General features: G+C 48.4%; 4 protein-coding genes, 5 long non-coding RNA genes and 3 other non-coding genes across 12 annotated transcripts; 5 read left to right on the top strand and 7 right to left on the bottom strand.

Moving 5' to 3' along the window:
• The first annotated feature begins 29797 nt into the window (after positions 1-29797).
• LOC135804883 (dual oxidase maturation factor 1-like) lies at positions 29798-40292 on the top strand. Its single transcript, XM_065318851.1, has 6 exons — positions 29798-30138; positions 35855-35912; positions 36358-36492; positions 37139-37246; positions 38546-38699; positions 39084-40292. Exons 1-6 carry the CDS (start codon positions 29968-29970, stop codon positions 39901-39903), a joined length of 1446 nt encoding a protein of 481 aa, XP_065174923.1. The 5' UTR covers positions 29798-29967; the 3' UTR covers positions 39904-40292.
• A 369-nt stretch (positions 40293-40661) lies between these two features.
• On the bottom strand, positions 40662-77652 carry LOC135804882 (actin-related protein 5-like). The gene is made up of 21 exons (XM_065318850.1): positions 77222-77652; positions 71395-71483; positions 68418-68525; positions 66873-66984; positions 66012-66107; positions 64388-64481; positions 63601-63700; positions 63127-63243; positions 61719-61829; positions 60547-60624; positions 60190-60225; positions 55325-55396; positions 54487-54573; positions 53511-53582; positions 52441-52555; positions 51232-51311; positions 50776-50873; positions 47875-47955; positions 46453-46570; positions 45402-45513; positions 40662-42272 (listed from the first exon to the last, which is right to left on the bottom strand). Exons 1-21 carry the CDS (start codon positions 77337-77339, stop codon positions 42118-42120), a joined length of 2049 nt encoding a protein of 682 aa, XP_065174922.1. The 5' UTR covers positions 77340-77652; the 3' UTR covers positions 40662-42117.
• Positions 46581-47826, bottom strand: LOC135806748 (mucin-1-like; the record flags this gene model as incomplete). The annotated part of the gene is made up of 1 exon (XM_065320972.1): positions 46581-47826. A coding segment is annotated over one exon (888 nt), but the record flags the coding sequence as incomplete, so codon positions are not given.
• On the bottom strand, positions 55528-55600 carry Trnat-agu (transfer RNA threonine (anticodon AGU)). The gene has a single exon. It is a non-coding gene; the product is annotated as a tRNA-Thr (tRNA).
• On the bottom strand, positions 57353-57425 carry Trnat-agu (transfer RNA threonine (anticodon AGU)). The gene has a single exon. It is a non-coding gene; the product is annotated as a tRNA-Thr (tRNA).
• On the bottom strand, positions 58320-58392 carry Trnat-agu (transfer RNA threonine (anticodon AGU)). The gene has a single exon. It is a non-coding gene; the product is annotated as a tRNA-Thr (tRNA).
• Positions 77653-78794: 1142 nt separating the features above from the next.
• Positions 78795-82889, top strand: LOC135804881 (uncharacterized). The gene is made up of 2 exons (XR_010551093.1): positions 78795-80079; positions 80832-82889. It is a non-coding gene; the product is annotated as an uncharacterized LOC135804881 (long non-coding RNA).
• Positions 82890-86197: 3308 nt separating this feature from the next.
• Positions 86198-107844, top strand: LOC135804880 (uncharacterized). Its single transcript, XR_010551092.1, has 3 exons — positions 86198-86411; positions 106052-106142; positions 107593-107844. It is a non-coding gene; the product is annotated as an uncharacterized LOC135804880 (long non-coding RNA).
• A 1769-nt stretch (positions 107845-109613) lies between these two features.
• On the bottom strand, positions 109614-111691 carry LOC135804876 (uncharacterized). Its single transcript, XR_010551090.1, has 2 exons — positions 111345-111691; positions 109614-110396 (listed from the first exon to the last, which is right to left on the bottom strand). It is a non-coding gene; the product is annotated as an uncharacterized LOC135804876 (long non-coding RNA).
• Positions 111692-111693: 2 nt separating this feature from the next.
• LOC135804877 (uncharacterized) lies at positions 111694-113217 on the top strand. The gene is made up of 2 exons (XR_010551091.1): positions 111694-111916; positions 112600-113217. It is a non-coding gene; the product is annotated as an uncharacterized LOC135804877 (long non-coding RNA).
• Positions 113218-120179: 6962 nt separating this feature from the next.
• Positions 120180-121900, bottom strand: LOC135807066 (uncharacterized). Its single transcript, XR_010551433.1, has 2 exons — positions 121564-121900; positions 120180-120567 (listed from the first exon to the last, which is right to left on the bottom strand). It is a non-coding gene; the product is annotated as an uncharacterized LOC135807066 (long non-coding RNA).
• A 417-nt stretch (positions 121901-122317) lies between these two features.
• LOC135804878 (uncharacterized) lies at positions 122318-132532 on the top strand. The gene is made up of 4 exons (XM_065318849.1): positions 122318-124334; positions 125898-126326; positions 127102-127175; positions 132031-132532. The coding sequence occupies exons 1-4, from the start codon at positions 123047-123049 to the stop codon at positions 132163-132165; spliced, it is 1926 nt and encodes a 641-aa protein (XP_065174921.1). The 5' UTR covers positions 122318-123046; the 3' UTR covers positions 132166-132532.
• Positions 132533-144179: the final 11647 nt, after the last annotated feature.

The raw sequence follows: 144179 nt of genomic DNA, 5'->3' as shown, positions 1-144179 counted from the left end.
TTGATGAACTGTAAAATACAATCATGTACCTAGGCTAAAGAATACTAGCACCACACCATACCCTCCAGACCATACCCTCCAGACCATACCCTCCACACCATACCCTCCACACCATACCCTCCAGACCATACCCTCCACACCATACCCTCCACACCATACCCTCCACACCATACCCTCCACACCATACCCTCCACACCATACCCTCCACACCATACCCTCCACACCATACCCTCCACACCATACCCTCCACACCATACCCTCCACACCATACCCTCCACACCATACCCTCCACACCATACCCTCCACACCATACCCTCCACACCATACCCTCCAGACCATACCCTCCAGACCATACCCTCCACACCATACCCTCCACACCATACCCTCCACACCATACCCTCCACACCATACCCTCCACACCATACCCTCCACACCATACCCTCCACACCATACCCTCCACACCATACCCTCCACACCATACCCTCCACACCATACCCTCCACACCATACCCTCCAGACCATACCCTCCACACCATACCCTCCACACCATACCCTCCACACCATACCCTCCACACCATACCCTCCACACCATACCCTCCACACCATACCCTCCACACCATACCCTCCACACCATACCCTCCACACCATACCCTCCACACCATACCCTCCACACCATACCCTCCACACCATACCCTCCACACCATACCCTCCACACCATACCCTCCACACCATACCCTCCACACCATACCCTCCAGACCATACCCTCCAGACCATACCCTCCACACCATACCCTCCACACCATACCCTCCAGACCATACCCTCCTGACCATACCCTCCACACCATACCCTCCACACCATACCCTCCACACCATACCCTCCACACCATACCCTCCACACCATACCCTCCACACCATACCCTCCACACCATACCCTCCACACCATACCCTCCACACCATACCCTCCACACCATACCCTCCACACCATACCCTCCACACCATACCCTCCACACCATACCCTCCACACCATACCCTCCACACCATACCCTCCACACCATACCCTCCACACCATACCCTCCACACCATACCCTCCACACCATACCCTCCACACCATACCCTCCACACCATACCCTCCACACCATACCCTCCACACCATACCCTCCACACCATACCCTCCACACCATACCCTCCACACCATACCCTCCACACCATACCCTCCACACCATACCCTCCACACCATACCCTCCACACCATACCCTCCACACCATACCCTCCACACCATACCCTCCACACCATACCCTCCACACCATACCCTCCACACCATACCCTCCACACCATACCCTCCACACCATACCCTCCACACCATACCCTCCACACCATACCCTCCACACCATACCCTCCACACCATACCCTCCACACCATACCCTCCACACCATACCCTCCACACCATACCCTCCACACCATACCCTCCACACCATACCCTCCACACCATACCCTCCACACCATACCTCCACACCATACCCTCCACACCATACCCTCCACACCATACCCTCCACACCATACCCTCCACACCATACCCTCCACACCATACCCTCCACACCATACCCTCCACACCATACCCTCCACACCATACCCTCCACACCATACCCTCCACACCATACCCTCCACACCATACCCTCCACACCATACCCTCCACACCATACCCTCCACACCATACCCTCCACACCATACCCTCCACACCATACCCTCCACACCATACCCTCCACACCATACCCTCCACACATACCCTCCACACCATACCCTCCACACCATACCCTCCAGACCATACCCTCCAGACCATACCCTCCACACCATACCCTCCACACCATACCCTCCAGACCATACCCTCCACACCATACCCTCCACACCATACCCTCCACACCATACCCTCCACACCATACCCTCCACACCATACCCTCCACACCATACCCTCCACACCATACCCTCCACACCATACCCTCCACACCATACCCTCCACACCATACCCTCCACACCATACCCTCCACACCATACCCTCCACACCATACCCTCCACACCATACCCTCCACACCATACCCTCCACACCATACCCTCCACACCATACCCTCCACACCATACCCTCCACACCATACCCTCCACACCATACCCTCCACACCATACCCTCCACACCATACCCTCCACACCATACCCTCCACACCATACCCTCCACACATACCCTCCACACCATACCCTCCACACCATACCCTCCACACCATACCCTCCACACCATACCCTCCACACCATACCCTCCACACCATACCCTCCACACCATACCCTCCACACCATACCCTCCACACCATACCCTCCACACCATACCCTCCACACCATACCCTCCACACCATACCCTCCACACCATACCCTCCACACCATACCCTCCACACCATACCCTCCACACCATACCCTCCACACCATACCCTCCACACCATACCCTCCACACCATACCCTCCACACCATACCCTCCACACCATACCCTCCAGACCATACCCTCCACACCATACCCTCCAGACCATACCCTCCACACCATACCCTCCACACCATACCCTCCACACCATACCCTCCACACCATACCCTCCACACCATACCCTCCACACCATACCCTCCACACCATACCCTCCACACCATACCCTCCACACCATACCCTCCACACCATACCCTCCACACCATACCCTCCACACCATACCCTCCACACCATACCCTCCACACCATACCCTCCACACCATACCCTCCACACCATACCCTCCACACCATACCCTCCACACCATACCCTCCACACCATACCCTCCACACCATACCCTCCACACCATACCCTCCACACCATACCCTCCACACCATACCCTCCACACCATACCCTCCACACCATACCCTCCACACCATACCCTCCACACCATACCCTCCACACCATACCCTCCACACCATACCCTCCACACCATACCCTCCACACCATACCCTCCACACCATACCCTCCACACCATACCCTCCACACCATACCCTCCACACCATACCCTCCACACCATACCCTCCACACCATACCCTCCACACCATACCCTCCACACCATACCCTCCACACCATACCCTCCACACCATACCCTCCACACCATACCCTCCACACCATACCCTCCACACCATACCCTCCACACCATACCCTCCACACCATACCCTCCACACCATACCCTCCACACCATACCCTCCACACCACACCCTCCACACCATACCCTCCACACCATACCCTCCCACACCATACCCTCCACACCATACCCTCCACACCATACCCTCCACACCATACCCTCCACACCATACCCTCCACACCATACCCTCCACACCATACCCTCCACACCATACCCTCCACACCATACCCTCCACACCATACCCTCCACACCATACCCTCCACACCATACCCTCCACACCATACCCTCCACACCATACCCTCCACACCATACCCTCCACACCATACCCTCCACACCATACCCTCCACACCATACCCTCCACACCATACCCTCCACACCATACCCTCCACACCATACCCTCCACACCATACCCTCCACACCATACCCTCCACACCATACCCTCCACACCATACCCTCCACACCATACCCTCCACACCATACCCTCCACACCATACCCTCCACACCATACCCTCCACACCATACCCTCCACACCATACCCTCCACACCATACCCTCCACACCATACCCTCCACACCATACCCTCCACACCATACCCTCCACACCATACCCTCCACACCATACCCTCCACACCATACCCTCCACACCATACCCTCCACACCATACCCTCCAGACCATACCCTCCACACCATACCCTCCAGGCCATACCCTCCACACCATACCCTCCACACCATACCCTCCAGACCATACCCTCCACACCATACCCTCCACACCATACCCTCCAGACCATTGTGGCGCGGTGGCAAGGCTCATCAGCGGAGCCACACCCATTGACTGCCACTTGTGTGACAGTGAAGGAACGCGTTTTTCGAGCTCTGTAGTTTTCTGTGGATTTTCCAGCTTCAGCGTGCCTCTCCAGCAAACCAGTTAATGCATAGTGCCACTTGTTGCCGGTGCCACGGCAACGACACCTGCGTTCGGTGTGACTGCAAGAAGGAGGGTCGCGAGTGTCGGAATTGGCTCTCTGAAAAAAAAGCAGATGCCGAAACAGCAGCAGCCCCTCGATAGCAGTGACAGAATGATACCAACTATCAACCGTCATCCTCAGCTACCCAGGCCCTGTCTGGAGATCCTATCCATGGGCATAGGCATAGGATTGGTGGTAGCCGCAGCATGCTAGCAGCAGCAGCAGCGGTAACCGTAGTAACGGTTGCCTGGACGGTAACGGCAGTCGTACAGGTACCGGTAGTACTACTTCAAGTACTGATTATGTGTCGGAGGCCCAAGCAGTTAGCATGGGACACTCTGCACCATGTACCACCGACTTGACGTCCAAACGTCCATAGGAGCACAGTCCGACTCCCCAAGCAGGGGTCATGAGGCCGAACACCTCACGCACGCGCTGCTGTCGGAGTGCCGTGCAGCTGTAGATGCCAATGCACTGGCCTGCAGCACCCAAGACTGGCACAGCTGTAGATGCCAATGCACTGGCCTGCAGCACCACAGCTGCAGATGCCAATGCACTGGCCTCAGACCTCAGACCTGCCCATCGCGGAAGCGATGATCGCGAACAGCTATGTTAGACATAGCAACTTGTGCTGGGATTACACCATTCAACAGCTTGCAAGGCTGATGAATTGACCGCCACTATTTTTAGCCTGGCATCCACCACACAGCTGATTGAAGTGACTTTTTCTGGCCAGTGAATCCCTATTTTGCCTGCAGCACCCAAGACTCACCCAAGTCCAAGAGCCAGAGTCCAGCCAAACATGCAGTGAAACCATGCGCTCTTTACTGTTTGCATTTTACAGGCTACGTTTTATTATTGTAAAGCTTTTCTTTTCATCTTGTCTCTTATTGTCATGTTGTGACCTTTCCACGATAATTATTGTGTTGCATTGTAAAAAAAAGAAAAAGAAAGTGAAACCATGCGTGAACACCTCAGTGAGCTCGACGGGCACGGCCCTGGGAATCGATGCACGTTTTCTAGCCTGCCTCACCGTGTCCCAGGACATCAATGGACCTGATCCACCGTCACACTCTGCAGTAGCCATTGGCGGACTATGCTCGGCCAATCGTCAAATTATGCTTTTGATTTATGCCACAATTATGCCAACAAATATGCTGAATTATGCTGAATTATGCTCGGTTCCACGATGTATTCACGCTGTACATAGAGGATTGAGAAACCACGCATACACACACGGCCATGCCCTAAGCATAATTTTTGTCTAAACCGAAATATTATGCCGACCTTACACGTTGGAATCCGTATAATAGAGAGGTTTCGCTTCACGTTGTTCTGCACTACACCGTGACATTTCACGTCGGTGTGGCAAATTTTGGCGTCGAAACTCCCGTACCGTTCATGACGTGAGATGAGGTCAACTCACGTTCGACGTGAACGCGAGTTTTTGCAAATTTAGCCTTGCCATCAGGTTGGGATCATTGACTCGATTTTGTCGATTTTGCCTAAACTAGCTATAAATAATATATTTGTGCGACTTTGGCCTCACCAAAAATCACTTTTTTTCACTTTTTGAAGTTTTCGCTCCCAGTTTTCGCTCCTATCGTCAGCGAAACGACGTGCTTCACCAGCAACGAAAGTTCTTTCTGAGCTCGCGTCAACGCAAAAAAATGACGTTTACGTAAGAGCACAAATCACGCGGGTCGAAACCTCTCTATTATGCCGGAGCATAATTTTTTGACGAAATCCCAAGATTATGCCAAATATTATGCCGGCATAATCCGCCAAGGGCTACTCTGCAGAGAATCATGACCTTCCAGAGTACCAAGGAGCCAGGTTACCCGCCTCGTGCAAGCCATCCACACCGCCCGGAACGCCCATAACCATGTTGGTTTAGTTTTCTTCGATCTCGCAAAGGCCTTCGACACTGTTTGGCACAGGGGTCTCTTAGCTAAGCTGCGAACAGTATATCGCATTGATGGCAAGGCTATCGGCTGGCTCTCATCGTATCTCTCTAACCGACATCAGCTTGTACGCCTCTCAACTGTGTTATCGGAGCCTTTACCCGTTACTTCCGGAGTCCCCCAGGGTTCAATCCTTGGGCCACTGCTATTTCTCCTGTATATTAATGACCTCCCCGATATTGCCCCTGGTGTCAGCCTTTTCGCTGACGACACAGCTCTGCTTTGCTCCAATGCTTGCCCTATACGACTGCACGAAGCCATGCAAGATAGCATTGGGAAAGTTATAACCTGGATGCATGATTGGAAGTTGCAGCCAAACGTTGATAAAACGGCAGCTATGTACATTTCCCCTTCTCCCCCTTCCCTACCACTTTGTTTTCCTTCTTCAAGTGTTGCCATTCGTATTGTTGAAGAGCATAAGCATCTTGGCGTTATTATTGACTCTAAATTGTCGTGGTCAGCCCATGTGCAGTATGTCTGCAAGCGCACAAGCTCCATCCTTGGGGCTCTTCAAGCCCACTGTAGACATCTTCCTCTTTCTTGCAAACGCTCGTTTTATCATTGCTATATATTGCCCTTACTTGACTACTGTGATACTGCTTGGTCTGGCATAACTACTACTGTATTGAACAAGCTAGAAACCCATAACCGCATGCTCCTTAAAATCTTATTTAGCAAAGATCGTCGCTTTCCCTCCGCTAGTCTTTACGAAATTGCCAAGATCTGTCCCCTGTCCACTCGACATAAGTACCACCTCTGTGTTCTCATACATAAAATATTACTAAATAAAATACCCTTGCATATGCAGGCTTATAATTGGTTCTCCGAAACACGGAATACCCGGAACTCACTCAGTCTCCCACGCGCTGCCTCCACCCTGGAGGCATACAACGAAGCGGTGCACTTCCGCCTGAATGCTTTTAACCCTCCTAGAGGATTAGTGGGCAAAGCATTTGTTGAGCAATTGCGACTATACCTCTCACACTATGCTGATGACACAACTTTGTACACCTCCCAGCAGACCCCAAAAGTCGCCGCGCAGTCACTGCAGGTGTCCGTTGACCGACTGCACGAGTGGGGTCGTACATGGAAAGTGATATTTGAACCGACCAAATCCCAGGCCATTTTTATTATTCTTTATTTCCACGATGGCCCATGGCCAATAAGGAAGATAATATGATTCAAATCAGTCCAGAATCATATAAAATCAGTCTAGCAAGTAAGGAAACCAACACATTGCAGGGGGATGGGGTTACGATGGGGTACAGTGTGAGCTACTACAGGAGCATATGGATGATAGAATGAGGCTAGACGCCATTGATTTAAAGTTTAAACACATGCTTGCTATTTGTTTCACGCAGGTCGGGGGGTAGTTGGTTGAAATTGTGAAGGGACAGGTTGATGGGTGAGTTGGCGTGTCGGTGTGTGTGTGATATTCTCAATGTGTATGTTCTCATGTGTCGTAGTGCATATGGCTGCTCTGTGATTGGTCGTGCAAGGTGAGGAGGCTGTTGCAGGTGAAGGGGAGCGCGGATGTACTTGATGTTGCGGGCAAGAGTAACCTGTCGTAAGAGTTGCCAGGAGACTAATGTGGGGAGTTGGAGATGATGAAGAAGTGAGCTGTGATGGACTGGTGCAAAAAGGGGGATCCGCAAGCAGATACGGGCTGCTCGTCGCTGAACGCGTTCTAATTGGTCCTTCTGCGTGCGGGTGGTGTTGGATAACACGAGACTGCCGTACTCTATAACCGGGCGAATGTCATGACAACCACCCTCAGACGCACCGGCTTAAATCCCCCCCCCCCACTCCTGTTTGGTGGCACACTGGTGCCCGAGACAACCACCATCACCCTCCTTGGTGTGAAGGTGGACGCCAAGTTGACCTTTAGCGATCACCTACGCTCCGTCGCCACCCGTGCACGCCAACGGCTTGGGATCCTAAACAGAGCCGCCCACATCCTCACCCCGCCGGCCGGACGACCGTATATAAGGCGTTCGTACGACCAGTCATGGAGTATGCGCCTCTTGCATGGATGGGAGCTGCGCAGAGTCACCTCCAGCGTCTGAACAATGTTCAGCGCCGCGCACTTCATGCTATCGGCCCTGGGGGCCTGTGGGGCACACCTACCCAGCCTGGCCATCCGCCGTACTGTTGCCTCGCTTGCCTGCCTGTACAAGCTGCACTACTTGCCTGGTCCTCCGCAGCTGCTCTCTGTGTTGCCACCGCGCCACATCACCTCTACCAAAGCTGCAACTCCCGGTGCCGAAAGGCGGGCTAACGCCCCTACATGGCTACTTCCCCTTGTCTAACCCCCAAGACGAAATGATAGTAGCCGACTGGCCGAAATTAAAAAAAAACAAAAACAAAACCGAGAACTCGCAACGAGCATGGTGCTGTCAGTGGCCATGACCACCAGCTCCAACACCAGCTGCCTGCATCTGCCCCGCTGGCACTGAAGCACTCCTTCCCACACTGCAGCATCAGCGATTGGAACTCCCTCCCTACCGCTCTCCTATCCCAGCCTCCCCACAGCAAGAGAATGCAAACGAATGTTTATCGCCATCTTCGCAGCACAAACTGGCTCTCGGCAGTCGATTCCCTATGAATAGTATGATGCTATGACAGTTTCTCCCCCACAATCGCTCGTGTTAAGCCTTGGGTTTTTGCATATTTCTTACCTGTACAGCTCTATCTTCTTCTTTTTTTTCATTGTTTTTGGTGCGTGTTTTTGGCCGTGATGCCGAGACCTCAGGTCGGCAGAGTCATCAATGCCCCACCATCACTGCTGCGTCTCGGTGCAGCGCCTGCTCATTAGTTGTCACGTTTGTCCTAGTCTCTGTACCACTGTCTTTCCTTATTCTTTTCGAGCTGGTTATGTGAACATAGTAAAAAAAATTAAAAAAACTTCGCCAACATTTGTCTCTCCTGGTCACCTTGATAATCCTAACTGGACTGTCCCCCCTATCGGCGTGGAAGTCTGCTGTTGTCGTCCCCAAAAAATGCCCTCGCACAGATCCTGCTAACTACCCCTATATTTCTCTTCTCCCAGCAATATCCAAGGTTTGCGAGCGTGTATTTTATGAATCTTTGTATGACCATGTTCCCCCTGGTTTATCTGCCGCTCAGTCTGGCTTTTGCCGAGGGGACTCTACACACCAGCAATTGGCACGACTCGTGCAAGCTATTCATACCAGCCGCGACGTGAAAGAACATGTTGGCCTGGTGTTGTTCGACTTGTCGAAAGCGTTCGACACTGTGTGGCACCGTGGTCTCCTAGCCAAGCTAGAGTCATCATTCCTTGTACGTGGTCCCGCCCTCCAGTGGTTATCATCATACCTCCCCTGTCGTCGTCAAGCTGTTCGCGTGTCTGGTACTTTGTCTGATCCATTGATTGTTCAGTCTGGTGTTCCACAAGGATCAATCCTTGGCCCGCTTCTGTTTTCAACTTACGTTAATGACCTACTCCAACAAGTGTCCGGCGTCAGTCTGTTTGCAGACGACACTGCACTTATGTGCACAGACAGCTTCCGACAGCCTTGCTATCTCGATGCAGCATGGCATTAACACCATCGTATCCCGGATGGAGACATGGCAACTAAAGCCCAACCTCGCGAAAACCGAGGCAATGTACATTTACCCTTCCCCTCCCGCTCAACCACTGCATTTTCCCGGTCATCTTACCCCCATCCTTATTGTGGACTAACACAAGCACCTTGGAGTTATCATAGACAGCCAGCTCTCCTGGAGCCAACAAGTCAGTTATGTGTGCAAGCGAGCCAGCTCTGCTGTAGCTATTCTACAGCCTCATAGTCAATATCTGCCTGATCGTTGCAGACAATTATTTTTTAAGGCCTGTATCTTACCCACATTATGTGATACTGCTTGGTGTGGCCTGTCAAAACGGCTTCTTCAAAAGCTAGAAGTACATCAGCGCTTCCTCTTAAAAATAATTTTCCGCAAAGACCCATCATTCTCATCTGAATCTCTCTAGACTCTTGCTTCTTCATCCCCCCCTCGTTGACCGGCACCAGCAACATCTTTGTAGCCTTGCCCATAGAATACGTCTCGCCGCGCAGGTTCCACGGCGTATTCGTACATATATTTTAAAACTAGTTTTCTAGCAATGGCTATACTCGTAATGCGCTAACCCTACCACGTGTCCGAACCTCCATGTACGTGCAGTGCTTAGGCCCAGACAGATCCTGCCGACAATTCTTTCGGCAAAATATCGAAGAATTGAAAGAGCGGAAATTGCCGGAAAATCGGAGCAAAACATCGAGATGTTGGGTAAAATCTAGGGCTCAAACGGTCACGGTTTTACCCCTGACGGTTAACTGCTAAGCTAACGGTCGGTTTAACGGTTATAACCGCAATCCTGCGGACTCTTTTTTAACCGTATATTTGACTATACTCATTCAAAAAGTGTACCCTATTCAGTACAACGCACACATGTACATTCTCTTGCATGCTCATTCATACATACTCTCACACACAAGAGACCAGATATGACCGAGTTGACAGCCCAAAAATTGCGTACGCGTGCAACAGCCTGCGAAAGTGCATACTGTGCAACGACCTGATACTTGAAAAATTGACTGAAAAGTTACTGCGTAATTGTTAATTCTTCGTAACCGGTCTGCACCCGGTTAATCGGACTAACCGTTTGAGCCCTAGTAAAATCGATGCCTGATACTTGATTTTCCTTGTTTCTTACCCGTTCAGCAGGATACACTGCCCCGGACGAGATCATGTCACCGAAATATCACTGGGTTCACCGTGGATCGACATGATTTTAGAAGAACTCAGAGACGCGTGGGTGGAAACCCGTGTTGAGAAACCGACCCTGCGATTTTTATGAAACGTTGTACGGAATTGTACGGGAAGTGAATAAAATACACGTTTTTCAGGAGCAAAATGGAGCAAAATATCGAGTTTCTTGTGTCAGACTCGGCAAAATATCGAAGATTTCGCAGCAACATTTCTCGGCAAAATATCGAGACGGGCGGAACAGAATCTGTCTGGGGCTAGCAGTGCATGCTGCCAACCTGCTCGGTCTGATTTGCGTACTCGGACAGCTGAATTTCCGTATTTTCCAGAGTTTTTTCCGTATACTACCAATTTTCTTTGATCCCATGATTTATAATGTATTTTTTGCAACATTTGTAGTCTAGTCGGGGTACTGGATACATGGGTGCTCAGTAAGTCGCACATGGTCTTGGTCCCAGGAAGTAATGGCACTGTAGCCTAGTGTAAGACAGCCAGTGGCAGTGTGCAACACACGTAGATCTACACATGGTACGAGTACATGTGCGAATTGAAATAAAAGAATACAACAACAACATGTAGATCAACACAGCGCTTGAAAGCTTTATCGTCACTGTCTGAGGCTCAAGGTTGCAGTCAGGAACACTGTTTTTAGCGTGATAGTAGGTCCGCAGTTTTGTGTTTTGCATGCAATTATGCACATGTACATGTAGTCATGTACATGTACCATGGCATCAAGAGTATATGGGGGTTATACTCTTGATGCCATGTAGATCTACATGTAGAAAAACTGGTTGATAGTCAGCTGATCCATACTTCCCAGTTTTCCGTGCAATTTCGGTCAATTTCGTACTGCGAACAAAGGAGTGAATTTCCGTATTTGTAAAATACGGAAGGTTGGCCGCGCACTGTACTTGAAGTCTCCTTTCTTCTCCGCATACTCCCTATGGTCTGCTCTGCCTCTAAGCCTTAGTAAATCATGCACTGATATCAAGGAATTTAAACGTGTTATCTCTGGCTAACTGCCCCTGCCTCTACTATCGTCATCTGTACTCTCCTAAGTTAACCTCGGGTTATTTTCGACTCTTGATGCCTTCATGCATTTTACTTTTTTCCTGTTTCGGATATTTGCCGTGGTTGGCTACTATGATCACCCTTCATTTCACATTCATTTGTCATTGGCAGTCGTTTGACGAGCCAGGAAATGTTGAATAAATACAAATACAACAAAGGCTGCTATGACGGCATTGCCTTGAAGGTCGCAAGTAACCGGTGTTTCAAAAAAAACCATGTAACTTGAATTCTCAGTACTCTGCCCTCCTGAAGCGACGTCTTGCGCAATGGAACAAAGGCGAAATCGACCAGTTATGCCCGGGCATGAGGGACGCACAATCCAGATCCAAATTTGTAAGTGCTCCTGAGACTACAGCCAAATGCAGAAAAAGACCGGAGATCGGGCCATGACCTTTGCTTCCCGTGTCACTGAAAGCAAGATGTTGTTGTTGTTGTTTTAGAAGTTTCTTTAACGTCGCACCACAAACAGACGATTTCGCCTCCTTTGATACATGTGGACGACAGAAGGAATGAGAGAGAGGGGGGGGGGGGGGGCAGAAGTATGGAGAGAGGAAGGGTAGAAATAAATAAGCAATCAACCTCAGGGCTACACCAAAGCAAAAACGGAATGGGAACATACTACATGTATATACAAAATAGCTTCATACATATATTGCAAAACACGTTTACTATTCTTCAGTCCGCTATACCACAGAAACACACTAGCCGAAAAGCATTTAAACGGAGCCATGATGCGCTTTTAGCAGGGCACAGAACTGAAGGTGGCTGGGCTCAGAACGGAGATCAGGCGGGAGCTGGTTCCACAGGACTGCGCCGATGAACTGCATGGTCGCTCGACCCGCAGGACCGGGCCCAAATGGTACTCGAACGAGGTGATGTGCTGCTCCCCGAGTGCGGTCACCAGTAACTCTCACGAAGAAGCTGGTGAAGAGGGAGCTAGCTCGGGAGAACAGACAACGACGGACAAAGATGAGGAGCTTAATGTTAAACATGTCCTCCAGGGTGGTGAGGCGGAGCTGTTCAAAGATCGGGCTCGTGCGCGACCACGGTGGCAGACCGAAGAAGCCGCGGATAGCGCACTTCGTTAGACATGTGAGGGGCTCCATGTTGCCAATTTGAAGTGACGGATAAAAGGCGTTGGAAGCGTACGACAACCTACCCTGGATCATCGACCTGTAAAACAGGCTCTTTGACGCCAGGGTGAGGCTTCGGCGGCTCCGCCACAGCGCACCTACTGACTTCCGCACCTGCTGGATTGTGTGATTGACGTGAGGCTCCCAGGAGAGCTGCCCATCTACCATTACGCCCAGGTACCGCGCTTGTTCCACAACTGCAAGGGCTGCATTCCCACAGCGAATTCGAATGTTATCTGTGTCAGGGGCTGGGTCTCTTGGGGTAATCAACAGAGCTTGCGTTTTCTTTTGGTTCAGCATTAGTCCGCGGTCCTCCAACCACTGCGACAGGCCAGTGATGGCTGTGCTTAGAGAAGAGCACACTTGTTCGCAACTGCCCGAGGCTTCAATTGCAATGTCGTCTGCAAATTCCTGGTTTGTGACCTGCTGGGGCAAGCAGCATCGAATCACATCCGCACTCTGTCTTCTCGACGAATCCACCTCGCGGGACTGCTAGACCTAGATGACTTGGCGGACGAGGCTACAGGCACCACTGTACGAGAGGCTCTGAAGTCAAAGCAACCGGACAGCGTCCCTCTTTGTCCGGACGCACTGATACAGGAGAACCCACCACCACCGCCACACCCCGTGATGTTTGAGGCGCTGACTCGCGAAGTCATCAGGAGGGCCGCTCTCAAGACCCACCGGGTGCCGCAGGCCCGTCTGGAGTCAACGCAAAAACGTGGAGGTGGATGTGCACCATGTTCTCAGTTGCTTCCGATGGTCTCAGTATACGATGCTCTTGCTTTATGTCCTCGACGTCTGGCCACGAAGTTTGTTGACCCACAATCCCTAAGGGATAGAGGTCAGGAGAGCATCCAGGGACCCTTGATGCTTACCTGGTTGGTTGGTTGGTTGGTTTTTATTTCACTTCGCACATTCAAACGGGATGACGACCCAATAAAATGACGGCGAAGGCTTAGCCTAGAAGTGGCTATGGAAGAACATAGTAAAAGCTATGGAAGCACATAGTAAGAGAATAGGATACTAATAACTGCGGGTAAACGGGGGGAGAGAGAGAATACGATGTATCTGTGATACTACGTGCGGGTTACTGAACTGCACGGGGAGGGAGAGCAGAGCGATCAGCAGCAACTCGAACTACTCCCTACAAGCGTATGGTACCTGACCTCTAGACTGGTTCTCCTGGATATCATCAGTACGCCCTGGACCGTGGTGTTCGCCCAATTGGCATAGGCAAAGTTCTCCACCGCATAATCGGAAAGTCCATCCTCTCCATCATTGATCGGGCGTCGATGCCTCTCCCGCAGCTCGCGCAAGATATATGTAAAGGCTATTGTCATGCCGGATATAATATATGGTGCCTGCAGCTTCTCTGCAGCCCTCCGCGTGACCCAACTTCAGCGTCTGCAAGCCATGCAAAACCGGGCGATCCGATGCATTGATGGCAGCCCGCCATGTTCCGCGATGCAGCCCCTCCTGGCTGCCAACTCGATTTACCGCGTCACTGAACTTTTTAACAAAAGCTCCTGATCTTCATCTGGCGTTGTCTAAATGACTCCACTAGCCTTGCTCTAGCCCAGCTTCTCAAACCAGCAGCATGCAGCGGCAGAAGTACGCGCCATCAGCATGCCAATGGTCTGCTCAGCCAGCCAGCTCGCAGTCGGTGTGGCCAAACGAGATTCGCCACCGCAGGAGCATTGCTGTGGAACAGTTTGCCTAGAGAGGTGCGCACCGTATCCAGATTGCAAGATTATTATTATTATTATTATTATTATTATTATTGTGTGTGGGTACAGTGAGGGTTGCGTCCCACCCGCCTGTGTGGATTCACAGGAAGTGTGAGTTACGAAGTCTGAGGAAGACGTTGAACGGTCTCAGCTTGGATGACGACTACACCATAGCTCAGTGGTTAGAGCATCGCTGGCTACAAGCGAGGGTCCCTGGTTCGAGTCCTGGTGGTGACAGTCAATTTTTTCTTCAGACTTTTCCCGTTTGTCTCTTTCCCTCAAAACCAGTTAATATTATTATTATTATTATTATTATTATTATTCTCAATTCATGGATGACATGGTGTCAACCAATATTATGAATGAGGGCTACCAGCCATGGAATAAAAGAACAAGAAGGCAAAAATGCACACGCAAAATATGGCAAGTTAAATGAAAATAAAAATGAAATAAAAGTTGTTGTTGTTGTTGTTGTTGTTGTTTATTTATTTTACATCGCAAGGCAAACGGGCAGTTCTGCCCAATATTATGGAAGCGATGACAACCAGTAAGAAGAGTCAGAAATGAAGAGAAAATAAATGAAAATAAAAATACGAAAATGGAAGTAGCAATCAGGGGAGGCAGTGTCAAGACGAGCAGAAAAAAATGGATCTCAAATTTACAAGTCGGGTCATCGTTGTAACAGTTTTCCCCTGTTCTCTATAACTTTACACTCCCTCGCACCTCATGCGTCCTACGCCTGTCTATTAGCACCTTCATTGGCGCCATTGCCACATGTATACTATCACATTTTGCATATAACTGGTCGAGGCACGCTCAACCAGGCCTCTTACTTTTCAAGTTTGATTAAACCTGTTACACTGGTAGCAGAGGATGGTTACTACTCTGCTTTTGGCAGGTGTTCTGGTCGCTCTGCTTACGCTCCTCGTACTCGTCGTTCGGCTGATAAACGATATCAAGACCGCTCAGCGCGTTAGCCAAGGAAACCGAACGATACATCCGAACTCGGAACCGTGGGAGCCAACACCCCGCCTTACGAAAGAGCCGCCTGTGTTTGGAGGAGATTCCGCTACATTCAAAGAATGGACGTTTGCAATGGACATGGCCCTACGGTCGTTGGCACTCCCAAATGCGGCACAGAGGGTCGACTACGCGGCAGGATTTTTGACTGGAAACGCTCGTCTTTGGTTGATAGCGGCATTGGAAGCTAACCAAGTGTTTTACGACTGGCCTGCTCTGAAAGCGGCACTTGGCGATGTGTACGGACCACGGCACAACGAGGAAACATCGCGTATGGGACTAATTTCCGCAGCGCAGCGCGGGTCGCTGGACGCATACATTGCTGCTTTCACTCGCCTCAGCCTGCAAGTGCCGGAAATCGACCACCACACCAGAGCGCTGCTGTTCGTCAGGGGTCTAGTGCCGCACATCCAGCGACAGGTCATGCGTGAGCATCCACGTACCCTGGAGCAAGCTGTCATGGCAGCAAACACCGTGGAGCAGTCGTCAGGGCCACCGGCGTCGGGGCCACCAGCCAGTAGAGAGTCGCGTTCCGTGCCCAGCTTCCGTGGTCAGGGCCTCCGCAAGCTGACGGACCAAGAGCGTGTCCAACTGCGAGCAATCGGACACTGCTTTGCTTGCAGGAAGCCAGGCCACCTCGCTAAAGACTGTACTGAGGGTGGACAGCGCTACCCAAACGCTGGTCGCCAGTAAGAAAGGGGGTGCGCTTACTGGCGACGACCCAAGCGCCCACGCCGGTACCAGTCGCTAACCGGTTCGGAGCTCTGGAGGTTGAAGACGTTGCTCTCCAGGAACCTACGGAGCCGGAGACACCCATAGCTGTAGGAAATTGTCCCGTTGCAGAAAGGTGTCATGTCAGCAACGTCAGCGTCGGCAATGAACCTGAACACGACCTACTGCGCATACAGGGAAGAATCGGCGGTCGCCGTGCAGTGATGCTGATAGATTCCGGTTCGACGCATGACTTCATTGCAGACAGTTTTGTTCGAAAGCATCATCTTGATACGGATTCAAGCTCAGCAGTGCTGAGCGTAACATTGGCGGACGGCTCGACCAGCGAGGTCCCGCAGATTTCCACACGCACGCTAAGGGTGACAGTCGGGGGCTTCAGTGAGGAACAGCACTTTACTGTGTATCCCCTGACTCGCTACGACGCTATTCTTGGCAAGCCGTGGCTTACAAGGAACAACCCCAGCATCAACTTCCGTACGAACGAAGTTCAGTTGGACGGTGAGCCCTTTGTTGCCAAATTGCCTTCAGCTAACCCGCCGACAGCCGACCGGCCATCTGTGGAAAGCATGTTTATCAGTGGCCGACAAGCTCGTCATGCCCTGAGGAGTGGAGCCGAGGGGTTTCTTGCATGGGTCACTGCTGCAAACGAGGAGAATCGTTCCGGGCCACAACTCCAGGAATCAGAGCAACAAGACATCCAGAACCTGCTCAAGAGGCACCAGGATTTATTTCCAGACGAGCTGCCGAATGAGCTTCCACCGAAGAGACCAGTCGACCATGAAATCCAGATAGAAGATGGAGCCAGACCACCGTCTCGACCCGCCTACCGCCTGCCGAAACCAGAGATGGACGAGCTCCAGTCACAGCTATCAGAATTACTTGAGAAGGGATTCATTGAGCCAAGTAAGTCGCCATACGGTGCACCTGTGTTTTTTGTGAAAAAGTCGGATGGTACTCTGAGAATGGTGTGCGATTGGCGAGAATTGAATAGAATTACTATCAAAAACAAAGCTTGTCTTCCTAATATTGATGACTTATTCGACACGATCCAGGGCAGTGCATATTTCTCCAAGTTGGACTTGCGGTCAGGCTACAATCAAATCAGAATTCAAGACTCGGATGTTTCTAAGACGGCCATTAATACGCCGTTCGGCCACTTCCAATTTAGAGTCATGGGATTCGGGCTGACTAATGCCCCGGCCACCTTTCAGTCACTCATGAACTCTATTCTGCAACCGCATCTCCGAAAATTCGTTGTAGTATTCTTAGATGACATTCTAGTTTTCAGCAAGACCTGGGAAGATCATCAGCATCATCTTAAAACAGTTCTAGAAACACTTAGAAATAGTGAGCTGTATTGCAAACAGTCTAAATGCGAATTCGGCGTGAGAGAAGTTCTCTTCTTGGGGCATAAAATCAACGGCACATCAATTTCCCCTGATCCCAAGAAGATAAGTGCTGTGGAAACATGGCCAACTCCGTCGTCAGTAACTGATGTGAGGAAGTTTCTTGGCTTTGCAAACTATTTCCGAAGGTTCATAGATCGACACTCGACCATCTCTCGTCCATTAGAAGAAATCACCGGAAAAAATTCACGCTTTGAATGGAGCGCTGCTAGACAGAAGGCATTCGAGTCTCTAAAATCAGCATTACTCGAGGCGCCAGTGTTGCAACTGGCCGATGTTGAGAAAAGCTTCATGGTAGAAACTGACGCAAGTGACTTTGCCGTGGCGGGTGTGCTCCTGCAGCAGGGAGAAGATATGGATTTGCATCCCGTAGCCTATTGTAGTCGGAAACTGTCAGCTGCAGAACGCAACTATACTGCGGCCGAGAGGGAAACGTTGGCTGTGGTATTTGCATTAAAGTGCTGGAGAATCTATCTATTCCGCCACTTTGACCTGATGACTGATAATATGGGTGTTGTCTATTTACGAACCAAACCGACTCTCACCAAGCGTGAGGCAAGATGGGTAGAGTTTTTAGCTGACTATGACTTTACGGTCTTTCACAAACCAGGAAAGAAAAACATTGCCGACCCGCTTTCACGCCGTCCAGATCTGTTCAGTGATTCTGAAATAGGCGGGTCATCCTATCCTCCTAACATTCAGTTGAATGCCATAGAGCATACCCTAGAGATTAATCCAGACTTAGCGCAGTTAATTGTCAGCGGTTACAAGTGCGACAAGGATCTTGCTCCCATTATCAGGAGACTGAAAAATTCAAGCCATGACAATCTGCACGACCGTTACCTTCTAAATGAAACACCCGGTTATCTTTATCTCAGATCTTCACCACAGAACAGGTTATGCATTCCAAAGAGTAGCAAACTCCGACTCGCCCTGCTTCAAGAATACCATGACTGTGTGACTGCGGGGCATCCTGGTCGAGATCGCACCTATTTCAGACTCTCTAGATATTTCTATTGGCCCAGAATGGGACTGGATGTAAAGGCGTTTGTCAAGTCATGTGACGTCTGCCAACGAGTTAAAGGCGGCCAGCTAAAAACTGGTCTCTTGCAGAATTTACCAGTGCCCAGTCAGCCGTGGGCGGATATCTCGATGGATTTTATCATGGGTTTGCCTAGGACCGATACAGGTCATGATGCTATATATGTATTTGTAGACCGCTTGACAAAGTGTGTACATTTAGCACCTACTTCCTCTACTATTGACGCTAAAGGAAGTGCTGATCTGTATATTCAACATGTATTTCGACTTCATGGTTTGAGTTCTAGTATTGTATGTGATCGTGATCCAAGATTTACGGCAGCATTTTTTCAGGAATTGTTTGATCGCTTAGGAACGAAACTAGCATTTAGTACTGCCAATCACCCTCAGACAGATGGCCTAACTGAACGAGTAAACAGAATAGTAGAGGATGTGCTGAGGGCTTTTGTAAATCATAAACAAGATAACTGGGATATGCTCCTACCTCTCTGTGAGTTTTCTATCAACAGCGCTACTCAATCATCTACAGGAAACACACCGTTCTTCTTAAATTACGGTCTAAATCCCAGAGCGCCACCCGACTTCCTCAACCCTGTTCAGGGAGGCAGAGATTCAGCTGATTGGTTGCAAGCAAGACAAGACGCGGTCAAGATCTCACAAGATGCGCTAGTGGCAGCTCAAGCTCGTCAGGCCTTCTATGCAGATCGGACAAGGGTCGAGGGAAAGCTGAAGGTGGGAGATTTGGTAATGGTCTACCGGGATTTCCTCCTGACTCCTGAAGCTCGGGACCGACCATCCCATAAATTACGCCCCAAGTGGTTTGGCCCCTTTCCTATAACCCATGTGGTCGGCCCGAATGCCTACAAGCTCAAGTTGCCTCATACCAGCCGCTGTCACCCGGTATTTAATGTGTCGGCACTCCGTGCCTACGAGAAGAACGCTATTCCTAATAGGAGACAGCCTACGCCTCCGCCTATCACGGACCTTGATGGTCATGCCCGCTATTTGGTGGAGAACATTCTCAGTCACCGCCGCCGGCAGAATCAGCTTCAGTACCTAGTCAAGTGGCAAGGCTACTCTGATGCCACTTGGGAGCCTGAACATTATTTGTTGGATGAATCTGGTAATGACATTGTTCCACTTCAGAAGTACAAAACCTTGGCTTCTGCCCGCTGAGTTTTGCAGTTGAACTTCTAGTTTCACCTTACACATTTGTTGAGCTTATTACACTTTATTTGCATGGAGTTTCAGTCGTCTTATTGTGTTACTTCAGTGCGAAGCCTTTTTTCGTCTCGCACGTGTTTGCGCTTATTGTACTCTATTCCACTTGAGCATTTGGGTTATAAGCTCCTTCCTCTGCATAGGAGGGGGATGATGTAACAGTTTTCCCCTGTTCTCTATAACTTTACACTCCCTCGCACCTCATGCGTCCTACGCCTGTCTATTAGCACCTTCATTGGCGCCATTGCCACATGTATACTATCACATTTTGCATATAACTGGTCGAGGCACGCTCAACCAGGCCTCTTACTTTTCAAGTTTGATTAAACCTGTTACAATCGTAGCATGATTCTATCGAGCCTCATCAGCAGGTTACGAAAGCCATTACAAATTTACATTTAACCGAAGTAAAATACGCGGAGCATGCATAAGTAAATCAATCCAAAACCCAAATGAATTGTACAGGTAGCATATTTTAAGCTAGCCTGCCTTCCTTATGTATGCCTGAAATAGGTTGTGTTTCGTCAGGTTTTGACATGTTCCTTTCTTCTCAGTATTCTCACTCGCATAGTACTCCACTTCTATGATAATATTGCCTATGCTGTTGCTCATTAGGATTTTGGCAAATTCTACCCTTCGCTTTCATATAACTGGGCCAGGAACCCGTTTGAACTTGCGAAGTAAAATAAAATCAATCAATCAATCAATGACAGACATTTTCAACTCCCCCGACACTGATGGTGTTCTGATGACAGATGCGGCTAACGCATTCAACAACCTGAACCGCAGCGCATACTCCCGGAACGTCCGCCATCTGTGCCCTTTGCTGGCAACAGTGGCCATCAACTTGCACCGAAGCCCGAGTCGCCTATTTGTTGGTGGTGAAAGCATTTCCACCAGCGAGGGTATGACACAAGGGAATCCACTGGCAATGCCTCTCTATGCCATCGGCATTCTCCCTCTCATCCAGGCAACCGACACAGATGGTGCCAGGCAGCTGTTGTACGCGGATGATTCCTCCGCTGATGTTTGGCTACGCTGCCTTCATACATGGTTGGATTCCCTCATGTATCGTGGCCCAGGCTTTGGGTATCACCTTAACGCGGCAAAATTCGTACTGGTCGTGAAACTGCACTGGCTGGAAGAAGCCACGAGGATCTTCGCTGATACAGGCATCCAGGTTCATCTAGCTGCTGAGGGGCATCGGGATCTCGGTGCGGCATTAGGCACTCCTGCCTTTATTCAGGATTACCTCCAGAAGACGACAGATGCATGGTGCTGCCCTCCTTTGCCCTATCTCCACCGCAAGCAGCATATGCAGCCTTCACGCGTGGCCTCGTCACAGGTGGACGTTCCTCTGCCGGGTTCAGAAGGAGGCCCCGGAAGCCATGGCACCCGTCGAGCATATCAGTTGTACCAAGCTTCTACCAAACTTGACGGGAGAGCCTATTGATACCGCTCTCGGGCATCTCTTCTCTCTCCCCTTTTATTATTATATATATTTGAGGATTTCCCAAAGACGTAGTCTAAATTGAAGGGAGTTCCATTATAATGGGAGGCTGTTGGGTTGAGATAGCAGACAGTGGAGGGCTAATGATTCGTAATGAACAGCCAAGCAAGAGAAATACAATTATGCTGAATGTTCCAGAATGGCCCTTTACTCAATAATACCTATAGCCTCAGGGTATGCCTTGAAATACGAAATATACCGAAACAGAAACACAAAAATTAATAAGAATAAGCGCAACGCTCAAAGAAGGAGGACAGAGGCATGTCAGTGAGGAGTGGCATTGTGTTTGGTGTCAGAGAAGTGCGTGCAAATGTGACCGTGAAACAGGGACTGCGAGGCTGTGGTTCTCAGGTCTGCGGGCAAGGTATTCCAAGGCGGTCTCGGTGTGCTTGACCCGACCGCACTGGGGACGCAGTATTGTTCCTCTCAAATCCGTTACCTCGTCGTTGGTTGAGAACATCGTCGCTCAGCGTTCACAGCTTGGTAATGGGCTACCCACCGTCAGCCACATGAAGACCAAGCGCCATGAGAAGAAAAAGGTTCGACACTATGGTCAACGCGTCAGGGATGTTGAGCATGCCACCTTCCTAGCATTGGTTTTCTCAGCCAGTGGTGGGATGGGGAAATCCGCCACTAGACAGTACGGTCAAGTCATGTCGTGGATCCGGTGCTGACTGTCTTTTGCCCTTCTAAGATCCAGCACTGCTTGTTTGCGGGGCGCACGGCGAATTCGTTCCCCGTCAGCCATGGACGCCTCGGTCGTGAGGGTGGTGGCTGAAGAGATTACCTTCCTAGAGATTAGTTTCCTGCGTTTGAGATTCGAACTACCACCTGAGACCTGTCCCTGAACTACCACCTGTGACCTGTCCCTGAACTATCACCTGAGAACTGTCCCTATCACCTGAGAACTGTCCCTGAACTATCACCTGAGAACTGTGCCTGAACTATCACCTGAGAACTGTGCCTGAACTATCACCTGCAGGGGCGTAGGAGGGGTTTTGGAAGTGGTACGACCGAAGGTGGGTGCGGCCGAAGGCCGTGTCGGATGGGGGTCCGGGGGACGTCCCCCGGGAAACTTTTGTATAAAAGACACAAAATCCTGCGTTCTGGGAACTTCTGGCACACTCCTGGCGCAGTGTACAGTCGAGTCGAGTACAGTAGGTCTACTCAGTATGACTGCAGATGCATGGAAGATCTACGAGTACGAGTCTAGAAAAAGGTCAAAGTCTGATGCGCATATGCATCGATGGATCCTGATTTTTTTACAACAACAACAACAACAACTTCTCTTATTGGCCACAGACCATCGTGAGAATAAAAATTTTCAAACAACAACAACAACAACAACAACAACAACAACAACAACAACAACAACAACAACAACAACAACAACAACAACAACAACAACAACAACAACAACAACAACAACAACAACAACAACAACAACAGTGAAATGTGTAACGGCATACAGTCATGTACATGTATACACATAAATGTACAAAATAATGAGAGTCCTCCGGCTCGGTAGAGTGCTCGAATAGAGCTACAGTATCTTACACACGGTACAGAGCACCACGCATCATTTGTTGTAACTAGTAGTTTCATGCCCATAGGCAATCATCAGACAACCGGATGAACAGCCAAGATCCGATTATATGCAGTAGTGTTTCAGAGGCAGCGATGTGTGTAAGCGAGCGTGAGGAATTTCATACATGGATTCAGCGGGCCTAGCAAGAGTGATTTCGGTCACACATGTGTACTTGTCAAGCAGGAACTTCGCAGCATGGCGACACTTGGACACAATCTTCCACACATACAGTATTAGTTGTCTGATGATTGCCTATGGCCCAGTATGGGTATGAAACCGTTACAACGAATGATGCATGGTGCTTTATGCCGTGTGTAAAATTTAGAAGATATGAAGAAAAGAAACTTTAATAGCAGGTAAAGTGTGCGATGTAATTAAGAAAGTTTCGAGTTATGACTAGCAGTCCACCAAGGTAACGAGATATTATACAGTCAGATAGTGCGACAACAAGGCACAAAACTGACAAGGATATTGAGACATTCAACGACCTGACACGTACAGTGTAGCTCCGACACATCTGCGAAGCCGCAAACCAACAACCTTCCAACTAACTACAACTTGGAAGGCTCAGGGGCGGAAAGTTCCAATTAAGGGAAGGGATGCGCCACGAAGATGTGCACGAGCTACGTCCCTCTGCAACAAAGAATGTCGAACGTTATAGGGTGATGATGACGAGACTAGTAAGAACATTGGACACATCGGTCTAACTACAACTCGACGACGCTAGGCAACAGGCCACCCAACTTGGGAGGCTCAAAGGTATGTAAAAAAACATAAAAAGGGGAAACCAAGCGAAGACGAACTGTCACAAACCGAAAGCCAATATCCTACTAAACTCCATGTTGATGTAACGATGATGGACGAGTTAGATACAATAACAAGTAGTTTCACACGTTGTTCTTACTACTCTCGTCATCATCATCCTGTAACGTTCGACCTTCTTTGTTGCCGAGGAACACACAGTCATGTATATGTAGCTCGTGCACATCTTCGTGGCGCATCCCTTCCACTCATTGGAACTTTCCGCCCCTGAGCCTTCCAAGTTGGAAGGTTGTTGGTGTGCGCTTCGTAGATGTGTTGCAACCACGTGTAGGTGTTAGGTCGTTGCCAATGTCTCATTATCCTTGTCAGTGTTGTGCCTTGTTGTCGCACTATCTGACTCTATAAATTACCTTGGTGGACTGTTAGTCATAACTCGTAACTTGACGTAAGTTCGTCGTAACTTACTTACTGGTTTCCTTTCTCTCTACTTTAAAGTACTACTACTATTGCCAGTATTGGCTCAACATCCCAGTTACAATGGACAACCAATGGACAACCAATGGACAACCAATGGACAACCAATGGACAACCAACATGTACAAGCAGCCAATGAGTTGTTGGCGACCCACACCCAAAACACTACAGCCTACAAAATTGAAAGGGTGAAGAGGCCTTCCCATCCAGAGCACACCAGAAGTCCATCGAGCCTTCGACTAGGGCAAACCTACAACTCCATGCTCAATGCACAGTGTTTCCGATAACAGTGTTTATAGTAGAGAGAAAGGACCAAGGAACTACAACTTTCCGTACAAGTTACACTATAATGTCCTCTATTGAGACCCCCAGTTATTAATTTTGGCAATCAGCTCATGGAATAACATTGCACAAAACTGACCGACAGTACTGACGTTCTACAACTAACTGGCTATCAGCTCTAGCACGTCTTGGGTGCGCGCTGCAACCGCCTCCCAGCTTGGAAGGTTCTAAGTTATGAAAACATAGGAGGGGAAGGTGAGCGCAACCAAGACAAGCGCAAGCTGAAAGTCAAAAAAACTGGTGGTGTTAGTGGACATTATCGTAACTTGTAGTTCCTTGATCCTTTTTCTCTACTATAAATAATTAATCATTGGCTCTCCATCCGAGTCTAGACTACATGTATAACAGTGTTCCGGGGAATTCACGCCACGTCTTTTGGCCGTACAGTTTCCATGGTTTCAGGCCCGCCGGAACCGATCCAGTTGGACAAGCCATGGGCATGGCCAGACCAAAACGTTTTGGCCACCAACATGCGTTTAGTGCTGAGGGGGTCATCATGTGTATACCCGTTTACCTCCATATCATACACAACGTAAGACTAAGGTACAGTATGGCCGGACCAATTCGTGACAATTTTGCTTCCGCCGGTCCTGGTACTACTTCTGAAGTACAAGAGACTTATTTATGGGAAGTCTGTCGCGACTTCCTGTTTCAGGCAGAGCCAAGACCATACCGGTATACCACCAGCACTCACGGGTATTGCGACAAAATTATTATCATTAATCATCAACAGTGTACCCGGGTATTACTGTTTGTAAAACAATGAACTGGCTCCAGTACAGTTTAGTCGAGTCTGCGTGTGCCATAGCAATTATTTAAAACTGCAGAAGAGGCATTAGTTCACTGACTGTAACTCGTAGTACAGTACTACATGTACATGTATTAAAGTGCTAGCCAGGTTACAATTATGTAAAATGCCACTAGTCACTTAACTGGGTGAGTGTGAGTTCCGATTGGCAGGGTTCTCTGAGGACTGTACACTAACACTCTACAATGTGAGTACACTGTACATGTATAACGCTGACAATTTCCTGGTTATGAGCTGAGTTTCGTCGTAATTCGGTGGCAAGCACCTGATGCCAAAAACAGGCAAAGAGATGCCATGAGATTGTTTGACAAACTCTCTTCGTGATGGTATGATGCCTGGGCCAAGCACCCCGATATCCGCATACACCGGATATCCACTGTGTGCGGGCGCCTGGCGTGCCTGGAACTAAGCAACCTGCTGGTGTCCATCTTGATAATAGTCATCGCCTAACAGCTTGGTGTTAAACGTGATTTCATGTTCCTCCCGGGCCGGGGTGCAATGAGAAGGGTAGTAGCTTCCTCAGGAAGAAGCAAGCCAAGCAATGCATGCCTCGTTCTGCCACTCCAACTGACTGCCTTCATTCACCTTTGCCCTTTGGCTTAGTACAACCATACTGATGTGATGATGACTCGTTGCAGGTTCCCTATCGCCAATGGACGTCAGAACTTCAAAAGTACAGCACAACATGACTGTAGCACTGTAGCACTGTAGCACTAGCAGCTGTGCATGTGTATGTGCGTGGCATTATGCATCCAGCTACTAGTATAGTAGTAGACTAGATCGACCTTTTCATTTTGGTGCTCAGGCCTACGGCATCCATGGTTTCCGGATGCAGTCGTTTATAAGATGTTTGGCTAGAACATTCAGCCGGCATGAGACATGATGCCAAGAGAACTCCCAGGGCCATGGCCCAGAACTGCAGATAAGAAGGGTTGCTTGTCAGAAAGTACTACACACGTGTAGAGATTGTAGTACAGAACGGGCGATGGTCTGCGTGATCCGACGGCGACCGTGTCCTACATCAGAACATGACTCACTGTGTTCTGTACAAGTGGCATTCAAATGTCAAGTCACAGGTATCAGCTCTGCGGTGCCGCGGCGTCCGGTCACTATCGACGATAGCAATCTACTAGTTACAAACACTCGGTCACCGAGCCAACGTCCATTTTGCTCGTTTTACCAATCAGTTGGGAAGCGACCAGTGTATTTCCCGGGGATGTTTGCCGCAGTTTCACGTATTATCTCTAGGGTGTTGCAAAACACTATCTTTGATACTCTTTGCCGAGTCTTTGGGGTCCACTTCCCAAGAACAACCTACTACATTGTAGTGAAATGTCATTGTAAGGACTATAAAATAGCGGCACGAAATCATGCCAGTGCCATGGTGAGTCTGAGTGCATTACTATTGTAGACCTACACGCACACTGTACAGTCATGTAGATCTACATGTAGCTCACAACACCTGAGCGATCATGAAAGGCTAAAGCCATAGCCATAATGATGTGTGTACATGTACTGCATTTCCTACTTGAGGAAAGTGGACCTACATGTACATAGTCATTGTACACAATTGTACCAGATTGCCCAGTCATGTAAAATTATTTTACTATGATGATGATGTACATGTACACTGTAGGTCCACCTCTAGCCTAGGCTCTAGCCTAGGCTCTAGTCTAGGCTCTAGTCTAGGCTCTAGTCTAGGCTCTAGTCTAGGCGTATATTGTACTTCGAAGTAACTAACGCGACACACCAACTGTTGGTGGTACAGTGGTAGCCAAAGCCAAAGGTGCTCGTCACCTACATCATAGTATATGTACATTGTACATTGTACCTTACTACCGTATTATCTCTAATATAAGCACGGTCCTTTATTTTTTCAATGTACCTCAGCCCCGTGCTATAATGGAGACGTTCCTTTATTGGAGACTGTTCCATTATTATTTCAACCTCATTTCAGAGGCATGTTGCCATGCCAAATTCATGTCAGACACACACATTTCAGGGTTTTTTTACTTTACAGGATAATGAATTTACACGTACAGTGTGCTTATAATGGAGACTGAGCACTATATTTTTTGAATGCCGCCCCAAGGTGTTCTATTATTGGAGACGTGCTATTATTGGAGACTGTGCTTATATTAGAGATAATACGGTAGGTAGACCTACTACTGTACATGTACCATGATGTACTAGTACTAGGTGCTATTTATTTATTTATTTATTTCACTCAACTCGTGGTTCATGACCAATTGGCACGCAAAGTGCGAGAGAGGGGTTATAGCCAACCACGGCAAGAAAAGAAAAGAAAGGAATATAGAAAAAGAGAAGAAAGACTTTCCCCATGCGCCAGTGAGTGAGAGACTGAACTCTAAAGCCCGAAGATAAGAGTGCTGCTCCTTGGACTTGGAGATTCCGTTCTAAACGTCCAACTCCAACCCTCTGAGATATAATACTGCACATCATGCACACCGTTGCCCTTGGCAGATAAGGCTGGAGAAACAAATGGCAGATTCTCGGCTCGAAAAGCAGTGAAATTGACAGAACCACACAAACCGTATGGCGGGCACCAACTTGAATTCTGCGTCATTGCTTTATCCACTTGCCAAACATGCATCATGTGAAACATACAGGAAAAAGTCACCAAATTCTGCCAATGTTTCTGCGGGCAGTATCCGCTAAGGTTTAGCATACAGGGCATGCCAATCCAGTTTGTAGCATATTTTTGGAAAGCACTCACTGCAGTTGCCTGTCGTGCCCCCCCCCCCCCCCCGCGTAGCAAAGTAGGCAGCTAATCTTGCTAAGATAATATTCGCTAATTTGTGTGTAGTAAAGATTGACCAAACAGTAAACACATGATTAGTATTGTGATGATGACATAGGACTGACACGATGTCGGTGCCTGGCACACACAGGTAAAAACGAAACCTTCCTAACAAATGGCGCAGGCACACACACACACACACACACACACACACACACACACACACACACACACACACACACACACACACACACACACACACACACACAATCATCATGATTGTCACTTGCAGGAGTGATTTTTGCCTTTACTGGAGCTAGCTGTACTGTGTGAGCAGACTGCTAGAAGCGGCAAACTCTCCAGTCATGGTGGCAATATCGGAATGTGAAAGGTGGTGGTCGTACATTGTACTGGCAGACACACTGTGTGCATGTGTGCATGCAGTGAGTGCATGTCATACAGAACACCAAGCACTTGCTATCGCCGGTGTTGTGCAATAGAACTGAAAACACTCAGCAAGTCTTGGATTCACAAATAATTCACAATCACACAGTTGAACGTAGCGCGTTGTCAGTATCATGAGGCATATACATGTACATGGAGTGGACCGGTATATACTTACCCGGCAGTAATATTGCAATCAGTGAGGTGAATACGAAGCATGCAGTGTGATGTCTCCATGCACAGCCTTGCCCTCGCCATGAATGCAGGAGTATTTAGCCACTCGAGTGCCCGCTCTTGAGCCGGTTGAGGTCCTTTTGCCCACCCATTTCCAACCACTTGCAGGCACTTCACCCATTGACAGATCAGACCTTTGTTTGACACAACTCGCTCTGCGTGAATTCATGAACTCACCGGTTCCCGGACTGCCCGGATGGCCGGGGTATGCGTGTAAGCCGTGCATGTGTAGGGGGGTCGAAATTTGCGAGTTAGTGAGAGCGTGAGGACTAAACCGAGGAGTTGACTAAACCCGTGAAAAAATCCTAGAAAAATCGCGAAGGAATGTGTCAGTGCAGCATGTTTGTGATTCATGCCGACGCTTCGCTAGCCCTGCCATGGAAGAAAACTGAAACCGATCTGTAGTGTAGGCTGTAGACGTGTACATTGTAGACTGTAGCGTAGGCATAGCATACTCGTACAGTCGACTAGTCATGTACTAGTACTACTACTAGTACTAGTAGTAGTAGCCATGGGCATAGGTCTCCGAAGGAGCAAAACTGCAGTCCGGCAGAGCTATGCAGACTGCAATCGTATGCAACACTGAGGACTGAGTCTGCATGCGTCGTGTGCAAACTGCAGCAAAGCCACTTACTTGTAGCTGAGAGTAGTAACATAACCTTCACTCAGTGCTCGGGGATCTAGTTCAGTCCGCAGCACTGGTCTCATCCTAGCTGGAAGAGAAACGTCCAGTTGGGCAAGGTGACCTTTTTTTCTGAAAAAGACATCTCCGTTGTCTTGACGTAGAGCTAGGGAGAAAGACACCTAACTACCGGCGAGATGGTGCTGTTCGACGCGTTCCGGGGTATCCCGGCACCAGCGCTCTACGATGAGATCCGCAACCCAGTCATGGGGGATGTGATCGTTGTCGGCTTGCTAGTAGCCTTCGCGATGATCATGGCGTCCTTCGTCATTGGCATCCTGCCCGGCGTGGCGGGAGGATTGATGAAGGTGAGCACACACAAACACACACACGACACTTGCCACCCTCTGCATATCCCGCCAGTTCTGGGTTTCGGCATTTCTTGAAGGCCTGCGGGTTGCTGGTTGCTGTTTTCCGCTGTTTAGACCGGATGTGCAGAGCAGTGCCGGCGCCGCATATCATTTTTGTGTTTCGCACTCGACTTAGTTGTATCTGTGACTTGGCCGGTAAAGCCGTTACCTTTTGGCAATCACCAGTCTTCGCGATGGTGGCGAAAATGCTCTGATTGTTGTGGACGTGGGAGTGAGAGAGCGGATAATTCGTGTGCTCGTTTTGTTCAGATTGTACCCGGACGTTTTAGTCACGGATTCTTAGTCGGTCAGACAGACAGTGGGTTTGGAGTTGGAGTTTACCCGGAATGCGCCCCTTTAGTCTGCGAATGAGTTTAGTACAGGCTTGAGTCGAGATGTGGCCATGCTGTGAAGATCTTGTTCGACTGCTTTGACACAGTTCTGAGGAATCCGCAGTAGGTGCTTCCACTTCCAGTCACGCGCTTGACCGTTGACGTTGTCGTTGGAGTTCATACTCACTCACAGCAAGCTAGCAAAGTCAATCATTATGATTGTGAGAAAATGAGTGCAGCTGGTCTTGAACAGTGTGCATACGTACTCCCTCACGATCACCTCAGGTTGTCCCAGAAGAAGGTTTCCGATGTCTTCCGCTCGAAAGGAAATATTTCGTGCCGTGGAGCGTGGTTGGGAGTAGAGTGCGAGGGATCGAGACTCTGATTATGACGCCCTCAACCTCGTGTACGCTAGCGCTGTCATTAGCACTAAAATAGCAACTAACTAACGTTATTTGTCATCGCAAACCAACGCTTTATTGCCAAGCTTTGGTGCATAGTGTCAAGGTTGGTTGGCGTCTGATCAGTTCCAAAATAATTGACTAACGAACAGTGTTCTTCTCCTAGCTTTGGTAGTTTGTTTTGAAGGACTCGATGGCCTCCAGCAGAGCACTAAACGAACAACATGATCATTGCACAGTATCTACATCTGCAGATGCAACTTGCTCGTGTTATGATTATTATGATTATTATTATTATGCAGAGCTTGTCAGTTTGAGCACTCTGGCAAGGTACGTTCGGGCCTGGTTGGAAATTTTTATTTCCATTGCTATCAGGTTCGGCCTCATTTCCTCTGTGCTGCGCTGACGAGTCCACAAAGGACGAAACAGTTCTGTTCGCAGATTGAGTATTATTATTATTATACATCTCCATTCACATGGACCTGGAGGCATTCCTGGCAAGTCGAAAAGACTGGTGGACATTGTGCCAATTTCGACATAAGTTTTGCCGTTATATTATAACCCTTTAAGAGCCACAGGAAAATTTCAAAATTCTGCATTTTTTCGTGTTCCTTGGATCATAGCTCCAGTTCTACTCACTCAATCCTCATAATCTAGGGCTTCCTGGAAAGGTCTCCCCGAGAGGAAGAGAATGAGGTCGATCATGATAGCCAGCACACCGTCTATCCAGCGCTAGATCGCAGCGACAGTACGAAAAATGCCCCAAATGCGTCCAATTGCGTCCCGCTCCAGATATTTCATTTTACTCGATCGTGGAGTTCCTGTTTTTTCGTGGTGTACTCTTGACAATATCAACAGTGAAACCCATGCAAATTCGAGTAAACCAGCATGACGAAAAGTCTCAAAATTCTCAATACTAAAGTCGCACTGCGCGCTTTTGAAATTGCCGCGATCGCGGCTCAACTTACGAGTGATTTATCTCAGGAACCGTTGCTCGCAGCGCTTCGCGGATTGTTGCTCCCGACAGGTGAGAGTTTTCTCTTTGCCCTGGATATTTCGATCACTGGATTTGAGCGAGATTGGACTGAGTTACGATCTTTTGAAGTTTTGCATTTGAATGCGTCGTTTACGACGCATTCAAGTATGGGGCGGCTCTTAAAGGGATAACGGCAAAACTGCAACTGGGCCAACTGAAGTGGCTCTATTGGGTGCTTGCTGTCATGTACTAGTCATGTAAATGTAGTCTTTGTAGATCTACAGAATTTTTGCCGAAAAAAGCTGGCCAATGCTACATGCATCATAGTCGACTACCATGTGCAGCATTGGCCGAATTTTTTTGGCGAGTATTGGACAATGTCATCCCATCCTGATTCCTGACCCTATCTACCTAAGATCATCTACTTTGATTAAAATGTACAGTAAAACTCCCCAGATCCGGGCACGTCCCTAATCCGGGCACGTCCCTAATCCGGGCACGTCCCTAATCCGGGCACGTCCATCTACCGGGCACCTTTCTGACCTACTGTATTGGCTTTCAATGGAAAATGACCCCAAAAACTATTGATTGGCATAAAAAAAGGTTTACATGCACGCGGTAATTACGGGCAATTTCTAACTACGGGCAGTACTCATGCAGTCCCGAACTGTCTGGATCAAGGGAGGTTCACTGTACCAGTTATCTACATCCAGACAGCTACTGTTTAGTGCAGTTGTAACACTGTGTTAGTGATAAATCTATGAGCTTTGCTCAGCCGAAAATAGAGTTCTCCCGGCTTGTCAGAGGCTGTTTTTTTTAATGACTTGTGAAGGTAACTTAGTGATGGTGGATATGGAAGGACTATTGTCCTCTATGCACGATGTTGTGATTCTTTGAAGGCAGACGCCGTGCTACTTGTCCCTAGATTGTGAAATTGTTTGCCAAAAGAGAATGTATGAAAACTGCGCGTCTGGTCACTCGCAGTAGCGGCACATCCTATGGTACAGTTATTACGTATTACTAGTGTGTAGGCGATAATGACGTGTAAACTGTGTCATAATCAATCAAGCCTGCCTGCTCTGTACAGACGCCGGGTTCCCCAGACACAACACTCACACCGTCATCAATCAGCCGTGTCTTTAGGGGCTAAGGTCAGTAAGGTCAGTAAGGGACTAGTTCTCATCCCTGCGAGTTCTTCTAATCTGACCTATACGGTTTATGCGCTGATCACACATTAAAACACGCGGTCATTTGGATTGAAAATACAAGGCATCGCCTTACAGCTGCTTATCCTAAACAATGTTCCCCGTACCCATCTATCCCCTGTTTGAACTCGGATGGTGAGCCAATGTAATCGTGGATGAAAAGGAAGGAGAACATTTATATTCTGCGAGTTCTGACTAACTAACTTCCCACCAAAGCAAGCAGATAATATTAAGTCGGCGAGTGTGATAACAAGGCACAAACCTGACAGGGAGCACTGAGACATTAAACCACCTGACACCTGGCTCCAACATATCTACAAGGCGCAAACCAACAACCTTCCAACCTGGAAGGCTCGGGTTAGGAAAGGTCCAAAGAGGGGAAGGAAAGCACAGCGAAGACAAGCACAAACCATGTACCACGGCAACAAAGAATGGCGAACGTTACTGGATGAAGACGAGGCCCCTGTTTGTGGTTTTCTGTAATTCTGTGACCGTCAGTATTCTGTGGGAGGGAGAAAGCATTCAAGACCCCCAGCAGCACCTCTGTCAGCCTAGCTGATGGTATCAAGAATGGTACAGCTCAGCTGTACAAAATGCTAACCGTGACGTGTATAACCTTGAATGTGTGTCGTTCATTCAAGACTGTATAGTGCCCCCCCCCCCCCCCCTCCAATCAAGAGACAGACTGAAAATTGACTTCAATCATCAGGGTTCCAAGTAGCAAGCTCAAAATAGTGGGGGGGGGGGGGGGGGGAAGCAGAGGAAACAGTCACCCCATCACCCATTTTCCATTTTTGAAGAATGATATTCCCATGCAAAATGCTACATACTCAAATCTGTGGACAGCAACAAAAAAATGCATAAATGCATATGTAGATTGAAACACTGGCACTGAGATCACTAGCATTTCTATGAATGCTTGAGTTCAGTGACATTGTTGTTGGACCAGTGGTGGGAGCTTTTTTCATTGAATCTCATCACGAGAGAAGAAGGAATGAATGAGGTTACGTACGTGTCAAGTTACTAGATCACTTAAACATGCCTATAGATGAATTGTTTCTCAATGATTGAGAAATAATTCTCCGTGTTTATATAAGTTCCAAGCTGGCCGGGCAGGACCGTTGTGCCTCATTGCAAAATCCAACATGGTGCCTGCCATGGTGCACTGTACACGGTACCTGCCGTGGTGCACTGTACACGGTGCCGGGGTGTGGCGAGAAAACTAACATGTTTAGGTATACAATAATCATCGGATTTGAACTGTTTTGGCACTGTCTACTGTCTTATTTCCCCAGTACTTTCTACGTGTGTGGGTCACCCATTTGGCGCTGTTGTACTGTCTACTCCTGATAAATAAGTCACGCATGTTCGAAACTGGATGGTGTGTACCTTTATATTATTACTTCAAAGTCACGTATTATTAAAAGTCATGTACTCCGATAAAGTCACACATTTGTTTGTCCCCCATTGAAGACCAGGTCCACGGAGAATCATAGACTGTACTAGGCACATGTAGTAGTAGTAGTAGTAGTAGTAGTAGTAGTAGTAGTAGTAGTAGTAGTAGTAGTAGTAGTAGTAGTAGTAGTAGTAGTAGTAGTAGTCTCAACTGTAATGTTACTGTTAGTCTTGTTGGCAAGCCCAAGAGCAAAACTCAATATCTCAAGAAGTCAAGCTGAGCTGCTCCTTGGTTGTGGGGCTGTATGACCTTTTTCTGTCTTGGTGGATTCCGGGAGCTCTTCTCTTATCAGTCCAATGCAGCTCACCGGGCTCAGTATATCACTTTCAAGTGAAGATATCAGAACTTTTCAAAAGTTCTTAGTTCCTGTTTGGTGTGTGCAGCAGTGTTTGCCACTGTCTCAGTGTGCAAGTGGCTTGAGAATGGGCTGCTGGCAGCTATAGCTGAGTAGAGCAGATATTCCTCTAAACCCAGGGCAAGAGACTATCTTCAAATGCGGCCTGCAGGAGGTGCAGTGCAGCTTGCTGCTGTAGTGGGTGGTGGCTGGATGTTGATAGGAGCACCCAGTGCTGCTCAGTGTGTTACGTGTGTGTGGTGTGTGTGGTGTGTGTGGGTCACAGCTTGGCACATGCATGCACACATCACACATGTAATACCTATTATGTCTGGGTACTTTCCACCTGCAGTGAAGAGCAGCCAAGTGCTTCACTGCATGCAGCCTCAATTAATAGGACTCTTGAAATGATATCTAAGACAGTAAGAGGATGATTTGGCCCGGTGTGACTGGCTTGAAGGCTTGATGGCTGCAAAGGGGGCAGACAAGTACTAGTAGTATACTGTACCCAACTGAGTTGGGTGCCATGATGGTACTGCGGCTTGCGTGTGGTTTCTCGGATGTACAAAGTTATGGCAATTGCATCAAATCTTATGCCAATAACCTGTAATAATTATAGGATATGACGTGCATGAACTCCAGATATAGATCACAAATAGGGAAACTTGACATTGAACATGGCCCCTTCAAGATGATTGGTTGGTGGAAGAAAATTAATCATTTCTTCCAAAGGAGAACTCAGAAAATGGTTGTGGAAAGATGATAACCTGATCGCAAACATGTGCAGTGCATTGTACGTATGTACGTATGTATATGCCCAAACGATGCACACATACACAACACAGTAAGGAGTGAGGAAGGTCTGTTGCAACTCTGAGTACCTGTGTTTCTTACGATCCGCTCTGGCAACCCGACGCAGGCCAATCTCCTGAAGTTTGTTTATGGGTGTTGTGTTGTTTGTCACGTGCAGAAACTCTCTGTCTTCGTCCGTGCCCTCTTTGCCAGCTTTGTTGGTGCCTCCATCCTCGGTAAGGACACGGCATGACTGCTGCATGAGGTCATCGTCTGTGCTGCATGAGGTCATCGTCTGTGCTGCATGAGGTCATCGTATGTGCTAGTCGCCAAGCATGACTGCTGCATGAGGTCATCGCCTGTGCTAGTCGTCAAACATGACTTCATCATAGCTCTCTTGTGACGTGTACACCGTTCTGCGCTGCATCGTCTGTACAGGAGGAAATGGCAACGTCACGATGCCGGGACGATTCGGTGCATTGTCGAGTGTGTGCCGCTGCAGCTTGTTATGAGAACTGCTTGCATATTCCATTAAACCAGTGGTGTGTGGAACTGCTTGTACAGCCCGCCTTTGGTTTATGGTGTGTGCGTGTGTGTGTGTGTGTGTGTGTGTGTGCGCGCGTGCGTGCATGTGTGTGCATGTGTGTGTGTACACATGTGCTCTTCTGTTGTTACTTCCAGTCTGCCTTTTTGGCGACGGCTGGATGGTTGACGAAGTCACAACGTATGTCTACTTGAAGCAGTTCAGCACCACTGAGGCACACGCAGAGGTTGGATTCCACATTGGCCTGCGGGGCATGAATATCACTCTGAAAGGTATACTGATTTGGGCCACTGCAAGTGTAGTTGTCTCACACCAGGAATGACGGTTGACGTGCTCAGCAATGTTGACTCGTGACTTTAGTTGTGTGCGGAGCAGCCCTTTGGAGTGTGTGTGTGTGTGTGTGTATGTGTGTGTTTGTGTATGTGGGTGGTAGGGGTGGTGGGTGGTATGTCATCTTTATTGTTCATTCCACAAAATTGTTCAATTGTTCAATGTGATGCAGATAGTGAAGAACCATCCGAGGTAAATAGCCATTGTAAATGTGAAACATGTTATTGTGCCATGCCAGCTGGCTATTACGAAGTCATGTACGAACCCACAAAGGTGCAGGCAAATATTGTATTGCCTGCACCTTTGTATAACAGTTAAACTACAGCAGGAAGATATAGAAAGGGGTAGTGATGGTGGTGGTGTGTGTGGTAGTGGTGTGTGTGTTGGGGGGGGGGGGGGTAGTATTGGGGGGGGGGTAGTATAGCTTGCTGCTGAATGCCCTCCTAACATTGTGTTGATTTCCCAGACTCGGAGTCGAGTTAGACCGGCATAAGCGGTAACTACCGCTGCAATGCCCTATGCATTTATTGTGCTAATCACTTCTCCTCTGGGTTGGCATTGTTTCACTTTACGATTTTATATGTATAGGTAAACCGGAATACCAGAGCTTTGAAGGTAACAGCACAGAACAGATCAACTACAATGAGCACTACGAGTTTGGTCAACTTCAGGGGCGCCTGGGCTTCGGTCCTCAAGGTAGGCTTCCCCGTCGCGGGTATAGGAGAGAACTGTTCTTGCTTGACTGCACCCTCTCCTCCCCCTTCTCTCTCTCTCTCTCTCTCTCTCTCTCTCTCTCCTCCACACATAAGCGGTGGCAGAGGCGTAGCTGGTCCCTTTTTTAGGGGGGAGGGGGGGGGGGAGGAGTGCACGACCGCATATGTGTACGATGGCAGGTGCATAACATTCATGCCTCATGTTCATTATGTGCATGCTGAGCCTGGGTCGACATTTTTAGTGGGGGAGGGGGGGGGGGTGCAAGTGCTCCCCCCCCCCTCCCCCCCCGTGCCCCAAACGGGCTATGCGCCTGGGAGTTATAGTTCAGACTTTCCCACCCAGCGGCTAGGATCAATGTTCGAAGATGGTCACATGCCAGTCTCAGTCCAGTCAATGTTCGAACTGTGATTTCCTGGCCATCTTTGGGTCGCTGATCAGGCAAGGCAACTTAGGAGACGACTGTTCTTGTGCATACACATAATGCTATGCGGCATCCTCTGCGGCATCTCGTCATACACATAATGCTATGCGGCATCCTCTGCGGCATCTCGTCATACACATAATGCTATGCGGCATCCTCTGCGGCATCTCGTCATACACATAATGCTATGCGGCATCCTCTGCGGCATCTCGTCATACACATAATGCTATGCGGCATCCTCTGCGGCATCTCGTCATACACATAATGCTATGCTATGCATCCTCTGCGGCATCTCGTGCTCACATCTGGCATGGGCACATCATCACCGTCCAGGCTCGGGGTGCAACAGACGAGAGTAGAGGAAGGATGCGGAGAGAATGCAGCAGCCGTTGGAAGCTACTAGTATTCGTCATTTTGACAGCCCAGACACACACACATACACACACATACACACACAGACACACACACACAGACACGCACACACACAGACACACACACAGACACTCAGACTCAGACATGCCCATCGCGGAAGCGATGATAGCGAACAGCTATGTTAGACATAGCAACTTGTGCTGGGATTGCACCATTCCACAGCTTGCAAGGCTGATGAATTGACCGCCACTAATTTAGCCTGGTATCCACCACACAGCTGATTGAAGTGACTTTTTCTGGCCAGTGAATCCCCATTTTTCCTTTTTTTTCTTCTTCTTTTTTTTCGACACAGACACAGACACACACACACACACACACACACACACACACACACACACACACACACACACACACACACATGTAAACACACGCATGCCAACACATTGAAAAAAATGCTAGTGTTTGGCTATTGATTATGTTACCCCCAGCCGGTATCGTCAGTCAAGAGTTCCGTTATGCTCAACTCCGTGGAGCGCCATTGCCCATTCTGTGGATTCTTGAGTACTTCACATTGGACGGAGAGGACATCCGCTGGGGTCGCAACTTCCGTCAGGCTGGCTATTACTGCAATCTATTGATGTGGTGAGTACTAGTAGACTGTGGTCTGAATTGAACTATAGTCTGCATGATCTGTGTGTTCACATGTATGTCTGTGTGTGTGTGGGGGGGGGGGGGGGGGGGTGCACGCGCGTGCGTGCGTGAGTGTGTGTGTGTGTGTGTGTGTGTGTGTGTGCGTGCATGGTACATGTTTGAGGATGTGTGTGGTGGGTGGCTCGGAGCACATATTCCGTCATTGTTGTCTGGTCTGGTTGGCACAATTATGGTAGATGAGCGCACACGCTACACCACCATAAGGCAAAAGCACTGATCTCCAATGCTGTGCGTGCATACATGTGTGTGTGTGTGTATGTGTGTGTGTGTGTGTGCGTGCGCGCGTGCGTGTGCGCTTGTCATTGCCGGCCGCAGGTCATCGTTTGCATTCTGGATCCTGTCCATCCTGCTGTTCACGACGGCCATCGCCTCCGCCTGTTTCCTGCTCGGCATCACCGGCCTGCTGCAGATCATCGGCGCCGGCGTGTACGCTGGCATGCGTGACCAGCACGGCCCGCCGCTCATCATACCCATCGCCCAGGGCGCCCTCATGGAGCCGCACTACGGCTGGTCGTTCATCCTGACGCTCTTCACGGGCATCCTGTGCGTTCTGACTGCCACTGTCATCTACTACATGTACCTGCGCTACCCGGAGCTGCTCTACGAGTTCTTCGACAACGACCTGCTGGAGGAGGAGGACTACCTGGAGGTGCAGCGCACCATCGACGACAAGGACGGCTACGCCAACACGTGGGACAAGCAGGACCAGCAGCAGCAGCAGGGCGGCATCTCGGCCAGCGGTGACATCGTCAAGGTGCCGCTGACCGGCGGCGTGGGCGCTAACGGATCCTCCGGCACTGGCGCCGCTGGCGATCCGGAGGCCGGCAAGGCCGATGAGGCCACCTACCTGCGCAAGTCGCGCCGCTCCAAGCGCGTGCGCAATAAGGCCTCGTCGAAGCGCAACCAGGCGCGCCCCAACCTGGGCGCCGTCACCGAGGAAGAGGAAGAGGGAGGTGCCGCCGGCCAGAACGGTGACATGGAGATGCGGACTGTGAACAAGGTGTCACTCTCCGACGCACTGCGCTCCAGCATCAAGCGCAAGAAGAAGGAGCAGCCCGAGGAGGAGACGGCCATCAACGAGGCAATGGAAGGTGCCGAGGAGACCGACAGCAGAGGGCAGCCGGAGGAGGTGTGAGCAACGACAGCAGCAGCAGTAGCAGTAGCAGTTATGCATTTGGATCAGCATCGGCCGCTAACAAACGCCCACACATTGCATCCACGCACACACGCGCACACAAACATCCGTTAGCAAACATCTGCCACACGTCTTGCCCCCGATCTGTTAGTCTGCAGTTTGTTGGCAGTTGAATGACTGCTGGTTAATTCACCTATAAAGGAACATACGAGATGCAATTAATAAGCCATGTTGCCGGTGCCTACATATTCTTCTTGTTCTGCAGCTTGCTCTTTCTTTTCCCTTGCTGCCATACCCAAGCTCTTCCTAGTCTAAATAATATTGTTGTTGTTTTTGACACCTAATCCTTCTTGTGCACCATTGCTAATTACTTACTACTGCATACAGAATTCTGACTTGCGCATGTGGAAATCGTGTGCCATATGATGAAATCATCACTAACGGCTACAGTAATCATGGCATCATCTCACGCATGCATTGCATTGTCGCCACCCCACACAGTACTGAACCCACTGGTCTCACTGCATGATGATTGTCAAGAGAATGGAAAACCCGCGTCCGTAGGCAATCACCGTGCTGACTAAGAAGAAGACAAGCGCATGCCTAGTCCTGGTACGCAAGCTGAGTACTTCGAAGTACTTCAAAATACTTGTACAATGTAACCCAGTTACATGTACCTGATGATCGTGTGCAGCGTGAAACTCCCGAGCAGTCCATACCCATTTCCTCCTTTCTCCCTATTGTAGTCCTGGCACATGTTGGTGAACATACGCTGCCATGATCCAGGTGTTTGTGTGAATTAGGCTCTCCAGGAGCCGTTCAAGGCAAGACAGCAAATAAGCAGCAAGGCAAAGAAAAGACAGTTGCGATATGGTACAGCAGAGCTGCATGCACTCCATCTAGATGTGAACTAAGCTCACAGCAGAGGCAGAGAGAGAGAGAAAGAGGCAGAGGGGAGAGAGGGGGGGGGGGGGGGGAGAGAGAGAGAGAGAGAGAGAGAGAGAGAGAGAGAGAGAGAGAGAGAGAGAGAGAGAGAGAGAGAGAGAGAGAGAGAGAGAGAGAGAGAAAGAGAGAGAGAGAGCACAGTGTGGACAAGACTGAATATAGCACGAGCATGACCTATTGCCAGGGGATATACATCAGTTGAGAAAGGAAGTGATTATATAGCTGGTAAACTTGGGCATGAGCACACAGGACACAAATGCTTACCAAGCACGGGCAAACTATAATGATAATACTGAATAGTGTGTGCCTGTTTGTGTGCGTGGGGGGGGGGGGTATGCCTGCAGGTATGTTTGTCAAAAACGCATGGTAAAAACGAATAAAAGAAAGCTATATCTAAGAAGCACAAGAGTATATATAGAAACCAGTCCATACCCCACAAAAGATACAGCGACATGACAATGTATTTACAAACAAGATACAGCGACATGACAATGATTGTATTTACAAACGAGGAAAGCTTTGTACATAGCAAGTAAACAAACGAATATGTACAATCCATCGGACCGGTATCCGACTACGCTGAGAGCAGTGTTCAGCCATTGCATAATCTTGTGCATGGTCTTACCAAGGTGAGAAGTTTTCCCCAAAGCCAAACTGACTGCAAGCACGTACTGCTGTCCTATCGTGCCTCTCACGACGTGCATTCACCAGGACCGAGGCAACAAGGAGTCTCCAGCACTCTTAGAATAGTGTCCCCTGCCGACGCACGAGCACCAGCAGCAAAAGCAAAGGGTTCCTCCGCATGGCACACAAGTAATATCCAGATACTAGCAGGACTACCAGACTGTTCCTATAGGGAGTCATCACTGGGAAACAACTATAGGCAGCATCACAGTGACATGACTACAGGAGTCATCACTGGGAATGACTACAGGAGTCATCACTGGGAATGACTACAGGAGTCATCACTGGGAATGACTACAGGAGTCATCACTGGGAATGACTACAGGAGTCATCACTGGGAATGACTACAGGAGTCATCACTGGGAATGACTACAGGAGTCATCACTGGGAATGACTACAGGAGTCATCACTGGGAATGACTACAGGAGTCATCACTGGGAATGACTACAGGAGTCATCACTGGGAATGACTACAGGAGTCATCACTGGGAATGACTACAGGAGTCATCACTGGGAATGACTACAGGAGTCATCACTGGGAAATAACTACAGGGAGGCATCACTGGGAAATAACTCCAGGGAGTCATCACCGAGAAACGAATACATTTGACGCAAGGTGTTGCCGCAGATACTCCCCTCCACGCTCATAGTAGTCAGCGCGGCTGAGGGACAGTGAGGCAAAGTCGGCTTCTTCCACGGCAAACTTCTTTGCGCCATGCCAGGCATCCAGATGTGGATCCCCTGAAGCCAGAAAGAGAACAGGTAGCAGTTTTTAACCTTAATCAGGCCAATGTTCCCAAAAGAGAACATATCTTTCCGCATGCGATTTGGTCAAGGGAAATTCATTTTTTCTCCGCATTTTCTGTTTATATACATATCTAGAAGGCTGATGATCATGAATCTTGGAATATTTGTCAGGCTTTTGAAATTTTCAAGTATCGGTATATAACGCGAAATGTCGTGAATTTTCGGTATTCGGCCGTACTTCAGAAATTGAGAATTCTGGTGTGAAAAACAGTCTTTATCAGACTATTCAAAACGTAAGAAGTGCACTCTGCTACTATGGCCACCCAACTGGCCTGAAGATTCACCGGAAATTTGGTCATGGCACATAGAAACCCGCCGTCTTTCTTCGATGTTCCAAAAGGGAACATTGGCCTGATCCGAGACCCAGATATACCTCATTTTCACCAGATTTCAGGAAACAGTATATCTAGGGCATATGTCTTGTTTGTAACATCCGTAAACGTGGATATATAACTGATGGAGCCTTTTTGATGTTTTGATGGTGATTGGACCGTCTCCATGGTAACCAAATTTTGTGATATATTCGTGATTCACTGGCATGCGGAATACAGCAATGCTTTGCGAGCCTGACATTTGCCAAAGTAAAGATTGCTAAACAGTCTCCAAAGGGATATACTTCTGAAGTAGGTTTTCTTTTGTGTAACAAGATTCACTTGAACAATATTCAGCAAAGTATGGATGCTTCATGCCGTTCTCCTGGACTTTCGATGATTTTTGTCAGAAAATATCGCTTTAACTGTAATTAGGTATGGCAGAGGGAAATTTTTACAGTAGCAGAGTCCTTTCTGGAAAGGGACTCAAAAGTGATTCCAATGGAAGCTAAGGACATTGTTGAGAACTCCAACACACTTCAGGACCTAGTCATAGTGCCACCGATTACTGGCAATCTGAACGTAAGCGCTATAGGGGTAAGGCATCCTGCAGCTTCATAACTCGAAAAGAAGTGGTGAGCACACTTGCTCCTTCCCTGAGCACTGCAAATTCACAACTCAGTTCACTGCATGGTGCTAATGATTCAGTGATTCTGATGCAGTGAATTTGCTGTGCCCAGGGAAAGAGCATGTGTGCTCACCACTCTCGTTGATCTGAACATGGACGATGAAATAGAGTAGTAATCAGATGATTCAACGGATGATAAGGATTTCATCGAACTTGCAAGATATATGGACCTAGACAACTACCAGGTGACGAATGGAGAGGATGATGATGTTGGTGCCTGTCCTGTTGATAGTGAGTACGACGGCAAAAAACCCGCTGGAGAAACGCTTTGGGTGAAATAGGCTGGTGTTTACGATAGGCGTCCTGAAATTGAACTGGACAAATCCCTTCCCGATCACCACGAGATCACTACAGCATCACCCACTTGCCAATCGCGAGGTATACACACCCTGTACATCTCTAAACAATATTAGACGAGTAAGTACCGCGCGATACCCGCGATACGGACAAGGCCCACATTAGCTCGGAGACCGACAATCTTGAGAGATTCATTGTAATTCTTTTTGTCTGGCTCCACAGTCTTACAACTGATCTGAGAGTGCCAATTTTTCAAGCAGCGGCGAGCCCCAAGCCGACGTCCTACATCCAGTTTCATCCCGAGATCGCCGTCCTATTTTATTATAGCCGACCCCGCCCAGAACCACCAGTGTCTTGCTGTTGATGTGCAATATAAGGGCGTTTGACAACACAGAATGTGGACAACACAATGTCGTTGTAAATGGTGCAGACAAACCACGATATGTTACTGTTCTAAGTGTGGAGTTCGACTGCATTTCGATCGTGGATCGAATACCACGGTGTATACGAGACGCGAACGGTTGCACACGAAAACACTAAGAAACATTGCTGGACACTCCTTGACGACTATTACATATTTTTTCTTCTCCATTACTGCTTGGTCATGTTTGCATTGCTCCACAAACACTTAGAAGGCAACATAATCCATTATATCATATTGAATCTTCCCTTCATAAAAACCAGGGTCTTTTCGGTACGCGATCCGGCCAACGTTCCCTTTTGGGAACATATAAATATTTCCATAATGCATGGACATATTGAGGTCAAACTTATAAACATGCTTAACCCTTTCAGTGCCAAGGGGTCAGAAAAATTCAAATTTTCTGAGTTGAGCTGAACTCAAATTTTTCATAGCTCAGCTGTATATCCACGGATCTTTACAAACGATGGCTCTCTGGAATGATATCATGGCCAGGCAGACAGCTGTGAAGAGAAAATGCAGCGAAAATAGTGTTCCTCGCCAGGGCGCCTGAGCGAAGCCCGTTTTCTGCATTTTCGTTGCATCTGCACTTTCTCACGCGCGCGATCGATCGCAGTGCAGTCAACTTTCAACGCCCGAAATTCGGACAAAGTTGGCCTGAAAGCCACTGAAAATCTCGATGTTTTGATACCCAACACGCATGGGTTGCCGCGAAAGAAATAGATAAACCCGCGATGCGCATACGTCATGTTTTCTACACGCGACAATTGTTTGTCCGAACGCGCGCGCTTCAGGCTTCGCCCTGGCTATATCTATCATCACGGACACAAAACGATGTGATGAGTCGATAGCCAAGGTCTTCCTGAAGACATAGAGTGGTCGTTTGTAACTCTCCTGTACGTAGAAGTGGAGATACGAATTTATTTGTACTCATATACTCCTTCTGGGCGACTAAAGTCGCCCGTGGCACTGAGAGGGTTAATTGGTCCAATACAAGCCGAAACAAAAGAAAAAAACTGCGAGAATACGCTGAATTTTTGTGACGGCCAAATTAAGGTTAATTGATGGCAACAAGGACGCATTTTTTCGCACCTGCAACATTGCTTCAGGACGGTATGTGTAATTATACTCTGGCAAACACACGGCGCATCTCTTTGTCGACTACAATATAATTAATAATTATACGATAGGGGCTAATTAAATACGAACTTGTGAGAAAGTCAGAAAAAAACACTTTGTTTCTAGTGCTAGAGCCATACCCCCCCCCCCCTCCTTGTCTGCAATGTGTGCATGTATGGTTATTGGCTATTGGTTAAGCAATGGAATATCATCCAGCAGCCACTTACCACCGAGTGTAACACCGAAAGAAGACTGATACGGACGCATTGCTAGCAACTCCCTGTCCACACGCTCTTTCAAGTTGGGGTATTTTGACACGCCTCCGGTAAGGAAGACATTCTGCATTGCGGAAAACAGCAAGCACAAGGCAACAAAAGCAAACAGGATTTTTTTTAGCCATGTTCACATTCCCAGCTCGAAAATAATAATGAAAGACAATGGCACTGAGACTAGGACAAACATGATAACTACTGAGCAGAGGCTGCACTGAGACGCAGCAGTGATGGCGGGGCATTGGTGGCTCTGCCGACCTGAGGTCTCGGCATCACGGCCAAAAACACGCACCAATGTGTCTGTAGATTCTTCTACAAGCAAATTACCCATGCAGCAATTGACAAATGACCCTGAGGACACAATACTGGATGAAGTAAGTAAGTGTGTGTGTGTGTGTGTGTGCGTGTGTGTGTGTGCGCGCGCGCGCGCGTGCGTGTGTGTGTGTGCGTGTGTGTGTGCCAAAGCCTAGAGTGTTCATTTGCGGCTGTGGCAGGGACTTCCGTTGGCCCAACGATCTAACTCGCCACAGGAAATACTGCAACTCCTGATGCTATCATTGCACGGAGCAATGGGCATCCAAAGGTTCAAAGGTGTGTGTGTGTGTGTGTGTGTGTCTTGGTATGCACGCATGTGTAAATGTGCTTGTGTTATACTTGGCAGGACATGTAGCAGGCACTGCCATCCCAAGGTCAATGTAAAAGAAACAAAGCTGACGTGATGCGCTGAAAGGCTGATGTCAATGAAATCGATAGTTTAACGTTTGAACACATGGAAAGAATGAGCTACAGCAGAACACTCTTCAATCCTTCTTTCGAGTATGAGTAACGTTACTTTCATGGCTGAATGATGCAATTGCCAAGTATATAATAATAATTATACACACACTTGAGAGGGACGAAAAGCGTTTCTTCTGTAACTCTGAGTTTCACGGTTTTACCCGATCATCAGACAGCAACAAAAAAATAATAATTATATAAATATAAAAACATCCGAGGGTGAAATTACCTGCACCATCTTTTGCTGCTGCTCGTCGGAGTAAGATTTCAGAACAAACTCCATCGTGTCCACCAAACCAGCCTGATCAACGCCAACCAACGATGGCTGAAAAAGAATCTCCGGTACGCTAGCGATGGTAAGGAGAAAAAAAGCAACAGCAACGGGTTGACAGTGAAAAGGGCCAACCAACAAGTAATTTCATATAAACTTCCAGCGCACACTGTCGCACTAAGTCCTTGGCTACACAAACACAATGCTTCAGTCTTTCAGTTGCCATGATCATGACACAGCTACAGGGGAGTTGAGTTACGCTATTCTTCAAAAATAACAAGAAACTTCGTAAAAGAACATGTAGTGCAGAGTAAGCGTGAAGGGCCAAACTCTGGAAAGTGGAAAGTGGAAACCTTCCACTGTCTTCACATGTCATCAAATTCATGTAGACTTTACTAGACCAGAAAGAGACATGTCAAAACATGGAGGGGGAGGGAATCATGTTTATACAGTGTGGAGGAGAGAGGAAAGAGGAGAGGAAAGGTGAGAGGAAAGAGGAGAGGAAAGAGGAGAGGAAAGGAGAGAGGAAAGAGGAGCGGAAAGAGGAGAGGAAAGGGGAGAGGAAAGAGGAGAGGAAAGAGGAGAGGAAAGGGGAGAGGAAAGGGGAGAGGAAAGGTGAGAGGAAAGAGGAGAGGAAAGAGGAGAGGAAAGAGGAGAGGAAAGGAGAGAGGAAAGAGGAGAGGAAAGGTGAGAGGAAAGAGGAGAGGAAAGGGGAGAGGAAAGGTGAGAGGAAAGAGGAGAGGAAAGGTGAGAGGAAAGAGGAGCGGAAAGAGGAGAGGAAAGGAGAGAGGAAAGAGGAGAGGAAAGGTGAGAGGAAAGAGGAGAGGAAAGGGGAGAGGAAAGGGGAGAGGAAAGGGGAGAGGAAAGGTGAGAGGAAAGAGGAGAGGAAAGGTGAGAGGAAAGAGGAGAGGAAAGGAGAGAGGAAAGAGGAGAGGAAAGGTGAGAGGAAAGGTGAGAGGAAAGGTGAGAGGAAAGAGGAGAGGAAAGGGGAGAGGAAAGGGGAGAGGAAAGGTGAGAGGAAAGAGGAGAGGAAAGGTGAGAGGAAAGAGGAGAGGAAAGGAGAGAGGAAAGAGGAGAGGAAAGGTGAGAGGAAAGAGGAGAGGAAGAGAGGAAAGGGGAGGAGAGGAAAGATGAGAGGAAAGATGAGAGGAAAGATGAGAGGAAAGAGGAGAGGAAAGGTGAGAGGAAAGAGGAGAGGAAAGAGGAGAGGAAAGAGGAGAGGAAAGAGGAGAGGAAAGAGGAGAGGAAAGAGGAGAGGAAAGGGGAGAGGAAAGGAAAGGTGAGAGGAAAGAGGAGAGGAAAGAAGAGAGGAAAGGGGAGAGGAAAGGGGAGAGGAAAAGGTCACATGCAGCTCAGCACCGCAACAAGCAGACACCATACCGAACAAGCTCCGTCCCAACTGCTATCCGATAGGACACCGCCGTCGGAGCGGGTGCTGCACTGGCAACCTCCGGTCCATCGCTAGCAGACAGAATGTAAACGTACACACACACACATACACACCACAAGCATGCAAAGCACAAGCACACACACACATACACACACACATACACACACACACGCACACACACGCACACACACACGCACACACACACACACACACACAACTCACACACATTCACATACGCATGCACAAAAACACAAAACCGGGACTGGATGCAATCAGCTGAAAAATACTACTTCGAGTAGCAGATGAAAAAAGACCTGGTGAAAATTCCTCCATTTACAGTAATATCACAGCGCCATTCAATATGCTTTTCAAAATACTTCAAGTACAAGTATTAACTTCAGTGTTGCTTCTATAATAGGAGATGGAGCACTTTCTTCGGACTACAAGACAGTGCAAACCTTGTTTGACCGAAACCCACCTCAGTGTGCATGCAAACAGGGAACACGAGGCTGGCGTCGTGTAAAGCCATATGGGCGCCTCTATTGTCTGTGAACGCATATTTTAGCATATTTTATGACCATTCATTCGTACAGCCATGTTTGACCGAGCCTGAGCCCTGCACAATCTGGATTTCGCAGAGACGACTCCACGTCCCTCTAACCGACGTGCCTCACACACCAAGTATACCAGCACGGGGATAACACCGAGCCTAGCTGGTATCTGCTTCTTTGACTTGGCCAAGGCCTTCGACACCGTCTGGCATCAAGGGCTCTCGGGCAAGCTCCAACATGCATTCAGGGTCAGCGGACAACCACGGTCCTGGCTGACAGCTTATCTTTCCGGCCGTCGCCTGTACGTGACTGAACTCTCTTGGGTGACCCACATTGATTGCACACATGTAAACATCCAGTTCATCCTAAGGAATTTTCTCATTTCTTATATCCCGTACAACCGCCCCCCCCCCCCACACTTGCCGTATTTCCCCGAATATAAGTCGCACCTTTTTGCAACAAATCCCAAGGTCAAACGAGGGGATGCAGACCTTCGTGTAAGAAAAATCCAGGAGAGTGAACAATCACTCTCGCTATCCTCTCAAGGAGAGTGGTGGGAGAGCAGTTCCCCCCCCCCCCTCCCCCGGGCCCCCCCCCCCCCAAAAAAAGTCGCTCGCCTTATCTATCCAAGGCGAGCACAATACGTTTTTTTTTAATATCTTGCCATACCCCAATCGGATTCAATACCCAATAGCTGCCAAATTCGTTCTGGAAAATTGCTGTACGCACTACAAATGAAAGCTGTTCGGACCACAGCTTTAGTTTCCCTTCATCAGGGACAATGGCACACGCAATGGGAAATTGAGACAATTTGCTAAGATCCATGGTATTTTCGTAGTAATAGTATTCATCGTAGAGCGCTCCTTCCTTCTGTAGCTGACCGCTAAAGACCTGTGCCTGGCGTCACACAGGTATATGCATGCCCGGACTGTCACGCAACAGAGGGAAATCCTAGGCTTTATGCAAAAATACTAAGAATCTATGATTGCCGCCCAAGTGCGGAAGTGAAAATTTGCAACGGTACGTAAAATACCTTGCGAGTGCTGTAACTCCACTATTGGACCTCGGATCGACTTCCGATTTGTTGGAGCCGACAGCTGAGATCTTTCTAATGCGAATAGTCCTTTCGATTACTCGATTCCGTTCAGGGAAAGCCGAGTTACGAAATATTGAGTGTTTTCAGAACTTCATAGTGATGCGGATGCGCTCGAAATTCTCAAGGCGCGCGACGAAAAGTGCGCCCTAAAAGAAAATAAGGAGAGCGAAGGCGGGCGAGAGCGATCGCTCTCCTTTTACCAGATGGTCTGGGGATGCGAGCGTGATTCTCTACTGAAGTGAACATACTGAAACCACATGACGAAGACCTCAACATGGGGGTGCGACTTATAATTGGATGCGACTTACAATCGGGGAAATACAGTATCTGAGTGCATGGTGGAACCGGTGAGGACAAGGGACTTCCCCTGGCTGATAACTATCGTCCCCACATCAGTGACGAGGCCAAAAAGACAGCAAGCGGTGAATGCAACTGCCAGACAATGCTGATTCCACCTTGGCTGCACTGGTCTTGTGCAGCCCATGGATGTACGTGTGAACCGCCCGTTCAAGTGCAAGCTGATGGAGCTGTGGGTGGAGTGGTTCCGCACGCATGAATCGCGCGCGCGCGCAGCCAACAATAATTTGAAGCAGCCGGGCCGACAACAAGTTATTGACTGGGTCTCCAGCGCCTGGGGCAGCGTGTCTGAAGATTCACTCAGAGAATCCTTCCTGATCTGTGGAATAGGGGCCAAGGTGGATGGAACACAGGACGAGTAGTGTATGTGCGCGAGCGCATGTGTCCAATCATGTAATTTTAGGGCTCCGATCACGGTGAGCCACGCTCTCTTATTCATGTTGGCCTGATTAGAAGTGTAACTAGCTGGTAGGTGTGTTCTCCACACTAGCATTCCTGAGCAACCTACAGCAGCCGCTGCCGACAACGTCGCTGTTGAAGCTAACATCGCATTGGACACTGACGATAGGAGCAGCAGCAATGGTGATTCAGATGATGGCCTGGATCTATTCGAGTTTGAGTGATGGATTTTATCGGGTCCTCCTTATCCAAGCGGTGCACCAAAACAATGCCAAAAGGTCTTTTGTGGCAATAATTTTCTTTCACTGTGCAAGCCGGCCGTTTGTTCTTCTGATGCGTTTCCGATTCCGATATACTTTCTAGAGGAAGTGTGTATTATTGCATGTTAACAAATACTGGGGAAATATTTAGAAAGCATGCCTGCAGCCACGCATTATGTGCAGATGTAATCTTGCTCAGTGAATGCACGGAACAGCACATGCCCTTACGTGGGAATGTAGGTGGGGTCGTGCTCCAGAAGCAGATTCTCCAGCTCACAAAGTCGCATCTCGTCTCGTTCGCTGTCCGACTCTCCATCTCCTTTGCTCTTCGGGAGGCAGAAGAGAGCAGAACACAACAAAAACAACATGGTCATTACCCAGAAGATCAGAGAAAGAAAGAAAAGAAAGCCAGCTGAGAAACCAATAGTGGCAAAGTTGCAAGGAACAGCTAAATGAGAAATCGGGAAAAAGCATCTCCATTCGAAAGAAGATGAAACTGAGCCACTTTCCAATGGTATGAAATCATTACTGCACACTTGACTTTGAAGGTACTATGGCCCATGGCCCATGGTACCTGGCACTGCGTTACTCATCAGTCCACATTTCACTAGTGAGCCCACAGAAAAGAAACACAGGACACTAGGACATCACTGGATCATGGCAGAGATATTTTCAACTACTTACAATCTCCCTGTAAACATGCCAATCGTCGTCGTTCATGCCAAACGTGTCTTCCTTGGGCTTCCCACGGCTATCCGTAGATGCTACGTGTGCATTAGACCACAATAGAACACACATACACATACACACGCACACATGCACACACACACGCATGCGCGCGCGCGCACACACACACACACACACACACACACACACACACACGCACACACATGTGGGTGAGTAACAAAAGCACAAGGCGCATAGCAAAACGCAGCACAGCCACAGAGTGTCCATAGTGCATGGTGAATGTATAGGGCACTATTGAACAGTCACAGTCACATGACACCTCACCAGGATACATTGTTTATGTATACAGAAAACAAAGGAAAAAAAACAGAAAAAAACAGCGCGATCATACATACTTCAAAGAAGAAGCACCGTACTAATTCAGTAGTGGCAAGCTAATGGCAAAATCCTTGTACGCATGATGACTATCGAATACCCTCTTGAGCAATGGAGACGCTCAATCTGCGGACACTATCGCTTTTTCCCCTTTCTAGACTCCTTGGTGCAGCACTGGAGAAATGGGGTGGAGATGCACACGTACATCCGGTGATTCTCCCACCAGAAAAGTTGAAAAAACAACAAACAGATGACACATGTACAAGCAGTACATGTAGTAAATTTCATGCTTGCCTGGTCTACGGGCCAAGATGAACTTTCGCCCCAAGAAAGAGGCTGCTCCCAGCTCGAGGACACTGCCACATTCTGCTCGCTATAATCCATCCAAAGGCCTTTCCGACCTTGGCTGATACAGATGTACTAAGGCCTTTCCGACCCTGGCCTTTCCGACCTTGGCCTTTCCGACCTTGGCCTTTCAGAACTTGGCTGATACAGATGTACTACAGCACGCCGCAGCAAGTGCCAAGGAGACTTCGCAGCCATCCATTGACGAGTGGATACGCTTCACCAAGAAAGGAGGAGCATCAGCGAAACTGTGGCTTGAAGACGATTTCTTCCCATGGTTTGATTGTGCAGTGTCAACCGTGGACAGGTCATTTGAAGGGGCTCGCATCCAACTGAGGCAGTCCAGAACGTGCCGCCGTTCTGAGTGGATTTCAACGCCAGCGAAAACAATCAACAAACTACTCCGCTGACGAATACAATCATGTGTCTCATGCACTCCACACTTGTTCAGAGCCAGTACACGCACACCACTCAAGCCAGTCTCACCTTTTTCCCGCGCCAACTCAGCAATGATACGCATGCGCTGGTGAGAAGCATGGCTATGACGCTTGGATAGCTCAGAGCGCTTCTTCCGCCGCTTCTCCCTGGACTCCATGATAGTCTAAGCAACAGAACGGGAGGAATAGGTAGAAAAAGGTACTGTAAAACCGGAATGTTTTAACGACCAATTTTTTCGTTATTCGAAGAAACATTATTGCAAACCAGGTTTGAGATGTCAGTGTAAAGATGCGCATACAGGTAGGTGGCTACGTAGCCATCGTTAAACTTTCTGCACGCTATCATGCCAAAATTACAAAAACGTTAAACTTTTTGCTCGTTAAACTTTCCGGTTACAGTAAGCCTTCGCAACACTAATGACATTCAACCAGCAACATCTTTATGAATGGTTATGAACTTATGGCCTCTCTCACCTACTATCGTATTACTTCAGAAGATAGACCTCAGGCGTATGAGGGGTAGTCCATTAATACAATATCGGATAAAATAGAGCTGTTACACGTCGTTGTCATGCAACCAGATTGGCATAGAAACCGGACATAGAGAGCGTACAGTGGAACTACACGGGTGCATGTACTGTATGACAGGCGCACAGTGGAACTACACATGTGCATGTACTGTGACCAGCATCATGTGACCCATTGAGCCAGGGATCGACTGGCGCTTGAAGTAACATGTCTGCGACAGCCGGGTCACTCTAGACGGGAACACTGAAGTCCAACGAAGACATTGGAGCCCTAGAACGTACTCAAAACCACTAGAGATCAACAGCAAATACATGAGGAGGTACTTGGCGAGGCAAGGTGTTGACAGAGAATTGCCCTACGTTGTTGGCCTTTCTTGACACATGACTTCACATTGATGACACATAATTGCATCTGGGAAAGAATCTGTTTTGCCTGTACCGGGCATTTAACGGCCAAGGCCAAGGAGCGAGTTCAATGCAGGCCGGAAATAATAGGCATGCTTGGGAAGCGGTTTGGCAGTCCAGAGTAGGTGATCCAGCACCTCCTCACCATCATTGAAGGCATCATAGTGCAACGGCAAGAGTGGCTTACCTGCCGCTTGCTGTGTAAACCTCTAATCCAAGTGCCGGGGTCAGAAAAACGCACCGGGTCATCAAGAACACCCTGCAAAGACAAGTACAGCGAGAAGAGAGAGAGAGAGAGAGAGAGAGAGAGAGAGAGAGAGAGAGAGAGAGAGAGAGAGAGAGAGAGAGAGAGAGAGAAAGAAAGAGAGAGAGCGAGAGAGTCAGTGAGAAATAGATACAGGTGTTGGTATTCACGCATCCAGTGACAGCCCAGGGTACAGCCAGACACCCAGTCGTTAGAAGCTGAAGTGAAGAGGCCCAAGCCAAGTCCGGGTATACGACCTGTAAGTGTAGTTTGGGGGTCTGAATATTAGTCTGAATAGACAGTCGATTCCTGATCTAACTAACAGCACTGTGCAGGAGAATTAACGTTAGTTCCTAATAGCCAAAGTTCTTTACAACAGAACTACACTCACACATACAAATATAAGAAATAACGCATCATGCCTGCTGCCCGCTGGCATGTGGCCAGTGACTGCACTGAGAGTGTAGTTGGTTGACATGCTGCACCCCTACACGATACGGTTCGTTAGACATGAAAACAGTTCGCTACAGCGCGTCCATTTTTGTATGGGTTCAAACAGGGACTGGGACAATAGTTTGCTGTATCACGAAATTCGCTACATGCGAGTTGGTTATAAGCGGAGTCGACTGTACGTACAATAAACAAAAGTCTGGAGGTAAGAGACAGCTGGCCTCACAGATGTTACCACCTGCAGTCAAATGGGCAACTAAACCGGACAAGCAGCCGTTTCCAATTGCGTCCGTAGCTGAAACTCGTAATGCAAATAGGTTTTTTTCCCCTTTTCAATCCCTGGTACTATTCACTATTCAGCAAAACATCCTTCGGCCATTGCATCCGGACCAGAAAAACTGATCTTGTGACCGTTTGACTCATTGCTACGGTTTTACACCAGGTACAAAATCAAATCATTCATCCTTACCGGCAGAACTTCTTCACAAATACGTTTCGATTTCGCTTCGGCACTCGTCTTACTAGACTTCCGCTTCGAGCTCTCAACGGATGGTTGCTGGTAGCAATTGAGGGGAACAGGGAAATGTACACATACACATGCACAAACACACACACACACACACACACACACACAAACACACACACACACACAAACACACACACACAAACACACACTTTTAGATCTGAAACGCACCCATCAACGAACGCCACGGCTGCGTAAACTATGTTGGGCAATTGCACCATTCAATAGTGTGCAGGGCAGAAAATTGCCCCCAGTTTACCCTGATCTTGCACACCTAGTCTGCTGCTGTACTTTCCGCTATTGCCAGCACACCCACAACCGCACCCACACCCACACCCACACCCAAACCCGCACCCACCCACTCCCACTTTTTGCTGCTGCCAGAAAACGCGCACACTTTTCATCATTGCCAGATACGCACATACTTTCCCTCGTTGCCAGAAAACGCATGCGTACATGCACATAAAAGGGTCCACACTTGATGCATAGACGCACGTAAAAAAGTAAAGTTGACATCCGAGGAAGACGAGTACCTGTAGGCATTCTCCTTTCCGGGCTACGTCCAAGGACTAAAAAAAGCTCACACTTGGTCTGGAGCTGTCAAAATAGACCCCCCCCCCCCCCTCCCCCCCAACACACACGCACGCACGCGCGCACGCGCACGCCCGCGCGCGCGCCCGCCCGCGCCCGCACGCACGCACGCACGCGCACACACACACACACACACACACTAACATAATTACACTGAACTCAAGTGCGCCAAATACCAGGAACATTTTCTTACTGAAAGTCGCGCTATTTGATCCTCCAGCGACTTCATCGATTGCTTTCCCCTATCAATGGCAAGCTGGACATCCTGCACAATAAAAATAAAAAAAGGCCAGAGGACAAAAAAACATGAGCGTCCGAGAGCCAGCTTACACAGACAACCGTGTGATGACAGTCACAACACCATCAACTTGACTCCGAGATCATCATCAGCAAATCAGCCACCACCCGGAATCGAACCGGGGATCTCCTGTTTACTAGACAGGCGCTTTAACCCCTAAGCCATGGCGGCACATGCTATCTCACCACGACATTTAAGCAAAATACCAAACATCACCTTCAGGTATAAGAAGACGCATGCATGCTTGAGGCAAAACATCATTGACATACTAGTAGCTGTGAGGCAACGGCTACATAGATAACAATAGCTCACGTACACAAGCCGCCACATCATTTTTCTGGAAGGAACATATTTGCAAGCCTTTTCATTGGCCTCCACTACCAAGCCTATGTGATCGGCTCCACCACAAATCAGATCACCAAAATATAAATTATGTAGAGCATTAGCTTTCAACAGAAATCCATTCAGTTACACTGTACATGTAGACAACAAAATTTGTTGTCTACATGTTCTGTCATGCTCTTACGTGTCGTTCAATGTCACAAAGCCTATTTAATAGGCTTTGTGACATTGCCAGAGCATGCCAGAACGACAAGAAAACGACATAACTGGCCTCTGGTAGCATTTCAAAATGTAAATCAATGACAAGGTCTACTAAAAAGAGGGGGGGGGGGGGGTGTCAATTGACAAACGCTCCATTCAGTTTTTACTCACTCTGATCTGCGCTGCATTGAAAAGTCTTTTATTGATGTAAAAAAGTCTGCTAAACCAAAGAACTATTCGATTACGTCATTCGTCGTAGATACAATCATGTTGAACATTGATCAAGAATTTCATTCAAAAAAGGTCGAGAGGCATGCAGGTATGGACTCGGATGGAGAGCCAAGGATTAATTTATAAAAAGTAAAAAAGGACCAAGGAACTACAAGTAAATAGTTACACTATAATGTGCACTAACACCTTCCCCTCCTTACGTTATTTCTATAACTTAGAACCTTCCAAGTTGGAAGGCTGTTGGAGTGCGCATCCAAGATGTGCTAGAGCTGTTAGCCAGTTAGTTGTAGAACGTCAGTACCGTCGGTCAGTGTCGTGCAAAGTTATCGCATGGGCTGATTGTTTAGTAACTGGTGGTGTTAGTGGACAGTATAGTGTAACTTGTAGTTCCTTGGTCCTTTTTACTGTTTATAAATAGGCATGCAGGTGTGTGCACATGTCTGTGCGTGTGTTGGAGTATCAAGACTCAAGACATTTAATAAATTTAAAAAACCGTGAGGGGGACTGGTGTATGGGTGGTGGCCGACGCTGTTCAAGCAAATATCGTACGGTATTGCCCTCGTACTTGGTCAATAATACAGGCATGTGTAAGTAAGTTCAAAGAGCCCGCCCTACAAGGCTGCAGTTAGTCCTGCAATCCCTCTCCGTGTTGTAAGCACCACTCGTACACCAGTCATTCCGGATCTTTGAAAAAACTGTCTGACTCTTGACGCCTCCACAGTCAACACATGCATAGACATGTGCACACACTTGCCCTTGACACCCTGGAAGTGGCACGCATGCGGGTCAACGTACAGAATGTACAAACACAGTGCTGCAAGCGGAACTGGTATATCTCAATGACTTCAAGAAGACAGCAGATGAATATCAGCAATCAGCATACAGAGTCAACTTGTTCATCTATACTAAATACGTGCAGTAAAAGAAAAAGAAGAAAAATACACTTGATGAGCGACTTCATCAAAGGGCATATGCATATGGCCTGAAGAAGGTGTCATGGGATTGGCACATGTACGTACGTACGATGTTCAGTTCATGGGAGGAGAAAAAGAGAAAAAAATGAGCCTCCGAGAGCCAGCTTACACAGACAACCGTGTGATGACAGTCACAACACCATCAACTTGACTCCAAGATCATCATCAGCAAATCAGCCACCACCCGGATTCGAACCGGGGATCTCCTGTTTACTAGACAGGCGCTTTAACCCCTAAGCCATGGCGGCACACACTATCTCACCACGACATTTCAGCAAATGATGTCAAAACCAAGCATCCTCGCATCTCCAGAGGCAAGCTTCGGACAAGAATCTGATCACCGATGATAGTCCGAGGCCCGACCTACAATTGCTTCAGCTCAGAGGAATTGACCAAGAACTTGTCACTTCAACAAAGCTGTGAAGTGTGCACATGCAGTTGTTTAGGTCATCAAAAGTCATTGGCTAACCCGTCACACCGCAGATTCTCCAGCATATCGCCGTATCGGTATGGTGATAAGGGAAATTGCGCGCGCATTCTTCATCTTCCGTACAGCAAGCAGAAATGTGCAGCACAGGCCGCCTCGGTGGAACAGTAAACAATCAGTGTGGAAGTGCATACTGTTAAGTGGGAAACTTCCGCACCAGGCAACATTTTACTACATTCGCGACCCGCACCAAAAAATCCATGATGCCGAATCATCACAACCGTTCTGTGCATATATTATGTAGATCGCAGACAGTAAGTACGTGATGCGATCGATGCAATCGATGAGATAAAACAGTCAAACGTACTAGTATCTTCAAACCACTGCATTCTTGCTGTGCAAGTTTGCACCCCGCAAAAGGGCCCCACTTCACAGTGCACTGCAGAAGAGGCGAGTCACCGTGACCAGAGAAAATATCAGGAAAGAGAAAAAAAAGAGATTTAACAAAACGGTATATCGAAGGTATAAGAGACAGTGGGGACAAGTCCGCATGACGTCCATGGCAGGAGAAAATGGGAGAAAAAGTGAGCCTTCGAGGGCCAGCTTACACAGAGAACAAAAAAACATGAGCCTCCGAGAGCCAGCTTACACAGACAACCGTGTAATGACAGTCACAACACCATCAACTTGACTCCAAGATCATCATCAGCAAATCAGCCACCACCCGGATTCGAACCGGGGATCTCCTGTTTACTAGACAGGCGCTTTAACCCCTAAGCCATGGCGGCACACACTACCTCACACCAGGATATTTCAGCAAATGATGTCAAGAGCAAAACACTGTCAGACCTGTACAAGTAGGCTTCAACTTCAAGTCAGTTCAAACCAGGTACATATAGTCCCTGGTTCGAACTCCTCTTTGGCAGGAAAGGGGAGTCCCCCAGGCAGAGCAAGGAGAGAAGACCAACATACACACTCACCACGGCCTGAATTAGGTATTGGCTAGGGTTTGCCCTCACCTGGTCAGCCATTGGATCTTTGCGAGATCATCGATCTCAGTCTCACAGCACAACAGCAGCACAACATCACCACACCCAACTACAGTCAACTTCGCTAATAACGACTGCGGATATAACGACAATTCGCGAATAACGACAGAATTTCCATGCCCAGAGCAAAGTCCCATCCCACTGGAATACATATAATGAGACTTCGGGTATAAGGCCGAGTAAAAAAAATTACTAGATGATCGTCCTTTTTTTTGGAAAAATCGGGGAGGGCGGGAGGATTTTATTTTTATTTTTTTACTTTTTACCCTCTCATGCACACAGTGTACACAACAACATCAAGGTTTTTTTTCTCTTTTTTTCTTTTTTTTTCTTTTTTTCTTTTTCTTTCTTCAGCAGATCGATACTGACGTTGTGATATACTAGTAGTATGTGGTCCATATAGTAAAGAAAGTATTAAACAAAGCGTGCACATGTTTCCTGCATCCGCGATCGGTAAAAAACCAACGATTTCGGCAAAAACTCACGATTTAAAAAATAAAATATTTCTTGGGGCGCTGACAAAAACTGGGGCGGACGGGGACGATCATCTAGCTTTTTTTTTTACTTGGCCTAACGACACTTCGCGAATAAGGACACCTTTTTGATGCCCCGCCGCCGAGTGTCGTTATAAGCCAAGTTGACTGTACTTGTACGAATAAGCAAGAGTACATAAGCTCCCAACCAGAGTGTGCAACTCTTGATACCCTTTGGCTCGCCAATGGCGAAAATTCACATCACGTGGTGTAGTGTTCCCGTTGTATGTGACGTCCCCAGCCCGCTTTCAGCGACCGGTGGAGTAGTAAAAATAGCACTCCCCGACATAAGCCCACTCAGCTGATGCGAGTCATCAGCATGATCGTGGCAAGATATTCGGACTGCGCGTACCACAAATCGTCCTTGGAACACACGATGTGAGTTTTCACCGTCGGAGACCCACATGCAGAGTTGCACACTCCTGAGAGCTTATTTAGTATTTAGGCGAGACCAAAATAAAATCTAGATTACCGGGCAGGACCCATGTGAAATTGGTGCGGGCGGGCGAATTTTTATTTTTTATTTATTTTTCTATGTATTTATGTATGTATGCATGCCATGCTGAACTTTGTTTTTACAGTATTTTCCGAAGTTGATTGTTCCAATCAAGTTCGGCAAGAAGCGTGTGTTCCTAGTTGGAACAATCAACTTCATGACTATTACCGCCGAAGTCGCAACTTCTAAGTTAGTATTTTCCGGTAATTTGTATTCAATTTTTTTTAATAGACAACAGGTACGTGGTTTACCCGTTCAATTTTTCTGTATTTCAGCCGACGATGGCCCTGACCTGTACATCAGTGAGTTGTACAAGCCTGGGTTTGTGTGACTCCATGTCACAAATCTACTCACACGATCTGTACTGTACATGTACATGAACTGTTCAAAACAAAAAATTGGCTTTGGCTCGATTTTGGTGCGGGAGGGCCTGGGAATCTCTAATAAATTATTTTTGGTCTCGCCTTACTCTTGGTATTAGCAATAAGCAAACAGCAACACACTTACATCTGCTGACTGAAATGCCAAGCTCTCTATCGTATCCTACAACAGGGAGAAAGAGAGAGAGAAGAGAGAAAAAAAGGCGAGTGGGTGAGTAAAAGGAAGATAGGGAGGGCGTGCTATGCTTGAAAAAAGAAAATCACGCCTATTTCAAGTACTTTATACACACAGCAACCTCAGCAGCAGCAGCAGCAACCTCAGTAGCAGCAGCAACCTCAGTAGCAGCAGCAACCTCAGTAGCAGCAGCAACCTCAGCAGCAGCAGCAGCAGCAGCAACCTCAGCAGCAGCAGCAGTAGCAGCCTCAGAAGCAGCAGTAGCAATGGTGGCAGCAGCTGCTCTACTAGGCTAGCTGATGAACTGACCTGAAACGCATCGGGATCCTTTTCTTGCATGTCAAGAATGCTGATGAAATGGTCGACTTCCTCACGAAGTGCATCTAGCTGCAACCAAACCAAACCAAATAAAATAAACTTGGATCAGCATGACAACAAGAACAGATTGCTGGGGACACAGATGCTAATATCCCAATGAAATGCAGCTGGTGTATCATACATTATAGGACACAACACATGAACAGTGACGATGATGCCACACTCACAGCACGAAACAGCAAAACGCCAGCAAAGCAACACACTAGAAGTCAGTGCATCTGGCTACTGTCCACAAGCAGCTGTCCTGAGATGCTGCCGCCTGTACTGCAGCACACTGGGACTACATGTACTCGTACAGTTGTACTCAGTAGCGTACTCAACTACAGTCCATTTCAAAACTATAGACGCGTAGGGTTTTTGAAATATTTCAAATTTGGCTGGAGCTTTTTGAGAATAGTTTTCGGAATATTGCTCAGGTCCGCTCCACAATTACTCTCATATAGTTTCTAAACGATTGGATAACAGGCGCCCAATTTGGAAAAATGTATGCACAAAGTGATCACAGACGCTGTGTGGTATAGATGCTGGCATAACCGTTTTGCCTAGGTACACGTCTATAGTTTTGAAATGGACTGTACATGTACTCGTACAGTTGAGTTGTACTCAGTAGCGTACTCAACTACTGTCGTGGACATGGAAATCCAGTCGATGACAGGGGCAAGCGGCTTAAGCGCGTACAGAGCGGTGCATGCAGTCCACAGTTATGTTGATCCCATGCGACCAGCGCGCTGCAGCGCATAATGCAGAATGTGTGTACTGCTTACCCACGGCTGCTTGGCCAGCGCCCTGGGGCCGCTAGACATGCGACCGGATTTCCATGTCCACGACAGTAAGAGGGGGGGGGGGGGGGGGGGAGAGGAGGGGCACTGCACTATTGGCCTGCAGTAGCGGGACCTGCACGTGTGTTCCACTACACATGTGACTGCACGGGCGTAGCTGTCCCCTTTGGGGGGGGGGGGGGGGGTGCACGGCCGCATACATGTATGTGTAGGATGGCTGGTGCATGTCATTCATAGCAATTATGTGCATGCTGAACCTAGGTCGAAATTTTATGGGGGGGGGGGGGGGGGTGCAACATCAGAACTCACAACATCAGAACTCACCTTTTCTTGCCGCCGTTTAGCATTGATTTCTTGCAGACGCTGTCCTTGCTTTAGTTTCCGCTGCTTCTCTCTTTCTTCATGCCCCGGATCGGTTGGCTTTTCCATGGGTGGCTGCAATGGTAGGACAACAGGAAAGCCAAGCATCTTACACACATACTGTCCGCCCCTGAAAATGACCAAGGCCAAAGCAGAATACTGCGCAGAACGTAAGCATGACACTTTTTCCTGTTCCCCTCGTAAGAACGCCTCTCGGTCGCCACACCCAACCAGCAAGCTGCTCGCAGCGCTAGACCCGGCCAGCCAGAGACACAGAAGTGCACTGGGGACCTGTACAATCTGTACATGTACTCGCTCTCAACTATAGAAGTATAACTTGCCCTCAAGATTAGAAGTATGAAGCAGAAGCGTGCCCTGCTATCCAAAGAGTGCGCTGCTCTACGTGTATGTGTTGGCTTATGCACACAGCAAGGAGAGAGGAAGGTCTACTGCAGCTTTGAGTTTCCCACAGCACGCTCATCACACAACTGGCAGTCTTGGCTTATGCACACAGCAAGGAGAGAGGAAGGTCTACTGCAGCTTTGAGTTTCCCACAGCACGCTCATCATACAACTGGCAGGCCAAGCCGGGTGATCGGAACATAAAGGGAAAGAGACGTGAGAAGGTGAAGGCGACTGGTAGTAAATCGGCACAAGCTGCGCACGCATGCGTACATCAGACGATAACAGCGTGAGGTGTGAATGCCACACATGTGCAGCAGTAACAGTCACGCATAAGTGAGAGTCGGTCCCAGGTGTAATAACTACTAACAGGCAAGCATGATTGCAGCTGCAGGGTGGTCTATGACTAGTAGCCCTTCTCTCTCACCAGTGCTGCAGTTCTTGCTTGCAGAGTTCCTGCTTCTCCTTAATTAAACCATCCTGGTTAGCTACGCAACTACGTATAAGAATCACGCATGGGACCAGCGCTCACCCGGGTGTGAGAATTATTGCGACGCATGTCTAGCTATACTACTTTCCTGATATGTGCATGTGGGAATTACTTCCAATTGCTTTCACCATCTCCTCAGCGCGAGTACACAGAGAAACAACACACTACTGGCCAGTGGCTAAACAAACTGTCAGACATCGAATACAGATAAGGAGCGATGTGACTAAACTCCATCACTCACTCACTCACTCACCCACCCATCCACCCACTGGCTCGCTCACTCACTCACTCACCCAACCATCCACCTACCCACTCACTCACTCACCCACTCACTCATTCACTCACTCACTCACCCACTCATTCACTCACTCACTCACCCACTCATTCACTCACTCACTCACCCACTCATTCACTCACTCACTCAATCACTCACTCACTCCAAATGATAATGCCACAGAACATGCAAGCATACACATCTTACGGGTGTGAACGGCATTTGTATGTAGAGGTAAGAGGGACGGTTTGTACAGGTTTCCTTCCACAGAGATAACTCGTCGGAGTAGTTGATTGCAAAGCGGCAGTGTCTGTGAACTAGCTCCTGTAACCAGGGACACGACAGAAGAAACAGCAATGGCTCAACGCTGCCAAGTTGTACAGGATCAGACACAACTACTAGTGGGAAGGAGTCCCCAAGCTACCTAGTCATTCCACACAACATACTACGCAGACAACGCATTGGGTAGCAGTGGTAGCAGCAGCAGCAGCAACAACAGTGGCAGCAGCAGCGGCGGCAGCAGCGGCGGCAGCAGCAGCGGTAGCAACTAACCGTTAAACGTTACAGCGGCAGCACAAAGATGACACCGTGCAATGGCAAGCAGCACAAGATAGATCTCAAAAGGCAACGGTAGATTGCACTAGAATCAGCGTGAGGCAAATTGACCTATGCGCAACACACCTGTGCACGGGATAGAGTGAGTGACTGCAAGTGCACCGGATATCCAAGCTGCAGCAAGCGCTGCATGTACCCCACGCAGTGAGCACCTCCAACATTGATACTGCACCACGGGTACAGCATACAGCACACACAGCACACAGCACACACCAAGAAAACACAAACAAGCCCACTGTCATAATACTAAGAAGAAGGTCACACTTCAGGCTCTTCAACAACATCTTCAAAGTTTTCACTAGTAGCATACTTTCAAGCCTTATCGCCAGGTGAAACACAGGCAAAATCAAATGACACAAGGGCAATAGCTTACGTACGGTAGAGAGGTGATAGAAACAGTGCAAGGAAGAAGAGCTACAACAACGATGCCCACTGTCACTGCTCGAAATTACTACACGCAACCAGGAATAGCCAACCGTGCATACATCGACATTACTAGTCGGGCAGATGCTGATTGGTTCACCCAAATGCAATTATCCCCCTCAATGCTCACACATAATGTGACATACTTCATTCAGCACTATAAATTCTTGACAACTGGACTTTTAAATGTTACCGTACAAGACGATATTATTTGCTGGGAACTAAATTCTGTCATTTTCGCCCAAAGAGTCTTCGAACTAAATGACATGTAGGACGAACATTGATTTGTCTAGCCTAACAGCACATTGCAACTGTTTTTCCTTGGAGAAGGACAGACTTATTCATCGACTAAATGCACCTGCACGCACAACACCGTATTAGTACTCATCGCTGTAATCACGAGAGCGATGCACGAGTGCACAGCACTAACCGTTTACAATGGCATGCATCCAAGTGGCCATCGACGACTGGCAGTATGTGGGTAGCCTGGTGGCCACAGGCTACGACTAGGGCATCGCTTCGAGCTGCAAAGCGTGAAGCAAACGACAAGCAAGACCAAATCAATATGTGCCCAGATAGTGGAATCGTCATGATACCTTTTCAAGCAGTGCTGATCAGGGGTGTGAGCACCCCTGATCAGCACTACACTGCCACTACCCAGATTAATCTCCCAGAGTTCACAGCGGAGACAGGGGATGCATTCGGAGAAACAAGTTCTTCAAGCAGCCTTACTCCTTCTCCCAACTAGGTCCAATGTGGACTTGAAAGGTACAGGCACCTTGCGGGTTCATCAGCCAGTCACCCAGTCGGCCATAACCAGAACTATGATTATATCACAGAAACTCCACAGGTATGAAACAGGACCTTTCAGACCAGGACACCCGGAGAAGAGCGTTCTACAGAAAGCCAAACATGTTCGCTTTCGTGGTGGTCTCACGGCGATACCTGGCTGACACAGCGCCAGGTTATCATGCTGTCCTGTGGGGAAACGTACGCCCATAGCTGATCAGTTCCATGGGTGACAGTTTGGTCTGACTCTTGGCCGAGCATCCTAGGAGACCAGAATTATTGTTTGTTGCTACAACCACCTGCGATCTGTGCAAGAAAGGTGATATCTTCGGCGGTATTCACTACTCAGTACAGTCAACTTCGTGTATAACGACACTCGGCGGGGCATCAGAAAAGTGTCGTTATTCGCGAAGTGTCCTTATGCCCGAGGTCTCATGATACGCATTACAGTTAGGTGGGACTTTGCTCTGGGCTGGGAACTTCTGTCGTTATTCGCGAATTGTCGTTACATCCGCAGGCGTTATTAGCGAAGTGGACTGTAGTCGATACCACCTAGAGTACATGGAACCCAGAGTGTGCAGCTCTGATGGGTTGCTGTCATGGCCAAACATGATTATTCTCATTTTAGTGATGTAGTGCGCACAAGCAGGATTCAAGCAGGTCTCTTTCTGGACAACTGTAGCTTAGTTGTACGCACTACGCCACTTCCCGCCTCCGAGCTGCACCAAATATGATGTACTGTAAAAGCAGAAATTTTCGGTGGTGTTTTATTTTCGGTAACTTCGGTGCCGAAATTTTTACCGAAAATAAAACGCACCGAAAATGTCGGTATAGTACTTGTACACTTACCTGGAACGCGGGTTTACCGAAAATTTCCCTCCGCCGAACCGCCGATTTTGGAGAATACCGAAAATATTACACCACCGAAAATTTCTGCTTTTACAGTAATCCAGGAATTTCGCCGTGACAGACACCCGTGCAGAAAAAGGCAGAAGCTGCACACTCAGAGTTTCATGTACTCTTGATTGATGCCACGCACCCATAGCGGTTCAAGTGCGTGAGCTGTACTAGCATGGCTCATGGCATGCCAGGGTAACAGGTAACTCGGTCAATATCGATGCAAGGCAGTATAATGTAGTAATATTATTACTACATGTACTGTGTGTTGATGCTGCCAGGCATGCAGAGTCCGATTAGCCAGAAGCCAATACAGATAACACGCCGAGATTCGCATGCGCGGATGATACACAGTAATACACACCTACCGGCATCAGGCAGATTATGGTAGAGACTGAACAGGCTGTCCACACCGTATAACACAGAGGGGACGGAATAGCATTCGAACAGCAACTCTGACATCACTGCAAGAAAGGCAGGGAAGAGGGCATGGAAATACACGTACTCTGTTCACTAGTATCACATGGCGAGCGTTCAAAGTAACAGAACAATGAACAACCAACATAGGGATTCATTCGCCCGAAAAAGCTGCTTCAATCAGCCGTGTGGTGTAGACTAGGCTAAAATTAGTGGCGGTCAATTCATCAGCCTTGCAAGCTGTTGAATGGTGTAATCCCAGCACAAGCTGCTATGTCTAACATAGCTGTTCGCTATCATCGCTTCCGTGATGGGCAGGTCTGAGGTCTGAGGTGTGTGTGTGTGTGTGTGTGCGTGTGTGTGCGCGCGCGCGTGTGTGTGCGTGTGCATGTTTGTGTGAGCAAGATAGATAGATAGATAGATTTGAGTAGATAGATAGATAGATAGATAGATAGATAGATAGATACTAGTAGATAGACAGACAGACAGACAGACAGACAGACAGACAGACAGACAGACAGAGAGAGAGAGAGAGAGAGAGAGAGAGAGAGAGAGAGAGAGAGAGAGAGAGAGAGAGAGAGAGAGAGAGAGAGAGAGAGAGAGAGAGAGAGAGAGAGAGAGAGAGAGAGAGAGAGAGAGAGAGAGAGAGAGAGAGAGAGCAAGGGAGGGAGGGCAGAGTGTGTGTGTATGCGCATGTGTGCGTGTGTGCAGGTGAGTGAGTGAGAGCAGGCAGCCATGAGAAACAGAAAACCTGGTCTCTTGAATTAACAGCCTTCATGGAATGGGTACAAGTAAAAGTAAATAAACCTTACATGATCTGCAGTACGGTGGGTTGCAGACTGGCTCAGTAAGGACAACAGGGTGGCCAACCGCGCCGTCCGAGCTGATTCCCAGTCGAGAACAGATGTGATCAAAGACCAGCTCCTGTGAATATAGGAACAAGATCAGCGAAAAAAGCTTACAGCACAGGTACGTTGCCTCTCTGAACAGTCTCCAATCTACTTTGCTGGTCAGACCAACAGTTAATAATAGCCAGAAGAGTTGGCAGAACAAACCAATGTTCCCATTTCAATGTCACGCTAGCAAGACTCGGCCGTACATGCAGTACGAAGCCTTCGGGTCATCCCAACAAACCATGGACCAGTACCTGTAGGCATGCAGATAGAAGTGCAGAGGAATAAGATGCAGTGTGATTGTACACGTACAAGTTGTGGCTGCATTGTCCATGTACTGTATCAGCAGAATTTTTAGGTGGTGTAATATTTTCGGTACTCTCCAAAATCGGAGGTTCGGTGGAGGGAAACTTTCGGTAAACCCGTTTCCCAGGTAAGTGTACTAGTACTAGTTGTATTCCCGTAGCTATGCAAAAGACGTTACTTCAGTAACGTCCGGCGCTAGCCAGGGTCCACACAGCTTTAATTCCGTGTTTGTTTATTTGTGCCATCGGCATGCCTGGCGCTATCCCGTACCGTACTGTACCGTACCATCAAAGACAGCTGGCCACAAACAGCTGGCCACAATATTCAAATAGGGCTTTCAAATGCAAGATCATAACGTGAAGCAACTTGGAAGAATGAGTATGTATGCGAACTTCATTGCGAAGTGCATCGGGGGAATGCATGCAGGGCGATAGTGCGGGTTCGAATCCCAGGTTATGTCTTGAAAAAATAGGAGAAATGAAAAATTTATAACATCCCTATGCTTTTTTTGCCTAGGTCATCAAGGTGGTAGACGGTGTCGTATTACCCTCGACCGTACCTGTCCCGTACCGTGCTGTACCATCAAAGACAACTGGCCACACACAGCTGGCCACAATATTCAAATAGGGCTTTCAAATGCAAGATCATAACTTGAAGCAACTTGGAAGAATGAATATGTATGCGAAGTGTATCGGGGGAATGCATGCAGGGCGATAGGCGGGTTCGAATCCCAGGTTATGTCTTAAAAAAATAGGAGAAATGAAAAATTTATAACATCCCTATGCTTTTTTTTTGCCTAGGTCATCAAGGTGGTAGACGGTGTCGTATTACCCTCGAATGCAAAGAGAAAGTTTGATGTAGCCAATCAATGGAAAAAAAAACATTTCCATCAGTTCTAATAACATGCATGATGAGCTAGCTAGGCAAAAAACCATAGCGTAGGGCCCTGAGCTTCCAAGCTCTCTCGTTTATTTTCGGGGAAATACTCCGCACCGAAGTTACCGAAAATAAAACACCACGGAAAATTTCTGCTTTTACAGTACTCAATATAGTCACAGCATCTTCTGGCATCCAATCAGCATCACACTCAGCTACAAGAGACTAGTCAGCAGTGATCGCATGCACAAAAGAAATCAATTACACACTGCATTCGCTCACCTGTGTGTCGTAGTGAGTTACCAAGTTACGATCAAAAGGAGAGCGCAGTGCCCAGCGCATTGATTCCAGATTCCCTATGTCGTTGCCAACCACCATTGCCTCCATCTCCTGAATTTTACCAACCAGCCAGCATGACACACACACACACACACACACACACGCACACTACTACTACTACTACTACTACTATCAATCAGCTACCCCTTGGGGTCACGCCGCCCTCCACTCAGAGAACTGAGCGCAAGGTGAGGGGCAGTGGCGCAAACAAAACAGAAAGTACAGCAAAATGAATTGAAAAAAAAGGAAATCAAAACAAGCTGCCATATTGATGGAAAGGGACTCACAAACAGAGGAAGGAAATATCACAAACCAGATGAACAGTCTGCTGTAACGTAGGTCCACTATAACATGCAACGACTGAAGAAAGGCACAAAATTAATGTGAACATGATGTTCTGTTCCACAACGTCTGTACGCGTACTGCTTCGGCCTTCATGCACCAGGAAAGCACAATCTTGAGCTGGAGGGTGGGCACCGAACGTTCCACAAGGGCTCCACAAGACGTACTTTCACGAAACGACGAGGAGTATGCGCAGCAAGATAACATCACTACACCATCGCCGCACGACGACTGGCCACTCAGGTCCAAACAACACGAACAAATTCACAATTCCAGCTATCACCGCGCAGTAATAAATTGTTGCGAGTGTGACCTGTATCCTTTTTCATCCAGGAATCCACTTGTTTTGCCGAACGCCACTGCATTGTTTCAGGCTGGGGATTGATCCGAGGGCTCGCCACGCCACTGCGGAGGATGCGGAAAGGACGCAAGAAGACGGTGACGGCAACAAATTACCCGCCCTGGTCGTCAGCTCACTGAATGTCCTTCCGCGCGAGCGAAACCGGCTGCAAGGCATGAAAAGCCTACTGCCTGTCAATACCCAGGGACGACCCTGACCAGAAGGCCAAGGCCGCCCCGTGGAGGAGGCCAACAAAGAGAAAACCAGGAGCTAACAAATCTGCTTCCTCTCCGCGAAAATTTTTTTTTGACACACACGCACACACACACACACACCATACACACACCATACACACACACACACACACACACACACACACACACACACACACACACACAGCAGCAGCAGCAGCAGCAGCAACAGGACTGGGGGAATGGGTTAAAAACTTAACACCACGACAGTAGTACGTATGCATCATCATCATCATGTTGGCAGCACAAGCTTGTAAGTACAGTTATCTAGTAAGGGTCGCATGCCAAACCAATTGAAAGCACGGCAAGAAAACACTCATTCAGAAAAACAGTGTGGCAGCTGCCTCCTAGCAATACCCAAAAGTAAATACATGGTGGCTAAGAAAAGCACGAGAAAAGGGGTTGAAAGCAATGCCGTCAGAAGTCAAAATCTAACGACAAATATTGACTTTTGGATCCACTCTGTCCATGGTGAAGTAAAGGATGCGATGGGTGAATCCCTCATACCAGGGGTATTGCAGGTAGGTGTAATTGTACTGTACCAGGATTGGGTCCCTGACTGGGTGGGCCCATGGCAGTCACTACCGGTGGAAGTGGCACTATGCTGTGAAGGAGAACCACCCGAACGTGTATGGATCCATAAAAAGACGGGATCCGAGTAGAGCCAAAAGTCGGCGTTGTCATGACACCAGGCTGACAGTGACGTAGCACTTTCCAGCCCTTTGCCCGTATCCACCGCGCAGCCCCCAACAGCGAAGTGAAATCATGACCCCAAGACGTGCATCCACGCACACAGTCCGGCCATCACTTGATCATGCCCATGTCCAATCCTAACAAAGTCTCACAGGAGGCCAACGCAGACCGTTTCATACTGGCCGAAAGGTCTGACAAGGCAGATTTCCCTGTGCATTGCGATTCGCAACACAACTGTAACCCCCTGCCGTCAAAGACAGTCATCATTGCAAATAAGCTCAAGAACAAGAGACAAGATCTAAGTTTAGAACCAGCACAATGTGCAATGAAATACTGCTAAGTCTTCTATAAAATCCACACTTGAATAGCGCTGAATGGACCCATTGCGCAATGACGTAAAAACACCCTTCACAGCCAAATATGGAATGCATGAGTAATGCTTGTGAGTATGCTGGGATCAGGAGTGCACTGTTCAACACCCCAGACGACCCCCCCCCCCCCCCCCCCCCAGGTGGCTGTGAAGGGTGTTTTGGTACAAATTACGTCATTGCGCAATGGGTCTATAGAAGACGCACTTTTTGAAACACCATATCGCACAAGTCGCCCTTGTATAGTAGCTGCTGCAGCTTCAACATGCACTATATGCACTACTAGATCCCACAGACTTCACTACATCCACTGTCTGCACCACTAGATCCCACAGGCTTCACTGCATCCACTGTCTGCACCACTAGATCCCACAGGCTTCACTGCATCCACTGTCTGCACCACTAGATCCCTCAGGCTTCACTACATCCACTGTCTGCACCACTAGATCCCACAGGCTTCACTACATCCACTGTCTGCACCACTAGATCCCTCAGGCTTCACTGCATCCACTGTCTGCACCACTAGATCCCCCAGGCTTCACTACATCCACTGTCTGCACCACTAGATCCCTCAGGCTTCACTACATGATAGTAACATCCCACAGGCTTCACTACATCCCACTGTCTGTCGCCGACCTGTTGTATGCATAATCCGCTCGTACATGTAAACTCATGACGTACGAGTTATCGTGCCACTGCCACTGGCTGCGGCATTTACACAAGACCTTACGATAGTTCGCACCACCAGCACCAGCCCCACGCGGCCACCCCGGGTATAGTCGTGTGTAGGGCATTGAACAGCACAGTCTGGATCTCAGCATACCCACATGCATTAATCATGCAGTCCATATTCGCCTTATTTGACAATGCGCATTGCTACCGGCAGATTCTGGCCGCTAATCATACATTGTACTGGTATTGCTTACCTTCCTGTTGCGCCCTTTGGCTACAAGGTTTCGAAAGACGAGACGCGGCGAGTCATCGCGAGACCAGCCAGCCCGACATTGATATGCACCTGAACAATTGAAGTAACAGTACAAACAAGCACATGAACATGCATGCACATGCGCGCACGCACACACACACACACACACACACACAGGTTTGGATGGGGTGACTGGTCTCATGCAGGAGTGATCACGGTGATTGTTCACGGCAGATTCACTGCATGGCAACGCGTATGCTATCTCTGCTGAATGTGCTGATATTCCTCTGCACGTGTGGAGATTATGCGATTATGTCATGATTCAAAGTACGTTGCACGGACTGGCAAAGCAGTGGTGCATTGGCGTGCTAGAGCTGGTTTGCCACTCAAAACTAGCACTGCTTGTCTGGTTGCCCCACTCAATCCAAACTAAATACAAACTGGGCATTCAAGACTTATCTACACACTACAATGTAGAACTGTTTGCCACTCAACACAAAACTAGCACAGGTTTCCACTCCACGCGCCCCATGCAAAGCATATGCGATGACCCAGGGATGAATTTACGTTCATATTTTTGCATAGCAGTTTCTGTTATACGAAATCACAATTGTGCAGAAGTCTTTGATTTTGATTAGCATTTTTCTTTGAAGGTTGGGTGTTTACCACATTGTCCTTCTTGAGAGTGATGCCTGAAAGCCCGTTTGCAGAGAAACGACTGAAGCATACATGTGCACCCAGATTGAGAGTACCTGCACCACATACACTGCACAGTATTCATGTTACTTGACAGCACAGGCTAGGCATGGATAGCCTGTATGTATCGCAATTTTCTGCGAGTCACGGTGACTTTCGAGTAGCAGTAGATCGATTTTGCATCGCAACAGGATAAATTCATCCCTGTGACCTCATTCAAACGAGAGAGCTTGGAAGCTCAGGGCCCTACGCTATGCTTTTTTGCCTGGCTAGCTCATCATGCATGTTATTAGAACTGATGGAAATGGGTTTTTTCCATTGATTGGCTATATCAAACATTCTCTTTGCATTCGAGGGTAATACGACACAGCCTACCACCTTGATGACCTAGGCAAAAAAGCATAGGGATGTTATAATTTTTTTCATTTCTTCTATTTTTTTCAAGACAACCTGGGATTCGAACCCGCACTATCGCCCTGCATGCATTCCCCCGATACACTTCGCACGCTCATTCTTCCAAGTTGCTTCACGTTATGATCTTGCATTTGAAAGCCCTATTTGAATATTGTGGCCAGCTGTCTTTGATGGTACGGTACGGGATAGCGCCAGGCATGCGGATGGCACAAACAAACACGAAATTAAAGCTGTGTGGACCCTGGCTAGCGCCAGACGTTACTGAATTAACGTCTTTTGCATAGCTACGGGAATCACCTCTATTGCAATCTGCTCACTCACCAGTGTGCAACACGTCACTTGTACATGTGTGGCAAAGTGCCCAGACAATCAGCTCAGCCGACGGGACTACATGTATTTGTCACTCACAACAAGCGTTCTCGTTCCATTTCCTTCTATTCACCATCTTCACTATGTTTTCTTCGCACTATGCTTTCTTGACTACGATCGCTATTACTATAGTTACATATATTGGTATGACTCATACCTGCAGAGGGTAATACATGTCGAGAGAGGTGCATTCACGCCCTTGGTTTTTGCTACCAATGGTATGTGCAGCCAGGAGTGTTCACGTGCCCTGAAGAATTTGGTTGGCTTAATTATCAACAAGCATTCTGATTTACGTTATTCAAGCGTTATGGCAAGATTGAGGTGCTGTATCTCTTTCTTGCTATTAAAATGGTTTGCAACGTGCTTTCGTGGATGCAGGGCTTCCTATTTGCGTCGCCGAGCACGCTCATCATTTCTCGATCAATGCCGCTTGCATGATTTGTAGGCTGGCTGCATCAATAATAGTGTGTTCTGCGTCGTTTGCAGGCATGCTTGGTAAAATATTATTATTTTTCCTTAATAACGACCTACTTCTTGCGTAGGGATGAATAATTATCCGACCGGCGATGGGAATTAACCGTATTGCGTGACTGATCCTCTCTAGCTCCTCTCTTGTACCTTCTTGCTATTATTCACTTAAATGTGGGGCTTTGAATAAAACAAGTTGTCTCTTCGCATCCAGAGTACATACTGTAAAACGGGTAACTATTGCGATGTAAAAATGTTTGCGAATTTTGCGAGAGGCCCCGAATCGCAAACTTGGAACAACGCAAACTCGCGCCACGTAAAGTTCAAAAAAGTATGTATTCAATCTCTCTCTCTCTCTCTCTCTCTCTCTCTCTCTCTCTCTCTCTCTCTTCTCTCTCTCTCTCTCTCTCTCTCTCTCTCTCTCTCTCTCTCTCTCTCTCTCTCTCTCTCCCTCTCTCTCTCGATCTCTCTCCTTCTTCTCTTCTTCTCCCCCCCCCCCCCCATCTCCCGATAATTATTAGCCCCCGTTTTCTTTCGACGCGTTTGCTGTGCAGTGAAGCCGAGACCCTATGTCGGCAGAGCACATCAGACCCCGTCACCACGTCCACGATTCATGCCTGCGATGCTGCACCGCTGCTTTGCATGTCATGATTGGAAGCTGTGGCCTAAGTAAAAAAATAAAAATAAAATGTATTCAATCGCAAACATTAACCCTTTATGGACGGATTACTAGCACAGTATGCACCAGAATTACAAAATGTCAGTAAAATTTTCAACTTTTCCATGTCATAACTTTGGTGTACTTCACTTGATTTTCACAATCAAGGGCTCATTGGAAAGCTCTTGGCGAGAGCTACGTCAGGGTACCAATCTCCATTATCCGGCCACCACAAATCAGGCGCGGTAACACAGCAAAGTCGTCTCCAAGCCTGATATGCAAGCAAATTCGTCTCATCAACGCCATTCCACTCTCCTTCATCGCAGAACGCTCAAATCTGTTTGAGACGATTCAAACTTCAGCTTGCTACGTCATTATCATGTGCTCAGTCGCTCAAAGAGCACACGAAAAGGGATTTTCCCCCAAAATGGCGAAATGATCGATCAAAAATTTGAATTTGCCGAGGTAAGCATACGGCGTGCGATATCTCTGGCGTCCGACATTGTAACTCTTCGGCGATTGTTGCATTGGACAGCTTGGACTTCCCGCTACCACGTAGACCCTTCGATTGTGGAATTTGCTCAAGAAACGATGGAGTTACGAAGTTACGAAGTTTCGATCTTATTAGATCGAAACTCGTACAGTCCGTCCACAAAGGGTTAAACAGCGCAAATGAGTCTCAATTTGTAAAACGCAAACATTTATTGTCGCAAACGTTACCCGTTTTACAGTACATAACGCCAAAGAGCGTGCAGTCTATCGGGTCTGTGACGGCAGAACTTCACACATCGCCTGACAAGAGTGCACACAATGCTTGCACCTGGACATGGTACTACACATACGCCACAGAGCTGTACGCTGAGCCTGATTCGGGTGCGACTCTCTGGCCGACGGTTGACTGGACGCTGAGCCTGATTCGGGTGCGACTCTCTGGCCGATTGTTGACTGGATGCTGAGCCTGATTCGGGTGCGACTCTCTGGCCGACGGTTGACTGGACGCTGAGCCTGATTCGGGTGCGACTCTCTGGCCGATGGTTGACTGGACGCTGAGCCTGATTCGGGTGTGACTCTCTGGCCGATGGTTGACTTGCACCGTGTTCTCACCGGGCAGTTGTAGCATCTTGAGAGACGGCACAGGCGACTGCAACGCTAAACGACGCGGGTTTCGACCCCACGCTGCCAGTTACAGTGGACTGTGGAACAGGGCCGATGTATACCATTTGATTGGGCCACACTAGGGGTCAGCAGGTCGATGCAGCAATCATGAGCTGCACAAACGCCGGACCCCGTGGAACTTCAAAACCCGGGGTCGAAGCACACACCGCTTCGGCTACAAGCTCCCGTGTCATCTCACTAAATGCTACGGACTCCCTGGTCCTAACATAACCTACCAAACAATGCTACGGACTCCCTTCCCTGGTCCTAACGTAACCTACCAAACAATGCTACAGACTCCCTGGTGATGACGTAACCTACCAAACAATGCTACAGACTCCCTGGTGATGACGTAACCTACCAAACAATGCTACAGACTCCCTGGTCCTAACGTAACCTACCATACAATGCTACGGATTCCCTGGTGATGACGTAACCTACCAAACAATGCTACAGACTCCCTGGTCCTAACGTAACCTACCATACAATGCTACGAACTCCCTGGTGATGACGTAACAATGCTACGGATTCCCTGGTGATGACGTAACCTACCAAACAATGCTACGGACTCCCTGGTGATGACGTAACCTACCAAACAATGCTACGGACTCCCTGGTCCTAACGTAACCTACCAAACAATGCTACGGATTCCCTGGTGATGACGTAACCCACCGAACAATGCTACGGACTCCCTGGTGATGACGTAACCTACCAAACAATGCTACGGACTCCTTGGTGATGACGTAACCCACCGAACAATGCTACGGACTCCCTGGTGATGACGTAACCTACCAAACAATGCCACGTGATGTGAAATTCTGCCATCGCAGCCCTGAATGGAGAGCATGCAGGCAGCCGCATACTCTTCAGAGTATGCCGTCTTGGTGAGACGTGAAGTGGTGAAAGCGCCTAGCTCAAGACTTGCAAGATAAGATACACGTGACGTTGAATCTACCCAGAGGTACTAAAAGTGATCCATCCTTCCCTAGGTCATCAGCTCGAATGCTGACTTGTGCTACCTGTTCAGGGGCGTAGGCAGGGGGGGGGGGGGGGGTGCTTTGGGTGCCAAAGAATCCCCCTAAAAATTTTGATCTTGGTTCGCAGCTGAGCTGGTTCGAGAGAGACCATAATACGCGGACCGCTGATCACATGTGTAACCTACTTTGCACAACGCGCACACTGTAGCCATCCCTGTTCAGACCAGGGAGTAGTAGGTGTTGTACTACTCCCTGGTTCAGACCTACAAGTACAATGTATCTGAAACCAATCCACATGCAGTTGACTATTTTGTCTCATGATTGGCCATTTTGCAATGACATTTCTAGTCAAGGGCAACTCCGCTTCATACCTGCCGCTGCGCAGTGTCACGTCAGGCCTCAGCAGGCTCAGCACATGATTTGTATCGCACTCCACATGTTTTGTTAGAAGCAAAGAATCATACAAACACGCCATGGGTAGAAGTAGCAACACGGTCTATGGAAAACAGACGTCAGACATAGCAGTTTGTTCGCGCTATGTTTTGTATAATGTAGTTCTGGCTGTTGATTGGTCGCGTCGGCGGTTGTGAAAAGGCAAAGATGTTTCTTTCATGTATTGCAAGTGTGGGTACAGCAGCAGAAGAGTGAAAGTAATGCTGAAGTGCAGTTTGCGTTTTTGTGGGAAATAGTGAAGGTTTGATCAAGGATGCCTTACTGCACTATCAAACACGACGAAGAGCAAAAATGGGCCGAGAAATCTGACGTTAAGTTCGATGGAGAGTGTGATAATTCTGGAGAAAGCAGCATCCAAGACTTAGGCCATCATTAGTTGGAAGAAGGGAGTAGTAAAATACCATACTACTACTCCCCGGTTGGAGATTTGCTATTCACTGATTGATCTTCAGCGTCAACTGTGGGGCGAATTTTGCTTCCCCCCACTCCGGCCCCATTTCACGGATCAAAATAATACGGTATGCATGAAAGGAACAACATAAGTGCATGTACAATTTACTTTTGTGTGGGGAAAGTCGTGCCCCCCCCCCCCCCCCCCCTTGATCACTATCCTGGCTACGCCCCTACTGTTTCCTTACCATTGTCAATGATGAGCGCAGTGCTTGTACCCAAGTACTGATCGTAGTCATCAGAAAATTTATCCTCGGTGAGAGGCGAGTCAGTAAATGAATACAGGTTCTCCCCGATCTCCTCCATGCTCAATATCACTGCGTCCACACTTTCTAAGCCATTCCACAAGGTTGCAAGTGTCGGTCGGCCTGGTATTAGTGAAAGTGCTTGTGTTGAACACACACACGAGCAAGAAGGAACTGCGCTGTCCCCGTCGAAAAAGCAAAACGAAAATCCCTGGAAATAAAAGCAGGCTCAACCAACTAATAAAGTGGAGAGTGACAGTTGCAAAATATTCTTATGGGATGACCGGTTCCCGTGAACAAACAACAATAAAAATACTGTCAGTATTGTACCATGAACATTCTACAAATTCAAATCAATCTACATGTACATGACTGTACACGTATATACAGTGTACATGACTTTTGTTTTGTACAATGCAATTAATGGGGCACTGCGAAGGACTAAAAGGGACCGTCACTTAATTTTTGCCGACTACCCGCCAAAAAAATCTTTTCGTTTCACGTGTCAGACACGTCCGCGAGCGCGTACGATCGACTCGCGCGCGCCCCACGGGTGTTTCGCAGCGGCCACTCGTCAAGATGGCGGCAAATCCGAGAGTACAAAAATTTCGACTCTGCCTATGTGCGCGGCGGATGCGAATCTCGCACCGACGCACGTGCATGCAAAATCTAGCCTTCTGCAGATCTGGGTAGAGCAAGTGAACGTGTGTGGGAACGACGACCTTTTCCGAGAGAGAATGTGGCTCTTTTCATCCCAACATTTTACTCGCCACGCTCTCCCTCCCAGCTTATTGATACGAGTATCTGCTACCGAGTAGAAGCCTCCATCTTCACAGTAGGCCAGGCATAATCGCAACGTTGAAATACTTTGCTCGCTTGGTTTTTTTGGTCCTTTGAGATGATGCGGCTGTTGTGTACAACTCGAAGTGACAAACTTGAGACCCCCGCGCCACAAAAAACTAAGGCGCGCCACAAAGTTTCGTTTGGCTGTTCGATGAAAGGATGTATGGAAGCAGGGATAAAAACTATCGTGGCTGCCGGCAAAACTCCTAGTAATGTAATAAACGGGGGTGTGACTTTGGTAATTCCAAGAAGAATGTACGCACGGCCATTCCACAACGAGACGAAACTACGAGCTCAAAAACACTCCGATTTTCAAACAAACGACGCAGGAAAGAAGACATGGCCGCAGTGTTCCCGTGTGGTCTTCAAAACACCTAATTTTACTTCGATAGCGGCTGGTTCAGGGCAAATTCAGGCCCTATTCGACAGCGTCGTACCGGTCAGATTCGCCCAAAACACGAGGAAATGTACGGTAGATCCAAATGCGTACGCATTTTGCGTACGGGGACGACTGGCCAGAGTTCATGCACTGCAAACACCCGTGGCCCGCGCTACCTTTCACGTCAGGCAATCTGTTCACGCCACATGGCTGGATAGCGCGTACATGCAAACATGATTGAAGACTTGCAAAATCAATTTTTTTCCAAGTCCAGGCGCTAGGCGCCTAGGCCTAGGCAGCACTAATCAGTCTAATGCCTAATGCCCAGGCAGCTGACTTTATTTTCGGAGAAACACTACTCATTGTAGTAAAAAGTAACAATGAATAGCGATATCATCTAGGAAGGATCGCTACCCTAACGCGAAGGAAAGGCCTTGCGCGGCTGCTCTACGAAGTGTTGAAGAAAGACTCATCAAAGTTTAATAGTTGGTGGACGAACAACTCGCTGGCGCCGGAAAACTTGGCCCCCAACGATGGTATTTGGTGAATCATCAAGCATAATGTCTTGTAGCAGTGTTCACCGAGGAAGGAGAACGCTCTAGTCGCTGCTGTTGTCCGTTTCATCCACGTTGGGCGTTAGCTGCACCGCGCCTATTGTGTTTTAGTATTCCATGGACACACATTAGCATTCAGAGCGATTGTGGAGCCACAATTTACTTCACACAGCGTTGTATTGTCCACGAGCGCAAACTTCATTATCAGCAGTAACTGTTACTCTTCATCCTACATGTAGACTTGGAGTATACACGGCCTTGTCACGACAGCGACAGCTCTACAGAGTGTTCAAGTGAGAAACATTAATTTCTATTGTTGGTGGACGAATAAATGGCTGGTTCCGAAAAAACGCGGCCTGCACCGACGGTGTTTGGTGGATCATCAAACAGGGTGACCAGCAGTGTTCACCGAGGAAGGAGAATGCACTCGCCACCACTCCGATTCATCCAAGTGGGCGTTAGCTGCGCCGCGCCTATTGTGTTTTAGTATTCCATGGACGCACACTAGCGTTCTCAGCGATTGTGGAGCCACAACATATCTTCATGCGGCGTTGCACTGTCCAAGAGCAGAAACGTCAGCAGTGACCCATCATCATACATGTAGATTTGGAGTATACACACCATGCGCCAATGGGCCTTGGCACAACAGCGGCAGCTCTATGGAGTGTTCAAGTGAGAAACATTTGTTTCGACTTTTGGTGGACGAACAAATCGTCGGTGCCGAAAAACGTGGCCTGCGCCGATGGTGCTTGAAACATCAAGCATGGTATGTGGTGACTGTCAGTGTTGATCGAGGAACTTGGAAGGAGAACACTTAGGCCGTCGACCGTTCATCCATTTCGTTAGCTGCACCAAGTCTAGTGTGTCCTTGTATTCCATGGGCACACAATCATGAAGCATGGCGTCTGAGCTGTGTTCACAGAGCGGGGAGATGCTCTTGCTGCTATCTTATCCGTCCTGTGTATTCCCAAGTGCCGAAGGCTCACAACGATGGTGTTGGACAAGTCAGATAAAATAGAGTCAACGTAAGTACGCATGTGTACTCTTACTGACTGAAACATAAGTGGGGTGTAAGAGCTAATTCAAATGGTGTCGTGACATTCTCATGTACGAGGTTAGTGTGTAGTACTTGTTACGTACTGAATTCTGTGACTTTGTTTTGTCTCCATATACTGCATGCATTCACGTTTCACAGTTATCAGTTTGACCCTGAGTTCATGTCTGTTATCCCGTGTCTCCTCTACTTATTTTTGTTTCCACACGGTTCATGGTGTAGCGCTGCACGTGTTCCGTTAGTTAGAACTTCAGCATAAATCGCAACTACTTGTACTTTCAGACATGTCACGTGATTGTTGCCAGGGTTTGAGCCAATCAGAGCGTTTACAGGCAGGGCCTGAACCCCTGATCATGCCTTGCCTGCCAGCTCTACTACGATATTACATGTCACGTACCCGCGCGCGCGCACGGTTCTCCTGCGCTTGGGCTTGCTTTCCCTTGGTAGTTGGAAGTCAGTGGCTGTTAGTACTCTTAGATTATGTACAGAAAGTGGTGGACATCACGCAACTGCAGTGTAAATTAAAGGGTGGTTGTCAACTGACAACCGCATAATTTTTCGACATAATTAATAAAAGAATTTTCATCTAAAGAGTGAAAAGCAACTAAATAGAGCGGTTGTCGGTTGACAACCCCCCTTTTTTTAGATTATGTATCTGAAGTAAACACAACGTAGAAATATCACAATTGTCTCTTGTGTATTATATCCGTCTGATGTCACCAGATCGTCACACGGTGCTGTGACCAAGATACAGATCATGCCGAACGCTGATTCAACTGGACGAATCGCGAGGCTTTTCAGATGCAGGGACACAATGGAAACTGAATGACTTCAGAACAGCACTGAAGCGTTATGTTATCATGCAAGACGCCTTTCTGCGCCGCACAAACACAGGCGGTACTACAGCAGAAGATGTCACTCACTATTCTGCAGGTGCACTGGTGACAGGCGCATGCAAAAAGTTCACCAGAAGGAAGTGGTCTGATGTTAACTGGAATGCCAGCAGTATGAGAGGGTGTGCATTCTGCGGCGGATCTCACCTGGACAAGAGCTGCGCGAAATACACAACAGTAGCACAGCGGAAAGAATAACTGATTGAACAGAAGCGTTGCTTTGTGTGTTTGCGCACAGGGCACCGGTCAACTCAGTGCAAGGCCACCCGCAAGTGTAATGTGTGTTCTCGCATGGGTCACCAATCAGAGTCACCATCATGTCACGATCTGCCCTGAATCTCAACAGAAATCTGACAGCAGTACCAACATAGTAGCTGACCAGCCTGTGGCTGACGAGGTACCAGCATCTAGCGCAACAGCAGCTAGTGCAGCATCAACCAGTATCGCCATTGACCGTAAGATAGTCAGTCGTCTTGATCGGTGCAGATTTCCTCTGGGAGTCTCAGTTGACGTGGAGCACCAGAGGACTTCCGCCAGGACTACAGTTTCTGCCTACCACAGTCGGTTTTGTGGTGACTGGCCGAACACGTCACTCCAAGCACTCAGCTACGCCGATGAGCAGCCATGCCAGCTATCGTTTCTCTAACTGATGCAACTTCCGACTCCTGCACCATCCCAGATCTGTGGGACCTAGACTGTGTTGACATCCAGGATTCAGGCAATCTTACTAACAACGACCTAGCCATTAGGCAATTCATCATTGTTCTACGATTTTGCCTGCCACCAATCGTCATGACCTGCGATACTGAGAAGGCCATTTTACAAATCAGTGCCAACCCAGCATACCGAGTTGCGACACGATTTCTGTGGTTCGCCAACTCCGACAGTCCATCAGTCACCCCATCCAGCCTGTTCACGCTCATAAGCAGTCCATTTCTGCTTGGCGCGTCTATACAGCATCATTTGGCACAGCAAGATGACAAAACAGCTAGCAGTGGATGTTGGTGAGAACATTTTCTGCTGTGCCATTGGAGTGTGCACGATACACGAACCCTGCTCTTTTGTTGGCACCGCCTATGTAACTTACTGCATAGGGTGCAAGGTGACCGTTGTCGGTTTACATGTACTCCAGTTATTACACCGTGCATGCACTGAGTCTGTGCTGCACTGTGCATCCATAGGTGTTCGTTTGCGGTAGCGCAAGGTGACACGCAAGGTTGATGGATTGTTTTGTCCGCTGCTATTCGAAGCTCTCGGAGTCGGAAGCGTTAGCTCTGTTTCCCCTGTTCCTCCCTGCGCGGAGTCTGTAGTTCTGGCTTGCAGTTGCTGTTACATGCATGTTGGCAGTTGCATGTGTGTTTGGTTTTCAGTTGTCTTTATTTGTTTTGTGTGGACGACAGTTCAATATTCTAGCAGTTGTTGCTCTTCCTACTTCTGAAGTACATTCCTTAGTTATCTGCGGTTGGTGTTTGAGAGAGCAAACTGTGTTCTTCTCCAGAGTGGAGTAAACCATTCGCTTGTGTCTGAGGAAAACCCTGTGTGTTGACGAAGAGGTTGACTTGGCTGTAGAGTGAAAGTACCACATGGTCACATGGTCCACAAAATCTTAGAACTACTTGTAACTTAGGGTCTTCTGGCGTATGGTATAATTATATGAGCAGCATGAGAGTGAAGTAAAAGACTATTAGCTCAAACATTCAGTCTTTCAGGAGTAGGTGTTTCATCACGGAATAGGTTCTGCAGTTCACTTACACACTGCAACAATGGACCAGCAGTGTCCAGCATACAATAGTCATGTGAATATGTACCGTATGCATACTCACAGCTGCAAGGCCAGCGCCCCGTGGCTGCTTGACTTCTCAATCGATATAAATATTCACAACAGTAAGACTGTGATCAATCAGAGCTGTGCTTCGAAGTAGTCACAAATGCCCCATGATCAGTCACAAAACAAAACTTGGCAACCAGTCACAGCTTCCACGGTGCCCCAAGACCAGTCACCAGAAATGACCGTAGTAAATCTGCAGGGAGTTTCATAATCTGTTCATTGCAGAGTCCACTATGCTATGATTCAAGAGGGGGGTAGCGTTCCTGCGGATGCGGAAAACTTGGCTGGAGCCCGAGTGTCACGTGAACCCTGATTTTTAAGACTTATTATTTGTTTTACGATGAGCCTATTATACGCGATACAGGCTCAGAACACACTTTTCGTCTAGTTGGCATATCAGGGATATAGGGCGGAGCAGCCCATATCCCCAATTATGACACGCGAGTAATAGTGAAATACAATTGGCGTATTGTGCTGGACTGACTGCGGTAATGTAAAGCTAAAATAAAGCAGTCAGTTTGCCCTTAGCATGGCCTTGTCATGAGGGTGCCACATCCGTGGAAAGGCAACATGCCGGCTAATCTCCCTGAGAAGTTGAGTGGTTATCAGCAGGCGATAACGCTGTGTCGATGATGACCTGTTGATGCCCGACAGGAACCTTGCGAGGAGAGTCATTGGGCCTGACGGGTAGGTAAAGCCAACTTCCACATGAAGTTTGCGGATGGCCGACATGTAGACATGGACAGATCGGGGCTGAAAAGTTCTGAACAACTCGGCAGCAAAATAACACATAAAGTAAAAAGTCATCACCTGGCAATGGATTCCAGTCATGCCCTTGACAGAACTGGAAGTAACGGGTATCGGCGGAAAAATATTTCCGGCTGGTGCCAGTGCTGCTAGCTGCAGCACGGAGTCCGGCAACTGAGAGTTGGCAAGACTGGCTGATCTGGCTCAGCTGCTGCTTCCGGAGCCCTCAATGGTTCAAACACCATCGGCGCAGGCCACGTTTTTCGGCACCGACGATTTGTTCGTCCACCAAAAGTCGAAACAAATGTTTCTCACTTGAACACTTCGTAGAGCTGCCGCTGTTGTGCCAAGGCCCATTGGCGCATGGTGTGTATACTCCAAACCTACATGTATGATGATGGGTCACTGCTGACGTTTCTGCTCTTGGACAGTGCAACGCCGCATGAAGATATGTTGTGGCTCCACAATCGCTGAGAACGCTAGTGTGCGTCCATGGAATACTAAAACACAATAGGCGCGGCGCAGCTAACGCCCACTTGGATGACTCGGAGTGGTGGCGAGTGCATTCTCCTTCCTCGGTGAACACTGCTGGTCACCCTGTTTGATGATCCACCAAACACCGTCGGTGCAGGCCGCGTTTTTCGGAACCAGCCATTTATTCGTCCACCAACAATTGAAATTAATGTTTCTCACTTGAACACTCTGTAGAGCTGTCGCTGTCGTGACAAGGCCGTGTATACTCCAAGTCTACATGTAGGATGAAGAGTAACAGTTACTGCTGATAATGAAGTTTGCGCTCGTGGACAATACAACGCTGTGTGAAGTAAATTGTGGCTCCACAATCGCTCTGAATGCTAATGTGTGTCCATGGAATACTAAAACACAATAGGCGCGGTGCAGCTAACGCCCAACGTGGATGAAACGGACAACAGCAGCGGCTAGAGCGTTCTCCTTCCTCGGTGAACACTGCTACAAGACATTATGCTTGATGATTCACCAAACACCATCGTTGGGGGCCAAGTTTTCCGGCGCCAGCGAGTTGTTCGTCCACCAACTATTAAACTTTGATGAGTCTTTCTTCAACACTTCGTAGAGCAGCCGCGCAAGGCCTTTCCTTCGCGTTAGGGTAGCGATCCTTCCTAGGACCTAGATGATATCGCTATTCATTGTTACTTTTTACTACAATGAGTAGTGTTTCTCCGAAAATAAAGTCAGCTGCCTGGGCATTGCCATTAGGCATTAGACTGATTAGTGCTGCCTAGGCCTAGGCGCCTAGCGCCTGGACTTGGAAAAAAATTGATTTTGCAAGTCTTCAATCATGTTTGCATGTACGCGCTATCCAGCCATGTGGCGTGAACAGATTGCCTGACGTGAAAGGTAGCGCGGGCGCGCGCGAGTCGATCGTACGCGCTCGCGGACGTGTCTGACACGTGAAACGAAAAGATTTTTTTGGCGGGTAGTCGGCAAAAATTAAGTGACGGCTTTAGTCCTTCGCGCTTGAAAGTGCTACGTCACAGCATAGCAACAATTTCAAAAATTCAAAAACTGGATCCAGTTTTTGTATGGATCCAAGCAGGGAGTAGTACAATACCCAGATATCACACCATGGAAAGAAGCTACCAACAGAGGTCCTGAAGAACTTCTTGCCAACTAATTACTTGGAATCACTTGAAGTGGCATGACTGTGAGCACGAAAGTCCTGTGCAGTAATTCGCGCGCGCGTACATTATTATTATTATTATTATTATTTTATTTATTTTACTAGGGTGTTTCCCACAGACCTATGGTCTTCTTACATACCCTCCACGTTGCGGTGTCCGGCGTACAACGAGGAAGTTCTCTGTTGTTTTTGTGCCAGAAGAATGTCTTTATAACTCTTACGCTTTTGTACCCGCTGGAGCCTGCCAGTATGTCGTTGTCAGTTCATTTCACAGCAAACTGAAGCTGTTACTATGGGTTACTATGGCGTTGCTATGGGTTGCTATGGAGTTGCTATAGTGATTGCGGTCACAATTGCCGTATTCTTGCCTATTCTGAACTTTGATCTGTATTGTTTCGATCCATACAGGGTTGTCGGTGTATGTAAGTGAGTGATGTGTGCTTGAAAAAAACACTCTGATGTTTTGTGACTATATCCACTGATGATACTTCGAAGATGCTGTTGGTGCCACAAATTGTATCAAGAGTTCATAACCCCCTCTGAACTCTTGATTGTATTGATCTCGCCTCATCCAACTGCCTATCTTCAACCCTTCATATCTGAGTGGTATCACTGTGGATTTCAATAAAATTTTCTGTGTGACCTTGTGATACCCACCACCATCGATTGCCGATGATAAACCTGGAAAAAACGCGATTTCAAAAAATGGGGTGAAGCCTCCTGGTCGTTGCAATCTGATACATAAAATACCTCCCACGAAGGCACATCACCCAGTCCTTCCCCAGACGCGCAAAAAAAAGACCTCTCCCACTAATCCCGATATAACAGATTCTTGACTGATTTTTGCCGCGATTTTTTTTTTTTTTTCAAATTTGAGAACTGTCCTAAGGCTAATTAATTGGTTCTGAGAGATGGAAGCCGTTTTACATGGCCTACGTCGTTTTACTTTGCAACACCTCGTTTTATTTCACACCATGTATTCTTGACGGGACGCTCTTTCGGCAGATATATTTTTAGTGAAGTTTCGTAGAGGAGACGTATATCGAAAAGGAGACGTATATCGAAAATGTTGTGAACGAAGCTGAAATTGGCATTTTTATGCACCTAATTTCAAGCCGAATTATCGCCAGAGCATGCAGCGTTTTCGGCCAGCACGAAGGCGGCAACATATAGAGGTAAGCAATACCTATCACTTACAAGACAAATCTGATCTGTTCACGAGCTCCAAATACCTAAAATTCAGAACTTGCTGTGCTTGCTTGGCCCTATCTACATGTATGTTACATAGAGTATCACACACATTTGGCAAGTACAATGCACAACATTATAATACCGTCTTCTAAGCTGTGGTCTTCACTGGTTTACAGTTTTGGATATGTAGAGTAAAGCCTCATTCACACTTCGCTTTGCGTAAGGGAAACACGTCACAACGGCCGTGTGCGGCGAGAAAGTTGACTTGATCTTGAGTTGAGTTACTTGTTTGGTCCATCGCGCGACCTTCGTCTGTGCGCATTGCATTCATGAAATGAAATATGAATCAGTCTTGAATGTGCCAGTCCATTGCTCAGTTTTACCATGTTCTTGCTTAAGTCTGTTGTGATTTATCTTGAATCTGTAGACATTTCGCCGTATTGGTACCATCCGTTCCATAAAAATGCTGGTTCTTGTAATGGCATGCACAATAAAATGACATCTGTTCTATAACCGTAATCATCTGCCCGCCATATCTTCTACATTTAGTGAGATGTTGCCTAGGGCTGCTGCACTGTATGCATGCAGTTGTAGTTCCCACCGCCTTGATGCTAGCGGCGTATTCAACATTACATGTATGCATTGAATGCACGCCTATGGATTCGTCCTTTTCTCGTGTAAGTGTACACTCAAGATTGTTCTGTCTGTCGTGGCTGGCTGATCGTCCCTACGTGTTAGTTATCCCAAGCCCGTTTGCACAAAGTATGTGTGCGCCTCTTGGTAGTTCCACTCAGGCGTACCTCAGACCCAAAGCACAGAGAGAAGTCAGGGTGGCGGAGCCCTCAGGTCCGATATAGTAAAGGAACAAAGGAACAGTAAGAAACTACAAAGTCAAAGGCCACACCGGCTCAAGCGGACAAGTCCGCTTGAGCGGTAGCGGAACTCCTATAAAGAAAGTCAAGAAAGCTATAAAAGAGAATAAGACTAATACAAGACTCATACAAGACTCATACAAGACTCAAACAAGACTAATCCAAGACTCCTCGATATCTGGCTGAGTCAGCTGTAGTGGAATGATGGCAAAGCCCCTGTGACCCAACCCAAGCGGCCACACAACCAAGACGTTTTATTTAGCTTACATTTGTCTACAAGGAAAAAAGAGAACTGAAAAAAAAGCCATGATCTCGGAACTACTCGTAGTAGTAGTAGTACTGCTTGACCTAAACCGGAACTAAATCGTACCCGCACGGTACGCAGCGCAGACTGCACGTACAGCAGAACATAACCATGATAACGCGACGCAGCTTGGAAAGCCAGCTAGCTAGCTATGTATGAAACAACGGACCGCAAGCATGACAGCGGGAAATGCAAAGGGCCAGTCGGCAACAGTACACAATGACGATTTATGCTATTGGGTATCATTCATGGCTAGACCTAACACTGTATGCACGTGACATGTCGCCAAGTTATTGTTCTAACCAGAGGAGTAATTGTCACCTTCAGCAGCATGGATCTAAGAGTAAGACTAAGACTGTATTCATCATCACACCTCCACCAGGTGACAAGTCTCTTTACGAGCAAAGACCGGAATACACTCGAAACGCTGTGAAAGGAAAAACCTATAGCATTTAGGAACACAACCTAGAATAATAGAACCACAGAACAAATGAACTACTGCACACCATCAGCTCCACACTCACGGAGCATACCTCCTTGGGGCTCTCAATGTATCTCGATTCCGGAGGCTTCGTCCAACTGGCTGATCATCTTCAGCAATCGGCAGGTCAAAGGCAATGGGCAGTTCGCCATTGCTGCTAGAACTGGCCTCCACCTGGTCGACTTCCGTTGACTCTGACTCAGCCTCGCCTGGATCCATCTTCAACAGATCAACATTCACGATCTTCGTGCCACCGCGACCGTGCGCAACGACGACCGTTGAGGATGCCACCACTGCCTCGACCACCCAACCACGCTCGTAGGGAGGCTGGCGCTTCTGCCGTCGGTCCTGGCGTCGCAACAGTACTGGATCTCCGGGCTGATAGGGACAAGCGACACGAGATCTCGATTCATCGATGGAGTCAGCTTGCGATAACTGGCCGTCTAAATAATCCCACACCCGGGCCGTCTGCATCTTCAGCTTGTCCACCCAAGCGCTCTCAGATAGCTCGCTGCCGGACTTCTCCACCACCAGGCGCTTCGGCTTCCAGCCATACATCGCCTCGGCCGGGCTGATTCGAGTGACACTATGCGGGCGTACACGGTACTTGAATAGCAGCAGATCAAGAGCCGCTTTCCAATCATCCTCTTCCTCCAACACCTTCCGAATCAAAGTGAGGAGCGTACGATTGAACCTCTCTACCGTGCCTTGACTCTGCGGGTGACGAACTGCACCATGCTGCACTCGAACTCCAAACGCCGCAAACAAAGCCGACATGATAGCGTTGACAAACTCGGTGCCGTTGTCGCAGCGCACAATCTCTGGTGGGCCCCACCGGGCACAGATGGACAGAAAGGCATCAGCAACACTTCGTGCATCGTGCCGGGGCAACGGAACGACTTCAGTCCATTTGGTAAATGCGTCCACACACACCAGGACGCAGTGGAACCTGCCATCACGACTGCCGCCGAGCTCCATGGTGTCGATGAACACGGTGTTCCACGGACCAGATGGCATGGCAGACCTCGTAGCTGGAACACTCTCGCCACGCTGCGGACTGGCAACAGCACAGGCCTGACACTTGCCAACAAAGTCCTGGCACTTTGCTGCCATTGAGGGAAAGAAGCACCGGCATTGCAGAAACCGCCAGGTTCCCTCCCAACCGGCGTGTCCAGTCTGAAGATGGGCTGCGCGCAACACTCTCTCCTCCAGAGACTCTGGGACTACTGGAACGACTTCTTCTTCACCAGTCGGCACCTTGAAGCTCCTCATCAGGACACCGTCGGCAACACAGAGTTGATTCTGGATCTTCTTGTAGCCAGCAGCGACAACTTCCTGTTCAGCTGTCTTCGCTGCAATCACCGCTGTGATGGCCGCATCACTTTCCTGTTCGCTGGCTATCTCTTGGAGCGACACAGGGCCAAGAGCAGATGGATCGATGCAGGCACCAGACACGCCGACGTCAAACTCGCCGACGCCTGACTGACCTTTCCAGTACTGGACGAGCTTCTCAGGAACTCTAGTCAGCTCGTCTGCCTTGTTGCTGGCAGATGGAACCCACTCCAGATCAACGCTGAGGTCAGCCGCTTTGATCAAGTCATCGATGATTTGGAGTCGCCGGTGAACCACCACCTTGTTCAGCCCACTGACTTTGATTCGCTTCAAGTGGCCGAAAAGCGAGCTCAGCCAGCCATGAACGGTCTTGGAGTCGGTCAAGACCTTCACCTTGCGCACATTCCACTCAACCGCCAAACTCAGGCCCTTGATGACCGCCTCGAGCTCTGATAGGTTGATGTGGCGAGTGTCGTTCTTCAGTCTCAGCCAGCATTGGTCCTCTACCACTCGGCCGTCGACTTCCAGGGCCACGCCATAGGCGATACTCGAGGCATCACACCAGATCTTCCAGGAGTGTTCCTCGCCGCTTGGAACGCTCCAAGCACCATGAACTGGGTCTTCCTTCAGCACCCGAGCCATGACGTCATGACACAACACCTGCAACTCTTCTGGAACCGGCTCATCCCATGCATCAGTCAGACAGGCCAAACGACGGAGCCAGCTTGACATCGGCCGCAGCCAGCGACACACAGGATAATGCGCCGTCAGGGCGCCACACCAGCGAAAGATGCTACGCTTCGTCAGCACAGCAGGAATATCAATGGATGTCGGGTCACGACGATCCCATCGCAGCTGGTCTCCCTCAGCATCAATCTTCAGGCCAAGCACGCACGCCTCCTCAAGCTTCACAGGCGGCTTCGTTGGTAGACCATACCGTTGCAGAGAGGCAGCCAGCTCCTTGGTCTGATGGCGTGGTGTCAGGATGTCATCCACATAGTTGTCAGTTGCCGGAAAGTCCTTCGTAACCCACCGGACAATAGCATCCATGACTTTTGGTGCGATTGAAAGGCCGAACCCCATGCGCTGCATGACAAACTTCTGACCTTTCCAAGCCACCACCTGAAACCGCTGCAAGGCAGGCTGTACACGCACGTTCAGGAAGGCCTTCCGAATATCCAGGATATCCATAGCATCGCCGCACTGGCGCCATTTCCGAAGCTTCTCTTCACATGCTGGTGCATCCAGGCCCGGATGAGACACAATGAGACTGTTCAGCGCGCGATAATCCAGACAGGGGCGGACCGGAGTGGACACTTTGTGCTCTTGACACACTGCCAGCAGAGGCAAAACACCGCCAATCTCGCCGTGCGAGCCTTCGTCATAAGGAACTAGCCATCCTTGATCAATCCAGTTTTGGACCTCGGTGACGAACTTCACCTCCTGATCATCCGATAATCCTTGGCGGGAATACTCGCCGATGCCTGTACCGATAGGTGAACTTGGAGCAGCTCCGTCGCACCATTTCCAAGTGACTTCCCAGAAGCCTTTCTCGGGGTCGAACATCACTTCACAGTCACTCATCTCCAACGTGACCTTGTCTCCATCCTGTCGGACCTGAACGTGGCGTGGCAAGTGCTCTTCATTGCTGATCTTACTCTCGACTGCAGCCACGACTGGCCTCGTTCCGAACACAGCACCAGTTAGCTGGCCGTCACTCTCTGAATACTCCAGAGCAACACCACCGGCCGATGAGATCACGTCAAGACCAATCAGCATGTCAGAGCGAACCACGTCCAGAGAATCAACTACCAGAAACTTGGCCTTGATTTTCGGCAGGTACACATTGTTGTCATCACGGGAGACAGTCAGCTCCACAGTGCCAGTGATATCGAGTGAGTTGCCGTTAATAGCCGTGATCATGTCCTCACCCGACGGCTTGCAGACAGGCACAGACAGTGTACGCACCGCAGCAGAAGACACTAGGGAGCGACTCGAGCAAGAGTCAATGGCTGCCTTCAGCCTGGTCCGCTCTCCATTGACCGACACGAAGACTTTCGGCAGGCCACCACGACGCCTGGCAACGAGGGCAAGACATGCATCATCTTCGCACTCTGCAGCAGCGACATCTGGTGATACTGCAAATGCATTGGCACCTGCACCAGGATTCCTGCCACTCACTTGTCCTTCGGATTTGGCCTCAGGACAGTGCCTCTTGATGTGACCAAATCGCTTACATCTGAAACACTGCACCTTCTTCTTCTTGGGGCAGTCCCTCCTCAGGTGGCCAGTTTCTCCGCACAGGTAGCATACTCTGCTGTCTCCTGGCTCAGGTCCTACGGCAGACGCGCTGACACCAGGCTCATCCGCCACTGCAAGGAGAGCACGTGCTTGCTTCGTCAGCTGTGTCATCGTGGGATCCCCACTAGCCGCCGCACTGAGGCGCAGCTGATTTGCAAATCGACGAGGCAGACCTGACAAGAACTGCTCGACGAGCACCGGGTCTTTTCCATCTGCTGCTTCCTTGTGGCCACTACGCGTCAACAAAAGGCGCAAGTCAGATGCATAAACATCAACAGTTTCATCTTCCCGCTTCCGACGTCGCACAAACTGGGAGTACGCCTCCCTCGACGAGCAGGCGAACGACTCCTCAAGCCGTGCCTTCACCTTATCCTCGTCCTCCTGATCCGCAGTAGCCATTTGTCTCCACACCGTAAAGGCATCGCCAGATAGATACAGAGGCACATGCGCCATTCGCTCCTTGCCTGTGCTCCATTTCTGAATTTTTCCCACGACCTGGAACTTCTGCCAGAACTCTTCCAAGTCCTCCTGGCCACTAAATGCGCGCAACGCGCCTTCTGCTTTCGCCATCCTTAGTTCCTCCCCGCAGTCCCGGGTTTCGGCACCAGAAACTGTAGTGGAATGATGGCAAAGCCCCTGTGACCCAACCCAAGCGGCCACACAACCAAGACGTTTTATTTAGCTTACATTTGTCTACAAGGAAAAAAGAGAACTGAAAAAAAAGCCATGATCTCGGAACTACTCGTAGTAGTAGTAGTACTGCTTGACCTAAACCGGAACTAAATCGTACCCGCACGGTACGCAGCGCAGACTGCACGTACAGCAGAACATAACCATGATAACGCGACGCAGCTTGGAAAGCCAGCTAGCTAGCTATGTATGAAACAACGGACCGCAAGCATGACAGCGGGAAATGCAAAGGGCCAGTCGGCAACAGTACACAATGACGATTTATGCTATTGGGTATCATTCATGGCTAGACCTAACACTGTATGCACGTGACATGTCGCCAAGTTATTGTTCTAACCAGAGGAGTAATTGTCACCTTCAGCAGCATGGATCTAAGAGTAAGACTAAGACTGTATTCATCATCACAGCGAACTTATACTAGCTGAAATCTATGCGAGCGGCCACGAAGGGAAGGATCGAGCAGGCAGCAGCGAACGAGTAGTGAGCTGTGCTAAACTCAGCAAAGAGTAATGTATCTAAGTATTGAAGCTAATGCTAATCATGAATCGGAGCAACTAAGCGGAACAGCAGAACAGCGGACCGGCAACAGAGACAATAGACGACAGTTCTATGGTAATGGATAGTCTAGGTCCGGCGACAGAAGAGGTAACCCTATCCTAATCAAAAGGAAGAGAACATTGATGAAGAGCCGCGGTAGAGGTAGGTGACAGGCTGATAGTGAATGTGTGCAGTACTATAGTGGTATTGGTAAGTAGTACTATCTACGCAGGGCCATGACATCTCCCTCGGCTACAAAGAAAAGGGTCACGTCCTCGTGACGGGAAGAAATAACACAAAAGAGCAAATGAAAAAGGGCTAAAATAAAAGGAAACTAAACATCGCCGTAGTTCCAAAGAGGGTGTGAGCAAGAGGGAACAGAGCTTCAGACTTCGAATCAGGAAACGAAATCGGAAAGAACCTACGGTTAGAACTAATGAACACAATGTAAAGTCTAATTTCTTTGGCAGGTGGCATCTCTAGCAGGGTCTAACCTTGGAAAAATTGTGACGCAAAACAGTCACTAGCAGCAGAACAAAAATACGATAACTGATGAGCTACGCCGAACAGAACAAAACGAATGGACAGCGGATCTAATCTATTGGCACAAAATCTTGGTGTGTGCTGGGAAACAATCCTAATCAAAGCACGATGGAGCTAGGAGCTAATTGTTCACTGCCTAAGGCACAGGACCAGGGGTAACAGTTGGGCAGTAGGCACTCGAGAGGTAGCTATGAGCAAAGGCTGAACTTAGAGAACTAACGATATGGGGCACAATTGTTCGTACATAGATAGTCTTACTTGGTGACACTCAGCGGGTAGCAGACAGAGATCAGTGCGGGCGGTACTCATGACGATGGTGGACGACAGCACTTGAATCAAGTTGAACAGACACTATTAGGCACATGGAAGACAGTACTTTGACGGTAGACACTATAGAAGATGATGGCAGTACAGGATGGTAGACTGGAACAGTGCACTCAGGGTAGTAGGGAACAGACGACATCATAGCAGTACAGTACGTATCGCCTATAAGGTTGGCGGCTATAGTAATATACCGGATATAGTGATCAATTTCTCAAATTCATTTTCATTTGCCATAACTAAGTATACACAGTTATCGCGTATAGTAATAATCGTCTATAGTAATATATCGCCTATAGTGATCAAATTCTTATTTCAAAAGACATTTATTACATTATTTTTGCATCGATTATAGTGATTGATGTAAAATCAAGTGGTGTCAGAGGAAAACAGGGTGTTACTTCTTCGTGAAGAACTAACTTGTCCAGTGTTGTTTGGTGAGTTCTGCTTGTACAAGTTGCCAAATATGCCTCCATCGTGAGGAAATGCTGATGCTGTGTGACATGAGCTGTAGCCACACATGCAGTGCGTATGTGCACGGCGCCCTGAGTCGTTTGACACCCCACTCGCATACATTGCATGCAGTATCGGTCATAGTGATATATCGCTTGTAGTGATAAAATGCTCAAAATCAAACACCAACGCTATAGGCGATACTGACTGTACTAGTGCAAGTGCAGTACCAAACGGAATCGGCTATAGTGACAGGGTGGACGGACAACGAAGACATAGCAGAAACATTGATACTCCAGCAACTGGTGGCAATGGCTGGGTAAGACAGGTACTTGGTGAGGCTCAACAGACCACGGAATGGAATCCTGGTGTTCATGTCATCGTACTATAGGTGAGTGATGGTATCAGCATGGTAGGGTGAAACGATGAGACGTAGTGGTAGAACAGCAGAGCCAATGACTCGAAGTCAGGTAGCAGTAGGAATGCCTCACTCACAGGTGACTGGACTGGCGTAGGGAGAAGGCAGATCTTCCACCAACTCAAGAAGCGAATTTTTTCTTCCATCTCGAAGGATGGTGGCCTAGCTCATAAAGAACATGGCAGCGAGACAGTTGATCCACAAGAATCACTGAGAATAATCACTAAGACCGGGCGTAGTTTGGACGCAATACACAACATCCAAGAGACGGTCTTGTACCGGGAATAGTCCACACCATAGTATACACAAAGTTTGGGGAAACTTCGACCAATCGGCGGGGACCAGCAACCAGATAAGGTTACTAGAAACGAGATGCACCAGACGAGCGCCAACGTCATGAGGACGGGCAGTGCAGACAGATACAGGCAAACGTTTTGTGCACACAGAATGCGCATGCACAAAGTTTCTGGCGTAACGTTTACCTGATACACATGAGGGTAGGAAACGCAACGGTTTGTACCTCAGCGAAATGCAAGCCATAGACCAAGTGTGTACACACACGAACTGTGCTGAACGAGCACGACGTGATAGTCTGTTAGCATGGCTCATGACTGCACACCACAATCAATGATCTGAGCGGCAGTGGGAGAATTGACTCTCCAGCAATGGGGTTTAACGCCAAAAGCGTTAGCGGAAAGAGGACCCAAGCTGTGTTGCACGTAATGATCAGATTCACTACAGAATCCAGCTTCGTGTAACAACAAGATTGACGGGTCATGGAACTATGGTGGGCAGCCTGGTCAGTCAAGGCCAGGTGGCAACAGCCCAGCATAATGCAGCGTAACATTCATGATATGGCTAAGTGAACTTAGCAGCGGAATACCAAAAACACCATAGAATGGCACAATTGGCAAAAAGGACGGCGCGCATCAAACTGTAACAAGCCATCAGGCACTTCAGTGAGACACAAATAGGTTTCCCTAGGCTGCAATATCAGCAGCGGCGGCGTGTGCCAGATAGACAACACAAGTAGGCGTAAGAGCAGTGTCATTCGAGACATGTGCAACCACAATGATTACGTACTTTGTCTTTCTGGTACGCTGACCAGAGTGATTTACAACCACAGTATGCAAACCGGCGGAAATGAACGACACAGGGATACGGAAGGCCCACTGGGCGGCGTAGTGTACTCTCGTACCGATAGACAACAACGGCAACAATAACAACATTAATGCAGTCACACTCCCCGCAATGATTCATACGACAAGACTACAACTACCTTCAACCTACATGTACTTCAAAACAGAGCCTGACACCCTGGTAACACGAAAAAGTAACAGCCCAAAGGTGTACTTCACATAGACATCATAGTAGAATGGTACTCATCAGTGACCCGGAACCCGTGATAGAATAGGTGGATAAATCAACAAAACCTCCAAAAATAATAACAAAATGATAACAAAACAATGTTACGTCAACAGCTGGTGCCTGAACTTTCTAGTACGTATTCTTCAATCTAAAGTAAACCCAAGATTCTCAACCTCCGTGAACTCAATAACTACCATTCATTACCTCTGCTCCCCTTCAAAACCAGTAAACCCGTTACTGCTTGCAAAACAAATACTTCAGACAAAACCCTTCCAAAACCTTGAAAAATAAAACCAGCTAACCTCCACTGACAACCAAAAAAACAAAACTCACAAAAGACGGTGGTCTGATCGCGTGCATATCTCCGTACTCTTACCTGGCCAGCTCCGCTCTCCGTTGATCAGTCGGACGCGAGCTCCCGAGCACCACAGTAGCCTTTCGCCGCTTGTCACGTAGCCGGCTACGCATTTTACAACACAAACCACTCCACGGTCAGATCGGACTTCAGCACTCGGCAGCAATACAACGACGGGCAATCAGCGCAACCACAAACCGCGAGCCATCGGAGCTTTTTCTCTCTACTCCGATCTTGGATCCAGTCACGAGACCAGGAACTTCTCCAGTGACGATCCGAACCGCACCAATCGTGTGCACAATCCTTCTCTTGCACCAGGCGGAACCACATCGCCAATAGCGCATCAGACCAGACGAAGCGTAAACCAGACGAAACTCAATCGCCACGCGGGACAAAGGACAATCATCAGCGGAAACAGAAACGAAACATGAATAGGACGGAGGTGGCCAGGCGCCTGTTGCAGGGCGTATCAGTATCACGAGAGCCATCTCTCAATTATCAAGACAATCAATGCACCACATGTGCACAGGAGCTGTGGACAGCGGACAAAGGCCAACACCAGGAGATAAGCGTAAGGCTGCATTCACACACGGTACAAAAATTCGCGTTTACATGACGGTACAAGCCACTTGCAACGCCTGTGCATTCACACAGTCAAATGCAGTGCATGCCAAACACGTAAAAAGTGACCCGCGTGACCCATACTCCCATAGCGAAGAGCCGGAATTTTGATTTCTGCATGAGCTGAGCGCACCGTACCGGTACCGGTACGGCTAAACATTTCAAAAATACTATTTCTTGGTCCGTTAGTATGATCTTGGTGGAACGCCTCAACAACTGGTGTATTCCTCTGAGTGTGCTGGAGTTGTGAACGATAGCGGAATAAAAATATTTTGATTTCTGCATGAGCTGAGCGCACCGGTCCGGCTAAACATTTCAAAAATACTATTTCTTGGTCCGCTAGTAGGATCTCGGTGGAACGCCTCCACAACTGGTGTATTCCTCAGAGTGTGCTGGAGTTGTGAACGATAGCGGCCGTGGGTAGGCCGTGTATATCATTTCCTGATCACTCCGGGTAGCTGCTTTGCGCACAGATTCAGCTCATCTGCAATCCTCTTCTCGGCGGCAGCTCTTTTCATCATAGTTTCACTTTTCTCGCTTGTATTTTCCCCATAGTTCTATCAGCCGTAGCTCCGCCTCGGCAGAAAAGACAACTCGAGGCATGGTACTACCGGACTCTCCAAAAACTAACAAAAACTCTGCGCACTCGACACACCAAACCACTTGTTTCGACTTGCTTGAAAACTAAAAGCCGAAATCCGCTTTCAAAGCCGCCTTCAAAGCCGCTCCGGGATGGCTTTGAACGTTGATGTGATTTTTCACTTTTCGCGCATGTTTCCATGCCCACTTCAAAGAACATGATGCTTGTATGCGGTTTTGTACCGTGTGTGAATGGGGCCTAAGTGGTCTGGCGGAATCAAGCGGAAGACCGACGAGGCATGACGCGCATACTCCGTCACACAGCGTAAACGAGCTCGAGCACAGAGCTGGAGGATGGCCATCTCCATCAGGCGGAGAGCGCGTAGAGTCAACCTCTTCCCGGAGGAAGTGCTGCAGCGGTGAATGACCCAACACGCGGGACCCGAAGCTCGTCGAGTACAACGGAGCACTCACGTAACTCATGAGCGTTTTGTCAGAACTGACAGAAGCTCCCACAGGAATTACGTCGGCGGAGAAACCGGTGAACCATACCAGCTGAGCTGGTTTGAACACACAACGGAGTGAGCGCACGCTCGGAGAGTGCGGACTGTACAATCATGTACAACACGGATCGCGGAGCATCCGGCGAAGAGACGAAACTCATTTTTTGCGAGCGGAACACACACAGGCTCAGTCACAGGCGAACAGATTCACCAGGGCTCCGGAGGCAGGACTGACCACAAAAGGCTAGGCGTAGGCCAACGGAAGCAGCACTGACAGTACCACAACACGTTTAGGAGCGTATGGCTTTGCTGAAACAGCAGAGCGGCGTAACTGACGATCAACACCGAGGAACGTCTCTTTTGCTTCTCTTCAAAGAGGAAACGACTGCAAACGCAGTGGTAACCTGGCGTAAGTATTCTCTTTGTTGCCGTTCGCAACTCGGAGCGCGTGTCTTCAACGGATTTGGCGTACGACTCGTCGATCGACGAGGAATCGTCAGTAAGCACTCACAATCCAAAGGACTCATGAGGCGGCGTACAAATACGGCAGAGTCACAGCGGAGGTCCAAGGACGGAACGACGACGGAGAGTGCGTAGACCAAGAAGAATCCTGGTCACAGCACCAAGTGTCGTGGCTGGCTGATCGTCCCTACGTGTTAGTTATCCCAAGCCCGTTTGCACAAAGTATATGTGCGCCTCTTGGTAGTTCCACTCAGGCGTACCTCAGACCCAAAGCACAGAGAGAAGTCAGGGTGGCGGAGCCCTCAGGTCCGATATAGTAAAGGAACAAAGGAACAGTAAGAAACTACAAAATCAAAGGCCACACCGGCTCAAGCGGACAAGTCCGCAAGTCCGCTTGAGCGGTAGCGGAACTCCTATAAAGAAAGTCAAGAAAGCTATAAAAGAGAATAAGACTAATACAAGACTCAAACAAGACTAATCCAAGACTCCTCGATATCTGGCTAAGTCAGCGAACTTATACTAGCTGAAATCTATGCGAGCGGCCACGAAGGGAAGGATCGAGCAGGCAGCAGCGAACGAGTAGTGAGCTGTGCTAAACTCAGCAAAGAGTAATGTATCTAAGTATTGAAGCTAATGCTAATCATGAATCGGAGCAACTAAGCGGAACAGCAGAACAGCGGACCGGCAACAGAGACAATAGACGACAGTTCTATGGTAATGGATAGTCTAGGTCCGGCGACAGAAGAGGTAACCCTATCTGTAGTATTGTTTCTTCTTCAGTCCAAAACAACACGAGTCCAGAGTCAAACCATGCACAGCATGCAGCAACTAAAAGCCGCCAAGTCCGTTTCACGCGCGCGCGGGAAACGGCACATGCTACATGCATAACATCACGATGTACTACTACTACTACATGCATCATGAATGTCTGGAGTGGCCAAGGAATGCCACAGCGCGTAGGAACACGTGAACACTACATCTCTCCCAACGACCCAAGCACAGATGAAAAAAACGTAGGGTGAAAAGTGGAAAACTGAAAACACGAGGCATGGATAAATGACTTGATGTCAGGCTGTCCCTCTCCCTATGCTACAGATAGAAAAGGCGGAGCAGGTAAACAGTCACACAAAGGATAAAAGGGAAAAAACTGAAGCCAGTCTGAGATTCAGGGTGGACTTGATGCACACATACATCAGGTGGCGCGTGCTGTTTGGACATATTTGTGGACCGCCTTGGCCGAGCGCGGTGGCTGCTGACGCCGCCGGTGGGGCAGGGGTGGTGTTGTCGGTGGTGGCGGCGGGGTAGGTAGTGGAGGCTCGGGCGACGGAGGATGAACCACGATAGCGGGAGCCGGCTTCATAAATGACACATGCCTAGAGACCCGCTGGCCTGTGACTGGATGGGTGATGACCACGGTGGAGCCCGTCATCTCGTCCACAGTCCATGGGTTTGGATCCCAGATTGAGTCGAGCTTGTTGTGCTGCCGTTCGTTCTTGCGCAGAACTTGTTGACCCGGCTTGAGGGTGATGGTTGAAGCCGGTTGCGCACTGCGATGGTGGTTTGCCGCCTCGCATTGGCGGGCGCGGAACGCATGCTCCTTGTTCGCCGTGACGGTCGCATCTGGTGCTGGGGCCGTGCACAGGCTGGGGAGAGTGTCCCGGATGCTGCGGCCGAACATGATGGTAGCTGGCGGCAGGTCTGTGGCGGGGTGGGGAGTGGTGCGGTATGCGAGTAGCCACTCGTCAAGTGCAGCACGCAAATCTCGGCCATCCAGTTGGGCAGCACGGAGGACCTTGCCGATCGTGCGGTTCATCCGCTCCACTGCACCATTGGCTTGGGGCCAGAGAGGAGGCGTGCAACGGTGAGCGATGCCCATCTGGGCCAGGAAACGGTTGAACTCCGCCGAGCGGAACTGGGGGCCGTTGTCAGAGACCACTTCTTCTGGCAGGCCGAATGCTGCGAACACACTGCGGAGCACTGCAAGTACGCCAGCTGTAGCAGGAGTGGAGTTGAACACGTGAGTGACTGGGTAGCGACTCAGTTGGTCCACCGCAACCAAGAGTGTGCTTCCGCCTGGCAAGGGGCCATACAGGTCGACAAACACCCGTTGCCATGGCGCCGTCGATGGTGGGGTCGGTGTGGATTCCGGCCTGTATGGGCCTGTTGACGTGTTTGCCTGACAGGAGAGGCATTGGCGGCAGAGGGATTCCGCAGCGGACGTCATGCCAGGCAACCAGACTTTCGTGTACAGTCGTTGCTTGGTCCGTGTCATGCCTTGGTGGCCGGAGTGGGCCAGTTGAAGTGTCCGCTCTCGGAGAGACAGTGGAATAACCAGACGATGGTCCTTGAGCAGGAGACCGTCGGCGGCGGAGAGTTCATGCCTTTGCGTGTAGAAAGGGCGGATGTCCACTGCCTTGTCGTCCCACATGCCCGTCTGCAGTGACAGCAGCACGGCCTGGAGCGTTGAGTCTGCTTGAGTAGCGCCTTGGATGTCGGACAAGAGGGCGTTGGGAACAGAGGACTGCGCGATGGCATTGATATAGGCGGTGTCCTCCTCTTCACCAACATTCGGCAGGGGAGGATGTGGCTGAGGGTGACGACTCAAGACGTCTGCTGGGTTGGTAGGGCCAGGTTCATACACCAACTTGAAGTGGAGGTCTTGGACCTTGAGAGCCATCCGTTCAATGCGGGGTGGAGGTCGTGAAGACGGGTGAAGCAGCTGTAGAAGGGGCTTGTGGTCGGTGTGGACCGTGAAGCCGGGGTCGCCGCTGAGGAAATGGGAGAAGCGCAAGCAGCCGTACTTCACACCGAGGGCTTCGCGTTCCGTTTGCGAATAACGCTGCTCAGTGGGGGTCAGGCTGCGGCTTGCGAATGCGACTGGTTTCAGCTCGGAGTGATCCTGGACGACTGCTTCAGGAGACTGGCAGAGGATGGCGCCAAGGCCAACGGGTGAGGCATCGACGTAAAGGTGAGTGTGTTTGGTACGGTCGAAGTAGGCGAGGGCCCGATCAGCTGCTATGTCGGCTTTGATGGCATCGAATGCTGCCTGAGCCTCGGGTGACCAATCCCACTGCTGACCCTTGCCAAGGAGTTTCCGCAGGGGTGCCGTCTTGGTGGCCATGTCGGGGATGTAATGGCGCATGAATGTCGCCAAACCCAGGAAACTCTTGATATCGGAAGCTGACTTGGGTGTGGCGAAAACAGCAATGCTCTCTTTGTGGTGTGGTGCAGCCTGAGTGCCCCGGCGACTGTAGATAGTCGACATGAAGGCCAGGCGGGTGTGGCGAAACTGGCACTTCGCCAGGTTGAGGGTAACATTGTGGGCACGTAGGCGTTGCAGGCAGGCGTGCAGGCGCTCATCGTGGACTTGGGCCGTCTCGCCGTAGATGAATATATTGTCGTGCACGCTGCGAACACCTGGGAGACCCGCGAGGACACGGTCCATGGTCCGCTGGAGGATCTCAGACGCTGAAGCCAACCCCATGGCGAGTCGCTTGCACCGCATTAGGCCGAGGGGTGTGTGGAACACGGTGAAAAGACGGGATGACTCGGCCAGTGAGATCTGGTGGAAGGCCTTGTTCATATCCAACTCGGTGAACACGGTGGCCCCTGGCATGTCGGAAGTAATCTCCTCAAGCGTGGGGATGGGATGGCGTTCCCGTGCCGCAACGGCGTTGACATCACGGAAATCCTGCGTGAGGCGCACTTTGCCCTTGCGCTTCGGCACGACCACCATTCGGGCAACCCATGGGGTGGGGCCAGTGGCAGGCTCGATGACATCCAATGCGAGCTGCTCATGGAGCTCAGCGAGTGCGTCCTCCTGGAGGTGGACAGCCACTTTGGATGGTGCGTGAGCGACAGGGCGGGCGTTGCCATCTACGTAGATATGGGCTTCTACGTCGTTGATGCAGCCGAGGCCCTGGAAGCGGTCGTGGTACTCAGCAAGGTCGTCTGGCAGTTGCGGACTTTCGATGCTGTGGACCAGCTGGATGAGGCCAAAACGCATGGCGGTCTCGCGGCCAACGATAGCAGCGGTACGTGGCGCGTGTGCGACAACGAGGAATGTTGCCGTCGAACTCATGGTAGCGGAGGAAACACAGAGGGTGATGCTGCCCAGAAGAGGAAGAGGTGACGTTGAGCCGTAAGCAAAGATTTGCACATCCGTTTTCTGAAGTGCTGCACCAGGGGCAACCTTTGCCAGGTCATCAGTATTGATGATATTGTGACTGGCACCACTATCCACCAAGACAGTCAGGGTACGCCGTTGACGTGCACGGTGCGCCGGGCATCCTCACGGCAGGGTGCCGTAGACGGGCGAGGCGGAGAGTCGGTAGAAAACAGCTCTGCGCCGATCTCTAAAGAATGAATGGCATGGTGGCCGCTGTTGACAGCGTGCTGGTCAGAGTGTTGGTGGGGACGGCGTTCCCTGAACGTGCGGGCCTGGATGGCGGAGTCCGAGGCGCGGCATGCTGCAGCGAAATGGTTTGGCTTGCCACAGCGGCTACAGAACTGGCCCTTGGCAGCGTCACATGTGGCATGGCCTGGCTTTCCACACCGGTAGCAGGTCAGACCGGATGAGGTAGACTGTGGACACTGCGCTTGGGGCTGGCGTGCAGCTGCGTAGCCGTGGCGCTGTGACCCCGAGAGGGCATCCACATGGGCAGGCTGGGGTGCTGCTGACGCCAGGGAAGCGACGTGGGCGTCCTGCTGTGAAACCACTGAAGAGCCCAGAGAGGCGTCCTTGATGGCGAGTACATGGGTGATGCTGGCCTCATACGCGCGGGCTGCTTTCAGAGCTTTGTCGGAGTCGAGGCCATCGATCTCCAGCAGTTTTCGCCGAAGGGCGTCGGACTTGCAGCCGATAATCAGCTGGTCCAAGACAGCCAATTATTATTTCTCCGCGGCCGTATCCGGGAAGCCGCTGCGTTTCACGTGGTCGCCCAAACGACAACAGAAACCCTCCATACTACACCATAGTCTCGTTCGGCTGTTGACGAAGCTGACGGAAATTGAACCTGAGGAGCGTTTTGTTTTGGTGTTTATCGAACTCGTCCTGCAATGCTTTGGCGAGGTCGTCGAATGTTGCCCCTGTGTTGCTGAGAGTGGGCACGAGTTGCTGGATGTCGTCTCCTCCCAGGTACTGGAGTAGCCCACGCTGTTGGTCGTCATCGCCAATTTTGGACGCAGCAAGATAAAGTTTGAAACTCCGTGTCCAGGCGGGCCAGCGCGTGGCGGCATCGTAGAGGGAGACATAAATAGGAAAAGGTCCAGGGGGCGGAATGGCGGGTGGTCGGTCACCCATGCTCGCCGCGGAGGAACGAAATAGCTCGCAGCGCCAATGTAGTATTGTTTCTTCTTCAGTCCAAAACAACAAGAGTCCAGAGTCAAACCATGCACGTACAGCAACTAAAAAGTAAAAGCCGCCAAGTCCGTTTCACGCGCGCGCGGGAAACGGCACATGCTACATGCATAACATCACGATGTACTACTACTACTACATGCATCATGAATGTCTGGAGTGGCCAAGGAATGCCACAGCGCGTAGGAACACGTGAACACTACACTATCCTAATCAAAAGGAAGAGAACATTGATGAAGAGCCGCGGTAGAGGTAGGTGACAGGCTGATAGTGAATGTGTGCAGTACTATAGTGGTACAGGTCGTCCCTCGTTAATACATAATCTCTGGGACTTGAGAAATGTTATGTATTAACGGGGTTTATGTACTAAACGGAAGTGTACATAACTTGCTTGTGTACCAGAATTTTTCACTTTTTTCCACTTTTCTGAGTGTTTCTTGCTACCATGACTGGGGAGTGAGATATTCTTGATTCCCTCGATATAACATAAACATTATGTTATAACGGTCACAGGCAGCGAAGATTCTACAGTTTACGTGATACATGTCCAACCGCGCCTGTACAGTCACTCGGAAAAACAGAGCTTTGTCGGTTTGTGATGTGCGCTCTGATTTCTGAGCTAATTGCGTCCACAAATAGAAACTCTGAGAACACGATGTGCCTCCACTGGAAGGTCAAAAGACCTACAAATTATGTACTATTGAGGTAGGCGGCATGCGGGTACGGAGAAATGTTATGTACTAACGGGGTTTATGTACTAACGAATTATGTACTAACCGACAAAATTTGTATGGAAGTGACCACGTTTCGTCCGGGACTTGAGATTTCTTATGTACTAACGGGGTTTATGTACTAACCGGACTCGTATTAACGGGGGACGACCTGTATTGGTAAGTAGTACTATCTACGCAGGGCCATGACATGTCCAATAGGGCTTGAAAGTGCTACGTCACAGCATAGCAACAATTTCAAAAATTCAAAAATTGGATCCACTTGGATCCAGTTTTTGTATGGATCCAAGCACATTTCAAGCCGTCTTACTCTCAGCAAGGTGATGTAACCAGTGAAACTGACTGATTTGGCTACTGGGGGCGGGGTTACAACTGGTGGCGAAATAAAAGTCACACCTGCATGCGACATGAGTGGGTTGCTATGTACCCACATACTTAGGCAATAGCAAAGTCACACCTTAGTGGATCCAAAAGTAGAAATCTGATGTCAACTTACTACTCCCTGGCCGTTTTGACGTCATCACTTTCAAGCCCTATAGGGCTTGAAAGTGCTACGTCACTCCATAGCAATGGCATAGCAACAATTTGAAAAATTCGAAAACTGGATCCACCTGGATCCAGTTTTTGTATGGATCCAAGCACATTTCAAGCGGTCTCACTCACAGCAAGGTGATGTTGCCAGTGAAACGGACTGATTTGGCTAGTGGGGGCGGGGTGACAACTGGTGGCGAAGTAAAAGTTGCACCTGCATACGACATGAGTGGGTTGCTATGCACCCACATACTGAGGCAATAGCAAAGTCACACCTTAGTGGATCCAAAATAGAAATCTGATGTCAATTTACTACTCCCAGGCCGTTTTTGACGTCATCACTTTCAAGCCCTATAGGGCTTGAAAGTGATGACGTCAAAAACGGCCTGGGAGTAGTTATAGGGCTTGAAAGTGATGACGTCAAAAACGGCCTGGGAGTAGTAAATTGACATCAGATTTCTATTTTGGATCCACTAAGGTGTGACTTTGCTATTGCCTCAGTATGTGGGTGCATAGCAACCCACTCATGTCGTATGCAGGTGCAACTTTTACTTCGCCACCAGTTGTCACCCCGCCCCCACTAGCCAAATCAGTCAGTTTCACTGGCAACATCACCTTGCTGTGAGTGAGACCGCTTGAAATGTGCTTGGATCCATACAAAAACTGGATCCAGGTGGATCCAGTTTTCGAATTTTTCAAATTGTTGCTATGCCATTGCTATGGAGTGACGTAGCACTTTCAAGCCCTATTGAGTGATCTAGACTTGTTCTCACTTTGGCCACCAATATTCTCGTATGCGAATCGTTCAGAGTATAACTTCATTTTCAGGCTCTCTGGTGTGTACATTCTCTCTTGCTGTCCAGGGTTGCTGCACTGTATATTTGTAATCATCGCTGACTGGCTGTTGGAATAGTATTTGATGTGTGCACGTGTATGGATCCGTCCCTTCCTCATGTAAGTGCCCCAGCATTTGTGATATGAAGTTGAGTGATATAGAACTCTCAAATATAGCACCATTTGCCAATCAGCGGCCGTTCTAAGCGGGATATATTCAGCGATATATCCCGCTCCGTTCACATGGGTCACTTCGAGAATAAGGAAACTTTAAGCCTAGTTCACATTCGACGTAACGCTGACGGTATGGGACGTAAGGGCCTGTTGGGACGGCCGGGGTGAGCTGTAAAATCTTGTACGATTCGTAAGACACAACATGTAGTATGACACAACATGTAGCAGCAAGAGTACATAACCCCCCAGAGTGTGCAACGCCGATCCAGCTCTGCATAGGGTCTTGGTCGAGCGGAATCGGATCTTCTGATGTCATGCGTACACTCCACACCAGCTCAAGGCCGGTCTCGAGGCAGGGCACCATTGTTTTTGATCCAAGAGTACCTGCGACTCCCCGGGTTCCCCTCAGATGTGTACGGTATTATGACGCAAAGATCCGATTCCGCTCGACCAAGACCCTACACAGAGCTGGATCAGGCGTTGCACACTCTGGGGGGTTATGTACTCTTGGTAGCAGCAAGAGTACATAACCAAGAGTGTGCAACTGCCTGCACAACCTCTATGCTGTGCTGCGACGGCAGAACTTCACATCACGTGACATGGTTCAAAAGGTTATGCTGGCAAACAGTGCAAAGTGACCACAAGAGAGTTGTACCCAAAGCTGGGCTGCGTACAACCCAGTATCTATCATGCACTAGAGTGCACGGGTTCATCACGTGATGTGAAGTTCTGCCGTCGCAGACCCCATAGCTGGAGTTGCACACTCTTGGGTCATGTACTCTTGGTAGCAGCTATTGCAATTTTCAAGAAGTGACACGAAATCTTATCTTCCTAAAATTTGAATCAGTTGTGCTAGCCATTCGGCGAGTTATGGGAAGCGTAGTGTTGACCGTGTTTGAAATGTTAAAAAACCTAAGTGTGCTGTTGTGCGCATCGGGAGGGGTCAGCGCACGACACATCCCCTGTTCACACTCGAATGCAATTGTTTTGTACGCTTGCGTCCCCGTCTACGGTCTGAAAAGTTGAACTGATCCAACTCTTCCCCTCGCTTCCCAATCTGTAGGATAGAACGGTTGCGTTCCCGTTCCTGGTGTTCACATTGGACGCTGTCTGTCGGCGTCATAACCGTTCCGTCGGTTCCGTCAATCCTTACGTCGCGTCCCGTTGCGCCCCGTCGAATGTGAGCTAAGCTTTCGTGTTGGTCACGCTCTGTATTTAGGAAGGTACCATGCAAATGGATTATACCATTTGCACACTGTGTATACCGAATCCCCCAATTGTCCCTCGTCCTAACGCACTCTCGAAAATATTCGCCGTGTACCCCTCATACTCATGGTATAATCCGTACCTAATAATTATATAATCAGTATCATCTGCTGTTTATTTTCCATTGCAGGTTAACGTCTCAATCAAGCATCGTCATCAAAACTTTGCACAGAAGAGTGTTTGTCAGCGGTGTCGGTCATCCTCTGGGATCCCCTTTCTGTTATTACTGAAGCTCAATTCCCAATACATGAACTGCTTTCCACAATGCGCAACATGCAACACCTGCGATGAGCTGCAATCGCGACAGACGATTCACAATCTGTTTTGTTTCTGCGGCATCTAAGTGCAGTGCGTAGTACCCTCACGTGCAACCAGCCTAGTGAATTGCGCGACAGTGCGCGACAGGCATTTCCTCGCCGCAAGTGTTACATCGCAGAAAGTGATACAGTCGACCTACCCTTATAACGATATTTGCGTCAGACCAAGAAATATTGTTATAAGGGTAATATTGTTATAGGGGTAACTGGTTCATTTCATACACATACGTCATAATGCATGAATTCTGTTCATTTTTTACACTCTTCATAGCATAAAAAACTGACGTACATGCACATTATGTGCACAGCAAGGTGCCCACTGGCGCCCCCATTGCATTCCGTCATGTCCCAGCGACTTATCAAGTGAAGCTTGTCCTACCTGGATAGTGGGCTCAACATGTTGCCTGCTAGATATTGTTATAAAATGGAAAATGTCGATTGGTCAGCCCATTTTATATCGTTATAGGGGTAATATCGTTATAGCAATATTGTTATAGAGGTAAGGCATTGTATACACAAGTCAATGGAGTGATTTGGTTTGGCAGAAAAATATCGTTATAAGGGTAATATCGTTATAGAGGTTATCGTTATAAGGGTAGGTCGACTGTACATGTAATTGTGAATTGTAAATACTTTTAATCTAATTCAACTTTTAGTATATGCTTCTCTTTGTTGAACAGCAATGGGTAACCAACTCTTCTCCTGTCCATTCATTCTTCTGCTCGTGTTTGTATGGTGGTTGTATACTGTATACCCATTGAATGATATTTGTACTACAGTATCAGGTTTTGTGTGGTGATATATTCACGTCCAAATATGTTCAATTTTCACTTGAGCACACAAGGGTTAGAAGCTTAGAAACACTATACATATATTCTTTAGGGTGTTCTCCATTGATATATTGAAAGATCTCACCTGTTCAAGACGTCCATGTCGACTTTGAGGCCGACTTTTGCATCGATGTCGGCTATTTTCTAGCACTTAGAAAAATGATCCCTACCACCCGGGACGCATTCTATCGCGTTGTTTGCATTCTCCTGGCGGCAGGGCATTGCCAAACTGATAATATTTCATATGAAATAATTCAAGGGATGTGGAAGAAGCCTTCACTGCTCGACCAGGCCGATAACCCTATTTCATACATACCCCAAAACTAGACAAATTCGAAATTTCTCAAGCTTGAGAACGTTTCCCGGCAAAAAAAACCCTCGAAATCTGTTATATCGGGATTGGTCGTTTGGGAAGGAAAGGACTGATATGATCCCGGCCAATGCCCATCCTTGGATGGGCACAGTCGATGCGCCAGATTTGAAAAATCACTTCGGAACACAGAGTTCTATTTTTCAGATGCACCCTTTTTGTGCACTTTTCTCAAGGCATTCTCAACATTTGATCGTTTGCATGTAAATACACTGCTTGCCAGTCTCACGCTTTCTCGGAGTTAGTCGTCACACTCGAGGATTCAGTAGGCGCCTTTCACCTTTTTCTGTTATGAGTTCTTCTAGAACGGCGAAATTCTGTAGTTTGGTGTCGCTGCACGTCGGTTTGTCTCTTTTCCTTTTTTCGTCGAAATTTCGTCGCCCGACCTATAATTTCGTGCCACCGAATTAACCAGGCATTTCGCTGCTTCTATGCTGGACATATCGAAAGAGTAAGTCTTTCTGACATTGGAGCGGAAGTTATGTTCTGGCCGAAAAAAGGGCATGCCTCTGGTGACGTGATTTCTAACTAGTGTTTTTACGTATATTTTCCATGCATGCGTGCACATATGTCAGCGGCAGGAAGACCCAGCAATGCCACAAGCAAACATACTTGAAGACCATGTGACCCAGAATGCAGCATTTGCTCCAAAGTGCCATCAGACAAGCGATTTACATGTGGCTCAATGCTGTCAGACTGGCAAAAGCTACACACATGCATGCACATCCATCACGTCAGACCAATGCATTTATTGGAAGTGCGTCAAAGCACTACGACGCCAAGTATGCACAGCAGCGAAAGAAAATAAGCCACCATGTACCAGTCTGCCAAAGTACATGCAGTGTACATGATTGCAGCGCAGCGGCATCCGTACACTGTCCGGCCTGCAGACAAACTGCACGTGCACAGTCTGAAAGAACAGTGCGAACCGGTTCTGTGCCCGGCCCATTACCAGCAGTGTGTGGGCCATGCAACATGTGCTTGGTGTAAGTCGAGGTTCACACCAGAACACAGGACAGGTGGAAGTCACCAAACTTTCAACTTGCAGAGCATGAGTTGCGTAGCATGCACAACGTCTCCCTGCCGACAGTGCACCAAGCACAGACCACCAATTGCGAAGCATCATCTCTCAATACAGCACGGAAGGTGCCGAGAGTGATCTTCCCAATAATTATAGCCATTGCCGCTACAGCACGTGAATTGCTGGACAAGGGTGCCATATTGTTGACGACAGTGGACGATTTGTATACAGAGACTTCGCACCCAACTGCTGACCCTAAGCCAGCGGCATACGTGCTCGGCAAATTGAAGTTGACCCTGGAGCACCACTTGCACGTCATTCCACCCAAGTCGCGGAAGGATGGCAGCCTGCTACGCAATGGATGTAATGCTGAGCAGGCACTACATATGATCCTTTCTGCAGAGCGTAAACACAAGATAGAGTAAACACCAACAAAGATGGAAGACCTCACTCTGCCATGCTCACAGCACAATTGATAGCCAGCAACCGCATACTGTATAGCAGGAAATTTTCGGATGGAATTTATTTTCGTACGATTTTGTACACGGCCTCTTTTGTACTAAAATTAATTCCGTACTAAAATTTGTTCATGTGAAATTATGCACACTATACATGCGTACTGCATGCGAACACGTGCATTTAGCATGCAGCACTGTACGAAAATATAATCCCTACGACAGGTCGAAATTCGGCTTTGTCCGAAAATATTTCCGTCCGAAAATGTCCTGCTATACAGTAATACCAAGAGTAAAAAAAGGTTTATGTACTCTTGGTAATACATGTACAATCATGTACTTCACTGTTCACAAGTACACACCATGAGAACCCATTTACACCAAGTTCTATTATCGGGCAATGCCATTATGCTCCTAGCACGCGGCACAAGAAAATTATAGAGCTTCGCCGGCATTGCCTTGATTTTGTCGTAATGTGATGGTGTGTGCGTGCGTGTGTGTATGGTGTGTGTGTGTGTGTGTGTGTGTGTATGTGTGTGTGTGTGTGTGTGTGTGTTGTGTGTGTGTGTACATTACATATCGCCCTATCAAAAATCGGATGGTGAGCCTATGTAAGGCATGGATAAAAAGAATAAGGACAAAATGTTACGAGTTATGACTAACTGTCCACCATGTACCAGTGTAGCTAGATCATATACAGTTGGCGAGTGCGACAAAAGGCACAAACTGAAAGGGAATACTAAGACATACAACGACCAAATAATATTCAAATAATTTTGACCTGGAAAGAAATGTCTATAATTTCGTGCCGTCGGATTAACCAAGCATGCACCAAAAGGAAAAGTATACACGCTTAGACATATATTATTAGGCAATTATCTGCACCAACCTGCATTCCGGCCGAAGCATCATGTCGGGTGTGGTGGGTCGGCATTCCAACGTATCTCCACACACCAGGAAAATCGTGAAGCGAGAATTCTCTCGTCTGCAACTGGCAAAGTCTTCACTTGACACTCAAGTTGAAATTTCTAGATACCTAGCTAATAGGAGCAGACTTCAGGACATTTGTCGCACTCGGGAATCGTCAGTTCGATCCGTACAGGGTTGGCTAGACACAAGAAATATAGCAAATTTCATTGACTGACATCTTCATCTTTACCAACACAGCTCACCACATAAACTTTCGCGCGAAAAAAATAAAAAGACCCACTCAGCTGGCTTGGCGCATCGACTGGGCAGGCGAATCTCGGATCGATCGATCGAGGTACTAGGTGGCATCGATGTTGTAGTTTGACGTTTACGTTTATAATCGCCTGGGAGAGTGAAGCTGCTGGAAGTAACAACGGGGAGCCCGTTTGTATCACCTGAACAACCAGACTTCAAAGCAGCTTGACCAAATCGGAGGGTGCCTCGGTGCTTATCGTGAATATTACACCGACATGAATTACTACAAGTACACTGGTGAGTTTTATCTTGTTTTGTTCGTATGCTAGTACCCTGGCCTGGAGTTCTCGTTAGCAAATTCCTATTCCCTGGCGTTTTCTAAACATTCCGTGTAGTACTGAATACGTGATCAAGTATTCCGATTTGGGTAGATGTGGAATTTGGACATGCATTTTATAAAAAAATTCTATTTTCCCAATAGAGCGTTTGTAGTGCAATTCAAATGGTTGCCCAAATACAACAAAATTGATTCTGCAGTTCTACAACTTGTACTGAAATCCAGTCAAAGTAAAAATGATTCTTCATGACAGTTGGGGTCAATGAAATCTGATCCAGGCATAACGAATAGTGACGCCTGCCACCCCGAGAACGAATGCCCATTTGGTGGGGGATACCTAAGTACTCGAAAGTGGTGCATGTTTCAATGTGGCATGGAAGTTTTATAATAATTATGATCACTGGTCAATGCAACATGCGATAGCCATCATGAATTGCAGGCCTCGAACGCAACTCAGACCAGAACTGGCAGTTCCCTAAGTTTATAATTCCATGGCCCCAGCTGTGGTTATAGAAGTTTGTTTGCACATTATTCTTATAGTCGATAGGTTTATACTAATGGCCACAAACAGCGGCAGTTCAAACTTCACTGACGTGTTCATGAGCTGAGAGATTTCTCTCCACTATGTCTGTTGTGCATACAGGTCTGTCCAATATGCATTGACGGTATTAGGTATGGTATCTACTCTGAAAAGGGAATCGCTGGAGCCACAGTCCAACTAGACAGGCTTTCAAGAAACAGACAGGGTCCATCTTCCCAAGCTGATACCTGATGTGTACCGACAGAATTCTCACGAGATACCTTACGGACAACGTGTGGTGTGTACTTCATAGTACTCCTTCGACTACTATCTAGAATCAAGTCGACCGAAACAAGTTCAAACAACTCTGGCTTCAAACGAGCCGTCGATTAGACAGACAAAACATTCTCTCATATACTGGAGCACTCTGACAACTCACGACCTATTCCTAACGATTTCCACCGCTTATACATATGTAGAGTGCTGATTGGAATGTGCTCGCAATCTCAACAATTCAGTGCTATAATTATTTGAACAATGTGTTAGAAATTATTCCACTTTTCCTTTCATAAATGTTGTATCCACATATAATCCACAGTGCTCCAAAGTTTCAGAGTTCTCGGGGTATCAAACAAAATTATTTCAAATACAGTGAAATTGTTCGTGGACATTATAACGTAACTAATTTACGTGTAGTTCCCTGGTCCTTTTCTTTGCTATAAATTAATCCTTTACTCTCTAGCCACCTGCGAGTCCAACAGTGAAATTGTTAGTTCATTTTTATAATGTGGATATGTGGGAGGGGGTTGAACATATTTTTTATATAAGGGACCTGCAACTGTAATACCACAGTACAGTAGCCGGCAAATATGTAGAAAACAGAAATGCATGTTCCCATCATTGTACATGGACGGGCGCAGCAGGCCGAAGCTATCAGCCAGAACAGAATTTACAATCACTTAGAGATACTTGAGCTATTCCAGTATTCTCCGTGAGCAGTCCCATTCCACAATGGTTCATGCCACCTGTAGCGGTGGCTACTTAGAGTAGTTTCGCCTGACTGTTTATTGCAAAAGGGGGAACATTATCGGACACGGAAAAGCACAACTAACTGTAAGGAGAGCAGAAACGAAGAGGCCCTACACAGGAATCACTGTGTAGAGAAGACAGAGAGCGGAATAGACTACGGCGCTGCGTGCACACAACAGCGACCGGAAGCAGCGTGCCCAGTACGGGATGCCATGTATAGATGGAGCCCGAGGGCAGTGCACTCAGACATGAATACGCACGCGCACCCGAGTACTGCATTCAGTGCGGGGACTGTGCCATAGAAGGGGAAGGGTTAGTGATGCGCAGCCAGCAAGTACAGCGGTACATGAATGCATGAGTCTATGGTACAGCAGGCAGGGTGCGGTTCTTACACACGTACGCACGTTAGATCAATGCGAGTGAGTGTAGGGAGTAGGAAGGAGAAACCAGGAGACAGACAATGCTATGCCTAGGGATAGAGTTCTGTCATGATGCTACTCATTACACTACATCTCCCCTAACGGAAAGAGTTGCAGGCCCAGACAATGCTATGCCCAGGGATAGAGTTCTGTCATGATGTTACTTATTACACCACATCTCCCCTAACGGAAAGAGTTGCAGGTCCATGTTCACATGGTCGAGATGAGCCGCTCCGGTGCGATGGCTGTGCGACCTGAACAGGTAGTGGAGGTGGCACTTGTGTTGGGCTCGGCGGCAGCAGGCATGCCGTTTTGGCTCGCCACAGGAGTTTCTCCACCGCTTTGGTGGCTTCCGGCTGCGGAGGGAGTAGCCGTGAGGTGTTGCAGTCAGCCGTTGCAGTAAGCTGTTGCAGTCAGCCGTTGCAGTAAGCCGTTGCAGTGAGCCGTTGCAGTGAGCCGTTGCAGTGGGCCGTTGCAGTGGGCCGTTGCAGTGAGCCGTTGCAGTAAGCCGTTGCAGGTTGCAGTAAGCCGTTGCAGTAAGCCGTTGCAGTAAGCTGTTGCAGTAAGCTGTTGCAGTGAGCCGTTGCAGTAAGCGGTTGCAGTGAGCTGTTGCAGTGAGCCGTTGCAGTGAGCTGTTGCAGTAAGCTGTTGCAGTAAGCCGTTGCAGTGGGCCGTTGCAGTGAGCCGTTGCAGTAAGCCGTTGCAGTGAGCCATTGCAGTAAGCTGTTGCAGTGAGCCGTTGCAGTGAGCTGTTGCAGTGAGCCGTTGCTGTGAGCTGTTGCAGTAAGCTGTTGCAGTAAGCTGTTGCAGTAAGCTGTTGCAGTAAGCTGTTGCAGTAAGCCGTTGCAGTGGGCCGTTGCAGTAACCCGTTGCAGTAAGCCGTTGCAGTAGGCCGTTGGCTTGCAGTGGTGTGTCGGGAAGCGATCGCGGATGCGGTCATCGCGAGCGTCCTTGAAGTCGCCGTTGTCCGCGCCGCCGTAGAGACGACGCAGAAGTGACTCGTCCACGGTCTCGGATGGCGACTGTGTGTCGCGTTCGAACATCGTTCGTCCGTGGACGACGTTGGACACGGGCGTAACGTATGCCGAGAGTTTCGTCTCCACTTCCTGAGATTTATCGCGATCGCCGGCGTTGTCGAACGCGAGCCATCCTAGATCCTGAAGTTGCAGACCAGGTTCGTTGCGGATCAATGTTATTTTTTTATCACTGATCCTGTTCACTGCGCCATGTAGCGGTAGCTACTTAGAGTAGTTTCGCCTGACTGTTTATTGCAAAAGGGGGAACATTATCGGACACGGAAAAGCACAACTAACTGTAAGGAGAGCAGAAACGAAGAGGCCCTACACAGGAATCACTGTGTAGAGAAGACAGAGAGCGGAATAGACTACGGCGCTGCGTGCACACAACAGCGACCGGAAGCAGCGTGCCCAGTACGGGATGCCATGTATAGATGGAGCCCGAGGGCAGTGCACTCAGACATGAATACGCACGCGCACCCGAGTACTGCATTCAGTGCGGGGACTGTGCCATAGAAGGGGAAGGGTTAGTGATGCGCAGCCAGCAAGTACAGCGGTACATGAATGCATGAGTCTATGGTACAGCAGGCAGGGTGCGGTTCTTACACACGTACGCACGTTAGATCAATGCGAGTGAGTGTAGGGAGTAGGAAGGAGAAACCAGGAGACAGACAATGCTATGCCTAGGGATAGAGTTCTGTCATGATGCTACTCATTACACTACATCTCCCCTAACGGAAAGAGTTGCAGGCCCAGACAATGCTATGCCCAGGGATAGAGTTCTGTCATGATGTTACTTATTACACCACACCACCATTATTTCTGGTAGTATCCATGTGCATAGTTCCAAGACCATCTCGGATTCTTCAGCAATTTGTGCCACGGCAAAAGTCAATGCTTGACTCGGTCACTGGGGCTGTCAAACTTCAATTTCTCATCTGTTTCAAGTATATGTACTGCCATGACTTGACCATGCTTCATCCACAGCTGGGCGAAGATTGTGGCGTTGAATTCCATAGCGCACCTTCTTGCTGCCATGCAGGAGTATGTCGAGAGAAGTGAACATATTTTTACTAAAAAACAACAGCCACTGAAGAGGATAGCAATAGCCCTGGGTGAATTTCCTGCAGGTACACGTTGTTGGTAGGTCTACTGGTCGGTCTCCATATCGTCAAGTTCAGAAATCACCTGTACTACACATCTTGTAGAAGGGATCCTGATCGAATAATTTTCTGGTCATAATTTTCTGGTCATAAAATTCACTAAACTGAGGGCGAGACAAATAGTCAGTACTCCCCGATTCCGTCAAGCTGCTTTGAAGTCTGGATGCACATGTGATGCTAACAAGCTTCCCGTTGTTACTTCCAGCAGCTTCACTTTCCCTGCGACAGCGGCTATCAACCTCTCTCTCCATCGTAGACAATTATCACAAATTCAACATTCTACATTTATCAGCACTGCACTGGGTGAATATGTCTCGAGACGAATTTAGCGGATCAACAACGCTTTGCTGGAGATGAATTCTCCTCTGGAGGACCTTCAGGGTACCTGGAAGGGTATAGAAGACGGGATCGCTCACGAAGTTGAGAGAACATAGAAAACAACCTCCTCTTCGATTGAAAATTGGCCAACAAAAAGTATGTGAAATGTATGTGCGCAGATGCATTTCCACTGGCAAGCTAATCCCTCATTACGTCATCAGCGCTCGCTCGGCGAAATTCAAAAGTCGTCTTCCTGCTCGACTCGATCGCTTCTGGAGACTCGTTCTTGTTCGAGGGGTCTTCTCTTTCACCTACTAGTACCTTCGTCTTGGCATCGAAAACTCGGCGTCGAAAATGAAGCCGGAGTGCCTTAATGCCTTATTTTATTATTATACGCATTCCCGCGGCAGCGTCAACCAAGCAGTTATGCTTGATCCACACGTTCGCTTATGCTGGACATTGAAACAAAGCAGATGTAGACAGCTCCTACTCCTAGAGAATGGGGCTCTACAAAACCAATGATCGAAGTTAGTCCTTCAGTAACATGGAGCGTCATAAAATTGGTCTCATTGGAAAAATGTCATCACTATTGTCTCCTCATGTAGCATCATGGTCAATGGGTGGCCAGATAATTATACGTATGAGGTTGAGTTGCCAGATAATTATTAAAAGATTCAAATAGTAATATGCCTTATAATATCAAGAAAGGTGCGCTCAAATCGGCCACCCCACAGATTCCGTTGGCGGCAACATCAAGACGAGCCTGATCAGCGCAGTGTCAGCGGTCGTTGTGGACAGAAGCCGTCTAGCTGGGGGGGGGGGGGGGGGGGGGGGTCTCTTGCACTCTTGGTGTCACGTGCAAGCTTATCACGGCGTGATGTATGACGTAGTTGAGCTAGTACAAAAATACACACTCCAGCACTGGCACTATGGCCAGGCCCAGGGCCGGCCGTAGACTACGTAGATCTACGAGGGCCTAGCTAGCCGGACTACAGTAAGATCGGGCGCCGAAGAACGCAGGGGCACGAGCGCAGCCTAGGAAAGTTCTTAATTTTTTGATTCTAGCCAGTCGATGCGCCAGATTTGAAAAATCACGTCGGAACACAGAGTTCTATTTTTCAGATGCACCCTTTTTGGGCACTTTTCTCAAGGCATTCTCAACATACGATCGTTTTCATGTATGTACGTGCTGGCCAGTTTCACGCTTTCTCGGAGTTATTCGTCACACTCGAGGATTCAGTAGTCGCCTTTCACCTTTTTCTGTTATGAGTTCTTCAAGAACGACGAAATTCTGTAGTTTGGTGTCGCTACACGTCGGTTTGTCTCTTTTCCTTTTTTCGTCGAAATTTCGTCGCCCGACCTATAATTTCGTGCCACCGAATTAACCAGGCATTTCGCTGCTTCTATGCTGGACGTATCGAAAGAGTAAAGCTGTGTTCACAACTGGCGCGTGGACGCTGTACGCTTGCGGTTCATGCGCCCCCAAACGCGCGCTCAGCCTTTCACAAAAAACAGCAATCCGAGTCGTATTTAGCGCATGCGACACCTTCGAGTACTAATTTTTTGACCCCGCCAGTCAAAGTGACTGGCATGTACGCTGATACGCGCCTGATACGCGCTGAAACTTCCAACATGTTGGAAGTTTTTTTTTTTTTTTTTTTACACGGTGCAGTTTTTGCATTTATTCGCACAGCAGAAAAGCAACCAACAGAAAATCACGGAGTCATAGCAAACAAAACAAGATCATCGGATAATAAAAAGTGTGGCTAGACACGGCTACTCCGCAAGAGTCTCAGTCACGCAACTGACAGTCGTTGACTGCCAGCACAACAGGAGTGGCAGCATCCAAACGACTGCGGTAGGGAGAAGCACGGTGACCACGGAGGCTCATGTTGCAGGATCGAACCAAGGCAAAGGAGACAAGAGAGCGGATCCAGGACATGACGGAGGAGTAGGGTTCATGCCGCTTCTCCGAAACCATATGGCCAAGACGCTTCAGGAAAGCGTGGGCTACCTTGCCGCACCCACCAGATGCACTGAATACCAGTGGGAGAAAGGAAGCATGCTCCACCTCCCTGACGCGTTCTTCGTAGGCCCTTCTCTTCTGCTGTTCGTGCTTGGCATAGGTGGACGCGGGAGTTGAGGAAGTGTTGGAGCGCGCATGAGGGTTAAAAACCCGAACATCACAGAACGTGCGCTCAAAACGACTTCCCCAGACACCAGATGCCGCCACATCAAGACGAGCACCATCTTCCAAGATGGCAGAGCGATACCGGAGCCTTTCACCCTCCAGGGGCTGCAGAGGAGGTTCTATCTTCACATCCGTTGCCACTTCACGCAGTAGGTCGGCTGTCAGGTCGCGGATCGTGTTATGGCGGAGAGCCGGGTATCCACCAGTTGGGCACGAAAGAGCATGGCTGGTGTTAAATGCCTTGCCACACACACAAGTGGATGGCAGGCGGGGAGGGACCCAGCCGAACCGCAGACAGAGTGCGTCTCTGAAGGCGCCTTTGTGGAGGACAAACCCGAACTGCTTCAGGGGCCGGCAAGTGAGCCAGTTGGACGCTCCTTTCTCGGCCGCCATCCCCAGGGTTCGCTGGGTGGGCGCATCACATGTGGCCAAGAGCTGACTGGCTTGGTCTCGAGCGGCTCTCCTGGTTGCTGCTGCTGCAGTTAGCTTGGCAGCATGGATGGTGGTGGGCACTTCGTCCATGTTGGTATCTTGGTCCAGTATCCGGCTCACGAGGATGTTGGTGACAGCGACAGACATATTGTATTGGTCCGTCAAAGACCTCGGGTCAATGAGACCAAGACCACCTTCTCGACACGGGAGGGACAGTATGGCGCGCTCTTCGTCACCAGGTGCGGGGCGACTGGTTAGAGCAGGGATGAACCGCTGTCGGATGGAGTGCTCCAGCGGGTCTAGCAGTCCGCTGATGCCTGGGACCGTCCGGGCCACAAACGACCACTTGTGGCGGAGGCCATGAATAAAAGCAGTATGTTGGAAGTTCCATTTCGGCGCGTTTCCGTACGCATGGCGCCCCAAAAGCCAGCAAAAATACGCACAAACGCGTGGTTTCACGCGTACACGCGTCAGTTGTGAACACAGCTTTAGTCTTTGTGACATTGGAGCGGAAGTTATGTTCTGGCCGAAAAAAGGGCATGCCTCTGGTGACGTGATTTCTAACTAGTGTTTTTACGTATATTTTCCATGCATGTGTGCACAGATGTCAGCGGCAGGAAGACCCAGCAATGCCACAACTGGCACAAGCATACATACTTGACGACCATGTGGCCCAGAATGAAGCATTTGCTCCAAAGTGCCATCTGACAAGCGATTTACACATGACTCAATGCTGTCAGATTGGCAAAATTGGCAAAAGCTACACACATGCACATCCATCACGTCAGACCAATGCATTTATTGCAAGTGCGTCAAAGCACTACGACGCCAAGTATGCACAGCAGCGAAAGAAAATAAGCCACCAGTTAGCCAAAGCACATGCAGTGTACATGATTGCAGCGGAGCGCGGAGCGGCATCCGTACACTGTCCTGCAGACAAACTGCGCGTGCACAGTCTGAAAGAACAGTGCGAACCGCTCCTATGCCCGACCCATTACCAGCAGTGTGTGGGCCATGCAACATGTGCTTGGTGTAAGTCGAGACTCACACCAGAACACAGGTGGAAGTCACCAAACTTTCAGCTTGCAGAGCATGTGTTGCGTAGCATGCACCATGTCAGGATTTCAGACGAGAGTCGATTTTGTAGACGCTGCTACCAAAAGCAAATTGACATGCTCCCTGCCGACAATGCACCAAGCACAGACCACCAATTGCGAAGCATCATCTCTCAGTACAGCACGGAAGGTGCCGAGAGTGATTTCCCCAATATTATAGTCATTGCCGCTACAGGACGGGAATTGCTGGGCAAGGATGCCATATTGTTGACGACAGGGCACGATTTGTATACAGAGACTTTGCACCCAGCTGCTGACCCCAAGCCAGCGGTATACGTGCTCAGCAAATTGAAGTTGACCCTGGAGCACCACTTGCACGTCATTCCACCTAAGTCGCGGAAGGATGGCACATTGCTGCTACGCAATGGATGTAATGTAATGCTGAGAAGGCACTACATATGATCCTTTCTGCAGAGCGTAAACACAAGATAGAGCAAACACCAACAAAGCTGGAAGACCTCACTCCGCCATGCTCACAGCACAATTGATAGCCAGCAACCGAATAATACATGTACTTCACAAATATGGGAACCCATTTACACCAAGTGCTATTATCGAACAATGCCATTATGCTCCTAGCACGCGGCACAAGAAAATTATAGAGCTTCGCCAGAATTGCCTTGATTTTGTCGTAATGTGATGGTGTGTGCGTGTGTGTGTGTACGTGTGTGTGTACGTGTGTGTGAACATGGGAACCCATTTACACCAAGTGCTATTATCGGGCAATGCCATTATGCTCCTAGCACGCGGCACAAGAAAATTATAGAGGTTCGCCGGCATTGCCTTGATTTTGTCGTAATGTGATGGTGTGTGCGTGTGTGTGCGTGTGGTGTGTGTGTCACTGTGTGTGTGGTGGTGTGTGTGGGTGGTGTGTGTATGTATGTGTGTGTGTGTGTGTGTGTGTGTGTGTGTGTGTGTGTGTGTGTGTGTGTGTGTGTGTGTGTGTGTGTGTGTGTGTGTGTGTGTGTGTGTGTGTGTGTGTGTGTGTGTGTGTGTGTGTGTGTGTGTGTGTGTGTGTGTGTGTGTGTGTGTGTGTGTGTGTGTGTGTGTGTGTGTGTGTGTGTGTGTGTGTGTGTGTGTACATTACATATTGCCCTATCAAAAATATATAAATAAACTCGGATGGTGAGCCAATGTAATCATGGATAAAAAGAATAAGGACAAAATGTTACGAGTTATGACTAACTGTCCACCATGTACCAATGTCGCTAGATCATATACAGTCGGCGAGCGCGACAAAAAGGCACAAACTGACAGGGAATACTAAGACATACAACGACCAAATAATATTCAAGTTAATTTCGAAATGTCTATAATTTCGTGCCGTCGGATTAACCAAGCATACAACGAAAGGAAAGGTATACACGCTTAGACATATATTATTAGGCAATTATCTGCACCAACCTGCATTCCGGCCGAAGCATCATGTCGGGTGTGGTGGGTCGGCATTCCGACGTATCTCCACACACCAGGAAAATCGTGAAGCGAGAATTCCCTCGTCTGCAACTGGCAAAGTCTTCACTTGACACTCAAGTTGAAATTTCTAGATACCTAGCTAATAGGAGCAGACTTCAGGACATTTGTCGCACTCGGGAATCGTCAGTTCGATCCGTACAGGGTTGGTTAGACACAAGAAATATAGCAAATTTCATTGACTGACATCTTCATCTTTACCAACACAGTTCACCACATAAACTTTCGCGCGAAAAAAATAAAAAGACCCACTCAGCTGGCTTGGCGCATCGACTACATGTAGCCAGACCGTTCTTATTCACACGCGCGCGGCGAGTCGAGTTACGTCATGACGTTTGTCATGTACATGTACATGTAGTGCAATGTAGTACTTCTAAACTAGTGAGTGTCGTAAATGGGAATGACTGTACATGTAGCAGTTACTGTTTACACGTGTACATGACATGTACTCACCTCCCATACATGTACAATGTAGATCTACGTGTAAATTCGCAACTTCGTGTAAGTACATGTATGAAAATTTTAAAAGTGTTCTTAAATCTGATAATTCTAGCCTGGACTGTTCTTAAATTTTGCCGGTTTTCCAGCCTGGGTGTTCTTCGGCGAGGTGTTCTTCGGCGCCCGATCTTACTGTAGGGATCCGGGACGACTTGGGTTGCAACATGACCATGATGACTGTTCAACTACTACTAGTATTTTACTTGTTGTGAAACTCAAGGTCAAGGAAGACGACTGCCGTGTTGCTAGTAGTTCTTAGATGGGGCCTCTATGCGAGCCGCCATGTCTTGTCTCCGGTTTTGTCTTCACTCAGACAGACGCTGAACCGTCCTGTTGACCTCTCATCTGTGCTTGTGTGCTACGTAGATCTACTTCTTTAGTGGCTAGCATGCACCCAGTCTTTGCCGGGCAGTGAAATTATTTTTGTACACGGCTTGGGCGAAGACCTACGCGTACGAGCTTACAAGTCCTGTTTGAACGGAGTGGACGATCAAATCGTTTGGTCGCTTACCTGTTACCGAGTCGCCGGCGAGGAAACAGTCAGAACACTGGACTCCATCGGAGTGATATCGGAGGCTTCAAAAGTGCGGTACACTGCCAGTGAAGTCCGCTATCGCAGCTTTGTTCAAGGGCAGTCCCAGTGCATATAATATACCCGCCCCAGGAACATACCCGCATTGCTGACTCTGCTGACTGACCCTGGCCTCAGGCTAGCTGTCGTCACGCCGGCACTGAGCCCGCACGGCCGCTAAGTGAGCAACCCATCGCAAGCCCAAGCCGCGACTATTCGACGGACTGAGGAACACGTGCCGTGCCCGCTGCGGCGACAACGGCAGACGAGAGCAAAGTGGTAGCAACAGCAACAGCAACAGCAGCAGCAGCAGCGCTAACAGTAACGTTGTTTTAAGAGTGGCGTATGACTGCGGCAATGCGGCCCACTTACAGTGAGTACCCACGTCGGCAGCGCTACACCACCTGGCATCCGGCAGTGGTGTCTGCTTTGTTGGTGTTTGCCATGCTAATAGTGCCCAATCTAGCGGTGGATGCGGGCGCAGTGGCGTCGGGGGAACCCCTCGTGACTACTTGCCGTGGTGCCTGTAGCAGCTTGAGTACGAGTGAGCAATCGTACAATCTCTCTGGCTGTGATGAGTTCTTCACCAGGGCGGATGGAGCTGCTGTCGTGGACTGTTATAAGATGGATTTCACGGACAAGAACAGCTATGCAAATTGCTCCAGTCTGATTTTTCAATTTGACGATGAAACTTGCACGTCCTCGCTGGCTGCAGGGATTTATTGGAAATATCTCAACAAGACCTTGCCCAAGACGGAGTACAGCAGGTACCTTGCAAGTTGTCCACTTTCTAAATGTGTAGACCTGGACATTGACAGTACACCAGAGACGAAACTGATGCAAGCCTGTGTTCGCTTAGCAGCCATTAATGCAGTGAAGAGCGGGCTGGTCAAGTTGCCACCTGCGCCAGTTCAGGACTGCCTAAGTGATGCGTTTGCATCTCAGACCGATTCCAGCTCGTGCGGAAATGAGCGGCAGGATTTCTGCAGTCGGTGGGACGCCTGCAGCTGTTCTAAAGACGCGCATGATAACTGTGAGGGCGTGTGTTCAGTACTCACGTCAGTCCGACAGAACCCACGTCACCTCTGCAAAGTCCTAAGAAAAGCGCTATCTATGCATAAAAGCTACCTGGCCGCACAGATTCCATACCCAAGGGCTGAATTCGAGGACCGGAGCTTTGGCAATCAGAAGCTGCAGTACGAATGCAAGTTTCCTAGCAGCGATGAGACCTTGGTGATGTGCGACTACCTGGGCCAGCTCATCCGTGCAAATAATCTTTGCGTCAGCTCATGTGACGAAATGGACGAATTCAAGCTAGCATTGCCTGACAAGACTCGCAGCCCGGTGCTGCAGGATATTTTGAAAGAACTCAAGCGGCTTGTTGGTGAATTCCCTGATTGCTGCCAGTGGAGTAAGGCAATGAGAGGTGCACAGTATCTAAATGCAAACAGGCACAAGTTGGATGAGCTTTCCGCACTTTACAAGCTTCAACATAGCCATTTGATGGACGTTTGCCGCCCGCAGTTGATATGTGATCCTTTGGCGATAGGCTTCATGAATACTCCTTCTGACAAGTGTTCTTGGCGGATTGCAACTGCCTGTACCCAGGTGGTTGCTTTGTACTGGTTTAAAGGTAAGGACACCAACTGATTTACATTTTTGCCAAGAACTTCTATTCCCTTTGTGTCACGGTTGTTTCAGTGTATGTGTGCACGTGCGCTTGTGTGTGTGTGGGGGGGGGGGGGGGGGTGCATGCGCGTGTGTGTGTGTGTGTGTGTGTGTGTGTGAATGCATGTTCATGTTACACAAGCATGGATAAGTATATTGTTCTCAAAGGGTAAGCAGCAGCTTTCGGCCTCTTTGTAAATAAAGTAATTCCACCTCCACCAAACGTGCTCTCTGGCCAACCTCACCCACCAGCAACATGACTCCAAGTTGTATATACTGTTATGTACAGGTAGTTAGTATATTACGACTACCTTTTCACATGTCTCGTATTGCGGTTGTGAAGACACAACAGATACTGACAAATATTTGTTCTTCCGTACAGTGCTATTTCGACCACTATAGGTCTCATCAGTGAAGTTCGAGAATAATGAATGGCTAGAATTAATTTAAAAGTAAAAGACCGAAATGTACATGTTATCCGTAGTTTTTGTCCAACACTCCAGTGTAACAGATACAAGCAAGATGTTGTGTAGTCAGAAGGTGCAACAGCTAGCACAATACTGGCTGATGTGATATACTGACATTCAACGACCTGATGATAAGTTCTATCATGTCTTGAATGCGCAAACCAACAGCCTTCCAACTTGGAAGGTTCTAAGTTATGAAATAACATGAGAAAGGGGAAGGTGAGCGCACTCGAGACGAAAACAAGCTAAACATCACGGCAAACTAAGAAATTTAGTAAGAATGTTGGCTTTGACGAGATGTTGACGAAAGACGAAGGACCACGGCACAGGACGGCCACGGCTCACTTCGAGAACGCGAAACGACAACCACCCAAGGCTCATGTTTGTCGGAGATAAGCAAAAAGAGGGAAAGTTACGCGTGTGTGTGTGTGCCAGCTAGTTCGGTTGGTGGGTACACTTATGCCTGATTGTGTTGGGTATGTTGCCAACGGGCTCGGCTGCTTGAAGGTGTAGTGTTGTACCTGCAACCTTTGTTGGTTCCAGGGTTCATAATGTACTTTCTATTTGAAGTATGGACTGCTTCTGGCTAGATTTATTCTTGTGTAATCAATGGTGCTAGTGAAGCTTATATCAGATCCACTCTGATTCAGCCACCCACACTAGTAGCAAGTATTACCTTCACAGGGGGCAGGGGTAACTGCAGTTGGATCCCTGGACGGATACCCTGATGCCGTCAATCCCTTTTCTGCACCTTGTCCTCACCCACTTACTGAGGTGTGGTGAGCCCATAAGTGGGATCATTTTCAAGTCCACCCAGAGTTTTGGGGATTTCAGGGGGTGTCGGCTGTTGGGCGGTTCAATAGCCAATTGAGTCATTTATTTATTTATTTTATTTTTTTATTTTTATTGGGAACACAGCCCTACAAAGATCTTTCCAAGATTCCTTTTGAGTCTCTCTCCCCTCTCCCGGGGAGACCCACGTAACCAGTTTTGGCAGTAAGCAAAAGAGAGAGTACAAGTGTGTGTGTGTGTGTGTGTGTGTGTGTTCATGTGTATTTCAGAGCCACAAGGTGAAACTGAAGGAGAAGCTGCTCCAGCGTCTGTCGTGGAATCTAATCCAGAGGGGGACGGAGAAATTCTTCCACCTCCGGACGTGGAAGCTACTCCAGAGGCAGAAGGAGAAGTTCCTCCAACTCTGGACGTGAAAGCTAAACCAGAGGCGGAAGCAGAAGGTGCTCCAGAGTCTGTCGTGGAATCTACTCCAGAGGGGGGCGGAGACCTTCAACTTCCAACTCTGAACGTGGAAGCTACTCAAGAGGCAAAAGAAGGTGAACTTTCTGCTGATGAGGTCAGCTTGAGAAATGAAACTAATGGCAATGGAACTGCAACAAGCGACGCTGACCACAATGGAATTGTAACAAGCGACGCTGGAATTGTAACAAGCGACGCTGGAACTGAAACAAGCGACGCTGACCATAGTGGCGTAGAACGTAAGACTGTCCGCATCTGCTCTTTTCTCTTTTCTGATTATATTGTCTCCCTGACTTGGCCTCCCTGTGTGCTGTGCGTAGTATTGACTAGCTGACTGCGTGCAGTACTCCACTCGGAAGCTCCGACTGGCCAATTGTGCTTTCATGGTGAACCCGTGGTGGATCCCGGATCTTTGCTTATCGGGTGATATCTGTGGTGGCGGCGGTGCCGGTGCAGGGTGTTGATTGGGGGGGGGGGGGGGGGGCACCCTATGTAACCTACGTAAAGGCCTGAGAACTTCACATGGCTGACAAACGCCACCTCCTCATCTATATTGGCACTGATTCATCTTTAGCCACTGGAAGGTGTAACAATAATATTAAACCGTACACACATCGGTTTCACTGAGGGTGGAACACCAATGGGGGTTTGGCGGTGGTGGTGGGTGGGGGACGGGTGCATCATCCCCCTAAGTCTGCATATTGGATAGTATATGTTCGCGTTGACTTTTTTTAAGGGTCAAGTTTTAGGTCAATGTTAGAACAGAGGCCATGCAGCATGTCTGTGTATGATGGTCCTACCGGTAGGTCCTACTGGTAGGACCGAGGTCTATGCAAGCTATCATTAAGGGTTGAGAAGTAGCTGGAGGCTCATGACCAACCCACCATTGTCATACCGTTTGGATCAACGCTACAGACTGTGGGTCGCTTGCTGCTCTGAAGTTTCTACCTTTGCGTGCCTGAGGTACGGTTTGGTTCACTGCGTGTCTGCCTTTCTTGTGTGTGTCCTGTGTAGGCTACGGCACCTACCTGCTTGTACTTATCGTCTTTCTCGGTGTGGGATGGGCTTTGTTCACCTACCGAAATGAGGTAAGTTTTGAAGAAGAAGAAAACGCTGATTTTTCATCTTTTCCTCCTGGTGGCGGTCGGTGGTGTTCTTTTGCTGCTGTTGTTGCTTGATGGAACATCCACACGGGCACATGGCAGAAGAGGGGGAGGGGGGGGGGGACATGTGCTCATCACACCTCAAAAATGACTCTCTGTCACGAAATAGACCCACACGTGCTTGATGATTGTGCACGCTTGGTCATCTTCCATGTAGATCAACCAAGCAGTTTTCGCTGGCGCTTCCTTTTTGGCATGTTTTGTTTCGACTCGTGTGATGTGTTTGGCTGCTTTTGTCAGACCAGAACTTAACATTTCCCCTGGACTACTTGTAAGTGTGAGAGTCCCACTCTACTCTTCTGCCAAGAGTGTGATATTCGTGCCTAATCTGTCGTGATCGCAGAGCGCCCACTGAAACGACGTATGCTGAAGGTTAGCACACGTCGTTTTGTCGTTTTTCGGCATGAAACTCTTGTCAATTCTTCTCTCTCTCTAAAGGAGTTATAACAAAATCAATGAAGATTGCACGGGTGCACGAGCCGCTCTCGAGCCACTGGTCACCGTGCCTGGCCATGATGCACATTCCACCGGTCCATGCCGCTGAGTGACACTGCCGACTTGTACTACAACGATCCTGCGTTGAAGGCGTTGCCTGAAACAGCACTTTCACTGGTGGCGAGAAGGGAATAGCCATGGGCGGTTGACTCTTTAACCCTTTGACTCTCCCCATAACACCACTATTTAGCAATAGCCATAATTTTCGCTCAAATAGTGTCAACATTCGGTCATAACTTACGTTCTAGTAGCCTGATTTCCACAATCTTGCCATTGATTGGCTCGTCTAGGTTCTTTTTTTTTCTTGTCAAGGAATTGAAAAGGTACGTGGGCGGGTGACGCGAAACATAGAAGTAACTTGGTGTGGCCTTACATGGATGACATCATTGTGTCTGGTACGACGATGGAAGAGCATGACCGCCACCTGGCGGCCGTTCTAACTGCTGTGTTGCGCGAGGTGACGCTCAACAAAGACAAGCGTCGCTTCCGCCAGAGCCAAGTGACCTTCCTCGGCCACATTGTCATGGCCGGTGGGGTCCTACCAAATCCAGCACGAGTCTCCGCCCTGCAGAATCTGCCGGCACCGACGAACGTGACGGAGCTACGACGAATCCTTGGAATGTTCAACTTCCTGTCACGTTTATCCCAAATCTTTCGGACGTCAGCACACCACTACGCTGTCTACTACGTGACGACACCGCATGGCAATGGTCGCCAGTCCAGCAAGCAGCGCTGGATTCCCTGAAGCAGCTTGCATCCGCAGCTCCTTGCCTGGCGTACTTTGACACATCCCGCCCCACAATTGTCAATGCCGATGCCAGCAGCTATGGGTTGGGCGCGGTTTTACTACAACAGTACGGCTCTGAGACCCGAGCTGTCGCTTACGCGTCGAGAAGCCTCACCGACACTGAGCGCGAATATGCACAGATCAAGAAGGAGTGTCTTGCTGTAGTCTGGGCCTGTGAGAGATTTCACAGCTATGTCTATGGGTGTCCATCTCTCACTGTGCAAACCGATCACAAGCCGCTCATTCCCTTCATCAACACGAGAGACCTCAACTGTGTGCCTCTACGATGCCAGCGTCTGCTTATGCGCCTCCTGGCCTAAGCACCGACAGCCGTCTACGTACCCGGTAAGGAGCTCGTTGTCGCGGATGCACTCTCCCGTGCCCCGGAAGTACACAGCGTTGAGCCGACACTGCAGGAAGAGATCCAAGTCAATATCTCTGCCGTCATCAGCGAGATCGTGTCCGACCGGAAGTCTGCTGAAATCGCCACCGCTACTGCACAAGACGATGCCCTGAGTAAGGCGCTGCGCTACATCCGCCAGGGCTGGCCATCAACGCCACAAGCCGCTGAGGACGACGTCAAGCCCTACTACAACGAACGTCACCTCCTGTCCTGCGAACGAGATGTCATCTACCACGGCTTCCGCATCGTCACACCCCCTTCGCTGCAAGCCGAGATGCTGGAGAAGCTGCACGAAGGACACCAGGGTGCTACCAAGTGCAAGGCTCGGGCACGCAACTCGATTTGGTGGCCCGGCCTCGCAAGGCAGATCGACAACATGATTGCCACATGCGAAACATGCCTGAAGCACCGCTCTCAGCCGACCGAGCCGCTTCAGCCCATCGAGCGTCCACCGTTGCCTTGGCAAACCATTGGTGCTGACCTGATGGAGCACGGTGGTACAACTTACCTAGTAGTTGTCGACTACCTATCTCGCTACCTCGAAATCATTCCACTCACCGCCACTACGTCTGTTGCAGTAGTCAAGCACCTGCATCGCATCTTTGCTGCACATGGTTTCCCGTCTACCATTGTGAGCGACAATGGCCCGCAGTTCTCTGGAGAAGCGTTCGCAACCTTCTGCTCAACATACAACATGTCACACCGTACATCTAGCCCGTAGTACCCACAGTCTAATGGCGAGGCTGAGCGTGCCGTTCGCACTGCCAAGAATCTCCTTCGGAAGTCTGACAATCTGCACGATGCCCTTTTGCCATATCGTTCAACGCCTCTCGCCAATGGCTATTCCCCGTGTCAGCTGCTATATGGTCTCCAGCTGCGCACAGGATTGCCATCGACTACCGATCAGCTACAACCTCAGTGGCCTGACCTAACGACCGTCTGTGACACCGAGTCACACGCTCAGGAGCAGCAGAAGCAGCATTTCGACAAGCGACATGCTGCCAAGCCTCTGCCTCAGCTCATTCCACATGACCGAGTGTGGATCACAGATCTTGAGAGGGAAGGTATTGTGCTGGAGCAAGTCTCTAACCTATCATACAGCGTGAAGGCTGGACCGTCAACTGTACGCCGCAACCGTCGACACCTCGTCTGCCTGCCGCGGCTGGAGACCGATGGCGCCGTTGATGTGGCCTATGGTACTACACAACCGGCCGCGCCGCTTGCGCCTGTGCCAAGCCGCTCCGCACGTGAAACCCGTCCACCAGACCGACTGATTGGGTCCTGCTAACACTGCCTCACATTACTGTCGATACGCATCATGCTCTTACCTGCCCAATATGATGTGCATGTGAAGTAGTTTCAGTCCTCTCTCATTTCTGTCCTCTCGTCCATCTTGTTTTCTATCTCAGAGGGGAGGTGTTGTGGATGTACAATCCATATTCGTGTTTGACCTTCCTGTGCATTCATACGTTATTGCCAATCATGTCTGTGTGCGTACCGTCGAGCGTGCTCTCTACTTGCACGTGCAATATCCCAGCATGAATGATGTACGCACTGCCCTGCTGTTCTCTCTCACTGCTTTATCATGGGTGGTGCATGGGTTCTTGAAGTTAGTTGTAAACTGGACCGAGTCTTGTGTGTCTTGGTTGACGACTGAGAGTCGTTACAGTGATTTCCCCGGTTCATGCTCGAAAATGTGCTAGGAGCGAGAAAAGTGCCGTCCTCCAACTTTCGAGCGCGATATCTCAACAACCGTTGGAGAAAACGATTGTACCAACGGAAAGCTGAGGACTTCAGCTACACCCTACATACTTTGATTTTCACGATAGTGCAATATTTGAATGAGTTATGGCTGTTTGAGGTCATCGACGGAATATCGTCGAAAAATTGTATAGTGGGGACCCAAAGGGTTTTAAGAAGAACGAACACCACTGCGTAGCATTTCTGTGTCGTAAAATAAATACACGTCCATTAGCGTAATGGCCAAGTTTGTCACTATTTCTTCGTCATACCTATTACTAATCTGAAGAAGGGCTGAGGCTTCCTGCAGCTTCATCTGTGAAAGGAATTCGGGTGGGCACACCCATTCATGATTCCGACATTGTTCTCTTACCTGACGATGGCCAAGTGCCGAAACGTTGTAAAATAACGGAACTGGTTGGGATGTCCAGCGCTATGAGAATGGGTGTGTCCACCCGAATTCCTTTCATACCTATTACTGTTGGTAGTTTATTTATTTAATTTTATATATTTTTATTTTTATTGGGAACACAGCCCTACAAAGAGACATGTGGAGACAAACACAAAACAAGACACAGGGGATGTAGGGACGACGTGCCGATGTACAGGGAGCAACTCGACCGACCAGGGGTCTCGGCGTTAGCGTTGCAACCTGGCATCGAAAAAAAAAAAGGGGGGGGTTGCATGGTCAAGTAGCAAAAATAATTTGGTGCGAGAAACGGGCGCTAGTATTGCACTAAAAAATATAAATACGTGTAATAACTAAACCGGAAGGGAAAAAGAAAAGAAAAAACAATAATCATCACAAGCAAAGTACTTCGTACTAGTAGAAAGGTAAATACTAAATGGGTCTCAATATCATCGTCACAGGTACTGTGTGGACCACAGCCATCTCTTTCGGATTAGATCCTTACATACGTTGACCTTGAAGGTTTGGAGGCGTCTTGAATGAGGTTCGTGAAGCAGGAGGTCCGCAGGCAGGTTGTTCCAGGGTGTGATGGCGAAGAAGGGGAAGGATCGCAGGAGGTAGTCAGTGGCTGTGTGAGGGGGTGTCTACTTCAGCTGGAATAACGGTGCTAATGAGTTCGAGTTGTGCTTTATGCATTGGAGAACGCAACTCGAAATGCCCGGCCGACCAGAAGGTGGCCATGTAACGACGTGTTGTTATTTTATGGAAATGGTTTGGATCATTACTTTGGAATGGGTCTGCGTACTCAAGTCTTTTTCCTGCAGATCATTGCAACGTGGAAGAAACCCAAGACTTCTTCTGGCATTTTTAAACTTAGACCTGAGACAAGACATCGAAAGGGAACCTAAATCTCTTCTCCATCATGTTCTTCTCCTGTGTCTTGTAGGCGTTAGTTTGCCTTGCACAAGGTGGCAAGGACAAACACCTAGGTGTGCACCGGCCGAAACCGTCCATCGAAGATGATTATGAATATTCTCCACTGCCTACTAATCTTGCAGGTGCTCTATCAAAAAATGATTGATGGTCCTTTCAGGTTCAGGGTTCTTTCAGGACTCGCGATTTTCCACTCTTGTTTCATGTTCAAGCATGTAACATTGACGTATTCATTTCCTCTATGTCCTTGATTTCCATGAATCGTGTGCACATTTAGATGCATTTAAAAAGTGCATTTTTTATCACTCTTGCTTGGCCGTGTAGTGTGTTTTCAGTCACCTGTTGCAGTGCCCTTTGCCATCTCGCTATTCATAGGCCGATCCATGTGCGTGCATACTCCATGCATGCATTTGTGTGTGTGTGTGTGTGTGTGTGTGTGTGTGTGTGTGTGTGTGTGTGTGTGTGTGTGTGTGTGTGTGTGTGTGTGTGTGTGTGTGTGTGTGTGTGTGTGTGTGTGTGTGAGTGTGCGTGTGAGTGTGTGTGTGTGTGTGTGTGTGTGTTAGAGAACTTCCCTGCCTTTGCCCGGTTGGTTCCTGTATGCCAAGCCTATTGTAGCAAGACCTACATCACGCCTACATGTATTGTAGCATGACCTATCTCACTCCGGTCTAAACTAAAATGATGCCTTGCTGATGACCAGTGATTTTTTTTTCGAAAATAAGGGAATTCTCGCACAGCTTGACATAGACACAGACACACACGCACACACACACACACACACACCACACACACACACAGACACACACAATTCCAGCATGACGCCATGCTGCCGTCTCTACACGTTTCTTTTTAGCAGATGTTGGTGTCATCGGCCATCCTTATCCTTATTCAGGCCTTTGACGTTTGGTTGAAGTTTGAACCTTCTCTTGAACGACTGTTGCTGGCCAATTAGCGTTTCTTACTAAACATTGTGTCACGTGCTGGCTGCATGCACCCCACACTCGATTTACTAGTAGCTTTCTTTCAATGTTTTTGGCAATATCTACCGAAGAGAGAAAGTCTTCTGTGTGCTTTCTAGTTCTTTTACCCGTAATTCTAGTTCTTTTACCCGTAATTCTAGTTCTTTTACCCGTAATTCTAGTTCTTTTACCCCGGTAATTCTAGTTCTTTTTCCGTAATTCTAGTTCTTACCCGTAATTCCAGTTCTTTTACCCGTAATTTCTTGTTCTTTTACCCGTAATTCTACCTCTTACCCGTAATTCTACAGGTATTTCTTTTACCCGTAACACTTTTTCATCTTTTTTTTGTGTTTTACCCTATGATCCGGATAAAAAGTTGGTTCGAAAGTTACAAAAGCAGGTTGTGTTGGACAACTAGTTCTTTTTCTGCAAAAGCCGCGTATCTGCAATCACAAGGAGTGAGTAATGGGAGTGTGGTGACGGGATCCATGTGTCTACCTCCGCCAAGGTCTCAGCATCATAGCTTGATGCATACGCCAAGGATAAAAAATACTTGAAGAAAAACATGGAGACACAGAATAATACGTCGCGGTATGGTGTATGTTAATGCTACAGAATAATATGAGAAATAAGAATACTGTATAACACCTTTATTTCGGTGTAATTTAAATTTCGGTAACTTCGGTACTGGTCCTGGATCACCTAATTTAACATTACACCTAAATTTTCCGAAATACCAAAAATATGTAAAAATCATGAAAATCACTGTCTAATTAAAAAAATCAACTTGTATACTGGTACAGTGTGTACCGGTAGTACATTGTACATACATAACATGTACCGGTATACATATGTGGAGCCTTTTGGCCTTGCTTGGCGGAGATATTAGTGCAAGAGCGTTTTTTTTTTTTTTTTTTTTTTTTTTTTTTGTGCCATGCACACCGAATTTATCCTTACACCGAAAGGTCAGGGGTTGGCTTTTACCGAAATTTTACAACACCGAAAATAAGGTGATATACAGTATGCATGCTGATGATACACCGCATTGTGGATGTAAAACATGGTACCTGTACAAGAGTCGACAAGCCATCAACAATGGTGAAATGTTTTAAAAAAATCGAAAATTATTGGTCTGGCGGCCTGCCGGACCGGTTCCTACGCCCATGTTATAATGCTCGCACTACTCCATAATGCCAGTTTGAAAGTTGGAAAAGTCGATTTAAGAAGGCCGTCTTGGATCAAGGCCAAAGCGTAGAAGAAGAAAAACTTGAACAGCAGTGAGCATGTTGTCTGAAACAATCCACTGAGAAGGTTGATTTGCAACGTCAAGTCTCCGGACGAAGCCGAACGGGTTCAGATGCACAATTTTCGGAACTGGACCTAGCCAGCTTCATCCATGACACCGTTGTCAACCGGCAATTATAATTATGCTTGTAATGCCAATTTTGCATGCGAAATGGTGTTATAATGCCAGCATTATGCCACCTGGAAAAAAAGGGACTATAATGCCAGCCATAATGCTAGCATTACCCGCCCATGCCTAACACTGGCACAGTGACAGGAGAGCCGGAATAGGGCTTGAAAGTGATGACGTCAAAACGGCCAGGGAGTAGTAAGTTGACATCAGATTTCTATTTTTGGATCCACTAAGGCCATATAAGGTGTGACTTTGCTATTGCCTAAGTATGTGGGTGCATAGCAACCCACTCATGTCGCATGCAGGTGTGACTTTTATTTCGCCACCAGTTGTAACCCCGCCCCCAGTAGCCAAATCAGTCAGTTTCACTGGCTACATCACCATGCTGTGGGTAAGACCGCTTGAAATGTGCTTGGATCCATACAAAAACTGGATCCAAGTGGATCCAGTTTTTGAATTTTTGAAATTGTTGCTATGCTGTGACGTAGCACTTTCAAGCCCTATGATGTGGATCAAGAATGTACATGCAGACAGCGCCTAAAAGTAAAAGGGTTGCACACTCGTCACGTGGGCCACAGTACATGTACTACGGCATACTGTAGTAGGGTGCTCTGGTCTAGATGGCACTGCTCCGTGTTCTTTTCCTACTGTACTGCCTTTCCTTTACATGTATGTTGGACTCAGTAGAGCGTCCAGCGCCTATATGATGTCCACCCCTATATAGAGTCCATTGGTCCAAAATCCACTGTACAGAGTCCAAACTTGGAATCAACTGTGAGCTCAAAGTTTAGATGGACATCACTCCCTGTATAGAGTCCAGGCAATTGGCTTCACCCCTATATAGAGTCCATTGGTCCAAAATCAACTGTATGGAGTCCAAACTTTGAAATCAACTATAAGGAGTCTTTATGTGGACAACACTCCCTGTATAAAGTCCAGCCATATAGGCATCCCCTATCCAGAGTTTGAAATTAGACATAGGATCTGCTGTAAGCAGTGAATATTAACCAGAAAACGGCCTCTCCCTTTAATCCTTTACATCATTCACTTCTCAAGATAAATAATAAGTATGAGGCGCCACTGCATCCACTTCATTACATGAAAAACCCTACAAACACCATCCTCAAATCAAGTGGTCTCTTCGCATACGCTGCAAATTACAATATCTCAATCATGTAGTGTTGCCAAATTATTGTGCACGCACACACATACATGCACACAACGCCAAGAAAATACCTAGAAAAAAACAATCGAAAGAGAATAATGGAGAGACAAGGATTAATTATTTGTTTTCAAATTCTTGTGTGCGCGCGCGCGCACACACACACACACACACACAAACTTATACAACGCCAAGAAAACACCAAGAAAAGAGTAGAGACACAATACACACGCAACTCCAACAGCCATGCAAACGTCCACCCATTTACACATAAAGTCAAGAGGGATAACAAAATTTTAAAATAATTATACGAAACGAATGCATACGTGGGCGGATGCACGCACGTTTACATACATGTAGTAGACTAGTAGTGTAAGAGAATAACATAGTGCAGTAGTCAGCATAATACTAGCACATGCTGAGAGTGCAATAGCAAGCTTCATCATTGCTCATGGCCATGTAGTCCATCGGCCAAGTCTCAAAATCGAAAGTGGTGATGCACTGAGCTTCCAACTAAACGCGACCATACCCAGCACGTAGAGAATATATCAGAGAACACTATTCCGTTTGTTGGACGTGCCGAATTCAGTCCAGGGCGTCGATACGAAGCGTTCTTCGTCGCCGAGTTTTTTACTGTGCGCTCCATTTGAGAGTGCGCAGAGTTCTGATCGAGAGTTTTTTGAGCAGATTTTCAAATTTTTGAGGCTGTCAGCTGACAGCTGTCAACCCTAAATGGCACTTAGTATGTGACAGGCAATAGGTTTTGGTGCCTCCGTATGCCTTCTATTTCTAATAAGTTCTATCTTCCTTCGTTTCACTTCGCTGCTTCGCCCACCACCTCAGGAGATGACAGCGTACCTGCACTAGTCAGCTCTCGCTAACCCTGTCTCTCTTTCTCCGTCTTAGCGCTCGTCATTCGTGTCCTTCTGCTGGGGCGAGCTTGATACTGTTGTGTCGTAGTTTTTAGGCAATAGTGGCTGTTGTTCGCGTGACGATCAGGATTTATGGAGAAAGACGACGACTCGCCAAGTTCCCATGCAGCCACAGACGGCGTAGCAATTCTTACCGCCAACCCTTCGAGCAACGGAACCGGCCTGAGTTGGAAATCGTGTCTGTGTAATTGTGCCACGATACGGATGAAACACACAGGCTCACATGTGACGAGATGAAGATAATCTCAACAGGCTGACGGAAATCCAACAGGCTCACGGGAACGCTGCAGTTATGGTCGGAGACGCGGAGTTATTTAGTCACTGGTAAATGTTGCATCGAGTGCTGTGGGCTCTAACACAATTGTAAAAATCATGAAAAAGCGAAAATAATGCAATGGTGGGGCTGAGTGGTGTTCTGTGGAGGAGACGTCGCTGTCTGAGTATTCAACGCCGGACCCTGTATTTCAAGTCTGTGATCATGCTCGATCATAAATTCCTGTATGGCTCCAGTGCCTTCTCAGCATTGTTGGCGGGTAAGCACCTGGATCGTGTCCAAGTACTGCGGCTCTGGTGGCTTGAGGGATGTACGGGTGCTCGCCGTGCACCCCTGCCGGCAATCTGCTAGTGAAGCTTGGTACCTACTGTGTCCGGGAGATTTTCATCCAGAAGCTGATCTTCCTAGGCTGGAGCTGCTGCTACTCCTGTGCTAGCCCTCAACCACTGGTGCTCCTACTCGGCTCCAGTGTGGGCCATTAACCACCCTGCCCGATTTCGCACTGTTGCTATTCCACACCGTCAGCATTTAACTCTGAGGTCAGACCTTGATCCCTCGCACCATATGCTATCTGTCTGTCTGCCTCTCTCTCACACACAGATGTGCACGCATAATCACAAACACGCATGCACACACACACGCATGCACACACAGTGACACAAACATACACATAGCCAACTTCTCTGTGTTTGGTGATCATATCTGTTTTCTGATGTGCAAGCTCACCTCTGATGCCGACTACTTCCTTACTTAGACCCGGTCTGCTATTAGACCAGTCTGCTCTCCCTTCACTCGCTTGTAAATCCTACTTGGAGCAGTAAGGTTGTGTCACTGCTCCTACTGATGTCATTGTTGTGAAAGCAATATCATCGCCATTGGTGGTAATTTTCCACTGTGCATGAATCATTAACAATCATCATCTATGTGTCACGGCCTAACCATCCTCGTAACTCCCCTCATCGTGACTAGTGCTGTACCGTTGAAACCTACTTTGCTTCAGTGTATATTCGCTCCAAAGCTCTTGTTTTGTTGCATAGTGATCTGACGCAGTGTGCTACAGCCTATCGGGTAATATGGATAAGATTAGTACAGGCGGCATCGCCTATCGAGTAACCAGGTACATGTATAAGGATACTAGTACATGTATACCGGCTTAACGATATCGGAACACAAATAGCACTGTGTGTGCAATATTCCTTTCTAAGCTCACGCTGTGCGGTGCAGATAGGTCATGTGTCGTTGCCAACTTGCCGCATGTGCATGTGCAGCAGGAAGGCACCACATGTCGACTACTACTTATACTGTACAGCATTGTGTGCTTACATGCATCTACGGCCTTGTGGATGCAATTGAGTCTCACATACATGTGCATGAAATATTGCGTGTAGTGCGGCATCAGTTAACATACAGTGGCTAAATATTTTTCTCGCAATAATGACCGTATTCACCACAAGTGTGTTTATGTCCAGAGCCAACTCAAGTCCTGTATTATTTATGACCATGACAACAAGACTTCCGGGCTGAAATTCTTCTATGACAGGCATGAACACTTGCCTTACAATTGTTCGTGATTGTACGAAGTACATATTCGCTGTTGCATCAATTTTGCACCATTTACACTGTAGTGCCACTAGTGGTATCACCTGCATGCGTATTGAGTCAAACAAGGTTACCTCTGTATAATTATGCTTATCGTGGCTATCAAGAGCTTCGATGCAATTCCCAGCTGACGAATGGTGTCCAGCTTGTGTTCAGCTCAGCTGGCACTCACAACTCATAATAATTGCGTTCTAGACGCCAGATGAGATGTTTTAGCTACAATGTAGACACAACGTCCGTGTTCAAGAAAGCCGTCACTTCATCTTCTGTCCATCCTCAATAGCACGCTCAAGCAAACACGTCTGAAACACAGTAGCGACAATCCGACAGCGGCGACACGCCGTCTTCTCCGAATGAGATTCTACCGTTCTAATTCAGATTCCCCAAAAATGTCGAAATAAATAATAGATTTCCACCAAGCTCGCTAGAATCTTGCGAACCGTGAACATGCAGGCATTTCAAGTGTTCGAGCGTGCGTAGATTCTGCTCAGCGGCTCAAGAACATTCGCCAAGCGAAAAAAAGTCGATGAGAAAGACGTAATGGTGGACGAAATTACGAAAATCGGAAGAAGGTATTCGACCCAGTTCGACTACATACTGACCAACCACCACAATCTCAATCCCTTGACAAGACATGCGGAATCCCTGGAATTCTCTCAAAATCCCTGGATGGCACAAAAATAAGTGAAAAAGAGCTTTTCCCGCCAAAAAAACGTTCGACTCTGCAGCTGTGCGTACAGCACAGATCGACCCTGTACTCGGCTGTAGTGCAGTTTGATCAGTCGGCGCCCGCCTGTCACTTTGTCAGTGCAGATCTTGCACGGTCAGGTCTTCAAAGTGCTGTGCACAGTTCGAAGTGCGAATGAGCACCGTACATACCTTTGAAAAAAGTTCAAAAAACCGGGACATTCGGGGAGAAACCATGGAGTTTTCAGGAAAATCCTGTATCAGACAAAACTTTGGTTTTTCCGGGAGTTTGCTTGAAATCCCCGGGACCCCGGGAGGAGTGTTGATTTTCCGGGATTTTCCCGGGAAAAACGGGAGGGTTGGCCAGTATGCGACTATCCTGGACTGGATTGGCAACGTCCAACAATCGGATTCGTATTCTATGGGGTCTCATGAGCTCGTGTGCCAAAGGGCGTTTAGTTGGAGCTTCAGTGCATCACCTTCGCCGAAAGAGGCCCTTTCTGAGATTTGGCCGATGGACTAATGCAAATGTTCAGCAGCACTCAGTTCCGCAAGCTTCTGAAGATCAGCACACCTGCAACAAATAGATAGCACAAGGATACGCTTATTACCGTAATGATGCATGGGAGCACACAACTACCAAGTTCTCAACGAATGTGATGCTCAATGAAAATCCATCCACACAAAGACCTGTGAACAGGTGACGGTGGGGACAATAATCTATTAGTAATACGAGGGATAAGATTGTTTGTGCACACTCAAGACGCACAGACACACCACCATACATGTAGTGTACACAGTGTTTCACTTCACTGCAACTAAATTGAAATGAGATGATTTAAACAATCTGTACAGCGTTGCAGTCAGTCAGTCCTCCCCAATATGGAAATGCAATGATTTGTTGTCACGAGGCAGTTTCACTGACACAATGTCATGTTTGTGACATCAAAACGGTTACTTCATGGAATACGAGTACATGTATTAGCTTGAGAAGCTTTTTCTTGTCATCGGCATACAATAAATCCTCCTCCTCCTCCTACTACTACTACGGTACACTGGCACTGCGTTTGTGGATCCCATTGTATTTGACATCATACTAGAGCCTAGTAGTAGAGGAAGAGTGTCGTGGAGTTCACATAATTATCACAGGGATAAAAATACTTTTCTCATGAAATAAAATATTGATGATAGCTAGACGATCGTATACGATTGATGCAAAGTACCCTTGCAGTACTTGAGGACTACCGGTATTACGAAGTGGTTAATTACTTTTATGGCATTCATTCAAGCAACATCAAACAAAAACGCGATACGATCCTTGAAAATGGAAAAAAAATTCAAGCATAACGACAGAACAGCAGACCAATCGAAACGAGTAAAAGCTTCCCTACCTCAGTCATCGTCCTGCCATGTAGTTGGACAGCCTTTTGACACGGTGGTACAGGCAGCTCTTGTCCAGTCAAACAGGGTATCCTTGTGGCGTCGAACGAAAGAGAGTGTCAGTGTATCTGACTCGTCAGATTGGAACTGTGCTGAACTTTTCTCGTTCTCCGCTTTCTGCTTTCATCCCTCGCTCTGATGTTGAAACCGTTCAAACGCCTTCCTGGCAGCAATGGCCAGCCAAACAGGGGATCCTTGTGGCGTCGAACGAAAGAGAGTGTCAGTGTACCTGACTCGTCAGATTTGAACTGTGCTGAACTTTTCTCGTTCTGCAATTTCTGCTTTCATCCCGCGCACGGATGAAACGTCTTCAGAGAACCACAAGACGCTTTCCAGATTTGATTTTGAACGTCTCCTTATCCTCCTTGGTTACCTCGAGACAGATTACTGTGAGCAACAGTTGAACTGCACAGCAGAACTGGCAGCCGTGGCTGAAGTGAAGAAAGGAATGCGCTGCCATGAGGCAAGCAAAACTGAAAAGGTGTTTTCTCTTTCGTGGTGCTGGGGCCAAGTCCGAAAAAGTCGCTTTATTGAGGAGTTGCATTTGACACCTCGTCCAGGAAAGATTTGACTTCAAATTCGGAGAGGCGGACCAACTATAGGAATTTTGGAGAAAACTAGAAGTTCCCAATGTTGTCCGTTTGGAAGTTATGAGCTATTTCCAAATTGCTTAGGTTACTATGGTAACCTGTGTGCAATTAGCCGTTTCTGAGGCAAAGCCGGTACAATTTTGGAGAAAAAAGTTACCTTGTTGGAAGGCGAGCTCTTTCCAAGACTGTCATTGAAAACCAGAAGTTTATAGGACTGTCGGCTTCCTTGTCACAGGAATTTCTCGAATTTCTACGGTCACCGCGGTAACGTGTATGCAATTAGCCACTTCTAAGCCAAAATCAGTGCATTTCCTCCCCTGTAGGCAGGTGGAAAGCAGAGAATAGTTATAATTATCCATATAAAAATCGCTCTGTGAGCGGTTCTGAAAAACCTTTACTGGTACTGCCCCGTCGTAAAAGTAAGAAATTAGAACTGGCCCATTGTCCCCCCAAATGCGAACTGATCCACCTAAATCGCGAATGACGGGACCCGAACGCACCAGTAGCACGAGGTCGGGAGGGCACAGGATCACGGCAATTATCATAGGGTATACCAGTATTAGTAGTAGAATTTATGATTTTGATAGGGAAGCCTACCGCTAGTACAGTACATGGCCTATGGTCCGGACCAACGTCCCCATCTGCATCCACAGGTAGGAACCTCGTGCTACTGGTGCGTTCGGGTCCCGTCATTCGCGATTTAGGTGGATCAGTTCGCATTTGGGGGGACAATGGGCCAGTTCTAATTTCTTACTTTTACGACGGGGCAGTACCAGTAAAGGTTTTTCAGAACCGCTCACAGAGCGATTTTTATATGGATAATTTCAGCTCTTTTTCCGTTCCCTCCCCACCCCAACCCCGAAGGTAAACAAATACATGATGACCACGCACGCAATGTACTGTATGTAGCCATGCGACTGCAATAACACACTGATACATACCAGCCCTCCCCGCCTCGCTACCCCGCACACAGATACACAAATATGTGTATGCACACGGCACACACACGTGGCCACGCACACATACGCACATGCACACGACACAAACAGGAAATTCTTCATGTATAATGCCATGCAAAGCAGTGGCCACCGTACTTGAGGAAGTCAGTTGTGAAACAAAAATAATTCAACTACAGCGTGTAGACAAGCTGAGGGCCATAGCACAACATAGCAAACATGACATTTGCCCAAGGATTGCAGTTTGCAGACCATGCCATGGAAGCAGCGAATACAGAATGTAATATCATACAAAGTGACAAGCAAGGACGTGGCCGTCATACACCAGAAACTTGCAGAAAGTCACATATCCAACAGATAGAGAAGTGAACAGCAATCTGATACAGCCCACACAGGACAAAGCGGACCTGATACTCGTCCCAGGATCGCAAGTGGCAAACCCTTTTCAATGCATAACATGCAGGTGTACGTTAGACGCATGAACATCTGACCGTGTCGCCAGCATACAATGTCATCACATGTTTACCCCACAAGTTACACACATGCACAGTAGAAGCACAATGAAAGCAATGGAAAAGTACGATGTGGTTGCTGAAGCATCTTCACACTTCAAATTCAGACTTCAATGTGGTCGTCACGGGATGATATACCTGCAAGATACAAGTGATGAAGAAAGAAAGCAGAAGGTCGTGAGGTAGGCTATGAGACACCACAAACGGTTCACCTACATGTCTGTTCAGGGCTAGTGCACTCACACGGAGAATTGTCATAATCGAGCATTTCCCAAACTGAGAAGTGCAATGAAATCCACTTGCATGCACAGGAGCAATTTTGCAATAATTATTATGATGCGCAATTCGACACGATCTGCGATGCTGCGTGTGATGTGCCCTGCTGTCATGATAGTGACAGTCACCGCGGTATGTTTTGTCAACGTCGCCCGTGCACTCTTCTGTCAAGTCCAAAGTGCTCACATACTTGGCAATGTTTTTGCAGTGATTAACTTTTATCCTAGTTATGTCACGGGTAACTTTAATGAAGTACCCGCAGGCCGTGTCGATCTGCACATCGTCCACTCTCTCATGTACTTGGCCTGCTTTGTCTGTGTATCCATTTCATGTGCGATCCACAAAATCGACTAGACAGTGGGTGCAATACGCTCTCTACCTGAAGACGTTCTTCTGGCGACATCTCGCCATGTACTTGGCCTGGCTTTGTCTGTGTATCCATTTCATGTTCGATCAACAAAATCTCAATGCACTACAGAGACTAGACAGTGGGTGCAATACGCTCTCTATCTGAAGACGTGAACCATTAAATTTTTTTTTGGAAAAGTTATACGTACACCTGAAACGTAATGAAGTACAGGAATAGAGAGAGTGACTACAATACGCTCTCGACCTGATAATAGTGATAACGTGAGTACAAGACACTCTCCACCTGATAACGTGTTAGAAGGTAACATGTCTACAGTCCCACCGTACCCTTCCGACACGACTGTAGACCATTACATTTTTTTGAGAAGTTATACGTACACCTTAAACGTAATGAAGTACAGGAATAGAGAGAGTGACTACAATACGCTCTCGACCTGATAACGTGAATACAAAACACTCTCCACCTGATAACGTGTTAGTAGAAGGTAACATGTCTACAGTCCCACCGTACCCTTCATCATTCCTCATTCACCATCGCGCGATACCCTGGCACACACTGGCAACATATCAATCGGGTGCCTTACCGTCGTCTAGAGGAGACGTCTTCACAGCAATATTTTCCCTCCTGCGCATTCAGTCGCCGACGCGACAGCGTTCACGGGGCCGTTCCAGTTGCGGAAGACATTCGATTCATCGGGCCAATTCAGAAACAGGGCCGTGGACACACAGGGGGCAGAGGAGAGACATTGTTAGTGGACAAGAAATATGCAGTGGCAAGTGGCGAGTGCCGCATGGATGTCAAGTTGTCATGCACAATTCAGCTATTACTTACGGTCCAGTTAGTCCTGCCATTGCTCGCTCGTCCTGGTTCCTCCTCGTTCGTCTTCCTGCACGTCTGCACTTCTCCTTCCCCACCGTTGGCTTTGCGGTACGGGGGTGCCGGAAGGAATTCCCACCATGTATCCATGTACATGAAGTCCCACCATGAC

Source organism: Sycon ciliatum, chromosome 1 (assembly GCF_964019385.1).
Source record: "Sycon ciliatum chromosome 1, ocSycCili1.1, whole genome shotgun sequence".
Classification (NCBI taxonomy): domain Eukaryota; kingdom Metazoa; phylum Porifera; class Calcarea; order Leucosolenida; family Sycettidae; genus Sycon; species Sycon ciliatum.
The sequence above is the reverse complement of the archived record's forward strand: the minus strand, read 5'-3'. Positions and strand labels throughout refer to the sequence as shown.

Excerpts from the sequence above, each read along its gene's own strand:
- LOC135804883 (XM_065318851.1), top strand. The coding sequence starts at position 29,968 with ATGGTGCTGTTCGACGCGTTCCGGGGTATCCCGGCACCAGCGCTCTAC. Across the intron at positions 30,139-35,854 it reads TGGCGGGAGGATTGATGAAG|AAACTCTCTGTCTTCGTCCG; the intron begins GTGAGCACACAC and ends TGTCACGTGCAG. Across the intron at positions 36,493-37,138 it reads CATGAATATCACTCTGAAAG|GTAAACCGGAATACCAGAGC; the intron begins GTATACTGATTT and ends TTATATGTATAG.
- LOC135804882 (XM_065318850.1), bottom strand. The coding sequence starts at position 77,339 with ATGGAGGAGATCGGGGAGAACCTGTATTCATTTACTGACTCGCCTCTC. Across the intron at positions 47,956-50,775 it reads GACCCCACCTACATTCCCAC|CGATGGACCGGAGGTTGCCA; the intron begins GTAAGGGCATGT and ends TCTGTCTGCTAG. Across the intron at positions 45,514-46,452 it reads AGCAGCAAAAGATGGTGCAG|AATGTCTTCCTTACCGGAGG; the intron begins GTAATTTCACCC and ends TCCGCAATGCAG.
- LOC135804878 (XM_065318849.1), top strand. The coding sequence starts at position 123,047 with ATGACTGCGGCAATGCGGCCCACTTACAGTGAGTACCCACGTCGGCAG. Across the intron at positions 124,335-125,897 it reads TGCTTTGTACTGGTTTAAAG|AGCCACAAGGTGAAACTGAA; the intron begins GTAAGGACACCA and ends TGTGTATTTCAG. Across the intron at positions 127,176-132,030 it reads TGTTCACCTACCGAAATGAG|GCGTTAGTTTGCCTTGCACA; the intron begins GTAAGTTTTGAA and ends TGTGTCTTGTAG.